We start from the raw sequence: 138,624 nt of genomic DNA, 5'->3' as shown, positions 1-138,624 counted from the left end.
ACTCCTTACTTCATAAACCTAAAAATTAAACAAACCCTAGCCGTCACTTATATCTCAAATTCTCTGAAAATCATTCAACCAAATTCCTAATTTTATCAATGCAATTCTCGGTAAGTTTCTTACTTATTCTCTGTTTTGGCTTTAAAACGGCACCTTCGTTCATAATCGATATCTCTTTCATTTTAGCATCAAATTGAGTTTCGTCTCGTCCCAGCGATAGTAGACTCGGTCCTCTTCATCCTCTAATTTTCGGAATCGATTTTGGTACGTTATCTTTCTCGTTATGATCGCCGTCGTTTCATCGTTTTTGATTGCTTTTGACTTTTGCCTTGCTCTCATGTTGCTGCTGATGTTCTTGTTGTCTTTTCTGGTGATATTCATGTGTTCCTAAGGTTGTAAACTGATTATTCTTGGCTGAGTTATGATTGCTTTATTTGGTCTTGTAGTTAAAGTTTCTGTTCGTTATTGTTCTTGCGGCAGTATGAATATATTGTTATGGCTGTTCTTATGTTACTGTCAAAGTATTCTAAAGTATTGAGGTTATTCTTTTATTCTTTGAAATCTGATATTAAATGTTCATCGTTCATTTGAGCAGGGAGTATTTGATAATGTTATGCCTTGTGAGTCTTAGAGATTGTAGGGCTTGAGATTAAAGATTGATTGTTACTGTTTCCCGATCTTTCAAAGGTTTATGTTTGGCTAATAAGTTAATTACTGTGATTATATTGGTTCTTGACGAAGATGGTCCTTACTTGATTTGTGTTCATGGTTTGGGTTGGTGGTAAATGTTGGTGTTCAAATATAATTATAGTTCTGGGTTTATGTTTATGTGATTAATGTTGGGCTCAGGTTTGGTTCGATTATTTTGTTCTAAATGGAGGCAGTGACATTCTTTATGATGTCAAATTATGTTATATTGGATTTTGGTAGTAATTAGTGGATTCATGGGCCATTGTTTCCTTTTTAATTGTTTATTAGTGTTTCATTATGATAATGGGCATTTGATTTCCTTAAATATTATTGGTTGATTCTTAATCAAAGGGCATTGACTTATTTTAATTAATTAACTTTCGCTTATCGTTTTGGTTTCTAAATTACTAAATTATTAATTGATAGCATTATTTTAAATCTAAAAATAATTTAGTTTTGATTTCTAATTTAGTAATTAGTTAGCATTATTTTATAAATAAAAAAATAATAATATTATTGATTCGATTTTAGTTTGATTATTATATTTGAAATGATATTCATTTTATTCTTTTAAATCGAATAATTACTTGGGTAATTATCGTTTTCGAGAATTGTGGCTTGTTGTGCCATTTTAGCTAAAGTTACGTTTTAATCTTTAAAACGTCTTCTTAACTTATTTTAGTTAAGTATTTGGTTGTAACTTGGGTTACTTGAAGTTAAAGTTATTGAGTTCCGTTTTAAATTTTGATTATTATTTTATCAAAGTTGTTTCTATAATAATAAACTATGGTTTATAATTGGATATAAATATATTTATTTTATCAAAGTTATTTTTGGGAATTATAAACTCTGGTTTATACTTTTGATAAAATATTTTGGGTCGGTTTAGACTTGGGTCACCCGACATGTGAGGTAGCTTGGTAGTTATTAGTAATTCGGCTAACCCACTATTTGAGGAATTGATTTAAGTTAATCTAAATATTATTTAAGTAATATTTTCCGGAACGGATTTTAAAGCGGGAACTCAATAGACTTGACTTATTTATTTATTTGAGTATTGTGTTACTCGATGTGGTTCTTTGTTGACTTGGGTCATTATGTATTTAACTGTTCATTCTGTTCTGGCTATGTTTGTGATTGGCTTGGTATTGTGCTAGTCCTATGTGGTGTCTAGTACTCTGTAGAGTTAGGGGTTGATTTTAATATTGGTTTTACCTTGTTCTTAGACTCGTCGACTGTGCGTGCTTCAGAGTCGATTCAGGTTTTATCGCTTGCCAGGTTTTCACGTGGATTAGCAAGCTGTGAGTTTGTAGTGCTATTTACCGCTTTATTAAGTACTGCATCGTATTTTAATATTATAAATGCTTTTGAACTGTTTTTACGGATTATGGATCTGGATTGAAACGAGCTACTCGATAGGCTTGTATCGAGACTGTGTGCACCTGTGAGTACTCTGGGAAACGGCAGACTAAAGTCTTGCTTACGCTGGTATATAATTATGACGAGGATTTGTTCCCGTCCACTCTGGGTTTATCAGTATGCTATGTCATACTTACGCTGGGATCATTTCAATGCTGTTTTCCATAATCATAGTATATTAGTATAAACTGTTTTGATTTAAGGATTTTTTTAAACTTAATAAATGTAAATAGTATTGCGAACTCATCTCAGTATATCTGACCCCGTTGTTTTCTCAAATTTTCCAGGTTTATGATTTAAAAGCTGGTCCACTCCGATTCTTTGATTCCTCGGATGTTTTATGTTATTTAAAATAGTTATTATTTTCAAACTCTTAGACCGCAGTAGAACTAGTTTATAGATTACATTTGTTAATGCACCTTGGGATTATCGATTTGATCGATTATTTATTATTGGCATGTTTACTCTGGATTACATTATTGTTATATATAAAGTATGCTGTTTAGCATTTTAGATATTTAAGCTATTTATATTAGAACTGTAATATAAATTGCTAGACCTAGGTTGGAGTCTCGATTGCCCCCGAGCAGTTTTCTGCAGGTTTAAATGTTTAATTGTTTTCCGCAAGGCTTGCTACGGGTTTTGGTACGACCATACCCATACCCTAGCGCCGGTCACGATTCATGAAATTGGGTCGTGACATATACACTAATAAACAAGATTAGATGACTCATAGCTGATTGTCAAAGTCAAAACAAAAGCGTTTGAGAGGACAATGGTCCAACACCGACTATAACTGAGTTGATAGTGGATTGTAGTTATGAGTAACGGTCAATACATGTAGAATTTTGGGATATTGTTTCAGTTAAGGGCAAAATGCATAATGAGACAGTTAGAACACTAATATTTGTTGAACATGATTTCTATATGCACATGTCTGGTATCGCAATATATAAAACTACGAGTTTTATGGGTTGTTTGGTGATAAAATGAGATTGGATGTTGCACTTGTGATGTATGCCCATTAGGTTGGTCGACTTATGAAGATTAAGGGATATGCTACGACCTCAACATTTGTTTTTTTGATTTAATCATTATAGGCTACTAATGACGTTTGTTTCTGGTGTTAGTTTTAAGATCAACAAAATTCGAAACTTCGTGAAATTTTGATTGATACACCCGAAGATAGTAAATCTTCAAGTCATTTAGGTTTCAGCAAGTTCAAGACGTTCTTGAAACTTGTATGGTCCTCCTCAAAGACCTCTTTTGTAATAAGTTCAGTTTGAAATTAAATTGTAGAAGGTGGAGCACAACAGTAACCACAATTTATTGGAGAATTCAAGTCAAGGTGGAGATTTTTGGAATATGTCTAGAATTTTAATTCCTATTTGTATTAGAACTCTATTGTGGAGTATCCGGGTGAAGGATAATTTTGTTGTCATTGGACAATTAGGAAGATATAATCCAATTAGGATTAATATTCCTAATGCAATATAGATTATTTACTCACTATATAGTCTACCTTATTCACCTTTTAGAACACACCAAGAACCGAACACACAATGTAGACATTGATGTGAATAAGGGGAAAAAGGGGGTGTGTGTGGTGTGAGAAATAAAAGCTAGTTCTATCCTTTTCGGGTTACTTCTTGTACAGAGTTAAACATTTTGTGGGTTTTTCTTCTGAGGGCATATTTACTAAAAATATTTTCTATTAGGTGATTTTCCACCAATTTTGTAGATGGCTCGATTTTTCGCCCGTGGATGTACGCTTTAATGCAGATCCACGTAAATCTCTTGTGTTATTTATTTATTTTGCTATATTTTTATTTGTTGATCAAATCCATAATTAAATATCTACCGAATGATTTCGATTCTGCTGCGCATACCAATCCGGTCAAGAACCGGTCACGACAATTGGTACCAAAGATTCAACATCGGTATTAATATTACAACACGTATGAGCCGTAATAAGATAAAAAAATCCTTCGGATAAATCTTATCTGAAATATATTAATGATTAAGAGAGTGCACATGGCGAATCTTAGATGGTTCGGGTAGCAAGGCGGATTTTTAGAGATTCAATTTTTTACTCAGTCTTTCAAAAGCGTTTTTACTCTGTTATATGTAATAGGATTTGGGAAAATACTTCATAACTTACCTTTTTAACCCAACTCTTTTAACCCACATTACGTAGTAAGATTTCATTCGTCCAATTTTCATCCAAAAATGGATATCTTGAAAAACAGAGTTTAATCAATCAATTATTTAATTGTCACGCCAAGCGGTATAAAAAAAGTGAATTAAAAGAATTGGATAATAATTTATATAGCATCATCACTCTAGAATTTGAGACATAGAAGTTCGTGTTCAGACCCACGGTCCGATATTCACCAATAGTTTTATAATCGCAGAAGTTGTATAAAGTTGGTGGACATAAACTATGTATTTCTGTATTCAAAAGATTTAGCTAGGTTTGTAACAATATTGACATGTACAACTGTTTAGTTTAGCGATAAATGACTTGTTAAGTGACGGCTCTTACTTACAATATAAGACAATTTATTATATTATACTTCAATTTTTGAAAAATATACTTACACTTGACTGGTCAATGTTACATAATTATAATTTTAATTTAATTACTTTAAATTCCTACATGTATGCTTGTTCATTAGATTTATTAATATCGCTTTATGAGCTTCTCACGATAATTTGCAATTTATTCATCTAATATATTTAATTAACAATTAACCATTTAAATTATTTAGTAAAACTTAAAACCGCATGCATACGCTAAACATATGGGGCTATCTTCTCATCTTGGTCGAGCTCACAGTAATTTTATTTTCTATCAATTATATAAAATATGATGACAAATTTTATAATGAAATTATTATCAAAAAAACTACTAATTTAATGGAAACTGATAAATAATATGACCATCTCACAAACAATTTCATCTAATCAATGTAAATATATATGTGTCGTTTCAAATAAAATAAACTAATATTCATCTCCAAAAACTAATATTCATCCCCAAAAGTTCATAACGAAATTACAAACAACATTGTATTTCAAAAGCAATTCAATTAAGTTTCAAATACGACAAACATATAGTTATTTTTCTCTGTCATTGCATTAAATCAATAGTAACAATAAAGAATATGTTCTTGAGACATTCTATGTATTATCAAAATTGAAAAAGGTAATTATACTTACATAAAATATTCTATTGAAGTATGAGTATTTTATGTAATCAAATAATCAAGTAGTATACATAGATCTATCTATTTTAAACAACCCACCATAAATAATTTCAACATAAAAAATATTTTTATATATAATCAATTCATAAAATCATTAATTTTACATTACATTTTTTTTATGATTGAAAAAAAAAGAAATTTTTAGGTAGACTCAGTTCACCACGTCATGCATAGACTAAACCCATCACATTATGACACGTCATTAAAATAATGGCACTATCGTAATATTATTATTTAAAAGTGGAAATAAATAATAAATAAAATTATGATAGTGCCATTATTTTAATGACGTGTCATAATATTCTAAAGATGATGTGGTATACTGATCAATATATCTAAGAATATCTCAAAAAAAAACTACTAATATACGTTCTTCAATTTAAAAATATATACTAGATGCTAGTTGGTAAGATGAGAGATTTAAAGATCTCACAACATATTCAATACATAATTTGAGGCAATATATTATATGATATGCTATGGGTGGATCGATTAATTTAAATTCATTGGTTTATTCAATGATTGGTCATAATATTTTAAAAGTGAAGCTAATATAAGCATATATGAGCAAATTAATATGGAGTCCTACATTTACAGTTTGATATCCTTTATTTAAAAATTAAACGATTTGATATCTCATTTTTAATTTTGCATATAATTACAACCTTCTGTCAAATTTGAATATCAAACTGTTAACGGAATTAAAAATGAGGTATCAAATCGTTTGAAAATAAGGTACCAAATTGTTAACATAATTAAAAGTGAGGTATCAAATGGTTAACATAAGTGAAAATTAGGCATTAAATTGTTTAAAAATGAATAATCGAACTAACAAAAACCCTTAATTGTTAACGGAATGGAAAATGAGATATTAAATCATTTCATTTTCAAACAAAAAGTATCAAATTATGAATTATGACATGTATTGAAATGATTAAAAGATTCCTCTAAGAAAAGATTAAAATATAAAAATTAATTATAGTGAAATAATTTTTCAACGATAAGCTTGTGAGGCACTATTTGTGTAACAAACCAATTAGACGTTTGTAATGTTAGAATACAATAATTGAATATCTCAACATTGCAAACACTTATTGATTTTTGAACAAACGGTCAACGCGACTCCTGAACTTGTTAAACGAGATCATTTAACTTAATTTAAATTTGTTCGAGCAACTAACCCCAAAACTCTTTATTTTTTGATCAAATTACGCCATAATTTATATTTTTATTATAAAAAATAAGTTTATGATAATTTTATTGCAACAATTAATGAACTTTCTAATTTCTTTTTCGCATCCCTCACCTTCAATTTGTATTTTACGCGTTTTAAAAATACAATTATAGGACAATTTGATCCAAAAATAAAAAGATTTTGGATTAGTTGCTCAAACAAGTTAAAATTGGACTAAATGACGCTGTGTTATAAGTTCAGGAGACACGTTGACCCTTTGTTTGTTGATTATTTTTTATAAAAATGATGTGACAACCGTTGCGTAGAATGTTCACTCATTTTAGTGTTGAAACATATCAAATTTTTTTAATTTAAGGACAAAAAATATTCATTCAAAATTTAAGAGAATAAAAAATATACAAATCTTAAAAAACTATAAATACCTATATCTAGATATTAGGGAGGGCCATGCTCTCCCTAATCCACCAGCTCTGTGGTTGGATTCATGGTTGCCAATGCCATAAACTGGTCAATACCAGTTTGGCATTGATTTAAGTAACATATTTTTCTGCTCTGTCTTCTGCCATTAATGAGCAAACGTGACATAGTAACTATTTATGATCTTATCATCATCAAAAAAATAATTTATCTTTAGTTAGCATACAACAAAAGTCACATGATTCATCGCAAATTAAGACGCAAATTACGAAGTGAAAATGTGTACTTATGTATATTTAATACGACATGTTAATTAAGTTTTAACACACTATCATTATTTATAATGCCTAATCAAACTCTATGTGTAGTCCTCTCACATGCTAATCAAGTAATAAAACTATTTTACTCCAAGTTTAAAGTTGCGAATGAATATAGAATGAATGTTTTTCATGCGTTGTTTGATTCAATAAAATAAGTTTTATGGTAAAAACAATTCGAACATTTAAAACTTATTGTAATTTAAATCAAATTTTTTATTTTTTATAATAATAGTCAAATATTGTATTTTTTTTATTACAAAAATAGCCAAATTTGTATTCTTTTTTTGTAAGTTTGACCATCAATTCAACTATTGTTGCAATAAAAAATAAAATTTATTTAATATTATAAAAATTTTAAAGTTTGATTTAAATTGCAACAAATTATAAAATTTTGATTTTTTTTCGCCATTAGACCATAAAATAATATGAAAATAGACAAATTAATTTATAATTTTATTGTCAATATATACTATTAAATAACCTATTTAAAGTAAAATATAACTAAATAATTATATAATAAATTTAAAAACAATTGTTTTAACAGAATAAAGATACGCATATTTTATTAATAAAACAAAATTTATTTTTAATAAATAAATGAATTTTATTTTTATATTTTTATAATTATTGATATTTTTTGTTTATTATATATGTGTGACTAAAATTTAAATTGATTTTCTCAAAAATAAGAAGTCGTTTCTAAGAAAAAAAAGATGGGTGAATTTCATTCTCTTCTTAATTTTTAATCAACCCTTCACTTCTTAAGAATTTTATAAAATGCAATAAAAATAAAAATTACACTTGCTTCTTTCTTTCTCTTTTTCTCTTTTTATTTTTATTTTCTTATCAAAATTAATTTGGCCACTGTCGATTATTTTATTGATCAACGGGGGTTTATTTTTTATTTTAATATTCATAATTAAAATATTTATTAATATGAAAAATATTAAAGTAAAAACAATTGTGGAGAGTATTGATATTTGACGTAATCATATATTATATAGCTAAATTAAATAAATAAATAAACAAAAAGTATATGTACAATAATTAATATTGATGTATCTTAAATAAAAAAATTAATATCCATGTGACTCATTGTTTCATTAAACTTTTAAAAAATCAAATATATTATACTTGTTGATATCCTCGTATTTTCGAGTAAGGTGGCCTTTGATAAAACTGAAAATTAAGTGCTGAAAATTAAGTGCTGAATTTTAAGTGCTGAAAATAATAATTGCTGATCTTTTTAAGTGCTGAATTAAATAAGTCTGTTTGATAACTGCAAGTCTGCAATTACTGAATATTATTGAAATTATTATATTTATATATTAAATCTTTAGAAATTAACTATTTTAAAAATAAATTACTAAATACAAATTATATATTATTTAAAATATAAATAAATAATATATAAAAAATATCAGGAATATTTCATATGTCATAAATAAAAATCATAAATTTTAGTTGCATATGTTGATAATTAGTCCTTAAATATTATAATGATGCTCCACTTTAATTTGAAAATTAGCCCTTAAAATAAAATATTAGTTTTTAATATTTTGAAAAACTGTTGAAATATGATAATTAATGTTATGTGTTGCAAATAAAAGTCCATAGAATATTAAAAAACGGAAATATTAAATAAATGACATATAGACTATAAAAAAAAGTAAAGATAGAAAATAAAATATTTATAATGAAAAATATAGTACTTTATAATTTCAAGTGCTGACCTAAGTATAATACACTCATTGTGATATTAAAAAAATAAATAAAATAAAATATGTGAGATAAAATATTTTTATTCGTGAGTAATAACTGGATATAAAATTTATTCAATGATAAAACTAATATTTAATAACTTAATGTTTTCAGTAAAATAAATAAATGAAAATTTTTGACTTATTATTTTAAGTGGTTTTTGGCTTAACTGAATAAGTTAAGTTGAGCCTTTTTGAGTTATCAAACCAACTTAAAATAATTAAATGTTTAATACATTAATTTAAGTAATAAAAGTTGGATTATCAAACACTCCCTAAATCTCGCATAAGCAACTTTTTAATGAAAATAATATTAAATTATATATATATATATATATATATATATATATATATATATATATATATATATATATATATATCATTTCTTTACAAAATATACATCTCAACAATCTCATATCTTATTATAGTGGTAAAAAAAACTATTATTTCTATATGAAAATAACAGATTCTAATCTTTTTCTCTTGTTATATATATAAAAAAAGAAGGGCATTATAATGCACTCAACAACTTATAATAGTCTAATGTTAAACAAAATCTCAGATATGAACACATCCATTTAGCTTTATTTTTTATTGGCTTTGTGTCACGAACGTGAATAATTGTGTAAATTTAAAATATTATTGAATTAAATTTGAAATAAAAAATGCCTTTTTTTTTCCTTTTTCTCTAAAAACACAAAACTAAAAATCATTGTTTTGAGGAGGTGGTTTTGCTTGGCCGGAAAACCACCTCCTCCACTCCTTTTTCTTTTTTTTTACCTTCACTTCTTAATATAATTTAGTTAGTTTATTTTTACAACAAGCGTTCTTATTTGTAGATCTTTCATAATCTATTGATTTGAAGGAACAATTCTTTAAAGAAAGTGGTTTTTTAGGGGATGGAAAATCACCTTCTAGTTTTTTACTTGTGCTTTCTTCAAATATCTAGAGTTATGAGTTTCTTTCCTCTTAAATGGTTGGAATGATCTTTAACCAGATTAAGGTTGTTGGGTTCCTTAAACGGTTTAAAATCTTCAACTTAAAAAGAAGAAAAAATAAAATCATTGATTTTGGTCTTTTGAAAAAACTATTTTCTTAGAGAAAGTGTTTTTTTTGGGGTTGAAAACAACTTTTTAATTTTATCTAGTGTTTTTTTTTCAAATTCTAAAATTGAGGTCTTAATTAGAAGTCTTTTTCTTGTTTGTCTTTGATTTAAATTATGTGTTGGTGCTTTCTAATGTTATTTTTAGATCTATCTTGTTGGATTCATATTGAAGATGCGGATGGAGGCTAAGGAGCAAGCGGTTTCACGGTATAATCGAATGGGTTTGATGAATTAAGACCCCGCGTCTCGGACAAAGCGCCGTGTTTAAGTTTTGCGGAATTCGGCTTAATTTACTCCTTTTCGATTAATCTTTTGCTTGTTTTTTTTATAGCTCCATATGTATTTTGTTGGTAGATTAGAGTTTTGAAAGTTTATATGGTTGGTTGTGTATAACTTTCATCTTGTATTTTAATCTCATCTATGAATCTATCTTGGAAAAAAAATGATGGTCCGTTTCTTTCGTTAGTGTAATATAAAATTTATTTTAATTCAATAAAAATAAATTGAAAATCTATTTTAGTTTTATTTATGAATTTGTTGGAAACTTCATTCTTATCCTCTATAAATTGTATTTTTACTTCATATATGTAGATGGAGGATAAATATAAACTGTTATTAATAAGAATCTTAGTTTTAATAACTTATCAACCAGATTCGTTTAAAATTAAGTAGTATGATTTAAAATAACTATAATATGAAACAAATTAATTATCGAGATGTACATTTAAAGAGTTGTGTAAACACATTTAAAGAATCTAAATTTATATATTTATTATTTGATCGATGTTTGTTTTTTACTTATCGAATGCAATTTAATGTAAATTTGATCAAATCGGGTTTTTATTTTTTTATTAATAAAATATTTATTATTATAGAAAATCATAAGCATTTTTTTTGAAAGAGAGTCGGGTACCCAGTGTAATATAACTAATAATTAAAATTAAACTTTTACTTTTTTTCCGATTTCTAATTTTAAAATTTATCAATTTTAATTAATCAAATTTCAAACTTTCACTTTTAACTGTTTTGAGCATTTCTATGGGGCATTGAACTAAAACTGAATCTTAAAAGGATATTATATTATCAATTGTTTCCTCTGATGCTAAAGAAGTGGCATCAAAGAATGTCAATGGATTCTAATGCTATCAGTTCGATGCCTGGAATTCAGTTACATGGACTTCCTTGGGAATTTTGGTCGCCTAAAATACTTAGTAAGATTGGTTCTGTGTGTGGGAACCCTCTTTATAGTGATCAATGTACTATTAGTAAAATGAAGCTGAACTTTGCTAAAGTATTAGTGGAAATGCAAGTCTCTGGAGTTTTTCCAGAATCTGTGGATTTGTAGGATGAGTGTGGAAATGTGTTTAGTAAGAAAATTGTGTATGAATGGAGGCCTCTCTTTTGCGAGAAATGTTGTAGAATGGGGCATTCTAAGAAGAATTGTAGAGTTAATCAAGACATTAAGCATGTCTTGGGGGAAAAAAGATTTTAGAAGAGAAAACAAAGAATAATGATGTGTCACGACCCGATTTCCGCCTCGAAACTCGAGCCGAGACCGGCGCTAGGGAATGGGAATGGTTGTTCCGAAACCCGTAGCAAGCCTAAAACCTCTATAAATTTTTCGCCTCTTAAATATAAATATATATCGTACATCGCGTACGACCCGTTTTCAGAAAACACCGTTAAAACATTTTTCCGTTTAACGTGGAAAACACATTCTGAAAATATTCATATAGGCGATATCGCGCTTTCAGAAATGCTGGTTGAATAACCCTAGTTATTCTGACCCACGCGCATTTCTGAAAACCGGTGCGGTGGTACAGGGACTTAGCTCACGTGCCTTGCCTCGCAGGCAGCCCTGTTTCAAACCGCGCACCCGAACAATATGTTTAATAAAATATATCGAACACTTTCCTTTTCAAAGCGTTGTATCAAACATATTTAAAAACATGCACAGCAGGCACACAAACGTAAGGCCAGCTAAAACTACACACAGTGTCTTTGCAGACCAAAGACACGAAGCTTGGCCACCCGTAGGGGACACCATAAAACACCATATGCCTATTGAGTAGCCACTTATTAGAGCTAGACAAAGTCAGGTTCCTATCAGAGTATATAGACAGAGGAACCATGACGTGGCTACAGGCATATCAAACCTATATACACTATTGCAGCATCTAAGAGTTTAAAGTGTTATTTACATAACAACAGAATAAGCTTCCCTGATGGAAAAGGATGGAAGCTCGACCAGACCCGGTAGCTAGGTACCTGAAAATGATAAACAACAACGGGGTCAGAAATATAAATATTTCTGAGTGAGTAGATAGGTTTACAGTTAAATACCAAAATCGCATATATACAAAATATCGGTATATAAAAATATTACCAGTCCTCGATCCAAATGAAACCCTAGTCCTGATTACGTTATAGTGCTATCATATATATAATGCATATGCACAACTCTTGTTTAATACAGGATGAGCTGTATACATATGTATCACAGCCATCTTGACTCTGTATAGGGTTGCTGGGCCGGAACTTAAATCACTGCCACCTCAGGACTACCCATTAGGTTTAAGCCGCTTTATAAGCATCTGGCTTAAAACCTAATCTCAATATGTATGCTTATAATATTTACCTCTCATCTAGTTCATTAACACCGGTGATCACACAGTCCTATTGTTGCCCAATAGATAGCTCGTTTCAGTGGATCTTCCTTGGCTAAGTTTCATACTTAGTGCGATTTATGATTTAAAAACAATTGAATACTAATATTCAAAAGTAAACAAATGAACTCACAAACACCGCTAGGTCTGGAACTTAATCCTGTGGTTGTGGTCAGACTGCTGGCTAGCTGGTCGGACTAAACACACAAAGCAAACAGGATAAAACACATCAATATATGTTTCCTATAAAATTTCTAGGTCCTTAAACCCAGATCTAGGTCAAACATATAATCATATAAACACGTAACACTTATGGTCTGTTTTCTTTTAAAACCATATTATAAATTCTCATTTTGAGAAAACGTTCTAACTTCTCTCTAGAAGTTATTTTAGGTATCACAATACCTAAAGAAAACCATTTATAGTATAGACCTAATTGTCAAAACAATTCTCGGTCATATACTAAGCATTTAGCAAAACCGATTGCTAAATCTTCAAAACCGTTTAAACGTTGACTTTAACTCTTTTAAAGTCCATTATAAACGTTTAACTTTACTTTTAAAATATCATTTTAAAAGTATATAAGTTTAGGTTATAAAACCTTTTCACTTTCTTCTAACGCAAGTTATCGTTTTTAAATAACTAACTTTAATTAAAAACATTTATTAAAAATGTTTTAGGTTCGGTTGGAAAACACCTCGGGTTATTAGGCGAAAGCACGTCGGAATCGCCCCCGGAAAGTCTTCCGAAAACCGAAGAAAATTCAACCCCAGACCGCTCGTTGGGGCAGCTGTGCGTTCGCACAGCTTAGTGTGCGTTCGCACAGCACAGTGTGCGTTCGCACACTGTGCTCGCACAGCTCACTGTGCATACGCACAGTGGGCTGTACTTCCGCACAGCCCCAGAATTAAAATTCCGGGACTTCCCGTCCTGCTTAAACGTCCAAAAACGCAATTATAACGTTCACAATCACGTATACACAATTCAAAATCAATACGGACGTTTAAAACGATAATTCGATACGGTAACCGTTTATAAACGAGTTTATATTCGAAATAAATCGATATAAACGTTTAATACGGATATACTACCTCGATTACTTGAGTAATCGTTGAAGAAATGGAGTTAGAATCGAGAAACGGACGAAAGGAATCGGAACCGCCCAAAACCCTAGCTCACGTCCTCTGTTGAGAGGAAGCAGGTGTTCATTTGCTTTGCAAATGAAGAAATGAGTAATCTGTACTCATTTTAAAGCCCAAGCAACATATATATACTATTAGGTTAAAGTGCGCTTTAGTACTAGCTCAATCATGCACTTTAAACCTACTTCTAAACTAGTCGTCCGTAGCCTAAACGGAAACGACTTCCAAATTTCGTGAAACTTTTACCAAAAATCTAATAAAATATAGAAAGAATAAAAATATTATTTTTATTCCCATCCAACTTATATTTTATTCTTAATAAATCATTTTTTGATTTATTAAGTCCGCATTGACTGCGCTTGATAAAATTTCTGCTTCCAAATTTTATCAAATTTTCACGATAACCTTTTTAAAATATTCCGCGAATATTGGCATCAAAAATATTCGCTAGGGACTTATGAATTATTCTGCACCCAATTCATAAATCCATATTCTCTCCGTTAACTATATAACTAATCAAATTTAAATTCTAAAAATTTAAATTTGCAATCCTATAGCCATATTAAAAATTTAGGGACACTTGTAAATTAAATTTATCTTTAAATTTAATTTACCTACTCCCGTCTAATAAAATATTAGACACGTGGCTATATTTTAACTCTTAAATTTTCGGGTTATTACATTCTCTCCCCCTTATATAAATTCGTCCTCGAATTTACATATACTTACTTTTCACTTATAATCCAAAATTTCACTTATACTTAATCTCACTTCATGCTTCGGAAAGCATAGCACCATCTTGTCTGGCGTTCTCAATCATATCTCTCTTACTCGCTGTTGTTCTTATCATCTGTTTGAACTTCCGTTCAGCAACAGATTATCCACTTTATATACTCCCCTTGATCCTATAACTCGTATAGAATACCTTTTACTCCTTAGCTTAGCGTCTTGCAACCATTCCAAGGACTAATCTCTAGTCTTTCTTGTTAAGCGATCCAAGTAGGTTGGTATAAGTTAATACCATTTAACTTACTCCAGGGTTATCATAAAACTAGGTTACCTTTGCTAGCTTCTGATAACTCCTCTTTTAGTATATCACCTTTGTCGCACATCTTTATTTACTTTATTATTCTTTAACTTTTCTTTTGTTTTCTTTTCAAACTTAGCTGTTTGTTTATGGATTATCTTATTATTGAGATGACTTATAGTATGTTTTATAATTACTGTTTCATAAACTAACTACTCATCTTTTACTTTCCTTACATTTCTATACCTTGTATAGAATGTTCTTTATTTACTCCTCAATCTATAGTAACTTCCTTATACAGATTGGGTAGCTGATCTTCTCTCTTGCAGGAATGTGGTTGAATAGGTGTGGGTGTGGTTATAATCTAACTACCTCACTATGAAACACCTTCTAACGTCCTTCACAATCATCGCAAAACTATATTTCCATTACTAGTTTTCGGGATTTTCAATGTTAATTGGACTTCTTAACTTCTTCTCCATATACATATCTTCCTTGATCACAGCTAACAGTTTTCATAACTGTGCTATAGCTGTTACTATCATGTTTAATTAACTGACTATCAACTTTAGCTCCATTTTCAAAACATTTTACATTTAAAACAAAATGTTTATTAAATATTTTTCAATTTTAGTCGGCCATGCTTTACGCATTTCTGGCCCGACACTCAAAATACATGTACGCTACATGTATATTCCGTTACCAGTCAGCCTAGACTTCACAGTCATATGGCCCGGTTCTCGGAATTTATCTTTTGAAATTACTGTCTCAACACAGTTTTCAAATTCATTTTGTATACATATATGGAGCTTATGTTGACAATTTCAAGCTAACTAAAGTTTACACTTATTATCGTGATCACTTGCGCTTTTGGCTCACTGCCAAAATTCACGCAAGTTTCACAGCATCACCTCCATCTTCAAGTATCATATACCTCTCCGTTCGACGATCGCAACGGTTAAAACTTAGATAACCGTCCTGGGATTATCCTATCCCAATATCAAACCAATCTAACGGTTCGATCACTAGTTAATGGGGTTTCACTATATTCTGTTAGTTTCCAGATAACATCTGAAACTTACTCCTTAAGTTCACTATTTTTTTTTTTATCTCCTTCTTACCTTGATAACATTTTCAACTTATGTTAATCCAAGGTTTATTATACTGTTTAAGTATATTATTTATTCATTAAATAATTAAGAATCATTTATTAATGAATACCTTGTTTGACACGACTTCACAAAGTCTGTCAGTCGTTAACATAATTAACGACTCTCTTTATTCAAATCAGAACTAGTAGTGTAACTACTTGGTTCTGAAAATTATTTTCCTTTTCATCATCTTTCTTTTAACTATTCGTTATTATTTGTTGGTTAAGTGCTGAGGTTTACTCCTCTCAGACTTATGAGTTTTGGTTCATCTAACCACTCGTTTGGATTTAAGAGATATGTCCTTTACTGACATCTGCTCTGTCTGTAAGACCAATCTCATATCCATTTTAATTAAACACATGCGTATGACTTTGTTCACCGACAGTTACTTGAAGTCAAACTAACCGAGTTGTGTTTAATTAGATCCTACTCTCTCTTATCTTAATCGCAATTATCTTCTATTATCTATTCTTGAACTTCTATTTATCATAAAAGTCCATTACTAGACTTACATCTCAGTCTATTTCAGAGTAAGAATGTAAATTCTCACTTCCTACTTTTCTCAATCCTTAATAACTTCTGATGTTTCGGAATGAAACATTAGAATCCAGATCTTTATTGTTTATTATGAACAATAAAAATCACATCTTATCTTCACTATCTTGTATCCTACCTTGACTTTATTACAGAGTTTTCGTTCGAGTATGCTTACATTTTAAAACAAATACAGTTTGTTTTGTAAACAAATTGTTTCTCAACAATTTATTTCACAACAATTTTATTTTATAAACGAATGGTTTCTCAAAACAATCGTTTCAAACATATGTGCATTTACACATATTCACTCACATATACAAATATATGTGTGTACCAGCTGGATTTTTCTTTAAATTTATCTCTTCAAAACTGTGAATCTAACAATTCACGTTTTAAAACTTTTGTACAATTGTGGCTCAGGGTGATGACATCTCTCATCCCCAAAGAGTTGCTATACAATCCTCTTTCTCTTTGATATACAATATACATGATGCATGTCCTAACAAAATCATTTTGTATAGATATATGGAATTCAAGTATTCCTTTTTCTATAGTGATTGTTGCAATATGCATTCATGATGCATCTGAGCACAATAATACATTCTTTTAAAATAAAACTGCAATACTCACTTTGTAAGCTTCTTTCAAACTACTTCTCCGTAACATTTCAAGTTTCTTAATCCTAATAATTTATCCTCACATTAGGATTATTATTGCTTCACATCATTTGGTTGTTTATCAATAGTTATTGATTTCTATTTTAAGGATGCACGTTTCTAACATCCTTAACTTGTCAATTCTCATTTCTCATTCATCTTTTAATGTTTACTTATATGTGTATTTCTTTTTGTTTAAGGATATAATTTATATCTGTAGTTTATGTTTCCAATTCTATCGTGATATTGAAAACACATAAACATACTAACTTAAACATTAAACACATAACTAAACATTACCTGACGATGATCGCGAAGACGGAAACGCCTCACGAATCATCGGGCCTTTACCTCGCCCTCCGCGGAATTTCAGTTTTCCCTTATCCTTTCCCCCTCGCGGAACAAAGTAGGGGTTGTAGTGCCTCGCGGGTCCAGAGTTTCCTACTCCAGGAAATGTAGCAGTAGGTTCTTCAGGTTTGGTGTAATAGTACGGCTGGAGGGGTATATCATTCCTCCTCAACTTACTCTCTATCTGCTTCGCACGCCCAGCCAGATATGCCACAGAATCTGACTTTACCGCCATAAGTTCCTCGAACTCAGGCCCTAAACCTTTGACGTACCTACTTGCAACTTCCTCACCATCACGAACTAACTCAGGTACTTCTTCACATAAACGCATAAACTCAACAGTATATGCCTCCACATTCAAGTCTTCCCTAGTGTACTTGTCCATATAATCCCTCAGCCTATCCAAACTTTGGTTCTCTTGCACCTCCCACTCGCTTACGTATTCCCATGACTGATTTGGCGAGTGTCTTATTTGCTGTTGAACCCTCCTTAGATGGTCCACCTCAGCCAAGAACTCTTTTACCTTAAATCCCAGATAAGCTGACGTAGCAGTCGATTCAGACACAGAGCTATGGCTATTTCCAGTACTGTTTATATCTTCATTCAACATTCTCTCTAATTCCTCTACTCCAATAGCATCCTCCCATATGTCCATGTCACATGCTGATGTTGAGTCAACAGCCTCTATGGGAACAGATGTATCAGGTATAACAGGCAAACCTGGTACATTATGTGGATCAGACCCCACATGCGTATGAGCTCTACTAGGCCCAGACATACTGAAACACATGAAATTTCAGCATAAGTACCGTATGTAATAGTTATAGAAAAATCACATTTTCATATAACAGGTATCAACTATTAAACCTATATAAGCAAAACATATAACAATCACACACAATTCAGAGAAAATCTAACTATTTTCTCGAACAAAAATTTAGAGGAAATCTTCGCTTTGTCCTGTGTTCAAACAGAACCATTCTCCTCAAATACTGGTCATCTGTTCTGACCATTTCGCTCCATGATTGTAACGTGTTTCCAACTTAGGAACATCTCACATGTTCTATCAGTTGTAACGTATCTCGAACACAAGAACAACTCATGTGTTCCTGATCAAAACATCAATACACACTACACACATGTATAGTTGCTATCTATAGCTGATTGTATTCAATAACTGACAACTGATCAAGACATGACTCGAATCCTATGTTGCTGCAATAGTTCACTAGGAACTCTTATGACTTCTAGTACCTCTACTTATCATATATCAGCAACAATACTTCGGACATTGAAGTCCTAAAACATTGCTCTGATACCACCTTCGTCACGACCCGATTTCCGCCTCGAAACTCGAGCCGAGACCGGCGCTAGGGAATGGGAATGGTTGTTCCGAAACCCGTAGCAAGCCTAAAACCTCTATAAATTTTTCGCCTCTTAAATATAAATATATATCGTACATCGCGTACGACCCGTTTTCAGAAAACACCGTTAAAACATTTTTCCGTTTAACGTGGAAAACACATTCTGAAAATATTCATATAGGCGATATCGCGCTTTCAGAAATGCTGGTTGAATAACCCTAGTTATTCTGACCCACGCGCATTTCTGAAAACCGGTGCGGTGGTACAGGGACTTAGCTCACGTGCCTTGCCTCGCAGGCAGCCCTGTTTCAAACCGCGCACCCGAACAATATGTTTAATAAAATATATCGAACACTTTCCTTTTCAAAGCGTTGTATCAAACATATTTAAAAACATGCACAGCAGGCACACAAACGTAAGGCCAGCTAAAACTACACACAGTGTCTTTGCAGACCAAAGACACGAAGCTTGGCCACCCGTAGGGGACACCATAAAACACCATATGCCTATTGAGTAGCCACTTATTAGAGCTAGACAAAGTCAGGTTCCTATCAGAGTATATAGACAGAGGAACCATGACGTGGCTACAGGCATATCAAACCTATATACACTATTGCAGCATCTAAGAGTTTAAAGTGTTATTTACATAACAACAGAATAAGCTTCCCTGATGGAAAAGGATGGAAGCTCGACCAGACCCGGTAGCTAGGTACCTGAAAATGATAAACAACAACGGGGTCAAAAATATAAATATTTCTGAGTGAGTAGATAGGTTTACAGTTAAATACCAAAATCGCATATATACAAAATATCGGTATATAAAAATATTACCAGTCCTCGATCCAAATGAAACCCTAGTCCTGATTACGTTATAGTGCTATCATATATATAATGCATATGCACAACTCTTGTTTAATACAGGATGAGCTGTATACATATGTATCACAGCCATCTTGACTCTGTATAGGGTTGCTGGGCCGGAACTTAAATCACTGCCACCTCAGGACTACCCATTAGGTTTAAGCCGCTTTATAAGCATCTGGCTTAAAACCTAATCTCAATATGTATGCTTATAATATTTACCTCTCATCTAGTTCATTAACACCGGTGATCACACAGTCCTATTGTTGCCCAATAGATAGCTCGTTTCAGTGGATCTTCCTTGGCTAAGTTTCATACTTAGTGCGATTTATGATTTAAAAACAATTGAATACTAATATTCAAAAGTAAACAAATGAACTCACAAACACCGCTAGGTCTGGAACTTAATCCTGTGGTTGTGGTCAGACTGCTGGCTAGCTGGTCGGACTAAACACACAAAGCAAACAGGATAAAACACATCAATATATGTTTCCTATAAAATTTCTAGGTCCTTAAACCCAGATCTAGGTCAAACATATAATCATATAAACACGTAACACTTATGGTCTGTTTTCTTTTAAAACCATATTATAAATTCTCATTTTGAGAAAACGTTCTAACTTCTCTCTAGAAGTTATTTTAGGTATCACAATACCTAAAGAAAACCATTTATAGTATAGACCTAATTGTCAAAACAATTCTCGGTCATATACTAAGCATTTAGCAAAACCGATTGCTAAATCTTCAAAACCGTTTAAACGTTGACTTTAACTCTTTTAAAGTCCATTATAAACGTTTAACTTTACTTTTAAAATATCATTTTAAAAGTATATAAGTTTAGGTTATAAAACCTTTTCACTTTCTTCTAACGCAAGTTATCGTTTTTAAATAACTAACTTTAATTAAAAACATTTATTAAAAATGTTTTAGGTTCGGTTGGAAAACACCTCGGGTTATTAGGCGAAAGCACGTCGGAATCGCCCCCGGAAAGTCTTCCGAAAACCGAAGAAAATTCAACCCCAGACCGCTCGTTGGGGCAGCTGTGCGTTCGCACAGCTTAGTGTGCGTTCGCACAGCACAGTGTGCGTTCGCACACTGTGCTCGCACAGCACAGTGTGCGTTCGCACACTGTGCTCGCACAGCTCACTGTGCATACGCACAGTGGGCTGTACTTCCGCACAGCCCCAGAATTAAAATTCCGGGACTTCCCGTCCTGCTTAAACGTCCAAAAACGCAATTATAACGTTCACAATCACGTATACACAATTCAAAATCAATACGGACGTTTAAAACGATAATTCGATACGGTAAGCGTTTATAAACGAGTTTATATTCGAAATAAATCGATATAAACGTTTAATACGGATATACTACCTCGATTACTTGAGTAATCGTTGAAGAAATGGAGTTAGAATCGAGAAACGGACGAAAGGAATCGGAACCGCCCAAAACCCTAGCTCACGTCCTCTGTTGAGAGGAAGCAGGTGTTCATTTGCTTTGCAAATGAAGAAATGAGTAATCTGTACTCATTTTAAAGCCCAAGCAACATATATATACTATTAGGTTAAAGTGCGCTTTAGTACTAGCTCAATCATGCACTTTAAACCTACTTCTAAACTAGTCGTCCGTAGCCTAAACGGAAACGACTTCCAAATTTCGTGAAACTTTTACCAAAAATCTAATAAAATATAGAAAGAATAAAAATATTATTTTTATTCCCATCCAACTTATATTTTATTCTTAATAAATCATTTTTTGATTTATTAAGTCCGCATTGACTGCGCTTGATAAAATTTCTGCTTCCAAATTTTATCAAATTTTCACGATAACCTTTTTAAAATATTCCGCGAATATTGGCATCAAAAATATTCGCTAGGGACTTATGAATTATTCTGCACCCAATTCATAAATCCATATTCTCTCCGTTAACTATATAACTAATCAAATTTAAATTCTAAAAATTTAAATTTGCAATCCTATAGCCATATTAAAAATTTAGGGACACTTGTAAATTAAATTTATCTTTAAATTTAATTTACCTACTCCCGTCTAATAAAATATTAGACACGTGACTATATTTTAACTCTTAAATTTTCGGGTTATTACATGATGTTACTGATTTTATTGTGACTGATATAGTTATTAATCATGCTAAGGAGAAGGCTGATAATGTTGTGCAGAACCAAATTGAAAGTGGTGACAAATCCAGAGTGACCCCTATATCAAAGATAGAGAAGGTGATGGTATTCTGAAAGAAAATGCGTTTAAGGCCCTAGTTGATAATCTTTTTATGGATGGGGTTCCTGTGCTTGGAAAAATCGGTGGTAATCTAAAGTTTGACTCAGTGGGAGATGGAAGAAAGGCTAGGATAAACTCTAAAGTGCTTGATATTGACAATTGGTGTCTGGAACATTATAGGAGTGAATAGCTCCTTAAACCAATAAAAAATGTGTGCTTTAATTAATAAAAGTAAGTTGGATGTTTTTGGTATTAGTGAGACTAGAATTAATGCTAGTCAGTTTAATAAAGTTTGGAGTAGTATTAAAATAAGTTGTGGGTGTTAAGATAATTATTATGCTTTGTAAGGGTATTATAGTACTTTCTTTTTCTAGTTTATTCTAGCCTATATAAACTCTACTTGTCTTGTTTTAGGGTTTTAAGACTTTCTCTTCTATTTGTTAGCCTCCATTGCTTTGTATCTAAAATTTCTATCCAATCAATGGTTGTGGATTTCTCCATTTATGTTATCATGGTATCAGAGCCAATTTTTCTCTCTCTTACCATTAGTTTAATCTCGTCCACAACTTCGCGGATCCAAATGTTGGTGAATTATTTGGTAATTCGGAACGATTGCGCGGCTGTTGAGGTTAGTGATTATTTGGTAATTCGGAACTGTTGGTGAATTAATTTTGGTTGTCTGTTTGTCTGATTGCTCGTCCTCTCTGCTCGTCTTTTGGGTTTGTTCTATCTGATTCGTTAATTCAATTTGTTAGTTTTCTATTGATTTCTTTTTAATATGGCTAAAACTAGAGATGATTCGCTTCAAGCAGTTAGTGTTCAGTTAGATGGTAAAAATTATGCGTATTGGAGTTATGTGATGAAAAATTTTCTGTAGGGTAAACAAAAGTGGGGCTATATTTCGGGTGCTTTTGTCAAGCCTGACGACAGCACAACTGCTGATTATATGTCTTTGTTAGATAAGTGGGAAGTTGCTAATTCCAAGATTATTACTTGGATCAATAATTATGTTAAGCACTCGATAAGTACTCAATTAGAAAAATATTAGACAACTAAGGAGGTTTGGGAACATTTAGCTAGACTGTACACACAGTCTAACTTTGCAAAACAATGCTAGTTGGAGTCTGATATTCGTGCTCTGCAGCAGAAAAGCATGAGTATTCAGGAATTTTATGATGCTATGACAGATTTGTGGGATCAGCTGGCTCTCACAGAATCTGCTGAATTACGAGCCTTTGGGCCTTATATTGCACAAAGAGAGGAAAAGAGATTGGTACAGTTTTTAATGGCTCTTCGTGATGAGTTTGAAGGACTTCGTGGGTCCATTCTACATCGTCATCCGCTGCCTTCTGTTGATTCTGTTGTTAGTGAACTTTTGGCTGAAGAAATTCGCCTTAAGCCTTCTGTTGCAAAGGAAGTCTCTACGGTCTCTACTCCATCAGTCTTCGCCATGCCTCCACGACCCAATTTCAATTCGCAAGCTAGGCCTTATGGAACTGTTGCTCATGATGAATGTAGTTTTTGTAAACAGAAAGGTCATTGGAAATCACAATGTCCAAAGTTGGGTAGAGGAAAACAGCAGTTTGCTCAGCAACAGCCCCATCAGCAGCCTCAACAATGGAGTTATCGCCCGCCGGCTCCTCATAATGGACCTCCTCTTCTTCCTCGCCCTCATAATGCACTTACCACTTCTTCTTTAGATCCATCAATGGTTGAGCAATTTCAGCAGTTCCTTGCATCTCAGCCGCATGCCATGTCAGCTTCATCTCAAATAGGTTTGTCATCTAGCTCGTCAGGTATATCTTCTTCCTCCTGGATTTTAGATTCTGGTGCTTCGAATCATATGTCACCTAATTTGTCATCTTTTACTTCTTTGACCCCTAAAGTTTCTGTTCCTGTTATGAGTGCTAGTGGTACACCTATGCCCTTGCAAGGCGTTGGTTCAGTTATTACACCTTCTTTATCCTTATCAAATGTTTATCACATTCCTAGTCTTACTTTAAATCTTGCTTTTGTTGGTCAAATTTGTGATAATGGTTGCTTAGTTTCCTTTTCTTCTTCTGCTTGTTATGTTCAGGATCCAAAGTCTCAGGAAGTGATTGGGACAGGCCATAGGGAAGGAGGACTTTATATATTGGATCAGCTCAAAACTCCTAAGATTGCAGTTGTTGTTCCTGGTGTGGATGTTTCGTCTTTTTATTTGAGTTAGTCTTCTTCTGTGTTTTATTTGTGGCGTTCTCGCCTTGGTCATGTCTCTAGGTCTCGATTACAATTTTTAGCGTCTAAAGGAGTTTTAGGAGATTTGAAAACTCATGATATTTCTGATTGCAGTCGTTGTAAACTTGCAAAGTTCTATGCTTTGCCTTTTCCTAAAAGTAATACATTTTCTATTGCACCTTTTGATCTTATTCATTATGATATTTGGGGACCCTCTCCTGTTTCTACAAAGGGAGGCTCCCGTTATTATGTCTCTTTTATTGATGATTGCACTCGTTATTATTGGATTTATCTTATGAAACGTCGCTCAGATTTTTTAGGCATCTATAATGAGTTTCGATCTCTTGTGAAAACTCAACATGCAGTTGTTATTAAATGTTTTAGATGTGATTTAGGAGGCGAATATACTTCTCATGCTTTTAAGGAACTTCTTGCTTTAGATGGAACAATTTACCAAACTTCTTGCACTGATACTCCTGAACAAAATGGGGTTGCTGAAAGGAAACATATGCATATTCTTGAGACTGCTAGGTCACTTTTATTGTCTGCTAGTGTTCCTAGTGAATTTTGGGGTGAGGCAGCTCTTACTTCTGTTTATTTGATTAATAGGATTCCTACTTCTCATAATTCTGGCTTATCTCCTTATGAGAGATTGTATGGTTGTCCACCAGATTATTCTTTTCTTCGTGTTTTTGGTTCTACATGTTTTGTTCTTCTTTCTCATGTTCAACGGAGTAAGTTAACTTCACGGTCTGTTATATGTGTATTTCTTGGTTATGGTGCAGGACAAATGGGGTATCGTTGTTTTGATCCAGTCAGTCATAAGTTATATGTTTCTCGTCATGTTGTCTTTCTTGAACATATTCCTTATTTTACTATTCCTGACCGCTCTCACAGTATATCTATGCCTGATCTTGTTTGCATTGATCCTTTTACTACTGATGATGATGAGCTACCTCCTGCTGAGAATCCTGACACTCCTATTGGCCCCTCAACTACCCAATCATCTTATGAGACGGCGGATACTACTGAACATCGATATCCTGTCTGAAATCGTAAGTCTACTAGACAACCTGATTTTGATTATTCTTGTTTTTCTAGTTCATTTTCTTCATTCCTTGCTTCTATTCATTGTCTTTCTGAGCCTTCATCTTTCAAAGAGGCAGTTCTTGATCCTCTTTGGCAGCGTGCTATGGCTGATGAGCTAACTGCTCTTCATCAAACCCATACTTGGGATTTAGTATCTCTTCCTGCAGGAAAACGTGCTATTGGTTCTCGTTGGGTCTATAAGATTAAAACAAAGTCTGATGGGTCTATTGAAGATATAAAGCTCGTTTGGTGGCTAAGGGTTATTCTCAGGAATATGGTATGTATTATGAGGAGACTTTTGCTCCTGTTGCAAAAATGACTACAGTTCGAACTCTTATTGCAGTTGCTTCTGTTCGCCGTTGGGAGATCACTCAAATGGATGTTAAAAATGCCTTTTTGAATGGCGACGTTCATGAAGAAGTCTATATGGTTCCTCCTCATGGTATTGATCATCAACCTGGTGAAGTGTGCAAACTTAGGAAGGCTCTTTATGGTCTTAAACAGGCTCCCCATGCCTGGTTTGAGAAATTCTCTACAGTGATTACTTCTCTTGGTTTTTGCCCGAGTAACCATGATTCTGCTTTATTTGTCAAGTGTACCTCGACTGGTCGAATTTTGCTTTCTCTTTATGTTGATGATATGATTATTACAGGTGATGATGTTGTGGGATTAGCTTGCTAAAGTCTGAGTTGACTCGAAGTTTTGCTATGAAAGACTTGGGTCCCCTTCGTTACTTCTTGGGTATTGAAGTTGCGTCTTCTCCAAAAGGGTATCTTCTTTCTCAATCTAAGTATATTTCTGATATTTTTGAGCGTGCTCGCCTCTCTGATAATAAGACTGTTGATACTCCGATTGAGCTCAATGCTCGGTATTCTATTTCTGATGGGTCCCCTCTGCCAGATCCGAGTCTATATAGGACAGTTGTTGGAAGTTTGGTTTGTCTCACTATCACTCGTCCTGATATTGCATATGTTGTTCACATTGTCAGTCAGTTTGTTACTTCTCCTACTACAGTTCATTGGGCTGAAGTTCTTCGTATTTTGAGATATCTTCATGGAACTCAGTTTCAGACTCTCTTGCTTTCATCTGCTTCATCTTTAGAGTTATGTGCTTACTCTGATGCTGATTGGGCGGGTGATCCTACTGACCGCAAATCCACTACTGTCTTCTGTATTTTTCTAGGCAATTCTCTTATCTCTTGGAAAAGTAAGAAGCAGGATGTTATATCTCGGTCTTCAACTGAGGTCGAATATCGTGATATAGCTTCTACTACTTGTGAAATAGTTTGGTTGCGATGGTCGCTTGCTGATATGGGTGTTTCTTTGCGGCGACCAACTCCTTTACATTGTGATAATAAGAGTGCTATTCAGATTGCTCATAACTCAGTTTTTTATGAACGGACTAAGCATATTGAGATTGATTGTCATATTACTCGCCATCATCATCAGAATGGCACATTGACGTTGCCCTTTGTCTCTTCTTCTTTACAGCTTGCAGATTTGTTTACCAAATCATTGTCCTCTTCGCGCTTTCGTTTTTTGACTGACAAACTCTCGATGCTTATAGCTATCGCATCATAAGTTTGAGGGGAGATGTTAAGATAATTATTATGCTTTGTCAGGGTATTATAGTACTTTTCTTTTCTAGTTTAGTCTAGCCTATATAAACTCTACTTGTCTTGTTTTAGGGTTTTAAGGCTTTCTCTTCTATTTGTTAGCCTCCATTGCTTTGTATCTAAAACTTCTATTCAATCAATGGTTATGGATTTCTCCATTAATGTTATCAGTGGGATGGGGAGATAATTTATAATTACGTATGCTCCTTATAGCCCGTCAGTCAAACACCTCGGCGTCTTGACTCGACAGATTGTATCTATACATAATTAAAATGTTACTTACAAATTAAGTATAGACTCTCTAAATCTAGACTTTACAAACAAAACTTAACTTATAACGTTTGAAATAATCCTGACTTAGGATATCCCGTTTAAACTTTAATATTATTCTCGGTACAAACTCATAATCCTGATTAATGTATAGTTTAATTAAAACGTCGCAGTGTTTTATTAAATCGAACACCTTTTTATTTTGCATATTCTTTTTATTATTTAAAATGTCCTAGTTCACGTTTCAAAGTCCATTAGAATAAAAATCGAGTATACTATTCAAAAAGAAACAAAAATATCCAACTGCCGACAAATCGGTGTCGTTGTGTGTCCGCACAGCTGGGACTGTGCGTTCGCACAGCCAAGGGGGGGCTCCCCTGGGCTTTCCAACGTGCTTGAGACTTAATTTTCCGCTCCGAACATTAAAACATATTCAAACAATCCAATTTCGCAATTTAAACGTTAAACCGATTCAAATTCGATCGATTCAATATAATAACCGTTATAAACTCAAACATAATCCAAATTACTAATAACCGAATTCAAATTAACGGTTATTACCTTGAATACTAGCGGATTATCGAAAAAATTTGACTCGGAATCGAGAAATCGAACGAATAGAGAGAAACCCTATAGTCTCGCGCATCTGGACGCCAAAATGGTGAAGAAATGAAACATTTGCTTCATTTGGTTTCTAATGAAAACATTTATATATAAATGATTAAAGTACTATTTGATACTAGCTCAATCATGAACTTTAACCCTGATTTTTAATTAGTCGCACGTAACTCAAACGAAGGCTAATTTCAAATTTCGCGAAATTTTACCCAAAAATCCAATAAAATATAAAACGAATAAAATATAATTTTTACACCCGACTTATATTTTATTTTCTAAAAATCAAAAATGATAACTGAGGTCCCGCTCAGTCTCGCTTGACTTAAAACTACGTCAAAATTTCATGAAAATTTGACGATACCTTCTTAAATTTATTTCGCGAATATTGACACCAAAAATATTTGCTCGAGACTTATACATTACTCTATTTTAATTTATAAGCATTCCCTTACTCTCGATTAATTTTGTTTATTAAAATTTAAATTTTAATCTCCTATAACCTCAATACATTTTTAGGAACCCTTATAAATTAAATTTATACTTAAATTTAATTTACGTACTCCCGGCCCTATAAAATCTTGACACGTGGCCTATTCTGTCTATTAAAAATTACGGTGTGTTACATGATCAATGCTCCGAGAACCCGTCTTTTAATCTGTTACTTCCATCGATAACTCTCAACGATAGTTGATTCTTGCACCCCGTTTATGATTTGATAATTAATCCTAGCTTGAGTAGGTGTTTTTGTTGAGAAAATAACTTAGGGAAATAAGTTTAGGGTTTGGTTGTGTTCTTAGAGTTTAGAGCTTTGTTTCTGAAAGTGATTAGAAATGAAGAAATGGTTCGTTCCTTACAACACATGGCAATTTACAGTCCCTCGCATCCAAACATGGTGTGTGTTCGCACACCAATGCTTGGCTGCGTTCGCAAACCCCCTTTCTTGGGTGATTTCGGCCCGATTTTTGCGTAATGCATTGAAGTTTTAAATCCCGTTATTATTCGGATATAAAACCTCAGTTCCACTAAGTTTTATTTTCGAAATTATTTTTCAATTCGAAACGCACTAACTTATTCGATTACAAACTTAAATCTATACACCTTAGTTAAATTAATTTTAATTCACATTGGACAATCTTAGTTTTGATATTTTAATTGCGAAAAAATTTCCAATTTTTTTTAAAACATGACAATCCATTTCAATTTTTTTATAACATTTTAATTCTGATATCTTCACTTTAACAAGAATTACATTTTAAAATCAAACTTTCGATAAAATATAAGTCCCAAGTGACCAAATTGATATTTATAAAATACGATGAAAAAAGAGGAAGAGATTATGAAGAGAAAAAGAAGGCTATTGTTGCATGCCACATAGTTAACAGTGCTAGAGAAAATTGACAGTAAAAACGGTTGAGATATTAAATATAAATTTGAAAATGGTTAAAATCAAAGAATGTTGGAAGAGAGAAAAAAAATTTGAAAACCATTAATAGGAGAAAAAATATATTATTAATGACATACTACATTAATAAAAGTTAACGGTATTAGAGAAAACTGACGATAGTAACAGTTGAAATACTACATAGAAATCAAAAGACCATCTGAGTACAAATTAAAATTCAATACAGAACAAAGCATTGGGGACATGAGTTGGTAAAATTTCCCCTAAAATTTAACATGAATTATCAAATAATTTTTCATTTAAAAAAATTAAGTATAGGTTATTAAAATATTGATAAATCTAACATGGGTGACCCTTCTATAGTTGCATATGCAAAACATTATTTAACCATGCTCATTTTATTTGTAAAGTTTAATCATTTCTATGAAAGGAAAAAGTGTAATAATCTTTTAGGCAAAAGATGCATAAATTATTTAAATTAATTGGAACCTCATTATTATATTATATTATATTCTGCGATGTTGTTTAGATGGTTTCTTCTTTGGATTAGCACATGTTAATACTATATTAAAAAGCATGCATGCATTATATCATTACTCTTGTCTAATCCTATAATTATTCTTTCCTATTTCTCTTACATAAGCATCATAGCGAGTTCGTTGGAACAATGCCTTGATGACGATATAAGAATTGCAAGATGTCAGAAGTATAAACTATAAATTATAAATTATTCATTTCTTCAAAATACTAATTTTTTTAAAATAGTTTCGATTAAATAGTAATATATAAATATATTTATAAAAAGATAGAACAATTCATTTTTTTCTACTTGAACTTAAATAACAAATTAACCCTTCATGTACAAAATTCAACTATACACTTTAGATTTATTCAATTTTATAAATCTATATATACTTACAAAAGATATCCCAGATCCAATTCCAAATCCCATAAATGATACAAAATCATCTGTAAAATAAAATTTCGAAAATTCATAATTTATTATAGGAGTGCAATAATATATATAGATTGATAAATATGGCATTTTTGTTTAGTCTTTGACAAAAAAATGGCATTTTTTAAGAGGTGGCGGAATTAGAAAATAAAATGGGCGATACGAGAAAGGAACAGAATGACCGGTGACTCAAGAGAGATTGGTCGTAACTAGCGGATAGAGAGCGGCCGTCCATCCGGTCCCTTAATTTCCACCCCTGCTTTAATGCATATGTTTTTAGTCCTTAATAAGACCATTAATTAGACAACCCATTGTGTATTTATTATGATCATATTCCAGCCTACTGCAAGAATGATTGAAGATGAGATATTTGAAGATTATTGCTAAGATTATGCATGTATGAGCAACATTTATAGTAGTTATCTGTTTGGACCAATCTTGATGATTTGAAGCTGGTAAATTAGCTGGACTAGTGCCCACTCTTTTTTGCAGAATCCCAGTTTGACCCCATACTCAATTACATTCTGTTTTGTTTATTACTGGGTTGTTGGCTTTCATTATTTTTCTTATTTTTTCCATCAAAATTAAACAATATTATTTGTAATTTATCAATTTATCATCTATGTTGATTATCACACCAAGCACTTAACTAAATTTATTTGAGAGAATTAAATTATTGGCTGTGCATTTAGAAAAACCAGCAAAGAAAAGTGTCTAATCTAAATTAATTGTTCCACATGTAAAATATAACCTCTAGAATTGCATAGAAATAACTACAAATTTGCCATTCTTACATAAAGATGGTCACATGCCATGTTATATGGCATATGAAACTATAATTAAATTAAGACATGTAAATTGGTCATGTTGTATAATGTATATATTCAATTAATGTGTTAAAAAATGAACACTTAAAGTGCTGTCTATGACAAAATAGCCTTCTTTTTCTAAATCTTAAAAAGTTTTGCTTTTAGAGTTAAAATATAGATATTACTTTTCTGTGTCAATTTTTATCACTATCGGATGATGAGACGTGGTGGTATGTGATCTTGGAGAGGAAGCTCACAGTGTTGGAGAACAAAAAGTTACTAATTTGCTCATTGGAAAAATTATATCAACGAAAAAGATGAACCGTGAGAGATCATTTCCACTATTAATTATCTGTGGAAAACAAAAAAAGCTCTAGTGGTTGAATCCTTAGAAATAACATGTTTGTTTTCCACTTTAATTGCTAAGAAGATAGAAGAAGGGTTTTGCACACTTTGAAATTTTAAGGAAAATTTTATGGTACTTGATTGTCCAACTGGATTAGGATAATATAAAAATATGAAATTTTAGATGGTTTCATTTTGAGTGCAAATCTATAATTTACTGTTGATTTGTATGAATAGAGAAGCAAGTCTCATCTTAGGATCTCAAATTAGTGTTGTGGAGAAGGTGGATCGTGGAGCCTCTGGAGATTGTTTAGGTAAGTATATTTGAGTTCATATTAAAATCAATGTTTCAAAGCCTTTGAAACGAGGTTTAAAGGTCATATTGATAATAAAGACACGGTTGTAACAACAGTTTTATGTTATGCAAAACTCTCTAAACTTTGTTACAAGTGTGACATTTTTGACCATCTTTTGTTGGAATGGAGGAGTCATAGAGGTGCAGATGTATCCGGAAGATATAAGTATTCAGATCTTATCAGAGTAGGTCCAATGTAAGGTATGACTGGTAGGGGAAAACATGCAAGATTTAACTCTGAAAATGTGGAGGAAGATGATAATCCACCATTGCTGCAGAGGAAAGAGACAGTGGAAGGAGCAAGATTAGGGGAGATATTTTCTCTAGTATTGATTCACCTATTGCAATGATGAGTCAACAATGGAATTCTAAACTCTCAAATCTACTAAGATTGGTAAGAATCTGGTTGTTACAGATCTTATTGATATTGATATTAATAAGGAAAATGAGCCAAGAGAGAAAAATTTATGGGCGCGAGTCAAGGGCAAATTTAAAGTAGAGAAGGAAGGCTTTTATGGGCTGAAATTAAAAATTAAAGGAAATGGGGTGAAAAATCCCAGTTCAAGGAATAATCCGTTTAAGAAAGCCTAACTCCAATTTAGTGGTAAAAGGATACAGTTTACAGATATCTCTATTGTGGCGGTCCTTGAATAAAATGGAACTGGTAAACTGAAAGAAAATGCAATTGTAGAAGAGGAAGATGGTTATATTCCAAAAATATTATCTCATTTTAGAGACTATGTTCGTGGAGAGTCGGATATGGTATCTCCAGCGGTGGTTCCTGTTTAATCAGGACCACGTTCCTGTTTAATCAGGACCACCGACAACAATGAAAATCAAAGTTGTAACGTTCAGGATTTGCACTCCCTTAAAACGTCAAAGAAGTCTAAATTTAATTATTAGATCTAGTTATTTTAGCCTATATAATTGGGTGACCCTTGATGGTTAATTTAGCCTTAGTCGATGACTGTATTTTTACAGCTCTCGTCATTTTTTCTAAAATAGTTGACTCAATATGTTGAAAAACCGTTCGTGTAATTTTCGTTATTATTAATGAAAATTTTAGCCTTTGGAAAAAAAATTTATATGTTCAAATTAATAAATTGTATCAATTAATTTATTATAAATTAGATTAGGATATAACTCGTGAATATAATCCTCTAAGTTTAAGATGAACTTAATGAAATCTCAATTTTTTTTATCATTGAGCTTTTCTTTAATATGAGTCTGATTAAGAAATCCATATTTCTTATTCGTTTTTTTAAATTGAATCTTAAGGGAAGCGAGCTAGATTGCCACAAGAATTTTTATAGATTCTCTTTTGTTAAATTTGAGATGCAAATCTTCGTTTGCTTGGTGGAAAAAATCAAAAATTATTACGAAACTTTCCAAGATATGTTTATAAGTGGTGGACTGTATCAATTACTGTCGAACTTCATAATTTTTATAGTTAGGTTTAATTTGAAAAGTTTTTTAATAAAGTAAATTACATTAAGGTCTTTGAGATATACTATAATTAACAGTTTGATATTTCTTTTTTCAATAGTCTATTTAATGGTTTCTCAGTTTTAATTCCGTTAACTATTAGGTTCCTACGTTAATCTCGACATTTATTTTCAAACGATTTGGTAACCCGTCTTTTATTTTGTGAACGATTTGGTCCCTCACTTTTAATTTTATTAAACAATTTGATGTCTCACTTTTAAACGATTTAGTATCCGAGTTTCAATCCGTTAAACGATTTGGTCCCTCAAACTAACAGAAGGATCTCTTAATTAACGAAATTAAAAATGAGAGATTATTAAGTAAACTTTTGAAACAAGGGGTATCAAACTTTTAATTATGGTATAACTCATGAGCCTTTAAGTAGTTTGCTCTTTTTAATATATAATTGTGTCCGAATTACTTTTAGAACTCAATTTTTATATTTGTTTTATCAATTGTGACATTTTAAAAATATTGTCTAATTTTCTAAAAAAATTACTATTAAAATTTGATTGCAATTTAAAAAAATGAAAATATTTGAATTTAAAATATAAAATAAAATTTTAAATATAACTGCGAATAAGCATTTCAAATTGAATAAAGTTATTAAAAAATTAAAAAACTTAATCGTAATTGATAAAATGAAAAAAACAAATATTAATTATAAAAATAATTTGTCCAAATAGATATTATTGGAAGTTAGGTAATTTAAATTATTTAGCACTATTATTAATCTTTATGAAAGTATAGGCAATTAAAATTATTTAACGCTATTATTACTCTTTATGAGAGTAAGAAATAATTAAACTTTTCCTAAAAAAAATGAAATAATTAAACTTTAAATCAGTGTTTTAAAAACAGAACCGGTGGCCAAACCGGTGAGGCCACCGGTTTCCGGTTCAACCGGTTCAATCGGTTTAATAAATTTAAAAAATTTAAAAAAAATTCTGATTCACCGGTTTTTTACCGGTTCAATTTAGTACAATCCGGTTCAACATCCCATTTTTACCGGTCCAACTAAAAAATCCGGTTTTTCACAGTTTCAGACTGAACCACTGGCCGATTCGCGGTTCAACCGGTCCGGTCCGATTTTTAAAACACCGCTTCAAATACAAAAATTATAGTGTTCTATTGTAAGGTATATTAGTATATTCTCAATTTTTTGGTTGACCCCACCCCTCCTCCAATTCTGCGAAGAGATTATGACGAGACATGATTGGATCATGTTAATTAAAAACATATATCAAATGGTATGAACATTTGGCATCGACCTTTTAAATTATGGGTTCGACTTCTTTCATAAAAATGTTTATCATATATATTGATTATGTCATATATCATATATTTATAAAAAGCTAATGAGCATTTGTAGTAGACAATTTTTTATTATTAATTAATTTTTTTATTATCAATTTTTTCACATGTCTAATACATCATAGTTTATTGTACAAATGACATGACGTAACAATTTTGTGTAATAATTGTTTCTTTAACAAACATTCTTTCTTCTTTAATTATTAAAAGAAATATATAAATTAAAAAAAATAAAACTGTATATTTAAAATAGCACTTTTGTCAAATATTTTGCATAAAAAATTGACAATTTAATACATCAATTTATAATTTGTGTCAAGTATATTTACACATCAAACAGACAACATATGCTAATACCATAGTACTTTTTCGCTAGAAACAAACTATCATGTTTTTCGCTAAAAACTAAAACTATCATGTTTTGATAATTTATTTACACTTTTACCTGTTAAATTTTGATTTTTTTTTTACTTTTTTTTATTTACGAAAAATACCTTTTTGTTTTTTTAATTTTAAAAATATCTTTTCTCGGTTTCCAATTGCGATTTTCGGTTTTTTCAGTTCGGTCGACCGAACTGACCGAACCGACCGACAATTTCTTTATATAGTGTAAGATTAGTGTATATATAATGTTAATTTTTATTTTTTATAGATTTTTTTCTGGAATTTTGATAGATTTTTTATAGTGTAACAGTATAGTGTTTTTATGGTGTTTATATAGTGTAAAATTAGTGTATAAGTATTGTATATATAGTGTATAAGTAGTGTATATATAGTGTATAAATAGTGTATTTATGGCATTTTGTAGTGTTTTTTGTGGGTTACACCATGAAACACTGCAAATACACCATAAATATACTAAAAACGGCAGAAATACACTATAAAATGCCATAAATACACTACTTATACACTAAAACGTAAATATATTATAAAATTACTACAAATGCATCATAAATCAATTTTTTCTTTACAAAATCAGTAGCAATAAACAAATTTATGAATAAGAAAAGACAAAATAAATAATTATTATGAATAATAGAACAATTTTATAAACAAAAAATTATAGATCTACAATAATTTATTTACAAAATATTTAAATCATCACAAAAAATCTAAAAAATTACACAAATCTAAAAACGAGTCGAGAAATCCATAGCGCGAACGGAAGAGACTAACGGACTAGCGCGAACGGAAAATACGAACGGAAAAACGACAGGAAACGACGAAAAATCCATCGGAGGTAGACGAACGAAAGCGCGACCGGAAAGACGAATGGAAAAGACGAACGGAAAAGTAATCGGAGGAGATAAATTGAAAATCAAATGAAAATGAAGAAGAAAACAAGAGAGAAAAAGAGAGAGAAAGAGAAAAAAAAGGTGGCTATGTAAAAATTTAACCTAAAATGTGATAAGGCTTTTTTATATAGTGGATAATTTTGGTAAATAAGTTAACTTATTAGGTAATGTAGGATAAAAGGAAAAGATGTGTTAAAATGGTGTAAATACTTTATCTAAAATATGTATTAGAAAAATAATCCCTTGAAAAAGATGATTTTGGCCTTTTGACTAGAAAATCATTTCCTTCATCTTTTCAATTTTTATTTTTTTAATAAAATTTCATACTTGGAGGATTTTTTTTAATTTAAATGATTAAAAGATTTTAAATTAGTAAAGGTGATTTTGGTTGCCGAAGAACCACCACTACCTTTATATGATTGTTTCTTCTCAAAAATTTGTTGATAAATTTTTTATTTCACTTCTTTTTGTTTAACTTTGAAGAATTTTCAATCCGCTTAAAAAACCTTGAAAGTTTTCTGGATTGGATTACGATTTTAAAAACTTAAAAACACAAACCTTTAAAAGTCTTAATATTTGAGTTATTTTTAATAGGTCAAACCCCAAAAAATATCAAACATTTGCAATTTTTGTCAGTTATGGCCAAACGTTTTAAAATAATATAACTAATTTTTACATATTGTATTCTTTCATAGCCAACTTTTTTAACCGGTTCGGTTTTTAATTATGATTAAAAAAAATTTGTGACAAAACACGCAAATACTTAATATTTTATTGTGATTAAATATTTTTTTAATCTTATATAAATGGTTATCATGTTGGTGAAAAAATTGTTTTGATTTGAATTTAGCTATAAAAAGAATATAATATATAAAAATGGATTATATTTACTAATTTTGAAAGATATGGTCATAACTGACAAAAATTGCAAAGGTTTGGTATTTTTATAGGGTTTGGCCTTTTTAATAATGTTTCTTATCTTATTAAATAACTTTTGGATCTATATTAGATGAGACTTGAAAAGTTTAAAATTTTAAAATCAAGCGGTTTCAAGATCGTAGTTTCAATATTTGAACCATTTATATATTTGGATGGTCTTTTAATGGCTGGAAAAGCCGTATTCAATAACTATTGTTATAATTTTCATCATTCTCTTAGAATAGTTTGTTCAATTTGTGGAATAACCATTTATCTATGTAGTTTTTATTATAATCAATGGAAAAAATTAAATATCTATTCGATGAAAATTAAACAAATTTTAGATTTTTCATATATTTTTAGATAAATTAGTTTATACGAAGAATAAATTATGAATTTTAATACATTATCTATCTGAATTTCTTAAACTTTATACATTATTATTAAAATATTTTTATTATTATAAAAAAGTTATTTTAAAAAATCTCCAAATGTAAACTTTTCATCATAAAACAAATATAAAATATAGATTATAACTTATATTTATTAAATTCTTACATTTTTTTCATTTGCTTTTCTAATTTAATTGACTTAAAATATAAAATTAATAATTTATCCATTTTTTTCAAATTCAGTTGTTGAAATATAATTCATTTTTCATTAAATTGAATTAAGTTAACAAAAAACTAAACCTTTGACAATTAATAAAGCTCATCATATTTATTTATTATCAATAGAAATAACCTATGATTGTTAATAAACCATTGTTAGCTGTTTCTAAATTATACTTATTAATTAATAATTTTGTGAATTATAGTGTTAACGATGGATTAGCGATGAATCATGTTTGTCGCTAATGAATTGGTTGCAAAACTGATTAGCGACAAAAATTCGTTTATGTCGCTAATTTAGTGACGGACTGTCTAAAATTTTCAAATCCGACGCAAAAAAATCAAGCCATGAGACGAAAACGGAGACTCTTTTGCGTTTCAAATTTAGCGATGAATTCGTCTGTAGCTAAATCAGACAATTCTGTCGCAGATAACCGTTGTTTTTTTGTTTTTCACTATCAATTGAAACCTGTTAAATGTAATAATTATAATTCATTTACAAAATCGAATTAAAAGAAACGAAACACTGAATATATATAATAAATCAATATCAAAGTTTACATAAAAGTTATTGTGTAAAATGAAAAACCATGAACTGTTCAGAAATAAAACAAATAAAACAAACACGACACTACAAAGCCGCAGCGTCGTCAGCGTCTGGCGCGGGTCGAGGAAACTATGGGCGATACTCTGGAGGAAGGTTCGACATCATCTTCACAAGCTCCGCAAGGATAAGCGCGGCCATCCTCTCGTTGTTGCTAGCATGCTGCTGACGCTCAAGCGCGACGATCCGCTCTTCAACCTGCCACATTCCCTCCTGGATGCCGGCTACACACGACGCTCGACATCCTTTTCCGCCTGTTGTGACCGCGAGGAGCTGCCGCGCATCCTACTACTCGTGGTCGTATACTTACTGCTCGCCGAACCCAGCATGTACACGCGATGCTTCTTGTTGACGCCCTCGATATCCAAAAACACATGGGTCTTGTCCATATCCACTGGATTCGAAGAGCTATCCTCTCCGAGCATTATCTAGGACGCAGCAGCAAGCCTTCAAGTGATCGCGTAGTTTAGCATTATCACTACTGAAAATGCATAACATATGTCACGACTCAAAATTTAGAACCGAGACCTGCGCTAGGGGATGGGAGTGGTAGTTCCGAAACTCGTAGCAAGCCTAAAAATCATTATAAATCTTTCTCTTTTATCAGAAAATATTTTACAATATAATGTTTAAAATTTCTCGATACGTTATGTTAAAAACAACTTTCATATTACTTTGGATACTAACAATCATTGAGGGAAAATCAGTTTAAATTATACTTATACATTTAAAACTATATAATAAAATCAGTTATATAAATTATAATAAACTAGACTAATGCGGATATCAAGAACATAAATCATTCTTTTCAAGTCTTAACAAAATAACTTTCAAAAAAATAAATCTTATGATTTTTTTTTAAAATTCAATCTTGCTTTTCCTGAAGAATTGGAGGAACAACGGAATCAATATAAAACTGAGTGAGTTCACATTATTGCTAATAAATATTACATAGAATGGAAAACATTTAAAACTCTTTCAAATATTTTAAAAATATTTATATAAAGTTTTTCATAAGTGATGGCATAACCAACTGATGTGATGGCATAACCGCGCAATTTCACCCGTTTGAACATTGATGGCATAACCAACCGATGTGAAGTAATCACATGAGACTAGTAGCTCAGCTGACCAATCCTTTCTAATCACTTGAGATCGATAGAACAACTAACCGATCTATTTTATTCGTGTTACATGGTATCGATAGCACAACCAACCGATCCATCCTCATTGCGTGAGACCGATATCACAACCCACCGATCTATCTTATTCATGTTGCTTGGGGCCGATACCACAGCCAGCCGATCCATCCTAATCGCGTTATTTCAGTCGCTCTCATACTAGTCATAAACATATACGTATATGTAACATTATCCAAAAACATACATATTTTCACGTATTTCTAAAACAAGGATACATATCCACGTATCAACATATATAAAGCACCTTTTTAAAACATATATAAATTCACATATTTCAAAAAGTAAACACGTAATCACATAAAACACATATATCGAACATTACACTTAAAAAAACATATTATACTTTGCGAATATTTAAAAGTAATAACATTTACTCACAGTACTCTTTTATCCTTTTTACCCTTTTTTCTTTGGTATTTTGCTCCTGGTATTCTCATACTCGTCATATTCTAACCATTAAACCATTTGTTAATCAATCATTTAGTAAATTTCCTAAATATTTAGTTATGTTTTTTTTGAAGTCGAGATTTATTTGAACAATAAGACTTTAATATCTGTAAAGTCATTATAAAATTCTACCTCCGTTATTTTAATTTATTATTTCTAATTTCCGAGGTTTTGATGCTCATTGGGTTTGATCACTTTTATATTTGATCTACTATCTAAATTTTATTATTTAATTATTTAAATAATATAATAAATGAAATAAATTTTCAAATAAAAATATCAATATACTAAGTATGTTCTCTAACTTTCCGTGTCAAGGTGCACTTTTTAAATATTTATAAAATTTGAAGATTTTTTTTAAATTGTTCAAAAGCAAAATGATAATATTGTATTGGGCTAAAGAGTCAAAGGATGCCATTATTGTAAAAGTTTAATTAGAGATCCATGGACTTATTTGGCTACAAGTATCTCTATAATATTGTTTTTTGTTGTAATTGAATTATACACATAATTCCACTTCTTAATTCTTCAAATTCTTATCTGGATACATGTTTAAATGGGTCACATTTGGTAATGCTCAGCGCAGCTCTGCTTGTGCTTATGCGCAGCAGTAGCACAGCCCCGCTGTGCTCGGCCCAGCGGCTAACTCAACAATTAACATCAATTTTCAGAATTAACATTATAGTAATTCATAATACATTTGTTAAAACCATGCCAAATTACTTAAGAAAATGCATTTACTAAATAAGAGAGCTCATAGTCACATTTATTTAAGTTTTACTGAAATTTTCTTTACTGATTGCAAAATATAGCTCTGTCCTATATCTATAATGCTTTCAACAAAATCTCATTATTTTGTTCAAACACAAAATAACTGAACTACCTATTTATAAACATTTTCCACTAAAACCCAAAATGTAAATATATAAGTATCGTTCATTGATTCACAATCTATATTAGCAATTATCAACAAAACTCAACTACCCAATTAAATTAGATATGATTATATCCAAATTAAAAAAATTAAACGCCAAGAACATACGATACAAGATGAGTCTGTTGATATTCACTCTTTGGTCTTCTCGAGCATTTGTAATGCAGTGCAGTACTATAGAGTTCAAAATAGGGATTTTTCCTATACATAAAATGATGTTTCGTTCGATAGATTTTTTTCTATAATAACTCTTAGCTTTGTAAGCTTTTTTTAGCCCTTTTGCCTTCCACTCTTTTATGGAAGTGCTAATCTACTAATTTATCCAAAAAAAACAAGAAATAAATAATTAAATCCTTACATATCCTCAAGTCCTCAAAATTTCAATAGATGATTATGTTGATTATTTCGTATATTCAATATTTGAACCGATCACTCTATATTTCTCACCAAATGTTGTATTTGTTAGCATAATTAATATATTATTGTAGGGTAACCCCAAAGCGTAGATGAGTTGGTAAGGCGCTCTTCTATTTTAAGTGAGGTTACGGGTTCGAACTGTACTCATGTATGAAACCGTTTAAAACTTGGGGTCAGATGTTTGCTTACTGCAAGGGATCTACCCGGCTCGAAATTAATTTGAATTTGAAAGGTTTAAAGGTGTCGTTTCATAGTTGGAACTCGCTCAGGACACCTCATGATCAAATAAAAAAAAACTATTGTATGGTAATATAGTCTTTTTCTTTATTATTTAATTTTGTGTATATAAAAGCTTCTTATGTTATTTTTGGCTTTAGGGCTTTCTCTTATATTATTAATCTCTGTTTTTTTATATCTTATTTTTTTATTCAATCAATGATTTCGGATTTCTCCATTAATGTTATCAGTATTCTTGCTTGCCAAACGGAGAATTGATGATTAAGGTTAATAATTTGATGAAGAATTGATAATTAGAGGTGGAGGTTTGGGTTAAATTGAAAACCTAGGTGAGGAACTTCATTTTTTGACGAAGAACGAGTGAGAGAAGGGGAAGAACTGAGTTTGTTCTTCACAAATGGGATTTTAAATCCCTATTTTTTTATTTATTTTTTTTAAGTATTTTAGTCCTGATAAAATTATTTTTATTCAATTTATGTTTTTAATTTTATTTCCTGATATTTTACATTTTCAGAGAATTTTTCAATTCTCTTTATACAATCCAACCCAATTTTTTTTAATTTAGTATCACAAATTACGTCGAAAACAATATTTTCAATGTTTTAGTTTGGGAGACTTTTCCGAAATTCATTAAAATATCATATTCCATTTTCAAATTCTTATAATACTTTAATTCCAATAAACCAATTTTAATCAATTTATGATTTATATCCTAAATTGCCAATAAAATATAGGCCGTGCGTGACCAAAACGACATATATAAATTTAGGGCTATTACAGAATATTTGCCCATTACTTATCTCGGCTTACTTTTTTCATCCAAATCTATCAATGCTAAGTTATGGGCTCCGATAACCAGCAACTTCTCTAGCTTGGGAAGGGAATCTTTTTTTCTTCTATGCAAATTGCAATGGTCCGGTTTGGAAAGCCAAAATTTCTCCAAAGAATCAAGTTTTTTTACTTGGTTATTGGATGCAACTATTTATAGACGTGGCATTCTTCAAGAATGTATTAAATTAAGGAAACTATTAATAATTAAAAAAGTTCATAAATTTTTATAAAATTCTAGCCTCTAAAAACAACAATTTCAATCTCAATAAACCTTGAAAGGAATCAATTGATTTCATTTTAGTTTTCAGTTGGATTCGTTAGAGTCGACCAAATGCTAGATTTTTCGACCGTATCAAGCCAATATTTTAAATTGATACTTCCGATATTGTCTAATATTCATGTTAGATTAGCCACATTCTAATTAAGCCAAAAGTAAATTTGACAATATAGTTCTTACTCTTGATAATTTAGTTCTTTCTGAAAAAAATACTTACCACAAAACTATACTTTAGACTTTAGAGTTTAGACATGAAAGTTAAAGAATAACAAACAATTTGATTCCACTATTTTATTTGATGTACACAAATGCCCCAATTTTCTACAAATGACAACCCCACATCCCCACCATCAGATTGTACACGTGTAAGCATACCAGCTAATCTCCACCCACCCAAAACAATGAAAATTAATCAAACAATCACAAGAAATAAAATAAACAAGAATTAAAAGATGAACAAATAACAGAGATCTCAACCTTTCCGACTCCTCCAAGAATTGAATTAAACCAATTAAAGATGATCTACATTAAGCCGATGATTTCTCCCAATGAGATTCTAAGCCAAAGTGAAGGCCAAGAAACCGCCGGCGAGGACAGTTCCGGCGAGGATGACTCTGTCAAACCTAGCAGCAGCAAAGTTATCACTTGGAGGAGGTTGAGGAACCGGAGTTTCAGAAGAAGGTGTGGTTGCATCTGGCATAGGAGGAGAGGAAGCCGGTGAAGTTGGAGCTTCGGATGGAGGAGTAACCGCCGGTGAAGGAGTAGATGGTCCTGGAGCCGGAGATGGGGTTGACGGAGCCGGAGATGGAGTTGATGGGGCTGGAGCTGGGGTTGGTGCTGGTGGTGCTGATGGTGGTGGAGTCGGAGGAGCCGCTGTAGGTGATGGCGTGGGTGCAGGTTTAGGCGACGGAGTTGGTGATGCACCCGGTGCTTGTGCCATGCAAGAAGTTGCAAGAACACCCAAGATCAAGAAAAGTTTAAGCATTGAAGAACTCATTTTCGTATACTAAATCTTTAAAAAATGTTAACAAAAAGAAAGCTTTTGAATTCTTGAAAGCAAACAAGAATTAAAGAAAGAATGTTAGGGTATAGTGAAGAAAGCTAAAAGTGTGTGTATATATATAAAGAAAGAAATGGAGAATTAATCAATAATGAACAAATTTGTAAGAGATTCTTTAAATCATTAAACAATTGTAATAAATAATAATTTGATTATTTTATCTTCTTCGAACTTTCTTCTTTCTTTCTTCCGAGAAAATGAGATACAGAAACGACACCTAATTAGACAGCCAAGAAATGACAACTGTTAAGATTAGGGTTTTCGTAGTAAATTAACAGGATTTGGAATTTTTGTTTAGAGACTTATTGACATGGTTTTTCCAATGAATTTAGGTTATTTACCACTTAAATTTGGCTAAGTGTCATTAGCTAATAGGTTAATAAGATGTCCCTATCTACGTTGCAATCTTTGAAAATTGTAATAAAAAGACTGATAGGGTTGGTTTAAGTGGTAAGGTTTCGGGTTCAAGTTTTGTGAATGCGGAAAATTTCACTGGTCGATTCACCCACCATGCAAAGTGCGTGACGCAGATCGAATCCGGAGTAGTCGAGGCGAAGTCCTAGAAATTTGGATGGGCTAACCAAAAAACAATTGTAATAAAAAAAGTATTTACCCATAAAATGACCTTTCTCTTCTTCACATAGCTTCCCGCGTTTACTAGTTCAACAATTATTGAGCATGGTCGGTTATATTAATTTAATTACCTTATGTGTCTTAAGCTATTGTTGACATTTTCACGTCCCAATTTATCACTATATTTCTTAATACGCTTAAATCGGTATAAATGTAATGTAATTTTATTTGCAAATATTCCTTTAATATCGACTAATTGATATAATTTACCGTAATTTGATATAATAATTATATCATATTATATGAATGAAATATAGGCTACCACGATGGTGACCCCAATTTGTTAGTTGGTATACAGTACAAGTGGGTCATATTAGTTTGAAGATTATTAGCTGTGTTATAGCCGTTTAGTGGAAGATAATTGTAGAGAGAGAAATAATAAAATTACTAAAAGTGACCGTTGCAAATGGCAAACACCTAACATGTTTATATATACATAAACTAATGTTGCCCTGAAACGTGCATGTCTGTTTTCTTGGTTTGAACATGGAGAGAAACATTTAAAATTGGCTAATGGAAAAAAGTGTATTTGGGTCCCTATAGTATTATTTTTTTGAATTAGGTCCCTCTACTATAAGTTGTATATATGGAGTTCTTATATATTTAGTTTCGTAGACATCGAGTCCTCTATCATAAAATGTGTCTACAGCGTCAAATTAGACTTAAAAAACGATTGACAATCTTATTTTCAACAAAAATTAAGATATTAAAATCTAATTTAAAAAATTATTAATGTAAAAATAAAAATTAAAAAAAATTATCCAGTCGAACTAACGGTTCATAGATTACGCATACTTCATTTCCGTAACGGAAGGATCTAATTTATACAAAATTAAAAGTATAGGAATTTAATATTGACAAATAAAAGTGGAGGGACTCTGTTTTATAAAACGTGATAGTGTAGGGATCTAAATATGTGTTTTACCGTTCGCTAATTGTACCCGTAGTTTACGTAAGACCAATATGCACTTTCTTTGCTTAAAATGAAATGTGGCTTTACAGGTTTTGTTTGGACACGTGTTTATCTGGGAAAGCCATTGTATAGCTTCTGTGTGATACAGAAAATTTTGGTAGTTGGTTTGTGGGGATAAGTGGAAAGATTATTTGCTATAGTTTAATTTAGTCAATCATTTTGTTGATTTGTAAATAGTAGCTGGCAAAAAGCTGGCATAAATTTCTGGGTGAATTTTTAATTATAAAGTTATGATTATTGGTTAGTACTAGTGTTTTTTCACACCAAACAAAACTAAAATAAAGAAATTAAAAACTAGAATTAAAAAAATAAGTTTACATGTGAAAGAAAGTTGCTTAATGATTGCACAATAATTTTTGTATTGAGTATGTGTTAAAAAGGAATTAAAGAACTTTGTTGATCAAACTTTTATGAATTGTTGATGCGATAAAAATAGGGTGCCGCTATTTTCAGAGCAATATTTAATCTATACAGAATATTATTCTTTATTTTGATAAAATTATCTTTTCTAATTTGAATTCATTTCTATATTACCAATAAAAAAGGGTGATTTTATCGAAATAAAATATTTTGCTCTATAATTATCAAATATTGTTCTGCCAATATAAAAAATAAATGTTTTCCCGCAAATTTGATGCGGTTGTGAAAACGGATTTTGAAATCATGAAGAAAAGAGAGCGAAAAGTGGCGTAATGGAAGTTTTGTAATTATGTCAAAATTGGAGTTGTGCGATTTGAGCGGTTCATGAGCCTAACATTAGAAACGGACCAACGATCGGTACTCGTCAGTTGCTCATGAGTGTACATAGCTTTTGGGCCACATTCCATCATTTGGGCTTTCAAAATGGCTTTTTTACGATTTCAGCGGTTTTTAAGACTTTTTATGTTTATGTCTTTTTACACACAATTTAGAGTTTTTTGTTTGATTTAGTATTTAAACAAGGGTTAATTCCATAAAAAGTCACGATTTTTACACAAATTTTCATTTTAATCACGACTATTAAAAGTTACCATATAAAACATGACCTTTCATTTTTTTCAAATCTATCACCAAATCAATTTTTGGTGTATTTTTTATGACGTGGCCATCATAATCCGGTAGATTTGAAAAAACAAATGAAAGGTAAAATTCACCGGAAAAATAGTCGGTGATAGATTTGAAAAAAAATGAAAGACCGTGGTTTTGTATGGCAATTTTTAAAAGTCGTGATTAAAATGAAAATTCGTGTAAAGGTCGTGACTTTTAATAAAATTAATCCTTTAAACAACCTTGTGAGTTGTTAAACGGCAATTCTATGATGTTTTTAGACAAATTTATTTATCTTTCAAATATCGGTATTCAATCAAATCGAAATGTTTTTAATGCCTAGATTTTAGTATTAATTTTTTGAATCAATAGAATTTAAAAGTTGACTAATGGCGTAATTTTGTTAATCAATGACTTTTAATTATCATTGTGGTTATTGGCGACTTCCGCTACATCAAAACTGATGATAATTTTACTAAATTCCAAGGTGCATATAAGTTGGCAAAACGCTCTCTTGACTTAAATCACTACTAGAAAACTGGAAATTAGTGACAGACATAGTATCTGTTCCTAATTTAGTTGATTTGCAACAGAATTTGCAACGGATACCATTTCTGTCGCAAATAATTGTTAGCGACGGAGAAACCATCGCTAATCCGTCACAAACTTGGCGGGAACGTGGAGGTTAGAATGGCGCCAGTATTTTGTTCAATTTTGGCAATGGATTTTGAAATCCGTCGCTAACTGTGCAACACACCGTTTTTAACTCGCTAAGTTAGCGACATATACGGCTATCCATCGCTAAGTTAGCGACGAACTTTCAGATCCGTCGCTAACCTTATCAATAAATGAAGGTTACTCTCATCGTCATTCTATATATGAAAAGCTAAATGCTTGGCCCTAAGAGAAGCTACTCGTCATATTCTTGCCTTCTGATTGCATTTGACAGCCTGTATTATTTCATTAAGGCGCCAATTGGATCAGCTCTAAATTGCTCCAAGTACTTGTGTGCAATCCAGTTTGGATTCACATGCCTTATGTTATGGTCCTTAGTACATTCATGCTTCAAAACCCCTGATTTAATCTGCACAGTAAGTTTATCCTTGTTCATCAGAGATGCCCATAGGGAGAAAAGACATTCTTTCTTGCAATAGGCTTTGCATCTCTTCTTATCATTAGGCCTGAACTTCATCACACAACGGTCCTTAATACCATAGTTTCTCACAACCTTTTTAAATTGGGAAAAACTTTTGAATTTCATGCCAATCTCAATTTCTGGATCCTCCATGTTTTCCCCGTTGAACTCAGAATACTTAAGTTTTTGTGACTCAATATCCGAGTCACTACCTGAACATGAATGCAAGTCATCAGATTCAGCATGATAGGAATCATCATCTTGATTAGCACCCTGGTTTCCACCAACATTTGCACCTTCAATTGCACTAATCCATGCCTCAGGATTTGTATTATCTTCTTGGTGAAGTGCTACAATATCTTCTTGCTGCACATCCCCATCTCTGTTCATACTGGAATCAAAGCTATAATCAGAATCCTCAAAGCCACTACCATCAGATTGCTTGTCTAAATCATCATCAGCATCATCAACATCTCCTTCTTCAGCCTCAACAAAACTCTCAACATTTGCAGCTTCATTCTCCCTCGCAACAGCAGGTTCTTCACTGTGATTCTCACTCACTTCTGTGTAATCTACTTCAATCTCACTCACATCAATGCCCTCAACTACAATCTGACCCTTTATTTCCATAATAGCATGCACATCTATCAATTTATTAGAATCCATACTAAGTGCCATCTTTAGAACATCCCTTTCAGTCTTTAGATTGTTTAACCTCCTATGTAATTCCTCAGAAACATGGTAGAACTTAAACTGATCAGCATCCTCACCTAATCCCAAGCTGACACCCATAGAAATCTACTCAGACAATGACAAATTTACAGCACTACAATAATCTATATAACCCAAATAAATATGGCAAAAGAATAGTTTATGGATAAACATGTGATTCTACCTATAGATTTGATCAGATCTGATATGTGGGAGTGATTAAAAATAAGTAAAACAGTCTATGAACATGTTTCTAAGTCAGATCTCATGGCAATCATGGCAATAACAGTTAAAATAGCAAAATAGCAGTTTATGGCTAAACAAGCAACTCTACCTATAGATCTGACCAAATCTGGCATGGGCATACTCAAAATTAAATAAAACAAACCTAAAAACATGTTCCTAATGCAGATATATACTATTCATGGCATAAACATTAAATACAACAGTTATGGCAGTTAATGGCAGTTTACAATAAAACAACCTAAACATGCAATCTAAAACATGAAAGCTAACAGTTCTTGAAAAGGCATGGAAAAAGTGATGGAAAGAAGAGTTGGGTCCTCAGAAGTACTGTTATGAGTCCTTGGCTCGTGTTCTAGCGATCCGGGTATGGAATCCAGCTTTAGATTGATGTGCAACAATGCGTTCTTGACTGATTGAAGAGTATAAGCTTGTTTGATTAATAAAAATCGACTTGTATGGTGTGTGTGTGCAGTGTATGGTTCAACCAACTAGTGTAGATCTAGGGTTTGTATTTGATTTTCAGGCGTACTAAAATGTTTGTTGGTCCTACTTTTAACTAGGCTGTGTTAGTGTTCTATTTATAGAGGTAAAATTAGAGTTAGTGCTACCTTTAGTCTAAGTTAGGTTAGGAGTCTGTTAATGAGTGTTAGAGATGAACATGGGTTGTGAAAGTATGTGAAGTGATAGCTTCTGAGAATTAGGATTAAGTTTTACATTTGTCTTTAGGATTTTTCTAATTAAATTCGTATTAAACCTTGCATGCTAAGAAAAGGGGGTCTAAAAGTTTATTTTGGTACCTGAAAGTATTAAAAACGACTTCCGGAATCCTTCGGATTGGGGTATGGTCAATTTATTCCGTCAAACTTGCAAATTGGCACATAAACTTTTAAGATATTACAATTAATCCAATTTCTTAGAGTTATATCACAATCTCTTTGGATTTTTACAGGCTACTTGCGACTAATTATGTTTTGATCTTTCAAGTTTGCAACTGTGCACTGATTTAGCCTACTTGTATTCAAACAAGCGGATCACAAGCTCGTCATCCGGACGAATTTCTCTGAAAATCATCATTGGACGCTTCAATCGCTTATCACTTTTTATCTGTACAGAAAATAGGTGTCTACAAAGACATTACACATAGAAAGTAAAAAAAAGTATTTCTGTAATTAAAAAACTAAAAAATGTCATTTTGCTAAATGAAAAAATATGAGATGTAAATGTGTCAAAAAATAGGATACCACTGTAATTAAGTTGCAAAATGAGTTATTTAGGAAAAAATCCTCATTCATTTATCCAATTTTAAATCAAGATTAAATATACAAAGTATAAATTTAATTAGTTTAAAATAAAACTATACATAGCTTATATTCGTAGGTTATATTTTCAGTGCAAGACAAATGATATAAAAAATATACAATATTTATCATAATCTTAAATTTCCTTTTGAGACAAAAATATAGGACAAGAGAGTACCTTTGAAAGGTTTTGCCACATAAATTAAAAAAGAAGAAATCAAAAAATCAAATGGAAGAGACAAATAATGAAGTTGGTCAAGACGGTAAGTTTGTCATAGGCTGAAGTAAATTAAATTTTGATGAGAAATAGTCCAAAGGAATCATGAAAACAATAAACTATGTTTTAGTATATACTTTTCTTGAACCAGTAAGATGTTTTTTTTTTCCTTCCAAAGTTACAATATATTGATGAAGACATAAATACGAATAATGAAAGTCATATTACAAAGAGGTTAATATGATTTTCCAAATTTGAACAACCAAATATTAAACAACAATTTAAGATAAGTAAAAATAATTAAAAAATAAAGAAAAATCCATGACATGGATCCCGTAAACTTAACACAATGTAGAACTATGTTCCCGTTGAGCGGGATACTTAGATAATTCTTTTTTCGATTTTGACAAGAAATCCGCTCTATCCGACGAAGTCTAGTATTTTCAGTTCATCTTCAATGATATTCTAAAAAGCTAGATATACACACCTCCCTGATTTTTAGATCTACAAAAACTTGGATTTAAAGTTTGAATGAACACTACTTGAACAATCTAAAATTTCGGATCTAAGATGTGGGAACAAAACCACAAAAATTTATTCACCAACATAAAAACCAAATTGAAAAGACCATCTTAAAAAAAACTTATTCAAACAAGAAAGTAGATCACAATAATTTATACTATGGACGGAGATTAGATGACTTTCCGGTTAATCGGAAAGATCATCTTCTCCCACTCTGAAGAACATGAACAAAAAAAAAACTCTTTTTTCTAGAGAGAAGGGAGAGAATAATTTTGAAAGAGAGAGTGGATTTAACAAGGTCTAATCTTTATATGTTCGTCGATAGTCAGATGTGTTTTACTTATTTTTGTTTTGCGTCTTGGATTTTTATTTTATATTTTTATTAATTATTTTTTAGTCACGTGATGTAAATATAAGTATCATTTATTTACTTTATTAGTAGTTATTTATAACTTAATTAAAATTTTAATATTTTAAATAATTATGTTTTTTAATATTTCTATTTACATTAATTTTAATTTTAATATAATATAATATTTAATGTTACTAAATTTTATAAATAATTAATAATACTATTAGATAATAAAAATTAAAATTTCAAAATGCTTATGACCCCTTGATATTAGAGATAATTATACCTTAATAACTTAGAAGACATTTTGATGGCAGGATTAAAAAAATTGACCAAGGTTTTGATTTTTTATGGTACAAATCAATTTTGGTAGAAGTATTGAGACTATGAACAACAATAAATTGTTGCTTGCACAATATCACCTTTAATTTGTGAAGGAGAATCAGATTCTTATATACACTAAATTCTTCCACTGATACAATAGTTTTCATAGGTTTGTTTTAGTATGGCTTTCTGATTTTTATAAACTGAATTTCAAATTGTAATTTGTTATTTGAATGATTCATTTGGTGGCAAAAAAGTCTCTATCAATAACTGCTTTTTCAGCTTTCATCATTTGATTTTGGAACGATTCAGTTACTATATCGAGAAATTAGTTTATCTTTATAGTTTCACAATTAATTTATTAAAGTTTATGATAATAGTTGGCATCATCTTTGGCTGGAGTCAGTTTCGACTTATGTTATGGATGTTTCCATCTCGGTCTATGGATGTTTTTTGGAGGTTCAGATTTTGTTGGCTGAGCTGTTTACATTCTCTAAAGTAAGTGGTAGCGACTCATATTTATCAGGAAGGAAATGAGTCGCGGATGCTTTGACTCGTTACTGTTTTAAAATTGAGAATCATTTGTGGCATGTCCAACTTCTTTCTATTAATTTTTTCTTGTCAGATAATTTTAATAGTTGCGAGTACTATAGATTCGTCAATCCACACTAATGAGTTTTGAAATCTCCCCCTCGCCATTAACCAAAAGATTAATGCCAAAATTTTAGTTAATTCTTAGTCATTTATGTCAATCACTTCTCTTAAATTGATTTATTTGACAATGTTGCTTATTGTAATACCCCAAAATATTAAATTATCTAATTGGACCACGTGTCCAGTCTGGATTTGCTAGAGTGGCAAAATCGGGAAGTTTTCCGATAAATAAATTTTAGTAGGTCGGTTTTGGAAAGGATTATATGCGAGAAATTTAATAATATATTTCAATTCTAAAGACAGAATTGGAATTGAAAAGAAAAATGTTAAGAAAGTCGCAAAATAAAGTACAGGGACTAAAATGGTAATTTAGCCATATAAATTCCGAAGTGAAAATTATTTCGCCAAGGTCCGCGAAATGATTTATAGTATATGTATGTGGTAAAAGTTTCGGGTCAATCGAAGACCTTTTAAAATTTGGACGCGGATGCGTTTTGGGCTAAATTGTCACTTTTGAGAAGTTTAAGGGCTAAAGTGTAAATTAGCCAATTAAGTCTCGAGAATAGTAATTAAAAGATTTTGACGGAAAATAATAATATTGAGTTAGTATTATTTATATGAATATAAATAATACGTAAGCAATCGAGTTAAAAGAATAATTTAACCATTTGGTTAAATTAGAAAGTTTAAAAGAGAAATGGTTTAAGTTAAAGAAATGAAGGGTTAAAGAGATAAATTGGCCAAAGCTTATATACACATTTCCTTATGAATAAGAAAGAAGGAGCAGAGGCGCATGAAGTCTCCAGAAGGAGAAAAGAAAAGAAAAATGACGATCGTTACGATCCGTCGCCGCTTCGCCGTTTCTCGTCCGTTTCCGACGTTTAATTGCTCGAATTGATCGTATTCCAGAGGCGAATCACGGTAAGCTTGTTGTTTTACCGTTTAAACGGATATATTTTAAGTTATATCGATTCAAAGTTTTAGGCCACGGAACGATTATATCGTTTTAATCAATATTAGAATTGGATTATAGTGTTTTGAGCTTAGATTAAGCGTTTCGGATGTGTTTGGAGCGTTTTTACGCTAGTAGCACGTCGGAATGGCCGCGGACGAATCCTACGCGGGCGCGTAACAAACTTGCGCGGGCGCGCAAGTACTTTGCGCGGGCGCGCAAGTACTTTGCGCGGGCGCGCAACAAGATTGTGCGGGCGCATAGTTTATGTGAAGCACCTATACGGTATTTTCACCCCGCTATGACCCCGTTTTCCGACTTTAAGAGTGTCGGACATCAAAAAGGAAACACGGACCCCGAAAACGAGAAATTTGGATATCGAACACGACGTATTCGATTAGGGTTTCGAGATATAAGAAACCTATGATTAGAAATCTATGGATAAGAGATATAACAAGTATCTCGACTAAGTATTAGAACACGATCAAAGTTAAAAGACATAAATAGAATAGGATCGTGTTAACCTAAGTTTATAACTTAGGATTTTAGTATTCAGTTTACGTTTATGAATTAAACGTACGGGTAATGTGAATAGGTGAGTGACGTACCGACGAGCTACCAGGTTAACGAGCTGGAATAGCTACGAGAACGACGCATGGAGCTTATGTTTACGGGATTATAATAATGCGGTTTTGGATAGCGGTCACTGTGAGTTGCACTTTACTTTCGTGTATTATAATTAAAGTTATTTTATAGAAATATATATACCGTTTACACGCATCGCATTATATATAATTGATTGCAATGTTATATGTTTACTTAATTTCTATATACGAGAACTAGTATGCGATCCGAAGAAACTAGCTACCTATTGGGTGTCAATAGGCTGTGTGATCACCAGTATTGAGTTAGTATAGTAAGTTTGCATATGAGTGATGAATTGACTTGACACAGCCGGGAGCTGTTGATGAATATGAAATTTATGATTGGGTTATGATTTCGATACGCAGAGTGAACTCGGCTACGGTGTAGCCTGGAAGTCCCCGTATCTAGTGGCTGGGCCACCAGCGAGTTGGACTCGCAATTGATATTTACGATTGGGTTGAATGATATATGATTATTCGAGAGATGTGTCGCATGCTAGGATATTAGTTTCGTACGGATCAAATACATGTTTATATGTTTTATAATATAGTTTTCTTAAGATGCGATGTTATATTTTTATAATACTATTAGTAAATGTCAACTCACTCAGTATTTTCCCAAATACTGACCCCTCACCATTGTTGTTTCAGGTTATCGGAGTCGGATCAGACAGACCATCTCCTTTGTGTCGGCAGCCTTTTGGCTTACACAAAGTACGAGTTTTATAGAGCTGCAGTAGTCAGTAGGTGTCAGTATTAGATTTATGATTTGATTTCAAACGGTATTTGAAAAGTAAACTCTGATATAATTTTATAAATGAGTTGTTTAGAAAGATGGCGTTTATCCGTTTGAATTTGATACCAATTGCCGTGAGTGGAATTGGTGATGTTTGTGATCAGAAACAGGGCAGTGCTGGATATGAGATATCGCTCGGTAAGACCCTGGTTTCTAAGAATTGTTTCGCGAATGTTTTCAAAAAAAAAAAAAGGAATACGATATTTTAATAATTGAATTATATTATTTAAAGAAGATTTCTGATAATGTATTATATATAATAAAACGTTTTAATCGCGTAAAATTTACATTAATTTTAGGCTTGCTACGGGTTCCGGAGCTACCACTCCCGTTCCCTAGCGCCGGTCGCGGCTTAATAATTTGGGTCGTGACACTTATGCCCATAGATTTTGTTGCTGCTGAGTGAGAGGTCCTATTAAGCTGATTGTTAAGGTTAATTTATTGTTTTCTTTAAGCTGATACATCGAGACAACTCTTTGCTTACTTGCTGGCTCGAGGATCTTCATTTTGCTTGTCGAGATGAACATTTTTCATGGAGACGAATCTTTACTGCTCTTATCTTGGCTAGAGGAACGCTCTTGGTTGGTTGATATATTATTATTGATCGAGACAAAAATATCCTGCTCAACCCCTTGATCGAGGAATTCACATGGCTGGTCATGCATGATTTTGTTTTCGTAAATTGGCTAATCATATATGATTTTTTTAGTTGAAATAACTTTGTATAATTTTTTCATTTAATTTACTTAAATAGCAAGAAAAATGATGTATTCATAAAAGGGTTTCAACCTGATTGAGATGAGGAGTGCGATCCCTAATTTTTCATCTATAATTTTATTTAGAAAAATGTATATTCATAAATTTAATTTCAAGAATCTATAAGGATAAATTATTATAAAATATTAAGAGACAACATCAATTAAACAGATGAACAAACAAATTGTGAAAAAAATAATCTTTTAAACCCTAAATAAATTGAATAAATAGATTTTGTTTCATAAGCTCAAGTGGGATGGGCTCGGGCTGAGCCAGTCTGACTTGACTATTTTAATAAAATTTAAAATTGATCTAAGTCTAGTTCGAATTTTATATTTGTTATGTAAGCTTGATTCGTGTGTGTATATAACTTTTTCAAATTTATATAAAAAATAAATTTAAGTTCGTCCATAAAAATTTAAATCTATTACAGCCTCAAACTAGACAAGATAAAAATAAGAGAAAATTAGAAAAAAACGCCCTATTTTTTTATAGGAAAAGATAGAGAAAATACCTGTAATATCCCGTGTTTTTCCGTCATGGTTTCGTTGTGTTTCAAACTTAATTTCGAATTGTTAATGGTGGATTTAGCAAGTGTGACACTTTAATTGGGGTTTGAATTGTATCTTATATGTGTTGCATGTGTCATATGAGTTTTCGATGGCGATTTGATTTGTATCCGAATTATAATCGATGATGTATTCGTGTGCCTTCTGAATCTGACATGTTTTGATAAAGCATCCATATCTCCAGATTGCACCGTCAGATCGCGCTCATTTTTAGATGTGTTGTGCACAAGAAAAGGTTGACCATTGGATCAAAAGTTTAGGCGTGTTGGAGGGCGCGTTGGGCCATCGCGCCTCGCAACGCGCCTGTCACATTTTTCATGTCGGTGCCTCTCTACACTTATATCAAAACCTAGCTGACCCCTCTCAATTAAAAACACTCTGATTTGGATCATTCCTCTTCCATCTCATCACTTGTGTGGCTTTGGTAAGCGATTCTTACGTTTTTTCTTTGTGTAAATATAGTTCCTTTACTCGTATCAAATCCTTACTTGATAATCTTTGATTTCCAGCGACTTGGGCATTAGAATATCATCTTTAATCTGATCCCTTTTAACCTTCGCTTCGATTCGTTGTTTCACATCGAGTATGTACCATTCTTGCGCCACATCGTGTTTATCGTGTTCTAGATTCATGGTTGTGTTGTATATTGATTTACCTATTATTTTTTTCATGTTGAATCTAAATTGCATGTTAGGGTGATTTGAATACGTGTTGTGATTGAGTTATACTCTAGATTTACAATGAAATTGAATGGATTGAATGCTAGGTTGTTTGGTATGATTATGTTTAGTGTTATTCAGTATTTTGATGTGTTATTGAACGGCTGGAAATCTTTATTTGGGGCTGATGTAGGTTGTTAGAAATCAACGTATTGTTGGCTTATCGAATGGATTATAGATTGTGTAATTGGCTTGTGACGCGCGTATTCAACCCGTTTTGATTTGTTTGTTGTTCGAGACTTAAGTGGCTGCACATATACATTTGGAGGTGTTTTGGATGTTTGAAATATGTTGGCATTGTTTAAGAATCGTTGACGATGTTCCATGTATTCAAGTTTGACGAAATTGTGCCGCATAAATGGTTAAGTTAACTTCTCTATTTCAAATCTGAATTGAATGACTCATATGTGTATTTAGACCTCATATGGATCATTTGATATGCTTCGGCACATGTGTGTCTACTCTGGGTGGTTTTGCCAAGTGTTGGCAAAAGGTTTAAGCATGTTGTATAAATGGTTTACTTGGTTGTTAAGCTATGATTGAGTTCCATAGTTTTCAAATGAACGTAGTTTAATTTAGGGTTAATCACCAAAAAATGCCAAACCTATACGTTTTGTGTCAATTATAGCCAAACCTTTAAAAATCACCAGATTTAGCCAAACCTTATATGTCTAGTTTCTTTTTTAGCCATTTTTAAATCGAACCGGTTTTTCTGACACCGTGTCGTCCACCTCACCGCCAACTAAGCAATTGGCTGGCATGGCAGCTGAAATATTTAAATAAGATTTGGTTATAACTGACATAAAAAATATAGGTTTGGTATTTTTTGAGCAAGTAAACCTAATTTTAAATTCAAGCCAATTTTTAAATTTAATAATTAGTAAGTTAATTATATCATTTATGAAATTTATATATATTTAAAAATAATTAATATTTCCTATTTAATACTAATTAAAATTAATTTTAATATTATATTAAACCTAATTAAATCTAATAAATTTATATTTTAATGAATATGTAATTAAAAAATGAATTAATGTATTACTTAAAAATTAATGTTGAATTAAATTTGGTGAAAGGATTTAATGTTCATGATGATTTTGAACTTGATTTATTATTTTTAGTGTTGTTAAGATCTTGTTATAACTGGATTTAGATAATAAATAAAATAGTTATATATGTGTAAATTAAGATAAGTTTTTGGTTATACCGAGTAAAATGACATATGCATTTATGCTTATAAACATCATGATATATATTGATTACACCACAATGAGCTTCACCTTTTAAAGAAAAAAAATGAGAAAATAATTATACTCGTCCTTTAAATAAGAAGTTTATTCTGTGATTATTTTTATGTTTATGTGTGTATACTTGAATTATGAACACTGTCGTATGTTTGTTGTGTATATTACTTTCAGATTGTTCGTCGGAAGACGAACAATTGGGTCTCAAACGGTGGCGGTGTCAAAAAACCGAGAATGAATATGACATTTTTTGTTTTTATTAGAATTTAAATTAATTATATATCCCTTAAATATGTAAAAAACAATTAGTAGAATTATTTAAATTTAGTATAAAATAAATTAATTTTAATTAGCGTTAAATAAAAATATTATCTTTTAAATATATATGATTTTTATTATAATATAATTAATCATTTAATTATTTAATTTTAAAATTAGTTTTATTCACCAAAAAATACCAAACCTATGCATTTTGTGTCAGTTATAGCCAAATCTTATTTAAATATTTCAGCTGACATGCCAGCCAATTGCTTAGTTGGCGGTGACGTGGACGACACGCTGTCAGAAAAACCGGTTCGATTCAAAAATGGCTAGAAAAGAAACAGAACATATAAGGTTTGGTTAAATCTGGTGATTTTTAAAGGTTTGGCTATAATTGACACAAAACGTATAGGTTTGGAATTTTTTGGTGATTAAGCCTTTAATTTAAAGGTTTCGCATTATACTTTTTTTTTACTCTGGCATATCTTTGTGTAATACCCCAAAATATTTAAGCATTTAACTGGACCACGTGTCCAGTGTTGCATCGCCGGAGTAGCAATATCGGAAGGATTTCCGAGAAATTAAGATAAGTATAAAATTTTAGCACGATGGTTTTGAAAAAGATTATTGCGAGGAATTTAATATTATATTCCAATCCTAAAGTTGGAATTGGAATTAGAAAAGAAAAATGTTAAGAAAGTCGCAAAATAAGGTACAGGGACTAAAATGGTAATTTAACCATATAAGACCCGAAGGGATATTATTTCGCCAAAGCCCGCGAAATATTTTATAGTATAGGTGGTAAAAGTTTCGGGTCAATCGGAGACCTTTTAAAATTTGAACGCGGATGCGTTTGGGCTAAATTGTAACTTTTGAAAAGTTTCAAGGGCCAAAGTGCAAATTAGCCAATTAAGCCTCGGGAATAACAATTAGAAGATTATTGATGGAAATAATAATTTTGGGTTAGTATTATTTATTTGGATATAAATAATACGTAAGTAATTGAGTTAGAAGGATAATTTAACCATTTGGTTAATTATTAAAGTTTAAAAGAGAAATGGTTTAAGTTAAAGAAATGAAGGATTGAACTGGCAAATTTGCCAAACTATATATACACATTTCCTTAATCATAAGGAATCAGAGAAAAAAGAAATCTCCAGAAGGAGAAAAGAAAGAAAAGGACGACCGTTTCGATCCGTCGCTCGATCTCCGTTTCTCGTCCGTTTCCGACGCTTAATAGCTCGAATTGATCGTATTCCAGAGGCGAATCGCGGTAAGCTTGTCGTTTTACCGTTTAAACGGATATATTTTAAGTTATATCGATTCAAAGTTTTAGGCCACGAAACGATTATATCGTTTTAATCGATATTAGAATTGGATTTTAGTGTTTTGAGCTTAGATTAAGCGTTTCGGATGTGTTTGGAACGTTTTCACGCCGGAAGCACGTCGGAATGGCCAAGAGCAAGTGTTACGCGGGCGCGTAACAAAGTTACGCGGGCGCGTAACATAGTTACGCGGGCGCGTAACATAGTTACGCGGGCGGGTAACAATGTTACGCGGGCGCGTAACATAGTTACGCGGGCGCGTAACAATGTTACGCGGGCGCGTAACAAACTTGCGCGGGCGCGCAAGTACTTTGCGCGGGCGCGCAAGTAGACTATGCGGGCGCATAGTTTACGTGAAGCACCTATACGATATTTTCGCCCCGCTATGACCCCGTTTTCCGACTTTAAGTACGTCGGACATTAAAAGTGTATCACGGACCCCGAAAATAAGAAATTTGGATATCGAACATAATGAGTTCGATTAAGGTTCCGAGAAATAAGGAACCTAAGTTTAAGAATTGATGAATAAGAGATATGACGAATATCTCGAGTAAGTATTAGAATACTATCAAAGTTAAAAATCGTATTTGAAATACGATTATGTTAACCTAAGTTTATAACTTAGGAATTTGAATACTAAGCCCACGTTTATGGATTAAACGAATAGGTAACTCGATTAAGTAACTGACGTACCGACGAGCTACCAACCCAGTAGCTGGAGTGGTTATGTGATTGGACAACGCATGGAGCTTACGCTTGCGGGATTATAGTAATGCAGTTTTGGATAGCGGTCACTGTGAGTGGCAAATTTACTTTCGTGTATTATAGATATATAAAGTTATTTGCATAGATATACATATACTGTTTATACGCATCGCATGTTATATAAATGACTGAAAGGTTATATGCTTTCTTAATTTCTATATACGAGAACTAGTATGCGATCCGAAGAAACTAGCTACCTATTGAGTGTCAATAGGCTGTGTGATCACCAGTATCGAGTCAGTCTAGTATGTTTGCATATGAGTGATGAATTGACTTGACACAGCCGAGAGCTGTTGATGAATATGAAATTTATGATTGGGTTATGATTTCGATACGCAGAGTGAACTCGGCTACGGTGTAGCCTGGAAGTCCCCGTACCTAGTGGCTGGGCCACCAGCGAGTTGGACTCGCAAATGATATTTACGATTGAATTGAATGATATATGATTATTCGTGAGTTGTGTCGCATGCTAGGATATTAGTTTCGTACGGATCAAATACATGTTTATATGTTTTATATTATTGTTTTCTTAAGATGCGATGCTATATTTTTTTATATTAATACTGTTAGTAACTTGCAAGCTCACTCAGTATTTCCCCAAATACTGACCCCCTCACAGTGTTTTCTTTCAGGTGACCGGAGTCGGATCAGACAGACCATCTCCTTTGTGTCGGCAGCCTTTTTGGCTTACACAAAGTGCGAGTTTTTATAGAGCTGCAGTAGTCAGTAGGTGTCAGTATAAGGTGTATAATTTAATTTCAAACGGTATTTGAATAGTAAACTCTGATATAATTATATAAGTAAGTTGTTTATAAAGATGGCGTTTTATCCGTTTGAATTGTGTACCAATTGCCTTAAGAGGAATTGGTTATGTTTGTGATCAGAAACAGGGCGGTGCTGGATATGAGATATCGCTCGGTAAGACCCTGGTTTCTAAGAATTTGTTCGCGAATGTTTTCAGAAAAGAAATACGATGTTTTAATAATTGAATTATATTATTTAAAGAAGATTTCTGAAAACGTATTGTATATAGTAATATGTTTTAATCGCGAAAAATTTATAACGGTTTTAGGCTTGCTACGGGTTTCGGAGCAACCACTCCCATTCCCTAGCGCCGGTCTCGGCTCAATAATTTGGGTCGTGACACTTTGGGTCGAGTTAGACTTGGGTCGCCCGACATGTGAGATTAAGCTTGAAAGCTAATTCACTACTCTAGGATTTTCACTTGGTTTCAAAGTTTTAAACTAAGTTATATAAGTACTCCGGATTATATTTTCAACGGGAATTCAATTATGCTTAACTTATTGTTTGACTCTGGTATTACTTGATAATGGAATGTATATGTATGGATGATGTGCTTGGGCTTAGTCTTTGGCTTGTGGTTGAGATACTAGTCCTATGTGGTGTCTAGTATTCTTAGAGTTAGGGGATGAATTGTTTTTAACTTAAGCTTTATTTCTCGACCGTCGACTGTTCGTGCTCCTGAATCAGAGCAGGTTTAGGTTGCTTGGCAGGTTATCACGTGGATTAGCAAACAGTGAGTTTATAGTGTTATTTACCGTTTTATTAAGTACCGTAAATTATTTTAGTATTACAAATGTTTATGAACTGTTTTTAATGATTATGGATCTGGATTGGAAAGAGCTACTCGATAGGCTCGTATCGAGACTGCGTGCACCGGTAAGTACTTTGGGATTTGCTGAAATGTCTGGCCTACTTTGGTAATTGATGAGGATTTGTTCCCATATACTTTGGTTATATACTTTGGATTTCATTTTAATATTGTATTCTATAATCTTATGTATATTAGTATAAAAGGATTTGGTTTTAAGGGTTTTAATCTTAATAAATGTAAATAGCATTATGAACTCATCTCAGTATATTTGACCTCGTTGTTTTTCCCAATTTGTTAGCTTTATGATTTTGAGCGTTTGATTGAACTTCAGTTTTCATTATTCCGTGGAGGTCCACTTTTGGTTTTAAATAAAGATAGTCCTTCTTTTAAAACTCTTAGACCGCAGTAGTAACAGATTATGACTTTAATGCTTTTATAGTTTAGTTACTTTGTCGGATTAGTCCGACTGTTAGTTATTTCTGTTAGCATGTTTTTAATATATACTTTGGATATTTGATTTATATATAAGGCATGTTGTTTGAGTCTCGGATTTATGTCGAGCATTTTATTATATAACTATTTATATAAACTGCTAGATTTAGGTTGGAGTCTCGGTTGCCCCCGAACAGTGATTTTCTTGCAAGTTTATATGTTTTTATGGTTATCAGCAAGGTTAGCTACGGGTTTCGGCACAATCATACCCATACCCTAGCATCGGTCGCGATTTGTGAAATTGGATCGTGACAATACCTCACCCTTTTAGTATTTTTATTTTTTTTACTCTAAGGTTTCTTTTTATTATAATAATACTTATTTTTATTATTTTTTACTCTAAACAAATTTTTATTGTGTTTTTTTCTTTTTCTCTTTTCTTTGTTCTTCTTCTTCTCCATTTTTTCTTGTTCTTCCTTTTTCTTCTTCTTCTTCTTCATTTTTTCCTTCATTGCACCGCCTCTATCACTTCTTCTATCTATCATCGTTTCACCATCGATGTGTTGTCTTCCATATTTAATTTTAGCGATTTTTTCTTGGATCGTAGTGATTATTATGATTTATTTTAACTTTTAGATCTAAAAGAATTGCTCTTAGATTTTTTTTAGTTTCAGATCTAAAAATCTACATAAAAACGATTTTATGATTGAGAAATGATTTTTCTATAGAAAACAGCGTCTGATTATCATATAGGTATTACTATGTTCATATCAGTATCATAACATTGCAGAAATAAATAATTTTCTGTGAAATAAAGTGCTTGAATATCATATCGGTAACTTAATGTTAGCATATATGCAGGATAACATTATCATATTAGTATCACAACATCATACAGTTGTAGACACCTATTTTTCGAACAGGTAAAAAGTGATAAGGAACTGAAGCGTCCAATGATGATTTATAGAGAAACACGTCCAGGTGACGAGCTTTCGATTTGCTTGCTGGAATCTAAGCAGGCGTAATCTGTGCACTTTGCAAACTTGGAGGATTAAACGTAATTAGGTATAAATAGCCCATAAAAATCCAAAGAGATTGTAGTATAAGTCCATAAATTGGACTAATTACAATGTCTTAGAAGTTTATGGGCTAATTTGTAAGTTTGACGGGATGAAATTGGCCATGACCAAACGTATAGGGCCCAAGGAACCTTTTTTAACACTTTCGGGCACCAAAACACACTTTTAGCAATCTTTTACTTAGCCACCAATCCTTAATTCGAATTTAATTAAAAAAATAGAGTTTAAAGCTAATCTTAACACCTAATGACTTATCACTTCACACACTTTCACCTTATAAGATTCTAGAATATTCTAGAAGATTCTAGAATATTCTAGAAGATTCTAGGAAACCCTAGGTCACCCCTAACCACTATAACTACAGTCTGAAGCCATCCTGACTGAAGGTAGCAAACAAACCCTAAAAATAAACAGCAAAATTCGGCCATCACACACACACACACTAAAATCCAGCCCTGAAAACACTGAACACGTGTTAATTCTCCAAGAACGCATCATGCGCACGGATTCGAAGCTGGATTCCGCATCAACTTTGCTAGCAAACGAGCCAGGACTCAAACCGGTAATTCTGAGGACCCTTAGTAATGTTCTTTTGATTTTGCCATAAATTTACATGTATAATTGCCATAATTGGTGTGATTATGCTTAGGATGCATGTTTAGGTATTTTATTGCTTGTTTTTTCCATTAAGAGTGCTATAATCAACTAATTTGATGCTTTCAATAAACTACCATAAAATTCAATGAAAAAGCATGTATTTTACTCCTATTTAGAGTGTCGTTTCCGCATGCTTTTATTATGTTTTATCACAATTTTATGGTATTTCGAATGCCTTATTACGTGTTTTAGTATTTCAGGTACTTGAGAGCATTGCGGAAGCGTTTTGGTGCAAAAGTTGGAAAAGACGACAAAAGAGATGCGGAAGCTCATTTGCAAATCTGAAAAGCTAACCCCCGTACACTATTTGACCAATTTAGACCAGCTAGAAGCTTCAAATGAATTCGTGTTCTTCATAAAAGTTAAAGTAGACGTCCTAAGCTTTCCAAAGGTTCAAGAATCGACTTAATCGGACATTTCTACACCGATTTATGAAGGTTTGAAGATCGTGATCCGGAGCAGCAAAAGGCAGCTCGAATCGAGCTCACCTAGTTCAGAATGGAGCTCGATTCGAGCCACATGGGGCTGAACTCAGAATGGCTGGGCTCGAATCGAGCTCCTCACTTGGCCAAAGTGAGCTCGATTCGAGCCAAGGCTAAAAAAAAGGGGGATTTCTGATTTCAAACATCACAAGGCTTGATTCAATTGCCATTTTGGGCCCAACACATGTGTAATGGATGTTTTCTTTTCCTCTTTTGTGGGTACTATAAAAACAACATTAGCTCTATTTTTAGGTCAAAAACTTTACTCTAGAGAATTATTCCCTTTTGCTATTACTTTTCTTAGAATAGAATCTCTTTAGAATTAAGTGCTCCATAGCTTCCTCCATTGTTGAAGCTCTTGAAGCTTTATTTTCTTTGTATGAACAAGATCTTCATTATTATTGCAAGCTTATTTATTACTGAATCTTCATTATCTCTTATGATTGATTGCTCTACTCATTTAATTAAGGTAACCCATCTTTACTTTATAATGCTCTATTACTCTTATTCATTGATTGCTTGTGTTGCTTTAAGTATGAGTGGCTAAACCCCCCTTGTTAGGGGGTTGGTATGATAACTTAGGGTTTTATTGATTGGTTGGTTCTTAGTGTTGTATGCTTATGTTTCACTCCTATTGCTTATTGCTTGATTAGGATTAGCTACTTTAATCATGTTTAGAGTTTGATTGATACACTGAGAGGTGGTTGATTAGATTGACTAATAGGATTGAAAACCTAGATTTTAGAGCACCACGAGAGTGGGTTTGAACCTAGGTGGCCCTAGAGTGGATTGATTAATCGCTAGTTAATGATTTGGTTTTGCGGTGTAACATGAGAGTGAGCTTGGTATTGATTAGATGATTAGATAGCGGTTTTGTCATTCTTTGAGGCTCGAGAGAGCGGGAATGATGTTTTAGACCTCACTCGGTCCGTAGCAACTTCCAATTTGACCAACCATGAAATGCATAACCTAGGTGGGACTACCAATCCCTTGACGTTTCCCTTTTATTGAATTACACCTTTGATAATTAGTGTTTCTTTAGTTGTTAATTGCAATTACGTGCTTAGTAGAATTTTTAGTAGTTATCGGATACTTGAAACTTCAACCACTTTTGTTTTGCTAAACGAATTGGATCATAACTAAATTTCATTCTCGTCAATCACTCCTATTTCACTCCTTGTGGGTTCGACCTCGTATTTACCGAGTATTACGAGTTGGGTTTATTCTCAACATTAATCACTGTAATTAGCTGTCTTTAATGTTCAAACCCGGAAAACACTCGATTGGGTGCCTTACAATGCATGTTTCTAGGTGTTTTTAGCTATTTTTCTATGAAAATAGTTACTGCCCCGAAATAACGTTTTGTGTAGATGAGCTTTAAACACTCTGATTATGCGTTTTTTTGGATTCCTTGTTCGTTTTTATGCTGTTTTGACTATTTTTGCATGAAAACGGAGTTAAAACGAGTGAGAACGAAGCAAAATAAAATCTCGGAAAACTGATGCCGACAAACCGCCGCCGCCCCAAGAACCGATGGCGCCGCCAAGTTATCCTGTTGGCCGTGATCCTCCTTCGCCAGACCTCCAGATTCGCTCCCAAATCCTTCTAGACGCAATCCAAACTTCAAAACATGTTTCTGGACTCCAAATTAGTAGAACCTAAACTCTGAATCGACTCTGGATCAAACCAGTAGAACCGGATCGACGGAACGCACAACTCTCGTGATCTGACTGAGAGCCCATTCTGACCAGACCGTTGGTCAAAACCCGCGCGAGTGCCAGACACTCAAAGTCAACAAGGTTTTAAAGTATCTCTAACCTTATATGTATATCCAACTGCCTCTGAGCATTCTAGCATTGTTTACTGCTTTCCAAAAGCATTCCAAATCCAATAGTAACCAGTTAAAGGATTAATCACCTAAAATTGGCCCATTAATGCAATTCCAGCCCATCACTTAGACATCGTAGGATCAATATGAAAAAGTAGTAACAGTTGTATAGGTTTTTCAAGATCACCTAATAAAATCAATCAAATCACGCTTATACATCCGGTTTAGGCTTTGTGCATGTAAAATATCCATACCAGTCAAACTTATGCTATTTGCTAGAAACCTCTAAGGTTAGATGTATACTTAGGAGTACCTGCTACTTGTCTCAAATGCCAGTCCAGATCGAGTCATATGCGCGTCAAACATGTTTACAGCTTTCATAATTGTTTATTTACAACTTTCATATCCTGTGAACTGCATATACTGTTGAGATGAGATATAAAACGAATATGTACAGAAAATAAAGCCGGCAACCGATAAGTCAAGTACAAGAGTCTCGGGAAGGTCCACGAACCCTAGTCTTTGTTCTGATGCACGATAGTCTTACCGGAGGCGAGTAAGGCTATCTAGCCGGTTAAAAGACATTTTCTAGTTGAACTAGGTGGCAACTCCATTTTTCAAACCATTTCCATATCGAGAAGTCAGCCATAAGTTTTGGCGAGCGGCCTCCGAACCCCGCTCCGCTCACAACAGTTATGATAATAGCATGATAAAATTATGATAATTAATATGATACAATTATGATAATAGATAGATAAGGTTATTATAATAGTATGATAAGGTCATTATAATAATATGATAAAGTTATTATAGGTATCTATCTATTTGGTTAGTTGGACTTAGATCATGTGTTTTATATACTTGAATAGAATTATTAATTTTTTGACACTTAGAATAAAAATATAAAATCATAAAAAAGGTGATGTGGTATCTATAATTTTTCCGTGATGAGGTATAAACCCTGTTATTTTTTTATTTTAAATAAATTTTTAAATTTTTCTAAACATAATCGATCAAGTCCGGCTCAAGACAGACGGACCGGACAGATACTAAGTCCATGAATAGGTCCAAAGCCCAACTGACCAAAAAGTACTAGCCCATAAAATATTGAGGAAATTACACCATTTACCAAAAAAAATAAAAATAATTACAAAACTACATGTTAACTTTTTTCATTTACAAAAATATTAATAATATTTACAAAAGTACAAAAAAATAAAAAATAATATCAAACATACGGTGTATACTGTGAGTATAATGTCTGTATACTAATAAACTAACATTATATTAACATTTTATCAACATTATACCAAAATTATACCGACATTATACATACTAAGATTTTATTAATATTAAATGAAAATTTACCAAAATTTCATCAATTCGTATACTAAAAATTAAATTAATAATATACCAAAATTATACCAACAGTATACCAAAAGTGTACACATCAAAATATACTGAAAAAATATTATTTCATCAACATTACACCACATCGCATACTAAATATTAACCTAACAATATACTAAAATTATACCAACAATATACAAATTCTCTATTTCATTACCAACTATAATGAAAAGTACATATAAAAAAAATATACATGTTATCAACTAGAAAATATATATAAAAAATTATAATCGATATACCGAAAATATACTGAAATAATACTAATAATAAACCAAATATTATTTTTAAATTATTTGATTTATAGTTTTAGTATTCCAAAATTATACCATAATTATACCGACATTATACAAATCGTACTTTTGTAATTAATTTTCATTTTTTGATACTTTTGTAATTAATTTTAAATCAGTCGTATATTTGTAAATAAAAAAAGTTTACAGGTATATTTGTAAATATTTTTAAAATTTTAGGTACTTTTGTCATCGCCCCTAAAATATTTGATTGACCAAAAGTTTATCTTCAATCAGTACTGTAGTAACGAAAAAAAAACATTTAAAAAACCGAAAGGCTGCTTCTTGTATGACCGACACCACTGGTCTGCTCCATGAATTTGAGAGCATTAAGCTTTGCAAATACAGTTACAGTGGTTCCATCAAAGCAAGAAACCCTACATTTTATGGAAAATCAAACCAAACCCAGAATTCTTTGCCTGCATGGCTACAGAACAAGCGGTTCAATTCTCCAGAAAATGATCGAACGATGGCCCGAGACTGTTCTTGAAAAGCTTCATCTTCATTTTCTTGATGGCCCGTTTCCTGCTCGTGGAAAATCTGATGTTGAACGGGTTTTTGACCCTCCTTATTTCGAATGGTACCATGCCAGTCAGGTAATAAAATTAGATCGTTTCCATTTTTTTTGAATTTTTTAGTTGAATTAACAAGAAGAAGGTATATATAAGATTAGCTATTGAAGTTGGTTTGGTAGGATTACAAAGAGTACGTAGATTTTGATGAATCGGTTGCTTATATTGAAGATCATATGATTAAACATGGCCCTTTTGATGGTGTTCTTGGTTTTTCTCAGGTGGGTTTTCTTCAATTTACTTTTTAAATTTGAATTCTTGATTTGTTTTGGTTTTTTAAGATTTTGTTTATGAATATTAGGGGGCAATTTTGTCATCTGCTATGCCAGGGATGCAAGCTCAGGTCTGTGAAATTCCTTTTATATTTGGTTGCATTAAGTCTAGGTAACATGACACGGACATGGAAAAACGGGACACTTAGACACGAACACAGCGAAACAGTGTAATTTTGAATTTTTTATGTAAATATGAAGTTTCATGACCGAAACATTAATTGGCCGACACATTTCCGAAACAGGACACATTGATTTAATGAAGTCTCCGTGCTACCTAGCATTAAATTTCTTGAATTTTATAGAGAAGTTGGAATCCCGAGATTTCAATGAGACAACTTGATTTTAATTTTGTTCGTTAGAGATAATGAAACCATAGTTTTGAACCCATAGTTTGAAATTCATCACCAGCTTAAGTTTTTGAGTGAATTGATTATTTGACATGATATCGTAGCAATTACATGAAAGATCTAAGAGTTCATTCTAGATAGCCTCTATTCGACTATATAAACATTAGATCACGTTCAGGGAGGGGTGTTGAAAACAATAAAATCATAGTTAAAAATTTGCTTAACTATTTGAAATTTTGGATTGATTGATTATTCAACAGTTTTAACGATCTTAATCGCTGCAATTTGTAGGGGATGGCTTTTACAAGGGTACCTAAGATAAAGTTTGTTATATTAATATCTGGGATTAGGTTTCTAGGATACAAATATGGCAAACCAAAGCTAGCTGCTAATGCATTTTCATCTCCTATTCAATGCCCTTCTCTCCACTTTATAGGTAACTTTCAGAAACCTTGAAGACTTTTTTGAGCTAATTTTACATGTTTATGCCTCAATTACAATGTCATGGATTATTTTTGTTACAAGTTTCTGCTTTATCAGTGAGTTACTTGTAGCAAAATTGATACTCCAAGCAATTCAACTAGTTGAAATTTAGCTCATCTAAGATGAAACATACAATTAAGATGAAACATACAATCTTTAAAACTTGGTTTGGTTTGGTTTTGAAAAAAATTAAAATTTTGGATTCGGTTCGGTTTGAACCAGCACACCTTTAGTTGTAACTTAGATACGAGTTTTCTATTGAATTTTTTATTTAGATTCAACGATAACCGTTAAGCTAGAGCGGATTTTTACGTAAGCAGCATGAGAAACTAAGAGTGATTAAGTGTGTGTGACATTTAATATGGTATAGAAGGTATTGTATAAGGCATGATAATGAAAATGTAATTGAATGTCTTCTGCAAAATAGGGAACTTTCTACATAACAGAGCATAATTTCTAAATTTTGATAATCAGAGTAATGGTTACAGGGGAGAGAGATTTTCTCAAGGAAGGAGGGAAGAATCTGGTTAAATTATTTGTTGATCCTGTTGTGATTCATCATCCAATGGGCCACGTCGTACCAAAACTCGGTAAGTAGTACTATTATGTTTAAATCCCGCAAAGCACAATCTAGAAAGTGGAGAGCTATGCACGGAAAAGAAATTCTGAAACGGAAAATGTGAAAACGAGAAATGGATGAACTAGTATTTCTTTAAAAAGAAATCGATATAAATATGGATCATAATTTATGTTCGCTAAATTTCCGTGCAATATAGGTGAAGAATAACATCTGATATGTCGCTGCATACTTTTATTCTTGTTTTGCGAAACTGTTTTTGCACAGATGAGAGCAGCCTCAAGACAATGCTTAGCTTCATTAAAAAGATTCAGCCACTGGCATCACTTTGAATGATAGAGCTTCTTTATGAAAGATCAGGATTCGGATGCTAATAATTATGTTGTTTCCCTATTTAGTAGAAGACATCCAGTTGATGTTATTGGGTGAATTTTTTTTTTATTTGGAATTGAATTACATTTTTTAGATATTGATTTACACGTTGCTTTACGGCCAATAATACTCACTGGTCAGCTTTCTTTTATTTCTCGCATTAAATCCTATGATAATATATGCTATATTTAAATTTTATAATCCAATTTTTGGTACTACGTAGCAAATTTTTGTCTTTTGACGTCGTTTTATATAAAATGACGCCGTTTTTGTAACTTTATATATAGTGAAAGACGATCATAAGTTACACAATGTTAAAGTAAGAAAAGTTGAAATGTGCTATGTAATATTTAAAAAAAAAACAAATTAAATCAGTTCAAAAATAAAGTATTAGAGATTTAAAGCAAATTGTTTTTGGAAAACATAAATGAAATAGGGAAAATAAAAAATGGAGCAGTCAAAAATCTTAAACTCAAAAGCTGTCTCAATCGCAACTTATTTGGCGCTAAAAAAAGACAATAATAATTAATCATCATTTTATCTTAGTGTACGACCCACCACCGTCTTTACCGGGTAGCCCGTTCAAACTCAAATCAAAACCGAAATTCTAAGAAATTTCCATCTTCTCATTTCCACATCAAACAAAATCAAAATCTCATTTCACTTCCTTCACATCACACACGCGCCACCGTACTCCCCCGTCAGAATATTCCAGAACAGCAACAATGGACAAGGCGGAGACCGGGCAAGAGCAGCAGCAAAAGACGAGAACGGATCCATCCACGGTTGTGGATCCGAATCTGAAATCCACACCTGATCCGAATAAAGTTGAAGTTATTATTAATCATAAAGATGATTCAGCAGCGATTGATAAGAGCAGTAGTAATGATAGTGAAGCGGTTGGATTGGATCCTGAAGGTGATCATCAGTTAAAAGAACAAGGTCCGAGTCGAACTGGATCGGGGAGAAAATCGGTTCATTGGAGCCCCGAACTAGTGACCGAATCTCACGCTGCTTCTCTAAATAATAATAATGATAGTAGCAATGTTTTTATTGATGGATCTAATCCTTATGTTTCTTCTTCTCCAGCTCCAGCTGCTTCGTTTTCGTTTAAAGGTTTTTTTTATTTATATTTAATTGTTTTTGATTGTATTATTCTTTATTCGAATTATATATAAATGCGTATATGTGTTGTTTAATTATTATATGTATGTGTCTGTGTGTTTTTGAATTGGAGCAGAGACGATGGGATCGGTGAAGGATGTGTTAGGAAGATGGGGTAAAAAGGTTGGTGAAGCTAGTAAGAAGGCGGAGGATCTCGCCGGAAACACGTGGCAGCACTGTGAGTTTGTCTTTTCATAATATTTTTAGCTCTAATTTGTGTATTTTTTTTTATCTTGGCATGCATTGTATGTTGTACATGACTGTAAGTGAAAATGTTTCAATATAAGAAATTTTGAAATGTAGAGGAAGAATGTGTGGTTTAATTTGATATTATTAGGTGTTTAGAGATTTATGAGAATATTATTCTCATGAGTAGTGAGGATATATTGAACTCATGTTAACAATCCACAATTTAACATTTGAATTATTAGAGGTAGATTAAAACCAGGTGGAAAGCAGTGAAACAATCTATATAACCAAACCTGAAGTCCTATTGGTATAAAGATGCCGTTGCTTTTAGTCTTCACAATTATGATATAGCAAATGGATTCTTGTTGAGGTCAAAATTTGTGTATTTTGAATAACCAAGGCTGTTTAGTGGTCTAGAAACTATCCAATATTTTACTCAGCCTTAGAACAGTGGTCACTGTGGGAAAAGAAGAGCGACATGCTGTAGAATCTTAATTTTTCTTCTATTTACCACTTGATGTGGGTTATTTATTTATTGCATTTTGATTGCTACGAAATTTTTTAAATGTTATTTATTGTTTTCAAGGTGCAAGGTGCACCCAGACCTAAGGGTCACCAGTCTATACATTGGTCTTAGTGTGTCTGTAGTATAAATGAAATTTGTAAATATTGAAAGATTAATTGAAAATTCCTAATTTTTGTGTTTGATTCACTTTAGAATCTTTTGGATTTTTATTTTTCTATTTTTATGAAATTGGTTATATTTGATTTAAATTTTAGCAAAATTGATGGAATTTTCAAATGAATACTAGAGTGTTTGAGGATTTTCAGTTAATGATACAAAATATGTCTAACAGTCAAAAAAGTAAATTGAAAATTATTGTATATGTAAAAAGATTTTTTTTTTTTACAAAATAAGATATTTAGTTAAACTATAATTACTCGAAAGACAATAGTCAATTTAATTTGAAAATGAATTATATACTTGTTTCTTAGGATATCAAATACAAGAATTCATTGTGTTAGTGTAGGCGTCGTTCTAATTGCAAGTCTGTCTAGGTGTCCAGCCACTTTCTTTATGAACGAATATGGGTTATTTATATGTGCAAACTCTTTAGTACTAAGTCTTTGCTGTATTTGTTGCATGTGTTTTTGTTATGCCTTTGTGATATGATTTTTTGTATACTGTGGCACTATCAATTCTATTATGCAACTGCAAGTTGACTGTATTGTCTATATGTCACTTGAAACCTCTGCTGATACAATATTGGCCATGTTTGGTTCATGGAATAGGTGCGGAATAGAATAGCTTTTCCGTATAGAATGACTATTCTTTGCTTTGGTTTATGGAATATTTATTCTATGGAATTGCCATTCCATGATTTTGTGGAACAAACACTCCTCTCAAAAACTAAAGAATAGCTATTCCATTCCTTATGGAATAACTAAACCATACATGGCCATTATGTTATGTAATTGGAATTTTGGTGGCTATTAAAACAAGTGCTACCCTTGATTTGTTTTCTCTAGAGTATATGGGATTTGGACTGTTCTTGATTGCATAATGAATCTTTTTGGGTTTACTCTATTATGTGTGACTTCTGTTGATCCAGTTATGGATTATTATTACTGTGAAAGGAATGATCATTCAAACTTTATGTTGAACTCAGTGAAAACATCCCCTAGCTTTACAGAAGCTGCCCTAGGAAGAATTGCTCAGGGAACAAAAGTTCTAGCAGAAGGTGGTTATGAGAAAATCTTTCAACAGACATTTGAAACGGTTCCTGAGGAGCAACTCCAAAATTCATATGCCTGCTACTTATCCACATCAGCTGGTCCAGTTATGGGGATTCTATATGTGTCTACAGCAAAGCTTGCATTCTGTAGTGACAATCCCCTGTCCTATAAATCTAGTGGCCAAACTGAATGGAGCTATTATAAGGTATGCTTTTATTGCGTCTTTTACAATCTCACTACAGGCAAAATTAGCTGTGGCAATATCTTAATTTTGTTCTAATTAAGTAATTATCGGATTAAGGTTTTAGACAAGCTTGCTTGCATCACCGCTACTTGAACTCTATCAAACATTGTTGTTATGAAGTATAACAACTTAATTGCTTTTGCTGTTTCCACCTAAGCAGCATATGCTTGATCGTCAATGCAGCATATTTTGCATTTTTTGCATGTTAAGTTATAATCAAAGGATAGTGCAACAGTCTAAATAACAAAGAGGGGGAACAAGGGGTTGAAGGGATACATTTAGTACTCGACTAGTCACCATTCTCAGCTAGACTATCATCTAGTCCTCTTTCAGGTTTGGTTGTCTAATCGGTTGAGTACGCAGGGTTTGACATCTATGGTTTGGAAGACCTCAGATTTATATTTTTTATTGCTTCTAAAAAACATCCATACTTCTTCAAATCAGTTTAGCTTCAACTCGAGTGATTGAACTTGTTACTCGGTCATTAAGGTCGAATTGACAGTGAATGGACAAGTTGAACGATAGGCTCCTCGTAGCTGCTTTTCTTGATTAATTCACCCGCAACTGTTGTTTTCAGAGACCACTGATATTTAATTTGCACAGGAAACGCATTAAAATTTGACTTTTTTTTTACTAACATTAAATAGCTGATAGCACATCGCCGGAATTTTGACTTGGTAGCCACGCCTTTTGGCATAAAAATCTCTCAATTTGATAGGGCAACTTGGCTGCCTTATGGAAAATCTTTTATTTGGTCCTTCACTTCTCTAGTAGTTTCCGTAGATAAGAAATTAAAGAAAAGAAATGCAAAGTTGATTTGTCCATTTCACCTGCTTGACGAGAGGAGAATCTGGAGAGAGATAAGAGTAGGAATTTTTTTCTGCAGTATGGCTGACTTTCTTATAGAAATAGATTAGGAAAAACTCCAAAGTCCAACCTGATCTTGTTTATTGGTTTCTTCTTAGTTCTTAGTAAGAAGAAAATGGTCCATTTGGATTTGGAAGTGCTTATGCAGGTTTCACTTTTACATTTCCCACTTGCCAAGTCTATTTGAGCTTTTTTGTTACTGAGTTGAATATTTATAGTATCCTTTTAATTTTGATGTCTGTTACAGCCTTTTTACTAATATTTGTAGCTCTAATATGCTCTAACTAGTGTTGTGCAGTAAAATTAGTAAGTACCAGAATTAAACATTTAGAGTAGCATAATGATAGGAGCACTATCTATGTTGTAGCTGCTATAAGCTTATTATAGACATCAACTTATTTACAATTGTAGTAAATTAGATGTCATTTTGGCAGATCTAGGGGAGACAGAAAATGTTGTAAATTTGTAATCTGCAAAGCCATTTTACATCTATAACCTATTGATCTCATTATGTTTGGCTAGGTCTATGAACCCTTCTACCAAATCACATGCTTTGAAACAACTCACTTGCATCTAGCGGAAATATATCTGCCATTTGTGCAAATTTATTCATTTGGTAACTCAAATTAGTCTTCTGACCTATTAAGTATGAACCTTCAAAATGATTTAATTTTTTATTTTGAAGGAATCCCATTTCGGTACTTCATTTAATGTTACGGAATTGTGAATGATTGACGCATGACTATGACTCTCTTGCATGTCCCTTTGTATGGAGTTGCCTTAAACTTTAGCATAATGAAATTTAATATGCTAATCTTAAAGTTTTATGCATCATTTTACAGAGATTCCGACAATAATCTTAAATACTGTTTTTGTTTGCTAAAATAGGTGGTGATCCCATTGCATCAGCTTAAAGCAGTGAATCCTTCTTCTAGCAGAACAAATACTGCTGAGAAATACATTCAGGTGATCTCTATTGACAATCATGAATTTTGGTTCATGGGTTTCTTAAACTATGACGGCGCTGTGAAATGTCTCCAGGACGGTTTGCAAGTTCCTAGTTTACAGTCTGTCTGATACATTTCATTTTCTGCTGGATTAAACTTTAGCATCGTATATGATCTTACCTTAGAACAAACCATAAGTTATTAACATGCACCGTCTAGATGTAATATGACATGGGTGCCTGCTGCAATTTTTTTGGCAATTTTTCAATCCTCTGGAAATGGAAGTAGGTAATTGTAGAGTTATTGAACATTTTTGGAACAGTTAGAAAAGAAAATATGTTTGATGTTTATGTACTCAATTTATATTGGAGTACTTTTTATGGTACAACTTATAAGTCTACCTTAATTATGATCATTTTTTTCACATTTTTTAATTATAATTAGATTTGAATAATTTTTTTTCAAGTATTGACAAATGTACCCAAGTAAATTAATTTTATTTTATTTTGCTCGTATGAGAATTATTAAATGATTTTAAGTAAATAGATTCAGCCAATTCTATTCCTTTTCCATGAGGGGCTTGCTCAATTCTGTAATGTCTAATATTATTTAGAAAAATAACAGAACCTGCAGATTATAGAGTAAAAAATGTTATGATCTCAATAAAATCAAGATAATTGCTTCAATTCTTGAATCTGAATAATCGTATTTCGTGACCAAATGAAATAATTAAGTATTAATCAGCTCAATTTTCATTATTCATCATCTTTGATCTTTTTTAAAGAGCAATAAATTGAACCTCAAGGCGCATGTGAGTTAATAAGGCGTTCTTCTTACTTAAATGGGATAGCGAATTCGAACTGTACCCATGTATACAGCCATTTAAAATTTGGAATCAGAATCTATTTTCTGCAAGGGATCTACACTATTCGAGTGAAAATTTGTCTGGATATGAAAGATTTAAAAATGCCGTTTTATAGTTAAAATCCGTTCAGAAAACCTCATGAATCATGTACCAAAAAAAATGAATTACTTATAATTGTGTCTAATTAAACTAAGGTGAAGTGCAATGATAGTTACATGGTTGAAAAATCAAGGGTTAAATACAAATTCATACACCAACTTTGACCTAATTTGCAATTACAACATAAACTTTGAAACTTGGCAATGTCAGTAACTAACTTTACACTTTTGGCAAATCGATACACCAAACTCAAAAAACACTAACGTGGACACTGTAATAAACCGCCATTTGTCGTTTTATGATTGGTCGGTGTACCAATTTGCCAAGAAATAAAAGTTGGTTACCGACATTACCAAATTTAAAAATTTATGTTGTAATTGCAAATTAGGTCAAAGTTGGTGTATGAATTTGCATTTAACCCAAAAATCAACATGGTATGCAAATTTTGCTTTATTTATCAACTTAATGGCAAAGTTCAGTTTCAAAAAAAATCTTAAAGCATTTCTCATTAATTCGAATAATTTTAGGTTTATCTACTCAATCATTTCTCTTTTTTTTTTGAAACATATCTACTCAATCATTTCTCATAATTACAAGATGTACTAATTTTAGGTGAACAAAGGATCACTTTACCACCTCAACTTGGCACAAAGTATCAAAAATGTCCAAATTGAGAAAAAAGGATCACTTTTACCCTGAACTTGACAAAATCGTATCAAAAACACCCCTTCTCACTCTCACCCCGGAGAGTGAGACACACTCTCCGGTTTTGATGATGGTTTTCTTTAACCTAGGTGGTTTTTAATGACAAAAAACTTAAAATGATCCTAATTCTTTTTTTAAATTTTAAATTAATATCTAATAATTAAAAAAAACAATCTAACCCTTTTAATTAATATTTGATATGACAAATTAACCCCTAAATTTTATATATATAACAAATTAACTCCCAAATTAAATTTTTAACAAACAAAAATAACTCCATATAATTTATATGTTTTGCCAAAAAAAAAAAAAATTCGATCTCAGGCGAGTCAGGCGAGGCTCCTCCTCGCCTGAGAAGAGGGAGCCGTTGCTCCGGTTGGGAACAACAGCTCCCCGGTGAGGAGCAGATGCTCCTCACAAAAACGAGGAGCGATCTACTCCTCGTTTTTGTGAGGAGCATCTGCTCCCCACTGCTGTTCTTGAGTTCAAGAACAGTAGATCTGTTCTTGAACTCAAGAACAGACATAATATGGGTCTGTTCTTGAATTCAAGAACAGACCGGTGGGTCTGTTCTTTTTCAAGAACAGACGTTTTTCCGGCGAGTAGGAGGAGCTCTTCGCTGGAAATTGAAAAAAAAAATTGAATGGTTTTGAAAAAAGGTACAAAACGACCCCTAGCTTAATTAGTGTTTAATTGTGATTAATTAGTATTTGAATAAAATTAATTAGAGTAAATTAAGATAATTAGAAACCCACTCTCCAATTAAGATGCCACATCAGCATAGGGGTGTTTTTGAGCCGGTTTTGTCAAGTTCAGGGTGAAAATGATCAGGTTTTGCTAATTTGGACGTTTTTGATACTTTGTGCCAAGTTGAGGGGGTAAAGTGGTCCTTTGTTCAATTTTAGGTATAAAATAATAAATGGTACAACTAAAAATTGAAAAATAAAATAAAATTGAAGATTTATAAATTTGAGATATAAACACAAAAATTTGATATGTCATATATTTTGGATATTTTAAGAATCAATTAACGCGACAACTGCATTTATCTTTAAGAGTAATGCTATATAACTCTCCTTTTTAATCCACCTTTTTTAACCCACCTGACGTGGCAACAAACTAGTAGATGCATTAAAAGTTGTTTTTTGAGATATACACTTTTGGAGGATAATTAGACGAATTAAATGCTGCCACGTAAGGAGGAACAATGAAGCAGGTACAAAATAGTGGGTTAAATAGCATTTTCCTATCTTCAATTCCATGCTCCAATATCATGTCTCAAGATAACCCTTTTATTTAAAAAAAAAATCTTAAAGTAAATTTGGGTTAAGATACCAATACCATCTTCATTATGTTTAGATGAGAAATATAAAGGCAGACAACCTAGTCAAAAACTAATGGGAACCAGCTCAAATCTCATTTTACACAAAAAAGAAGCTAATTAGATATGCACTTTGTGGACCTCTTATGTCTTCTATTTAGGTTTTCTTGACAAATTTATGAATTAGATTAGCAATTTGTTTGTCTTAGATTATGTATACTAGGTCTTTTGGTATGCATGCATGCATGCACAATTGAATGAAAAATGTTAATTAATTATTACCTTGAGTAAGTTTGCTTCCTTAATCATCTGAATGAACTCCAATAAAATAAAGATACAAAGTAAAAGTGGTGCAAATGTCAAGAGTTATTGATTGATTATAACTTAAGGTATAAATAATTATTAATTATAAATGGATGAAAGTGTAAGAGTTTACATAATATAAAGGGTTAAATATAAATTAAATTACAAGCTTTACCGTGATTTAAAACAACATAGGTTTTAAAATTTGGCAAAAATCAAATACCAATTTTATATTTTAGTTAATAAGAATATTGAATTATTTTACGTTGAAAAATGTTAATATAGACACCATAATATATATACATTGTTTTGGCAGGTGTCTTAATTTGTCAAAAAATGAATTTTGATGACTTATTTTGTCAAATTTAGAAATTTGTATTATAATTACAAAACATGCTAAAATTTATAAAAAAAAATTGCAACTAACCCTAATATCAAATGAATTTAGGTTTAACTATATCCAAAATTATTAAAATTAGTCGGTGGTTAGAGTTTGTGAGCTTATTAGCTGTTATTAAGGAATATAATTTTATTATGAGGTTATTTTTTTTATATAATTCGGAAACGGGGAGCGCTTGTGGGAGGAATTGAACCCACGACCTTGACAGTTTTATGTCGAGCGTTTATACCATTTGAATTACAGCTCGTTGGTTATTATGAGGTTATTGCTTATAAAAATATAGGGAAAGTCTTACCTAGACCCGGTCCATGAAAATTTTATGGACCCATTCAATAAGGTGTTAAAAAAATGAAAAGAAAGAGAAAATAATGAGAAGAGAGAGAAAGTTGTGTTAGATTTTCTAACACCTCATTAGGTAGGTGCATGGAAAATTCATGGACCAGGTCTAGGTAAGAATTTCCCAAAAATATATATTTTTGACTTTGCAATTTTATATTTTTATAATATGAAACTTATAAAAGGTGTTAAAATTAAAATTGCAAAGTCTACAATGCTTAGAAAGACTGATTATGTAATGTAAAATAATATTAAAAATTTGCTTCTAAAAGATGTCCTGTTTAAGTTTATCAAAGCATGGTTATGTTAGTTGAAATTGCTATAGTTAATCATGCAATCATCTTCTAAAGTCATAAAATGACTTTTAGTAATTCTTGGAGTTACAAATCAACTGTTTTATCAAATTATTGCTCTTTTAATTTCATCATTGCAATAATTTTACTCTCGCTATCTTTTTCTTAATCTAACCACACTTTAAATAGATGATTTAATGACTTAAAAAAAACCCAACCTTTTATCTTCTTTTTAATTCTACTCTAACATTGAAAATTAGTCAATTTTATCTTATTTTATATTTTTTAGTTATATCCTGAAACATAAAATTGACTTTTTTTTTATTTGGCAAAAGTTCAAAAAAAAATCTAAATTGACCATTTTTGCATTAGATAAATTTTTTATATTCAATTGGCCATTTTTAAAGAACTTTTTTGAACTTTTGTCAAATAAATAAAGTTTAATTGTATGCTTTAGAATACAATTGAAATAAAAGAATGCAAAATATGGTAAAATTGACAAATTTTTAACGTCGGAGTAAAATTGAAAAGAGGATGAAAGAATGGGACTTTTGTAAAGCATTAAGCTTAAATAGATTGGCTTGCTTGTCAATTAGGTCTTTATTATTAAGTAAATTTTTGTTCACCTTTGCAATTGGGGATTATTTCTATAATATTCTATTTTTAAAGTTTAATTTCACTTTTTTAAATCATGTTTTTATAAAAAAAAATATATCTAAATTAGAAACTTAATTTTAAAAATACTTATTATATATTAGATTCCAACTGATTTTAGATCATTTTATCAACATAGCTGTCACACTATTTTTTCCCTCCTCTTATAATTTTTCTCTTTTCGTTTAGTTCTCTCTTTTAAATTTATCTCTTCTTCTCTAATTATCACCCTTTCGAATTTTCTCTTTCTCTCTTCTTCTTTTCCAGTCGTCGTATTTTTCAGTGTCTACCGTTGAATTTTTCATCGTGGTTTTCTCGCCGTCGTATTTTTTTGGTGAATTTTTGTTGCCGCGTTTCTCCTGCTCATTTTTTATCGCCGCATTTCTTGCGATAGACTCCTCGACACAGTTTTTAGATTTTTTCAGATTTTTTATGATAATTTAGATTTGTTATACACAAATTATTATAGATCTATTGATTTTTTTTGTTGATGTATTTGTTTTATTGTTCATATAATTGTTTTCTTGTTCATTCTCTTGTTTTGATTCTACTGATTTCTTATACAATGCATTGATTTATGTTTTTATGGTGTTTTTGCTACTGATTTCGTTCACAATGAATTGATTTATACTTTTATGGTGTTTTGCTATTGATATCGTACACTACGAATTGATTTATGTTTTTATGACGTTTTTGTGTATTTACACTAAAACAAACATAGAAATATCCCGTAAAAACACCACATGCAAAACACCATGAAATATTATAAAAACATCATCTGATAATATAAAATAAAGACATAAAACGGAACGGAAAGAGTACTAAAAATTAAAATAAATTAGTAAGATATAAAATGAGTAAAGGGTCAATTTATTTCCTCAACTTATGATCCAGGGTCAAATTATTCGGTTTCAAACATTTTAAAGGATTATGTTCTATTTTTTAGATCAATTAAGGACACAATAGTACTATATGAACACGTTATAGACGGGATATGACTTAAATTTGTGTTTAATTGATCTAAAAATAGTATTGTACTTAGTTAACCTAAAAAAATGAGAATTTTGTGCTTAATTGATCAAAATAATTGAAATTTGAATAATCTCATTCCGAATCACAAGTTTAAGAGTCGGATTGACCCTTTACTCGATATAAAATCTATCTTTATTCAAAAAAAATGTATTATTCTTTACACAATTAATGCAATAAATAATGTGTGATGGAAATGATATACAAAAGAGATATTATGAATTTCACATTCAATTTTGTTTGGATTAATTGAAAGTAATGACAAATACATAATGAAAACAGAAGGTACAAAAAAGATTCACAGACAAAAATGAATCAAATGCCATAAAAATGAACCATATATGATGATTAAAAGGCAGGATTTTCAATTGCACGCAACAAAAATTGTGCATAATCTTGCATTTAGATGCTAAAATGGACGGTAGTGGAGGAAGCATTTGAGATTGTCACCCCATAAAAAGTACCTTATTTCTTTCTATTGTTGCTTTTTTTACCACAAACTTATACCCAAAAAACCACTCTTAATTCTCAATGCTTAGCCCATTCTGCCATTACAATCTCCTTTTGTCCCCTACTTCCCTCATATGCAACCAACATTCTTAACATTTCTCATAGCTTGCATCTATAAAATTAAATTCAAGTATATGGAGAAACTAATTAATTTACTTCTTATAACTTAATTTATTACAAGCATTCGATTATTTTTAACCAATTTAATCATATTAGAATTTAGAAACTCAATTTGGGTCAAACAAATTTGTTTGGCCAAACTAATGTGTTTTTATATAATAATCTCGATTTTAAAAACCTTATGTCTCCGCTAGCGAATTTCAATTTTACCAGAAATGGGAGGTCATTAAATAAATTCAGCCAAAATATTATTTACATGGCCGATTAAAAAGCATATACTTTTTAAATTTTTTTATGTTATTTAAAAGTCAGTATCTTTTTTTGTAATAAAAGATATAATTTAATAATTTTATTAAAGTAAATAAAATATGGTAAAATTTGCTCGAACATCTTCAAATATGTAATGCTAAAATGAGATGCAATGCTATAATTTAATATCGAAGCTTAAAATTTGATTTTAATATGGTGCTAAATTTAGCATATGATATATTTTGTGTCAAATTTAGCACCGATTATAAAATATGCTACATTTTAATATTCAATAAAAAAATATTATTGATTATAATTTTACCACTATTAGTTGTTTTATATTTATTATTCTGACGTATTATTTATTTTTATTATTCTTCATTCTAAATTTTGTGATTTCTTTTCTATTTTTACGATTTTGATTGATTAATATTTTTAACATTAGACCACACGCTAATATAATAAATATATATATATATATAACGAATTATTTTATATAGTCTGTCAATTTTTTTAACAATTTTTTAAAAAATACTATTGAAATTTGAAATCTACTTTCAACTAAAAAGAGCTCATTTATATATCAAATTAAAAAAAAATTAAATTAAGAGAATTTTAAAATAAATTATTGAATTTTTATATTAAATAATAAAACAATTAATAGATAATTATCATAATAAGAAATTATAACACCTTTTTTAACATTTTGCATTGGAGATAAAATTTTAATATTAAGTTAAACTATAGGGTTTTAATTATTTTATACTAAATTTAGCATAAAAATAGGAGTGCATTGGAGATGCCACTACACGAAAAAAATAACACCAGATATAATATAGTGATTGTCAATGTTGATAAAAATAAAATTTAATTACTAATTGTAAAATTTAAAAATCATTAACCTCAATTTAACCCAATTCAAATTTTTGAAATTAATATATCCATCGGAAGATAAAATTTATTTGAATAATATTATTATTTTTGTTCAATCTTTTTTATGTATATATAAGTTGTTACTCCCTCTGTCGCATAACGATTGCCAAAATACACATGAATTAAAAATGATGGTTAATGTAGTTATATTTTATTAACTTTTAATAATAATTTTAATTTAATTATTTAAATATTATTAATTTATATTATGGGAAAGGTAATTATTGAGTATAAATTGTAATTAAATTCTGAAAAGATCAATTTCTTATTAATTTTCATATTGTACATGATAATTTGTGGTAATTTATAGAATATAATAAAAGTGGTTGAAATCAATGAAAATTAATATTGGTATTATTTAAATTAATATAGTAACTTTATATATTTTAGATGGCTCAAATTTGTCTATATTTATGGGACGGAGGGAGTATTATTAATTTTAACATATAAATCATTATATTATCTTTATTTTTATTCTTAGTATATTCTAATTCTGAGGAAACATTTTAGATTTTTTATATTTAAATTAATTTTCATTTGAGACGGATAAATTCTCTTGCGAGAGACAAAATATATAAACTCTAAAATTTAAGCTGTTACATATATGAGTGCTGTTTAAATCTGTAATCTTATTTAAATTAGAAAAACGTCTTACCAATTCACCTGCAATTTAAAAATAGACCGTCATATTATTTTTTTGATAGAACATCATCATTGAAATAACAAAAATTAATTCGGTTTGATTTGGTCTAAGATTTTTAAATTTAATTCATTTTGATTTTAAAAAATTAAAATTTCAATTTGATTTAATTGGATTTAAACTGATTGCACAATCCTAAATTTTTTTTTTGTTTAGGTGTGAGGGCTTGAATACAAAACCTCATAGAGCAAAGGACCATCATGGTTTCTAAATTTGTGCACTATAGTTAAGTGACTCTCATTTAATTATTTTAATTAATTACGTATACTATTTTTTATTTTTAAGTTAACTAAGGACCATATTGTACTAAATTAACAAATTTAAAAATTTAGATGGTCTAATTAATTTTATCTTAAATTGATCTAAAAATAAAATAATTATTTCCAATTGATCTAAAAATAACACATATTGTTTTTAATTGATTAATAAGGATAAATTGATCTTGATCTATAAATTTAAAAAAATTGATGTCTCTTCGTTCATATCTCGTATCTCTTTTTTTATTTTTCTTCAATCTTATTATTATGTTCCCTTTATTAATCGAGATTGAAAAACATATAAATTAAGAAAAGAAAAAAGGAGGAAGAAAAGTTTATCCCGTAAATATGAAGCCAATTTAATTATGTGAACCAAATGAGTGTAATTGTCACTATTCCTAAATCAGAGAGTGTGATTATGTCTGTGTTTTGTACAGCTACAACTGTTTTTAAAAATCAACCCATAACCTTATTTCAAAGTGGTCCTCATAATTATAATTCTGTCATCAATAAACAATTTTCTCATTCTTAATTATTTCATGCATTGCTTCTTTTGTGCTAATGAAAACCCCAGAAAAGAAAAAGTAACATTTATGAGTTTCCCTCTTTGAATAACTAATCAAATCAAGTCAAATTATAATTTTTTTAATCTGTAACACATTCTCACACGTAAATTAAAATAGATATTATCAAAAATCAAATTATAAATCTTTCAATAATAGAGTCTCATCTTGCATGACTTAAACCGTACAAACCGACGAACCATTAAACAAGTTGAGTCGTAAAAACTTTTCAGTTTTTAAAAGTTTAACTACAGTTTATTCATTTTTTTCTAATCTACAAAAGCACTTATATAATATTTTTTATATTCTTTTATTATTATGAAAGAGTCTTATATTTATATAATATATATATATATATATATATATATATATATATATATTTTAATATATTTATATTATGGTATAAAATACAAGACAAAATATTATATCTACTAAAAAAAACTTTAACCAGTTTGCCGAATATACCATATTTTTAAAATTATGACATATATATCATTCCACTTTTGCCAAATATTATCTACAATCAATTCAGATATAAACGTGGTACCATACGTCTATATATATAAAACTAATCTTACGTGGCATATATAACATTGTGTCACATCAACTCCAAATCGATCGAGGATATATTTAATCAAAGTCCGAAAAATGACAGTATATATGGCACGATTTTAATAATATGGTATATTTGGCAAGGTGGTTAAAATTGTAGATAGATATGAACATTTACCAAATTATATATATATATATATATTATTCAAGCGGGTTATATGGTGATAAAACCTGTCCTAAACCGGTGAGTAAGGGTAGTAACAATATAAGTAATTACATGTTTCCATTTTTTATATTTTTTTAAAAAATCCGTTTTCCGGTGTCCGTTTCCGTGAAATATCGGCAATAACAATATAAGCTATAAGAGTACATGCAAGAATAACAAACCAAGAAACGAGATCAAGAAAGAAAGAAAGAAGAAGAATATATAGTAAGTTACAAGCAAAAGAAACAAAAGTTTTTGCATTGTCTTGTAACTTATATATAATGCATAGATGTTGCATCTGCAGGTGATGCTGCTGCTGCAAGGAAGCACTGATATGGGCCACTGTGTTTTCTTAAAAAAAATTGAGTAAAAATATTTAGTTTTGATTGCTAAAAAAAAAAAAGGCTGCAAAAGAATATAGAAATGGAAATGAAGATCGTCCCCACCCTTTTATTGTCTTGTCACAATCCACCTCCCTTTTCCCCGCAATTCTCTCCCTTTGCTAATATCATTTACTCTCCCAAACCCTACTCATCCAATTTACATCAATGCTTAGGTTTATGTATTTTCAAATTCTCCCTACGTTGAAATATTTGGCCGGAAATCATTTAGAAATCTCCCGGAGTCATAAGAATCGATATTGAGTAATTATATTAGAAGTTCGGTAACCAAACTGTGCAAATGAAGAAGTACAGTAACTTTCAGAATCAATTATTCATTTTTTAATCAATAAAGTTTCATTTTTACCCTCCAATTTAGTTGCAAAATCTAATATAATATAAATAATTTTTGTTGATGCATGGATTTTGCAAGAAAGTTTCATATTTTGATACAGTAACTCCCAAAATTATTTATGTTAGATTTTTGTTCAATCAATAAATTTACTTATAATTGTTATTAATATATGTTCGTTATGTTTCCGAATGCATGGATTAAGATGCAATTGTTTAATTTGAATTTAGATAACTTATTTATCAATTCCGTTTCACCCTTAGTTAGCTGCAATTTATTTATTTTTGAAAATAAAGAAAATTTACTTATTCAACAATGAGAGTGTAGATCAGTAATAGACAATATTTTGACATGTCAAGCTAAATAGGTCAAAACATATTGAAAGAAAGTAGGAGAAAAACATATAGTTGAGCCCCTAAACTTTCATATTTTTTATTTTAACCCTTTTAACTTAAAATTGATGATGTTAAACCTCCAAATTGCTGTTTAGTGGAATGGAGACACTAGTTCAATAGATAATTGCCGCATGAAATTTAAATATAATTTACGATGAGTGTCCATTGAATATAATGATATTTTTTATAAGGCATGGAAAATCTAAATTTACCTTCCTAATATGTTACGAATTTTAACCTTATTATTTACTATTTTCAGTTTCTGTTTTTTAATAATACAATATACACTAATGCTTATAAGAGAGATTCTTAAGTAGACTGAGTCCACCACGTCATCCGTGGACTAAGCCTATCATATAATGACACGTCATTAAAATGATGGCAATCTTGTAAATTTGTTTATTACTTATTTACACTTATGAATAGTAATATTACAAGATTGCCTTCATTTTAATGACGTGTCATTATGTGATAGGTTAGTCTACGGATGACGTGGTGGACTCAGTCTACATAAGAATTTCTCTGTTTATAATGTATATTTTTAGTACATGTGCACTACCAAATAATGATGGATTTTATGAATTTTAATTTACGAAAAATCTTTCGATCCAAACGGTACGTAAAATTAACATACATATTTTTAAAAAGTGTAGCCATTTTAGCTAATATTAGAAAATAGAATATACTTAACCGATATTTACCTTAAATTACGTTTGAATTTCCATTTTCACCCGATAATCTTTTGCCTAATAAGAGATTATATTCTACCAAAAGGCAAACTAGGGACATCTACAATCACTTATTTTGAATTGAAGGGATAAAATAAGAAAGATAGAAGTTTAAGGGTTCAAATATATATTTATTTAAAGTACAAAGAAAGATGATATAAGACCTAATAAAAGAAGAAGAAGAGTTATGGGTAGGAGTCATTTCATTTGTTGAATTATTTGCTCTATTTTCTGATTTTGATTTGATTAGACTGCCATCACTATTCTAATAGATTATTTATTATGGCTTCTGCAAAAAGGACAAAATTTGTTTCATCTCAATTTTAGAGGAGATAAAAAAAATTAAAAAATCACTTTGGACTTTTCCTCTAATTAGTATGAAATTTATATTCTGTTAATAATAAAGAAAAAAAATAGAATTGTACCTCTTATTTTTTTCTGACGATAAACGAGCAAGTTCAATTTTATAAGAGGAACTCTTTTAATGATTTGACAATTACTAATGTATTCTTTTATAAAAATTACTTTAAAATTTTGTTTAGAAATATAAATATAAATGAGTCAAGTTTGCATTTGAACATTGTTTTCTTATGTAAACATCCTGTATAATATTTCCTGTGCAAGGATGATTAATTATTCTTTTTTCAATCTATATATTTTTTTTTCATTAAATAAATATCTCTATCTAGAACTTTTGTTGTGTTTGAATGAAGTTTTTTTTGTAATGTTTTGATCTATTTTTGTGAGATCTATTGAAAATGAAGATCATAAAGTTAGTCAGTGCTCTTATAGCACAGTGGTAATAGCCACAATCATCTTGATAATAGATCTCGTGTTCGAGTCTCACTTTCCCTCCCTAATTATTAAAAAAAATCATAAAATTAGAATTCAATTGATCAAGCAGATCGTACTAGGATATAAATTGAAGATAGATTTGAAAAGTTTGAAGTTTAAAGATTCAAACGGTTTGAAATCGTATATTTAATATTTGAATTATATATGTATTTGTGTAATCTTTTAATGGTTGAAAAAGCCATATTCGATGATTGTATTAATTAACAACTCTTATCATTATCTTAAAATAGTTATTTCAATTTGTAATTTTTATTATTAATAATGAAAGTGTTAGCCTTTAAAAAAAATCATTACATATATTCAGAGGTAAAGCCAAAAAATTCAATAAATATACAAGTTAAAATAAATTACACTGATTATATTAATATACAAATGGTGGGAGATGAATCCTACGATTTTTTTACATATTTTACGTATATATTCATAAATTTATAAAATCATAAAGTCAAACTAATACAAATTCATCCATCCACATAATTATAATAAAAAAGACCATAATAAAAAATAATTAAACAATCAAATAATTAAATTTTCTAATTTCATTACTAAAATATTAATAAAAAAAACTTAATAATAATAATATAATATGATTAAAATATAACAAAGATAAAATTACTTACTTTAAAATTATTTGAAAACAAATTACAAATGAATTTTAAAAGTAAGTATAAATTGAATTAGAACTTATGAATAATTAATTTGAAGTTTAGGGTTTTTAAATACATGGTGGGTAAAAGAGATAAATTAATTGTAATTATTAATGGATAGGAACAAATTTTTTGATAAGAAAAATTAGAACTGAACAAATAGAATAATTATGAATGGAGAGAATATAATTGAGCTGTTTTAAAATTGTAAGGTGTATTTGGGAATAATATTTTTTTTTGACAAAAACAATTCTTGAGATGAATATTAGAAGCATATTTATTTAAGTTTAATTTAATTTAAAAAATTTAAAACTAGACTATTTTATAAATAATATAAGAATTTTTTTTATCATGGACTAAATCATCCTATAACTGATATAATGAAAATAAATTATTCTAAATATGTATATAAAATGTCAGTTTAGTTAATTAATACTTTTAATTTTTAGTTTGATTTGTTGATTGAATCTATATAGACTTAAATTTAAAATACATATTACACGTTTTGGGTTAATTACAAATTAATTATAAATTTTAACTTGTTTTATAAATATGGGCACAACGTAAAAAAAAAAACTTCGACTTTTCCTTAAAAGTGCAGATAAGTCTTTTCATTTTTTGGCACAACTAAACCCTTGTGCTTTTAAAATTGAACAATTAAACCCTCATTATTTTAAAATCGAACAAATAAACTCTTGTTACTTACTTTTTGGATACTTACCCCCTTAAATTTTTGATAAATATTTTAAACATTAAAATTATTTTTGAATTTTCTTTCTATATGATTATGAGAGACATGTTAGCGATTCACGGGTGTTTCTAATAGTGTTAGCGAAAGAGGTTATTTATTTTATTTAAAAATAAAGAGGGCTTTATTATACTAAAAAAAAGTAAAAGGGCTCATCTGTATTTTTGTAAAAACTGCAAGATCTATTTTTACCGTTTATTTTAATTATAACATAAATTTTAAAATTTAACAAAATCAATCATCAATTTTTATTTTTTGCAAATCGAAACACTAACATAATTGAAAAAAATGATGTTGTGGATGTACGTGCTTATATTTGCGTTATTAATGAAAAATTATAAGGTGATGTTTTGATTTGTAAAAAAATAAATAAAAAAGATAATTGATTTTATCAATTTTATTTTATTTATAAACTGTATAATAATTTATGATTTAATTTATATTTAATTTTGCGTATCAATCAAAACAACACCATTATGAAATTGATTTATAGTTAATTTGGTTAATTAGTAAAGAAAAATCTCTATTATTTATTAATAAAATAATTGTATTTTAATAATTTTGACCAAATGACAATTAACTTTAATTTAACCCAATGCAACAAAAACATTATAATTCAAATTTTCCCCATCACTAAGTTTGACTCAAAAAAATTAAACATAATTTTCCTTAGAAAATATTCATCAAAAAAAAATTCCTTAGAAAATAAAAAGAAATCCTGACACGAAGCATTGACTCTGAGCATTACCTTGAAGAAGTTAAACAGCAAAGCCACTCCGCTTTGAGGCAGATTGGTAATTTTATTACACATTTTCCGACAATTTTCTTTAAGACCTTCATGTCCTCTTCCTTCTCTCTGTCTCCTACACCCTACACCAAATGTGTTTCTTTAACACGCGCTTCTTCTGCGAGTAGTCCTTACAACCCTTTACTCTTTGTTTTCGGACAACCTTGTAATAAATGCTTGTTGACGCCAAACTCGCGTCACCCATGCCGGAAAGTTAGCGTACGTAGGCATAGCTGCCTTAAATGCTGGGGTTAATCACGTTTTTGCATATAAAATTAAGAAAATTTCTTAAAACAAACCCTGATTAGATTTTTTTCTGTATTTAGGCCATACAGACCGCGGAACACTTCAGCGGTTTGTTGTAAACCGCGAAAGTGTTCCGCGGTCTGCGCACGTGGCTCCACCTGGACGCAGGTGGAACCACGTGGATGTAAACCGCGGAAAGCTTCCGCGGTTTACAGTGACAGGTCACTGTAAACCGCGGAAGCTTTCCGCGGTTTACAGAGGGAATTTATTCCCTCTGACAGGGAATAAATTCCCTTGACCAGAGTGGTTGTAGACCGCGGAAAATTTCCGCGGTCTACACCACTATATAAGGGGGAAATCGTTCCCCCTTATCTGCACACAAACAAAATTAAAAATGGTTAGAGAGATGTTAGAGAGAGAGAGTTAGAGGGAATATTATTTAGGAAAAAATTTTACGGAGCCTATTTTCGGAAAGTGATATTATTTTTCGTGGTGGATATTATTTTGCGTGGCGGATATTATTTTGCGTGACGGATATTACTTTGCGTGGCGGATATTATTTTTCGGCGCGGAATATTATTTTTCGGCGCGGAATATTATTTTTTGGCGCGTAATTATCGGGTGAGTCTTTAAAATTTATAGATATATTAATTTTTAATTATTGAATATAGTTAGATTTAAATGATGTTTACTTAGATTAAAATAATATTTCAAATGTAGTTAGTTAATATTATAGTTAGATTTAGTTTAAAATTCTAAAAAAATATGTATTTTATTGAATATAGTTAGATTTAAATGATGTTTACTTAGATTAAAATAATATTTCAAATGTAGTTAGTTAATATTGTAGTTAGATTTAGTTCAAAATTTTAAAAAATATGTATTATAAAATAAATTAGATTAATATGTAAATTTAATTAGATTAATGTGTAAATGTAATTAGATTAAAATAATGTTTGAAGTGTAGTTAGTTAATATTAAAGTTAGATTTAGTTCAAAATTTTAAAAAATATGTATTATAAAATGAATTAGATTTATGTGTAAATGAAATTAGAATAATGTGTATAAAATTTATAGGAATGAATAGAGTATATTAAAATTAGAAAATCGAATATATGAAATTTTTAAAATATTTTTAAATTGGTTTCGGTATGTCACGCGTCGCTGGATCACACGACAGGGCGCTGAGCTCGGAGCACAGGTATTTTTTTAAATTATATGTTTTTCAATTAATTAATCAATAAATTGTGGGTTAATTTCCTACTTTTCTTAACGTATTATATCTTTATTTGCAGGCCGATTTTGTGGAGCGTGTACGTAGGGATGCTCCTGTTGACACTGAGCTTCGGCGGTTCGCAGCCAGCACACAGAGAGGCACTAGAGAGAACCGCCGTGATGTTACATCGCCCCCTATCGAGCCTTCTATACCGCCGCATCGACTACCAGTCATACCTGACGCGCCGATAGATCCGACTACACTGCGACATCGACGGCGAGAGCGGCGTCACCCCCCTGCACCACCTCAGCGTCCGACCGATCCTATGCCTCCCCCAGTGGTTTTTCATCCTTTCAGAGGGCATTACTATTACGCGGGGTCCAGCTCTGCACCGCCACCCTTTTCATCGGGTCCTCCTTCTTCATCTGGCCAGTTTTACGGGGATTCGGCACATCACTATTTTCAGGGGTCGTGTTCATATCCAGTGCCACCAGGGCCTTCTTCGCCTTTTGTTCCACCGCCGCCTGCTTATGTACCACCTACGGTGCCTCCTTTTCAGGTGCAGTGGGATCAGCCTACACAGGGTACACAGGACTTTCCAGCTTCACATGGACTTCCAGAGACACCTGGGACTACAAACTTTCTGTCATACGGTAGCAGTTGGTTAGGTCTAGACAGCATGGAGGCGATGATGTTCCGCCAACAAGAAGAATTTGTTACCCCGCCACCAGCAACGACGAGTACGGCCATTCCCCAGGACCTGCAGGGTGACGACGGAGCCGACGACGAGGAAGCCGATGCAGGAGAGGGAGATGGTGATGGTCGCCCAGGTCGACGTTACCTAACCATCAGTACAGGCCGTCGGGCGAACCGTAACAGAAACAACTTGCGCTCGAACCTCCCGGTCACTAGCAGATATGACGATAGGACTCCTAGGTGATTTCTTTTTTGTACTTTGTACATTATTATCTGATGTAGTAATCTTTTTTAATTTGTAATTTTTAGTTTATTAAATATGTTATTGTTATGAAGTATAAATTATATTTGAATATTTGTTAATATAATTATTTTGTAGTATTTTATAAATTTATTTTTGTAGAATGTTAAAAAAATTAACTAATTCAAACGTTTTAAATCTAAAAAAATCAACAATTAAAACGTATAATTTTTTTAACCAAAAATTGTTTTATTTTCAAATAAATAAAATATATTAAATTTTTTTTAAATGATTGGGATTCTCCCAATCCCAATCAATGATTGGGAGAATTTTCTCCCAATCAATGATTGGGAGAATTTTCTCCCAATCAGTGCAGCCAGGGAATTAATTCCCTGGCTGCACAAAAGCAAAAACCGCGTAACACTTACGCGGTTTGCATTGCCAACGTGGCAAACCGCGTAACACTTACGCGGTTTGCCACGTTGGCAATGCAAACCGCGTAAGTGTTACGCGGTTTGCTTTTGCCTATGTGGCTCCTCCAGTGAGGAGCCACGTAGGACAGACCGCGGAACAGTTCCGCGGTTTACACAAACCGCGGAACAGTTCCGCGGTCTGGAAGCCATAAAATGGGAATTTTATGATTTTGGGTGATAATTTCGGAAATAATTAACAAAAATCGAATTTAATGGTCATTAACCCTAAATGCTGAGATCAAGCGATACTCTAAAATACTCCTTCCATTATGAAATAATTGTCGCTTTAGCCATTTTCACATAAGTTAAGAAATCAATAAATATGTCTAAAATTACAAATATTTTTTTTAAATTAACCCTTCTTAAAACTTGTTAACATTAATTAGTATGACTCTTTATTTATATTTTTATATTCTTTCAATAAATTGATGAAGGATATATGTAAAAAAGTAATAATAAATGCTTTTTTGGTATTCTAAAATGACAAGTATTATAAAATAAAAAAAATCTCTCTAAAGCGACAACTATTTCAGAATGGAGGGAGTAGTAATTATGAAAAAAAGTACTAATAAATCCTTATAATTAGAGTCCAAACATACTTAAATCTTTATGATGTGTAGTGGTGCATTTGAGCCCCTATATAGCCTTAATAAATATACAAAATAGCTTTGTCGTTAACTGGTTGAAATAAGGCTCTATTATTTGTTTGTTTTTGTGTTTTAAAAATCAAACTAGTGGCCAAACCAGCCAGTCTACTAGTTATTGGTCGGTTTAACCGTTAGTTGAACTGGTTAAATATAATTATAAGAGATAAACCAACAATAGAACCGAACGTAACATATCATTTAAATAATTTCAGGTTTATTTCTCTCTCTACCCGTTTCTTTTTAGCCGTAGCATATTTATGGATACTTATATTAGAAGTCCCTAAAATATTTTAGAAAATAATTTGGTTATGGCCGATTTTACTATTACTCATAATTTCTTTTGATATTTTCTTTTCGATTTATTCTATTTTTTTATTTCACTTGATTTTTTTTTCAATCTATGCCGCTTGATGCTCCCGATCCACCATCGCTACTTGATGCTTTTGATCCGTCGTCGCTTGCTTCTTTGAGATCTGCCGTTGATGCCTGTTGTTTTCAAATTTGCCGCCGCCACATGCTTTTTCTTGGCCAATTTAGGTTTTTTTGATATTTAGTGTTATATAGAGAGTCCTATTTCGTCAATTGGATAAGTGATTTTAATATCCATATGCTTATGTAATGTTCATGATTTTCAAGGATCAAAATTATATTTCATGTATAAGATATTGGAGTAGTGAAGATTTGAGAATACATATGTGAAGAGATTTGATTAATTTACATTAGAATTATAAATATTTATTAATAAATATTTATTATTTTATTTATATGAATAGTACTCATAATTTTGTGAATAAATTGAAACCACCAACATATGTCATAATTCATATTTTAATTTTTTTTATTTGAAAATTAACGATTTGTTTTTTCACTTTTGTTTTTATTAATAATTTAGTACTTTTATTCATTTTTGGTATTAGTCAACCAAATCAAAGGACAATATTAAAAAAAATTAAAAACAATTTGGCCCTCTATTTTTATTTTTGTCCACGATTCCTCAAGTTTGAAATTAACTTATTTTTAAGTCTTATAACTTGGTCAACTAACACCAAAAATAAATAGAGATTAGATTGTTTACATAATTAAAAGGGAAGGATTGAATTGTTAGATTTTCAAATAAAAAAATTAAGTGGTAATTTTTCAAATACATGTTTCGGCACTTTATTTACAACTTTACATTGCAAGTTTTGACTTTTCTTTTCTGACTTTTTTTATTTACGAAAAATACCTTTTTTTGTTTTTTATTTCAAAAATACCTTTTTCGGTTTTCAATTTCGGTTTTCGGTTTTTTGGTTCGGTCGACCGAACCGACCAAATCGACCGGCAGTTTTTTTATATAGTGTAAGATTAGTGTATATATAGTGTTAATTTTTATATTTATAGATTTTTTTTCTGGAATTTTTTTTATTTTTTATAATGTAACAGTAGTGTATATATAGTGTTTATATAGTGTAAGATTAGTGTATAAGTAGTGTATAAGTAGTGTATTTATGGCATTTTGTAGTGTTTTTGTGGTTTATACCATGAAACACTGCAAATACACCATAAATACTGCAAATACATCATAAACACTGCAAATACACCATAAACACTGTAAATGCACCATAAATATACTAAAAACCGGCAGAAATACACTTCAAATACACCAAAAATACACTAAAACGTAAAGATATTATAAAATTACTACAAATGCATCATAAATCAATTTTTTCTTTACAAAATCAGTAGCAATAAACAAATTTATGAATAAGAAAGACAAAATAAATAATTATATGAATAATAGAACAATTTTATAAACAAAAAATTATAGATCTACAATAATTTATTTACAAAATATTTAAATCATTACAAAAAACCTAAAAAATTACACAAATCTAAAAACGAGTCGAGAAATCCATAACGCGAACGGAAGAGACGAACAGACTAGCGCGAACGGAAAAGACGAACGGAAAAACGACCGGAAACGACGAGAAATCCATCGGAAGTAGACGAACGGAAGCGCGACCAGAAAGACGATAGGAAAAGTAATCGGAGGAGATAAACTGAAAATTAAATGAAAAAAAAAAGAAGAAAAGAAGAGAGAATTTTGAGAGAGAAGAGAGAGAAGAAAAGGTGGCTATGAAAAAATTTAACCTAAAATGAGATAAAGCTTCTTTATATAGTAGGTATTTTGGTAAATAAGTTGGCGAATTAGGTAGTTTTGGATAAAAGGAAAAGATGGGTCAAAATGATGTAAATACTTTGTCAAAAACATGTATTTGGAAAATAATTCCAAAAATTAATATATAAATTATAATAAATACTCCATCCGTCCCAAAACAATAGTCCACTTTTTCTTTTTCACACAGTTTAATAAATACAATTAATGTTTTAAGTTTTCACAAATTTATCTTCATTTTTATTAAATTTTATGATTATAGGCTAATAGCAATAAATGAGACACTTTAAATAAGGACAATATGGAAAATAAACACTATATATTGTGATTTATAAGAAAAGTGAACTATTGTTTTGGGACAAAAAAATAAGAAAAATGGACTACTGTTTTGTGACGGAGGGAGTATAAAGAGTTTGAAAGTAATTTTCTCTTTTTAAAATAAGAGAGAAATTATTATAGTTTAATAAAAATATATAAATTTATAAAATAAAAAATATATTATGGTATAATTCCAAAGTTTTAAGTTAATTCCCGTGTCCTAAACATAACCATAAAACCTCCCCCACCCCTCAAAATCCCCACTCGCCTTTACATCCAACTCGCCGGCACGGAAAAATAGTTTTCAGTGTCAAGTGGCGCGTCGAGGGCGCGTAGCTACGAGATTCTTTAATTTTTACTTTGCCTGTGCAGACTGTACTGTACCACCAGCACTAAAACACCTCATCCTACTGGTATGAACAGTACAACTCCACTTTTACAGTGGAGTAAAAAAAGAACTGACAACAACAAGATAAGAAAAATAATTTACCCTTCAACCGGATTAGCCGGTAAAATTGAAGTATTAAGAGTAAAATTTAAAGGGCTTTAAGAAAAATTAGAGTTATATAACCATATCCTTTAAATCCTTCTCTCAACAAAAATTTGTGACTAAGAACCTAACAGATTTTTTTATATATTTTGTGTTTGATTTTTTTAATTTTAAAGAATTTGATATGGATTATGAAGATCAAGAGGAGCATGACGAAGGAGAAGAAGAGGAGGAGGAGATGGTGATTCCGGCGAGTTACGACTCGTCTTCACGGGTTAAAATGACAGCAAACTCAGCTGATCAACAAGCGCCACCTGGAGGAACACCGCCGCCGCCACTAATATTGAAGGCGAGATATAGAGAGTGTTTAAAGAACCACGCGGTGGGCCTCGGCGGACACGCGGTGGACGGTTGTGGTGACTTCATAGCTGCCGGTGCTGAAGGTACACTCGACGCGCTGAAATGCGCAGCTTGTAACTGTCACAGAAACTTCCACCGCAAAGAATTCAACGACTCACCGCCGCCGCACGGCGGTGAGCTATTCTTCCACCACCCACATGCTGCAGCTCACCATATCCACCACCACCAGGTCCCACAATTCACATCCTATTACAGAACGCCAGCTGGATACCTCCACATGGCTCCACCACAGCAGAGGCCATTAGCATTGCCGTCAACATCCGGGGGAGGTCAGAGTAGGGAAGATCAAGAAGATGTTTCAAACCCCAGCGGCGGAGGTGGAGGAGCGTTCGGTGGCGGTAGTGGCGGAGGAGGCTCGTCGCGAAAAAGATTTAGAACTAAATTTAACCACGAGCAAAAAGAAAAAATGTTGGCGCTGGCTGAGAGACTGGGATGGAGGATTCAGAAACATGACGAGGCTGTGATTCAGCAGTTCTGTAATGAAAGTGGAGTGAAACGACATGTTCTTAAGGTTTGGATGCATAACAATAAGCACACTCTTGGTAAGAAACCCTAGAAATATATTCAAGAAACTGATATGAAACTTATTATTATTAGGGTTTTTGTTTAAGATTCATGTTGATGGGTAGCTTATTTTCTTTCATTTCAGTGCCATTTTAGATTCTTATGAGTTTCAGTATCTATATTTTGCTTTGATTTCTGCACCTAATGACCATTAATTACACTTGAAACTGGTGCTAGGTCTGAGATTTCACATCTACATTTTGCATGTGTGTATGTCATTTCTTTTTGAATCTAAGGGTTTCTGTAGAAACAAACTCTGTTGAAACTCCATTGCACTGTCTTTTAGAAGAAAAAGAACTTTAATGTGAGGATTCTTTTAATTAATTCTTAATTCTAAGCTCCTTTTTGTTTTCATTTACTTGTCTTTTGCTCTCTTTGCATTTACTTTTGCAGTAATCATCAGTTCAGATGATAACTTTAATTTTGTTTTTTTGATTTTTGCTTTTTGTTTCTCATAAAATTTAATATGGTTTTTTTACATTATGATTTCATGTAGAATAAATATTTTATAAATCACATGATGGATTACAGATACAGAAGAAAAACCCAGATGTTTGATCATTGGGAAGGAAAGAAACTGAACCAAATATGTCTTATTTTTATCATTTTATGTGTCCTTATTATGCATATATATTTGCTAATTAATTAGAATATTTGTATGTATGTGTACTATAGTGTATACTATAGTAAATATATTTATAATATAAGGTGTTGGGAAAGAAAATAAATGCATCAGCAAGAACAGTTGTACACTCTAAAGGAAACTTAAACTCAAAATGTTGGTTAAAGTCATCCATGTTCGAGAAAGTCGATAGATCCAACGTTTGGTCTCATAAATTCAATTCAATTTGTTTTTGTTATTTATTTTAAAACTATATATTATATGAGTTATCTGCTTCAGAGGGAACATGTGGGCTCTCTTCAGCAGCAACAGAAAACTCTAAATTAAAAAAGAAAATGATGAGCAAGTAAAACCAGAAGGGGGCACACAGCTTTTGTCTGCAATTCTTCAACTAATTCCATCACTTGAATTTCTTGATTCAGCTTTTGCTCATAAATATAATTAAAGATCCCTAGAATCTCTCTTCTCTAAACATGATTCATTTTTCTTTAGGTACCAACTCTTTCCATTATGTTTTTAGGTTTATAATTTATCGGCTAATGTATATACGAAAACTTCTCGGGTCCTATATTTCGTCGTAATTCGTAAAGTCTCTTGATACTCTAAAATTCTATTTTAGTAACATATTCACGTCAAAATCTTATTTTCTGTTTCAGCATTTTTGTTTTCGTGCAATATAAATCAGCTTAAAACCAAAACTTAAAAATAAGATGGTACAACTTTGAAGGTGTCATTACCTTATGTCAACTATGCATATGAGTTAATTTGCACAAAAATAGAAATGTTGAAATAAAAATGCCAAAACAAATTTTTTTACTATAAATCTAATTTTTTTCAAAAGTTTTACAAATAGAAACGAAACATCAAAACATGTGACTCTGATAAGTTTTTATATACAACATAACCTATGAATATAGTTATTTGTGGTGTTTATAGGAAGTGTATTAAGTTAAACAAGTGAAGCACATAGATAGCATAATTACATATATTATGAATATAGAGAAGAAGGAACCAACAAAAGTTGGGATGGAGTGGTAAGAACTCCTTCGTCCGCCGGTTCGAGCTCCGGATATGGAATAAATTCAAAATTCTTCTGAGAAAGGCCCTACTGTCCTATCCTATCTCGTTCGGTCCAAATTAGCGGGAGAGCAGCTCCGAATATCGGGCTGTACCGCCACAAAAAAAATAGAGGGGAGAAGGGGGAACTTGATTGCTTAAATAAGGTAATGTGTAAAGAACCCTACAAATTTGGCTGTTTTTTAGCAGGTCCAAATATGGAGATTGATGTTTGAAGTTTTACTAGCAATTTGATACATTTCTTGTTGTAGTTTCCAAACTCAACAACAACACATACACATGAAGATCCTTTTACTTCATTAAGGAAATCAAACACCAGACTCAATTAAAGCTCATCAAATTTGTGGTCCTAAATTTATATATGGGAATCTGAGTCGAAGCTTATTATATATAGCTGGATCAAGATAGTGATTGATCATATGAATTTTATTTACTATTATTGTTACATTTATATTTACTTATTCATATTATCATGTTTATCTGATTTATATGAACAATTGTCTGTATTAGTTGGTTTTTGCCTATTTATAGCTAACCCCAATACCTGAGTTTTCTGATCAAAAACCAATCCAATTTGGGCAATTAGTGAAATAATAAAATGATGTAGGTTGCTTGTTTCTGTGGTTTCACTAGCTGGGTAATTTCTGAATAACCCATAGCATGCTTCTGACTTCATTATTTAATTATGTCTCATCCTTGTTCTCATCTCATCATATCCTCCAAGTTAATTTTTTTCAAGAATTAGTCAAATTTAATAACTATATGTGAATATTTTACAAATAAACAAAAAACAAAATGCTTTTCTATATAAAATTTTAATTATTTTGTTAAATATATCCTTAAAATGCAGTTTGGACATTTTGATCCGTCAATTTTATAAATTTAGATCAATATCTCCAACCTTCGATTTAAACCTACTTTAGAGTTTATTTTTATAATTTTTTGATTATGTTAACAATTATTTTACACAATTGATCTTTAATTTCAGTTTCTGAAGGAATATTTGAGTTTAAATGAAAATTATGTATCCGAAACTAGGTTTGAATTGAGGGTCTGACATATTTTTTTCCAATTCGTAAATTGACACACCAAAATATTTAAATTATATTTAAAAAAAAATAGTCAATATAAAAAAGTCATTGTATTTAAAAAAATACTAACTTTTTTGGTCTTGAAATTTCTTTAATATTAGAATGTTAATAAGATATTTTTATTATGAGTTAAGTGGCAATTTGTCCCCTCAACTTGTAAGCAATTGGCAATTAACTCATAAATTAACTTTGTGGATAAATTAGTCACGAATTTGATAGTTATGGGTAAATTAGCTTACAAGTTGAAGGGGCAAATTGTCAATTTAGGAAACAATTAACTTACAAGTTGAGGGGACAAATTGCCAAAATGGGGTTAATTGCCCATAATCAACAATTTCATGACTAATTTGCTCACATAATTAATTTATATGTTAATTGTCCATTGCTTATAAGTTGAATGGTCAAATTGCCACTTAAGCCTTTTTATTATTATCTTTTAGTTCGCATATTTATTTGCTCATAAAGTTAATTTATGTGTTAATTGTCCATTAGGAAAATTGCTATTTAAGTCGTAATAGTATTATCCCAACATATAATCCACAATTACACTTGCTTGTTAGCAATTGTATACTTCAATAGCCCTAATAACACTCTAATACCATGTCAATTAAACACAAAACATTACATTTCTTGAAAAAAAACACAAAATATAACATTTACATAAATATTATATAGATCACTCTCCATTTAATTTTCGCACTTCCATCCCAATTTAAGTACCTTATCACCACCATTCCTTCTTGCATTTTCTAGCTTCATATCCATATGGACATTTGTCTTGTTCATCACTTTACTTTTCCTTAAACTCTTTTCCCAATCAAACTTGTCTGATTTTGCAGTTCTTGGCCTGCCTGCTTTTGCTTTTTCTTGATGATCATGAGGATTTAATTCTTTTTTGGTCTCTTTTATTTCAATCTTGGTCCCTCCTTCCATTTTTATGCTTATGTTCACTTCAGATACTATTTTGTTTCTTTTTTCTTGATGATGATGAAGCCTGTGTAATCTTAGTGCAAGATGGTATATACCATCTTTAATTTCTTGCTCCAAATCTCTCTCGATATCCATCTCTAGCTCGCCCCGAATCTCCACCTCTTTTTCCGACATTATCGGATGCAAGTTTTGCTCAATCTGTAATATTAAATAAAACCGGCATTAATACAAAAATTTAGCACGGAAATAGAAACGCTAAAATAATATTTTTCATAAAAATAAGTACATTATACAGTTTTAGAGATTTAGTAAATCTTTTTGTGAAAAGAAGTATAAAATGAAACTCTGAACGGTAAGAGTCAATAAATTTCGTGCAATGTAGACAAATAATTATTTAAAACACAATTACCGGTCGATTTTGCAATGAGATGTTGAGTTGATCAGATAAATCTGCAAAACCCCAAAAAAATATCTAAATGTGAATAAATGTTTTTGAATGAAAATACTCAAAAGAATATGATCATTAAAATTTAAAACCTAGTAAATGTGTCTTCATGTGTTGGTCCATGTATAAGCTATTATTTGTCTTATTTTATGTGTTATTGTAATGTTTTTATATCCAATGAGGTGGATTTTGACATGTGGGGTTGGGTCTATTTACAGTTGGAATGAAGAGGACATAAATCAAAATCAGGGTGTTTTGAAGAGTTAATGACCGTTAAGGAAGTTTTTATAGTTGGGTTATTCAAATTTAGGCGCCAAATATATATATCTATGGTGAAGTTGATATTAAATTACTATAGAATGAGAATTATTTGGGTAAATTAAGTATTGCTTTACTTGGAAGGGATTTATTGATTTTGGGTTGGCCTTCAAGCCAAATCAATGTTTGATGTGTGTGTTTATAGTCTCCATTTACCCTTTATTCCTACTTAGACATATTAATGGGCCGAGTTTGAACACATTCAGGTCGGGTCCAGTCGAATTTAAATATTTTAAAGATAAGTCTAAATCTAATCCAAATCCGGAATAACTATCCAAACCTTATTCAATAGCCGGATTTATACGAATTACCACTAACTTTTTGTGAAACTAAAAATTCAAACTCGCACATTTTTTTTATTATTACTACGATTTTAAACGTGGCAGATTTAAATTTTAAAATCAGTATTATGGCTTACCATGGGCGGGTCGAGCGGGTACCCAGCCCGATTAAACAGTTCTTCCTACTCCTACATACATGGTTGGCTGAAAGTTGCAATTAGGATTATTACTGGGTCCTTAAGTTTTCGGATGTGATCAATGGGCCATTTGCTTTATTTAAGGTTCAGATGTTGGCCTTCATTTCCAGGCAAGGCCTAATAAGATAAGTCCAACTCAATCTAATACAGAAAATCGAATATTTTGCTTGGTCTAACCGAATTGGTCTACTTTTCATACAAACCAAATTACACTTCAGTTTTCGGTTTGATTTTAGTTCTTAACCTAGTCTGGTTTGATTTCTGCATATCCCTAGTTATGGAGAAATTTTTAGATAGACTCGGTTTATTACGTCATTTGTGTACTAGTCAATCATGTTATGGGTAATTTCTTAGAATCAGTGATTTAGCCTGTTGATAAATTATTTCTAGTTCCGTACTTGTTCTAAGCTACTCTAATTTTGTAAGTTGAAGTATCAATTTGTAAGTACATAATTAGCTTTTAGGGTTAATGACTAAAAGCAATATCTAACTTAATTAACTTTTTAAAAGTCATATAAAAATTAATAACTACAATCCAATTTTAATTTTTTATTGGGTTATTTTACTTTCTAGATTCTTATTTTCACTTGTTTTTTTCTGTCCATTTTTTTACTTTAAAATGTCTAATTTAATATTTCAAAATATCTTAATCATAGCACTTTAAGTAAATAGACAAAATATTCTTTTATCAATTTTTTTCTCTTTTCATTTTTTTTAATTTTAAAAACCCTAATTTCAACTCCTAAAATTTCCAGTTTTATTCAATTTAATAATATTAACACATGACAAATGACATATAATGTTAGAAAAAATATTCAGAAATTGAATTGATAGCACCATGAATACAATTATTCCATTATAAAATGCAAACATAAGTGGTCAACTCAGCTTATTGGTGGAAAACATACAAAACAAAGAAACGGATGACTGCAATAATAAAGACATAAGCAAAGTCGGTCCGTATGTTTTGTTGCAATGAGATCCGGCGTCGTTCATGATGTTGTTACTATAGTCAACTACTTAAACATAGACGGCATTTCTTTTTTAATAGTAATATTCATCTAGAATTGAATATCTAAATTAAAGTATACTTTTTCATAAAATAAAATAAAATTCATTAAAATTTTAAAAGCCATTGCTCACATCAATTGTAAAAATAAATTCTTATATATTAAATTATAGTGCTTTTAATACACACTAACAGAATTGTATGAATTTGATCTAGTGGTCTAAATCGCAACCATCTAGTAACCAAGGTCGCAAATTTAAACTTTGACTACTCTCTTTCTAAGAATACGTATGTGGACTTGCGCGCGGTCCACATCCCATACTTGACTGTCATTAGGGGTGTCAAAATGGGTCATGACACGATAACACGATTCGTCTAACCCGTAAGTTTGGCGAATCCGGGTTGAGGCTTAGCGGGTTCGTGTCGAAAACGTGTCAACCCGTTTATGACACGAAATAAATGGGTCGTGTCACGGGTTGACTCGCAAACCCATCTAACCCACCTAACCCGTTTATAAATTTTATTATTTATAATAATATAAAAATAAACTAGTTATAATCATAAAAATTAATTATATTAATATAAAAATAAATAAATTATATTAAAATTTTACAATTTGAAAATTAATTGATAAATTCGAGATTAAAATTATATTTATATGATTTAAAAAATTCTTAAATGTTAAGTGGGTCGTGTTAGTCGTGTCGTGTTAGCCGTGTAATTGTGTTAATCGTGTTACCCATTTATCTTAACGTGTTAATCGTGTCGTGTCATGTCACTCGTTTAAAATTCGTGTCGTGTTAGGGTTGGGAATTGTGACACGATTAGTTAAATGGGTCGTGTTCGTGTTGACCCTAATCGTGTCACCAGAGTGTGTCGACACGACACGAACACGACCCGCCAATCCATTTTGACAACCCTAACTGTCATCCTGCCAAAGAAAATACAAACTACCCATATCAATGTCACATTATTAAAAAAAACTCCAAAACTATAATTTCAAACCCCATCTTTCTACCTCAGCTGATAGGAGTGTGAATGTATCGAGATGCTCTTTCGGCTCGATCGATCGAATTATAAATGAATTGAGGTCGAAATTGATTTTATGTTTATTTAAAATGAGTTGAACATGAATATAGTGGCGACGGCTCGTTTACATTCACAAAAACTCGATTAAAGATTCATATATATAATTACATGAGTAACTGCATGATTACATGCTTAATCATATGTTCTGATTAACATTATCAAAACAATTTTAATATTGGCTCCAGACTATAAACGCAAATCTGAAATGGTTTTATGCAAAAACAACTATATAAAAAACACAAAATAAATAAAAAATAACATGGAGATTCAAAAATAATTCGTGTTCGGCTTCGAAAACTACGGATCTGATCGGCGCTTAATCTAAACAATCATAAGAATGGAGAAAGGTGACAACGATTAACGTTCTCTTATGATAATTATCATATTAACGATGATTATGAACGTTCTCTGATGTGATCAACGTGTTTGTAAATTTAAAAAGCGATAACTTCTTGTTCGTAAATCTGAGAGGAAGAGGTAAACTTGTATTCAAGAGGAAGAGGTAAACTTGTAATTATTTTTTAAAAATAGAATAATTTTGTAAATCTCCCAATAATAAGTCCAATGAGTGAGTCCTATTCGTACGTGTCTTTTGATGAGTCAGAAGTACTAAAAAGAGTAGAAAAAGGTCTCTGTCAGCTCCTCTTTTGGCCGTACTGTACCGTAAGACGGCCAAAGACAAAACACTTCTGTTTCCCGTTTTTCTTGTTACTCTTTCCCTCGTTCACTTCGCTAATTTTCTCACCATCCAAACACACTTTTTTCCCTTCCTCAAACTCTCTCTTTTCATGGACTCTGTTTCGCATTCTTCCGTCGCCGCTCCCAAGCTCAATTTCTCCCGTCGCTGTACAAGAACTACTCACAACTCCTCCTCCTGCGGATTTTCTTTACAGAATTCTCGAGTTTCCAGAAGCAGAATCGGCGGCGTGTTCGCGCAGATTCCGAAGCAGCATCAGCCGCCGTCGCAGTTGAATATTGATTTCAGTGATCCTGACTGGAAAATTAAGTATCAGCAAGATTTCGAACGCCGTTTTAATATTCCGCATATTACGGATTCTTTTCCCGATGCTCAGCCTATTCCCTCCACTTTTTGTCTCAAGATGAGGTACCTAAAATTTAATTTAATTTTATGTTTATGTTTATGATCGAATTGCATGTTGTTTTTATTTGATGATTTTTGTTTGTTTAATTTTGCAGAACTCCGGTTTCTGAGGATTTTGCCGGCGGTTATCCGTCTGATGAGGAGTGGCATGGTTACATTAACAATAATGATAGAGTACTTTTGAAGGTAATTAATTTTAATTTCTAACCGAAGTAGTTTAATTAAGTGATGATCATACGATGTTGTAGTATTTTTGAAGGTTTCTCAGACACAGATTATGAGTTTGACTTTGTTGTTACTTGTTACTGATGGATGTATATATGTTTCAGGTCATACATTTCTCGTCCCCGACATCTGCTGGAGCTGTGTGCATTGATCCTGATTGTACTTGGGTTGAACAATGGTAATTAATCACATGTCTCAAATACCTCTGATAATTGTGTTTCTATGATCTATGTATACTATGAATTGGGGACAATAAATAATGGTTCGTAAAATGAGTGATCGAATGGTATTTGGCTTTATTTGCATGCTATGATGATTTTAATTGTATTTATGGTGTATGAAACAGTGATTTTATTCTAAACTTATATGTTGGTTATGGATATGATAAGATGCAATCTTTACAGGGTTCATCGAGCTGGCCCTCGTGAGAAAATTTACTTCAAACCAGAAGAAGTCAAGGCAGCAATTGTAACTTGTGGTGGGTTATGCCCTGGTCTCAATGACGTCATCAGACAGGTCAGGAATTGAATTAATTCTCTTTGCTTTTATACATACATCGGAAGTTGCATTGTAACACTTGAAGCCTTCGGAATAAGTGGTAAAGAAAATATACTAAAGAGATCATGTGATGTATGATGTGTTTGAGGTTTTTTGTGCATATTTATTTATAGTTTTGAACTTTGGCAGATCGTCATCACACTTGAAATATATGGTGTCAGAAAGATAGTGGGGATTCCTTTTGGTTATCGAGGATTTTCTGATAAAGACTTGAGTGAAATGCCGGTAAATTCCCTTTTCTCCTGTAATCGTTTGTTGAAGGATCAATTATTATCTATCTGTCATTGTGTTTACAGCAGCACATGATTTGTTCTCTTCTTAAGCACTTAGATTAATAAGTTTCCTGCTAATATTTTGCATTTCGCTATGATTATCAGCTCTCAAGGAAAGTAGTTCAAAATGTTCATCTTTCTGGAGGAAGCTTGTTAGGAGTTTCACGTGGAGGACCTGATGTTAGTGACATTGTGGACAGTATGGAGGTACTCAATTAATTTCTTTAGTATTATTGTGAGGCCAGTATCGATATGCTTCACGCTGTTAGACATTGATTTCGAGACATACTTTTGCATTATCTTTCCAGGAAAGAGGAATCAACATGCTTTTTGTGTTAGGTGGCAATGGTACACATGCCGGAGCAAATGCAATACATAATGAGGTTATTGAGCTAGTTGCTTTTTATAGATTTATTGCGTTACTCTCGGACTTAATTTACCAAAATAATTTTCTAGATAATGTTACTTTGATACTGATGAAAAAGTAGAAAACTTTACTCACTTCTCCGATTCCGGCTATACCTTTTGGTTTATCAAATTCGGTTGAGATTGATATGGGGACTCTGCTTTAATTCCCCCACGTTTTCACTTCCCTTACTGGTCTTTGCTGAGTGTTATCTTTTCTGAACTTCTGATTTCAGTGCCTCAAACGAAAGTTGAAAGTGGCTGTAGTTGGTGTACCCAAAACTATCGATAATGATATTTTGATGATGGACAAAACTTTTGGTTTCGACACTGCAGTTGAAGAAGCACAGCGAGCAATAAACTCCGCATATATCGAGGTACAAAGTTGGTTTTTATTGCTATTTCTAGTATCCCAGCATTGTAATAACAAAATTATAAATTTGTGGTGTGTGGCTGACCTCTTCCCAGTTAATTCTACATACATGATTAACTGATCATGTTTTGACTTCTTCGCAGGCACATAGTGCATATCATGGCATAGGGGTTGTGAAATTGATGGGTCGAAGCAGTGGATTTATAGCCATGCATGCATCCTTAGCTAGTGGACAAATTGACATATGTTTGATCCCAGAGGTAATTTAATTGATGAAGATTTATTCCTTTGCGGTTTCTCTGATTTAACTTATATTAATTTTATCAATTTTTGCATTATTAAAGGTACCCTTTAATTTACATGGCCCTCATGGTGTTTTGAATCATTTGAAATACTTAATCGAGACAAAGGGATCAGCTGTGATCTGTGTAGCAGAGGGAGCTGGACAGGTGAATTGCACATTTATTAACTATTGTACCCCTTTAGTTAAGGATAATCACTTGTCAAAATTATTATACTTTATACTTTGATTGCAAACTCCATAATTGTGTTGCTTTATGATGCAGAATTTTCTTGAGAAAACTAATGCTACCGATGCATCTGGAAACATGGTACTAGGAGATGTTGGGGTTTATATTCAACAAGAGGTTAGTGATTGTATATTTGTATGAATTTAGTTCGCTTCTTTGTATATCCAGAAAGTCTTTCCTAATTCCTTGAATTCTGAATCTTAACAATGAATCATCTCTGTGTTCTTTGATCATTTTGATATTGCATTGCATGAGCTATTACTTCCCTAACATCTGTCGAGAAAACATACTTTAATACTCAACAGGTTCTTTCGAGTGATGGTCTTGCTAACTGATTTGAAATTAACCTAAATTTTTGAACTCAGGAATCATGGAGTGCATTACCTCGGATCTAAGAGTAGTTAATGAGTGCATTAGCGATTATGAATATCTCTGCATTTGGGGACACTTTCTTTTCATGCATGGCTTTATTTTTCCTTAATTCTTTCTAATAAAATGTTAAATATTTAGATCTGTATCAATTTTTCCTACCCACTGGCACACCAATATTGATCAAATACTTTTATCCGCCAGATAAAGAAATTTTTCAAGGAGATGGGTGTTCATTCTGATGTGAAGTATATTGATCCAACATACATGATCCGTGCATGTCGCGCAAATGCATCAGATGGAATCTTATGTACTGTTCTTGGACAAAATGCTGTAAGTAGTCATTCCTCTTTCTTTATCGTAATATATGAACTGCTGGCTCTCTTTACTGCAGCATGATGCTAGCAACTTCATAATAGTAAGGTTTATTTGAACTTGGTGATACTTTATTTGAGTGGCCAATTTATTTAACAAAAGCATAAGGATTTCATTTAGTTTATGATAATTGAGAATCGGAGATAGTAGAGGTTCACAACATGATATATGTCTCGCTCGACATAAGAAAAACAGTTATGTAACTATAGAAGCATTACACATATATGGAACTTAATAGAATCAAGAAAAATATACATAGGAGCTAACCGGTTGCTCGGTGACAAAGGTTTAATGGAGTTATACTACTGGATCATGTATGCTGCTCAGTTTGTGTCTATTTTCGAGCTTTATTCAGTTTAATAGGTCATGAAAAGTAATTTTTTGAAGAATATTTGTTGATTTTCTTAGAAAATTTGAATGGAATATGTGGTTCCTTTATTGTTTACAGTTTTGCTCATTTTCTTGTATGCTGAGTTACTACCTATTTAGTCATCATTAGGGTTCTTCTATTAAGAAATGTAGCTCCATGAAGAGTTAAGGCAACTTTGTTTCTATTTTAGGCTCCAAATTATCTAACAATGATAGCATATCAATTTCTTTATAAATAATTATGCTAGACTCTATCCACCGTATCATCCATTGATAGAGTCAATAAAATTATAATACGTATTATATGATGCGATAATGTGATTTAATTAATTCAAAAATTAATCATTTAATTAAGTATTATAATCTTATTGACTCTGTCCAGTCACGTGACAAAGTCTATATAAGAATTTCTCCAATTTCCTAGTAGAAATCGTACCATTTTCCGTTATCAGCTCCTGTTAAGTAAAATAATTGTGTGTGGATTTGTATTTATGTGAAATTGTGGTTACGACAGGTCCATGGTGCATTTGCTGGATATAGCGGAATCACAGTCGGCATATGCAACACTCACTATGTCTACTTTCCGATTCCTGAAGTAATATCTTATCCCAGGGCTGTAGATCCTAACAGCCGAATGTGGCACCGTTGCTTGACGTCAACAGGTCAGCCCGACTTTGTTTAAGTTACGTAAAAACCCTGTAATTTATGTTCAAGAAGCAAGGAATATAAATTAAACTCAAAAATTAGTTCATTAGATGACAGAATTTGCCCATATCAGAGGATTACTAATTAGCTAGAGATCACTCTTTATAGGCTAGGCTGTTACAATAATACAAAAGATTAAACATTTCTCAGAATGAGAAAATTTATTTAGTGGTATAGCATTTATGTGCCAGTTTTCAGAATTGCAAGGCACAATTGTAATAATATGTCATAGGAATAAGTATAATCCGAGCCGTTTGTGGACTTTTTATGCGATTTGTATTATATATAAATTAATATTCTGCAGTTTGTTTTGATATATGAACGAATTCAAGCATATAAATAGAAATTTTTGAATCCGAGTATGATTATAATTGCTCTGATTTTTTTTATCACTACATTAATCTGTGTAAATTTCAGCATATTGATAGAATTTTCAGATTTTTTATGCCTCTGAAATTATGCTTGTGAACTAGACTTTTCTGATCATGTTGATAAAAAAGTACCCCTCCATCCCATAAATATAGAAATATCATTAATATTATGTATTTACTTTTATAAAGTTCCTAAGATAGTCTCAAAACTTATTCTAATTGGTAGAATTTAATTGGCTAAAATTAAGATATCTATTAGAATTATCAATATTAAATTATAATTAAAATAAATAAGAATTTTTTTGCTAAAAATATAAAATAAAACATTTAATGTATAACTAGAAGCATAACTTTTTTTTTGTTGGAACAACTCAAAATAGAAATATATTCTATATAGGCCTAATGTCTTAAAAAAACCCCGACATTTTAGCCCCTTTTGACGTTGAAAATTTGTCAATTTTACCCGATTTTGCATTTTTGTGTTTCAATTGTACCTTGAAAAATTAAATTAACGTCTTTTGCGTTTGTAAATTTGTTTAAAAAATTCTCCATGTCTCGCATATATTAATTGCATATTTTTAAAATTTATTTAAATTTAATTAAATTAATTAAGAATTTAAATTAGTGTTAATTTGATTATGGTTTTTAGTTAGTTTTTAAAAATAAATGACTTATTTGTACTTTTTTGAATAAAAAAGAATTTAATTTCATGTTTAGACTTAATTAATTGAATGATTTCATCATTTAAGTAAAAAAATTAACAAAAATTAAAATATTGGGGTACAATTGAAAACGGAAAATTCAAAAGTGGGTAAAATTGACAAATTTTCAACGTCGGGGCGGAATTGAAAAAAAGTTTAAAGGTGAGGGGTTTTTGAGTGATTAGGCCTTCTATATATAAGAGAGGAGAGTAATAATTTTTTGACCAATTTGATAATAAAATGAACTTTTATGCTAATTGATCAAAACATATAAATTAAAGGAGCCAATTGATAGTTAATTCATTGTCTTTTACTTACCAAACAAGTACATAAAGCATGAAGAATGTATAGTGCAGCAGGGTATGGTAAAAGCAGGTGTATAAGTCCGAGGAGACATGAAGCCTGAAACTTCACTTATAATTCCGGTCGGTCTTCTGTTGGTCAATAGTAGCACATATTGCACCTACATTTCAGTTCTATAGGTTCGAATTTGACTCTACAATTGGCTTAACAGTTTAAAAATACTTTATACTCTTCATTTTTTTATTTATGGTTTAAAATTTTAAAATCGTCAATTTTAATTTAGTTTTTACTCCCTCCGTCCCAATAGAGTTGTTCACTTTATTTTTATCATACAGTTTAAGAAAAATAATTATTGTTTATAGATTTTGTAAAATTTTCCTTACTTTTTTTTATCATACCCCTATCTAATATAATGTACACATTCAATTTACTCATTAGTGAATTCAACCACAGACAGAAGAAGTAAACAAAGAGTTACTGTGCGAAGAAGTATCTGAAAAGATTGTCGAGATTAACAAAACTAATTAGATCGGGTCAATATTGGAATATGACACCCCTAAGGAGGATGTTTAGAAGTTAAACGTTGTGATTATTAAACGTAGAATTAAGCGGCAATTTCATAAGAACATAGATGAGAAGTTTATATAAGGATTATGGACGTAATAAGAACGAGTTTGTTATAAATATGTAAACGTTACAAAAGGCGATACGTGGAGCAATAATATGTCGAAAAACTACGATGGATTAAGTAAGAGACAAAAGCTTAAATTCGAGGACGAATTTATTATAAGGGGGGCTGAATGTAATAACCCGTAAAAAATTTAAGAATTAGATTGCGCCACGAAGCCTACATTAAAAAATTTATGTCTAATAAGTCGGAAGTGAGATTCAAGTCAAGAAGTATGGTGAGAATTAATGAATTGAATTGGTCGAGAAATAGTAATTTAATTGGAAAATTATTATTTCGCTAGAAGCGGTTATTAGCGGGACTAATTAATAATTAAGGATAATTTAAAATAAAAATAAAAATTTAGTCCCAAGCTAATAATTTATATCATATCGTCCATAAAATATTATTCGGAAGTGATTGTGAAAATGTTAATGAATTCCGAGGTCGTATTAAAAATTGACGCGACATTAGTTGCGGAATTGGACTAAATTGTAAAGGAAAGTTGTTGAGTTAATTTGGTACTTTAGCCTTTAAGTACTCTATCATAAAATCCACTAGAAGCATCTTCTTCACTCCATTAGATAAACCAAGAAGCATTAAACCCTCATCTTCAAGACTCCATTGCCGAACTCAACAAATCACTCCCACACACTCACAATTTCTCATCCAAACACCAAAATCTTGGAAGCAAATACTCTACAATCAAAGGGGATCAAGGTATGATTACTAATTTAAAGATTTATTGGTTGTTTATGGTGATTTGGATGATAGAAAGCTTAGGGTTGTTATTGAGTTTTTAGCTTTGGTATGTTGTGTGTTATGGATGAGATTGAGAGTTGTTTTAGTTGAGATTTTAAGCAAACAAATGGATGAATTATTGGTTAACCCTTAGAGCATGACGGAAAAGGTTTATGGTGGCCGGAATTCGCTCCGGTGAGCAGCAATTGCTGCTCACCAAGAGCAGCGAATTCTGCTCTCAAGAGCAGAATTCTGCTTCGGCAGAATTCTGCCAAGAGAGCAGAGTTCGGCTCTGCTCTTATGAGCAGAGCTGAACAGTCCTTTGAGGGCAGCCATCGCAGCCCTCGGTCGCCGAGGAAAACGAGAATGTGACGCTAACTCGGCCCCCGTTCGAATAGTTTAAAGCTTGAGTTAAAAACATAAGTTTAATGATCGTTTGGTGAGTTGTTAGGGATGGTTTATCTACTACAAAAATAATTGGTTTCGAAAGTTAAAGTGAGTAAAATTTAATTAAAATGGATTGGCGGAATTTTAACGTATTGATTATTGAAGTTAAAAGTGATATTAAACTTCATTAGAACGGATTAAAAGTTGATTGAATACGTTTTGAATTAGTCAAAACTGTTTTGAATTAAAAGTTAAAATGTGAATTAGGAGTCAACTTTGAGACCGGATTGCGGGCTAACGAAATGTCGGAACGAGTCGGTTTTAGTGTCGTTTTGTTCGTTACGGAACAGAGAATGAAAGTATGAGAGAGCTGCTGCCGCAACAGTGGCCAGACAACAAGAAATGTGGCTGTAAACAGCAGCCCATGGGGCTGTTCTGCTGTCGATAAAACAGCCCGGGGAAGCAACTTCGGGGCTAGTTTCCGATATCTTCGGGTTTGATTTTGAATTGAAGGTCTAAACGAAAATTGTAGAGGACGTTGTGAACTATAGGAATGTCAAATTTATTTTGAATTATGACTAGTTTACGTGCTCTGTTTCTAAGCCCGAAACAGCAGCTGTAGTGAGCTAATTTGCAGTCCAAAACTGCCAATTTTAAGGAGTCGACTTCAGGACCAATTTCCGACACCTTAGGACGATAATTTCAGTTTAAAATCTAAACGAAAGTTGTAGATGGGGTTAGGTACTATAAGGATGTCAAATTTGTTTGGAAGTCGGGCCATTTTAAATAAACGTTTTAATAGTCCAAAGTCGGCTAATTAGCTAGTTTTGGGAAAACTAGTTTTAATTAACGAAATGTAAAGTCGTTAATTAATTCAGTTATAAATTGACGTTTCGAGCTAAGAAAAACTATAAATTATGGGATTATAATATTAAAACGTAATCAATTTATTCCCAGGCAAAATAAATTGATTTAGTCACAAAGTATTATATAGTTAGAACACCTTTGGATTAGGATCCATTTTAACTACGATTCATTATCGTATTTTCGTAGACTCGGCGAGGCGACTACCAACGGAACACGGTACTTAAAGAACGCGATATGACCGTAGCTTTTGGATAGAAAACAGTGAGTTCTGCAATTTACTTTCGTATATTATTATTATAAGTTGATAATTATGTGGTAATTCATTAATTGCATTGCATATGCATTATTACTTGGGTAATTCATGTGAATACTTTGTTCATAATATCGCTTGGGTGCATTATTTGATATATTATTGTTATTTGTAAATTGTGATGTTTGCTTTAATTATCCGAGGAAACGAGCTACCTATTGGGCGTCAATAGGCTGTGTGATCACCAGTGTCTGGGTCAGTCATAGAATTAGTGTCGATAGATTTTTGTATTTGAAAATGTTTGATATGAGCTCAATATACGCTAATCATGTTTGGGTATCGGAAAGGAGGATTATAATTTTGGTAGATACGAGGTAACTCGGTCGAACTATCTCGGGACCCGTATCTAGTGAGTAACTCGGTTGAACTATCTCGGGACTCACACCTTGGGATTTAGCAGTGACATGATGTAACTCGGTTGAACTATCTCGGGACTATGTCACGTGGTAACGGTAACTCGGTTGAACTATCTCGGGACCGTACCACTCGGATTAAAATGATTTGATATAATTAATGGATACAATATGAGCAGGATACGAATAGGAAATAGTACGAATTTAAGATTAGGGTTTCATCGGATCAAACATTATTGTTTATTTTAATATGTGTTTATGCAATTTATATTTATAATATCTTAAGTAAATGCGAACTCACTCAGCATTGTCTGACCCCCCCCAATAGTGTTATGTTTCAGGTGTATAGTATCGGAAGTGACAGACTTCTATCTTTGTTCCAGAAGTCTGTGAGTACAGAAAGAAGGAGTCGATCAGTAGTGCTGCAGTAGTCAAGTCCTTAGATGTTTGTATAGTGATTTGTCAAACGGTTTTATATGTTTTATCTAAGCTCTGATATGTACGAAAGGTTTTAAACTGCGCTTTTAAACCGTTTATATATATGCGAGAAACATGGCATTGCTTGATATGAGCTATCGCTTTGTAAGACCCTGATTTCTAAAGATCGTTTTGTATCGTTTAAAGAAGTTTTATAAAAACATTTTGTTAATGTTTCGCGAAAAATTTATAGTGATCTCTAGGCTTGCTACGGGTTTCGGAGCTACCACTCCCATTCCCTAGCGCCGTTCGCGGCTTGAGATTTCGGGTCGTGACAAAGGTGGTATCAGAGCAATGGTTAGATTCATAGGCCATTGCTTATAGGTGATCATCTGTACCTAGGTTTGACATTGTCACTAGGTTAAGCTAGGAACTACTGCAGCTATAGGATTCGAGTCATATCATTGATAGGTCCTTGTTTGTTTATAAACTTCTAACTCTCCTCGATAGGATGCGAGTCTTTATAATCGATTGCTGTGTGAAACGTAGTTTGTTCTATAAGGATTATGTATATGCGATAAGGATGCGTGTTTCATTTATGATAGAGTATGCATATGCAATGTGCATACGGAGAAGGACGTGAGAAATGGACTCTTACAAGCATGTCTGTGCAAGACAAGGCTCAGCCACACGCTATATCAAATGGAGAGGATGTACCTCCCGTATACCAGAAATAGCGAATCAAAGGCCGCCGATCAGGAATAGTGATCCGAGAGCGGGGCGAATCTAGTCAAGCACCCCCAAGTACGATGCGTATGCTTTGTGCTATCACATTTTTTTTAGTAGCTATGGTTTGGCCATTAAGGCAAGCCATTATGGTATAGACGCATCATATTAGAGATAGATCGTTATCGAACATACGATGCACTAGGGAGAATGAGAACCTAGGTGCATAACCTAAGATATTCCTTTAGGAAGGGAACAAGACGTAGAGAACATACATTAAAAGAGTCTGACATACTCTACAAAATGTCAAATATGCCTGAATAACCTGAGCTATGCCCTGAACATAGCTTGATAGTATGTGATAGGAGGATAGAGAATGAGAATAAAATACATCAATAAAATCAATAAAAAGCTATAATAAAGAAAAGCTAAAATGTCACAGAAGTTCCGGTCTGAGTTGACTTATGGTGTTTACAAAAGAAATAAAGTTTTGATATTTCTTTTGAAAGTATAATTGTGCGCAGACTCAGCATATAGTATGCCATAGGAAGCATGAAAGACATGATTGAAAACACATTGCAGTATCAGCATATATGTATAAATATTTTGATATAAAACCATAATTTTACTCTGCATCATGCATTCGCTGATACGAGCAATTCAAAGAATTTTAAATAGCAACTCTTTAGTAATGAGAGGTGTCATCACTCTGATGCACAATTATACTAAAAGTTTTGAAACTATACGATTGAAATTGTATTCGATTTGAAAAGAAATTGTTTTGAAAGTCCCGCGGGCAAAGTCAAATTGATTTGAAACGTAAGAAAACCAGATGGAATTTTCTGTGACACCAATATATAAACTTTAACAAAGAGAAATAACAAATATAAAAGATTGTATAGAGATAGTTCAATGGTGAACATAGCTCACACCTCATAGGTAGAACCTTTGAGGGTAAGAATTGTATAAGGCAATTAAGTCACCTCGAGAGTAAGGGGTGCAACGACGATCAAGAGTAACGAGTGGGTGATAAAGTCGCCGGAAGGCATGGAAATAAAGGCATCATTTCAAAAAATTTACCTAGACAAGACATCTAGATGTATGATCGAAAACATCGATACCTCGAGATATGATTTATATAGATAACAGACAGGATGATGTGAAGTCGTAATATGCGAATACATAAGCCCTAAGGAGAATAAGGATATAGATAGACGACGCTTAAAGAAGCAAACAAGTAAATGATCGATAAGGCTAATAAGCCATATAGACATCAATGGATGCAAAGGAATAGGAAGGAAAGACTCAACAAAGGGGTTGAGCTATATCACAAAGGTGTTATTGGATAGCTCGAAACAAAAGACAGTAAAGAAGGACACCCATAAGAACTTGAACTAAGATACCTGCAAAGAGCCATTCAAGTATAAGGAAGTATAAAATAAATTAAAAATGGACGGAGGAATATGAAGAGATCGATTAAGTTAATCGACATAGATAAGGCTTAAACAACCTACGTATATTGAGTGACACTCGATAAAGGTAATCGAGGAAAAGAATTAAGGACGTTACATGGAAAGTAACAAGAAATTAAGAAATAATTGAACTCTATATAGTCAAGATATATATAGGGTCAAGAAGTATAAAATTGATCTAGGGATAAGATCAGTTTTACTGATAGACGAAATATCAGTAAGAATATGATATATGGATATGCAAACGACCAAGAGTGCAACACATTGACAAGTATGAAGGAGTAACTTTTGATCTTCTAGTTATAGGAGCGGTGAAAAATGTTGAAGCAAGAAGTATAAGACGACCGGGAGGTAAGTTAAGACAAAGCTAAGAACTTCACTGGACAATGTTAAAGAAGATTAGCAAACATCATAAAGTGAATCAAAAGATTGATAACAAAGGTCATTATTCAAGTTTAAATTATATAAAAGAAACGAGAACACCTATGAAAAAAATGTAGTCGTTTTGGATAAAAGCAGAAAGTTGGAATCACACTTCTCTTTTGTGAATTCAACCACAGACAGAAGAAGTAAACAAAGAGTTACTGTGCGAAGAAGTATCTGAAAAGATTGTCGAGATTAACAAAACTAATTAGATCGGGTCAATATTGGAATATGACACCCCTAAGGAGGATGTTTAGAAGTTAAACGTTGTGATTATTAAACGTAGAATTAAGCGGCAATTTCATAAGAACATAGATGAGAAGTTTATATAAGGATTATGGACGTAATAAGAACGAGTTTGTTATAAATATGTAAACGTTACAAAAGGCGATACGTGGAGCAATAATATGTCGAAAAACTACGATGGATTAAGTAAGAGACAAAAGCTTAAATTCGAGGACGAATTTATTATAAGGGGGGCTGAATGTAATAACCCGTAAAAAATTTAAGAATTAGATTGCGCCACGAAGCCTACATTAAAAAATTTATGTCTAATAAGTCGGAAGTGAGATTCAAGTCAAGAAGTATGGTGAGAATTAATGAATTGAATTGGTCGAGAAATAGTAATTTAATTGGAAAATTATTATTTCGCTAGAAGCGGTTATTAGCGGGACTAATTAATAATTAAGGATAATTTAAAATAAAAATAAAAATTTAGTCCCAAGCTAATAATTTATATCATATCGTCCATAAAATATTATTCGGAAGTGATTGTGAAAATGTTAATGAATTCCGAGGTCGTATTAAAAATTGACGCGACATTAGTTGCGGAATTGGACTAAATTGTAAAGGAAAGTTGTTGAGTTAATTTGGTACTTTAGCCTTTAAGTACTCTATCATAAAATCCACTAGAAGCATCTTCTTCACTCCATTAGATAAACCAAGAAGCATTAAACCCTCATCTTCAAGACTCCATTGCCGAACTCAACAAATCACTCCCACACACTCACAATTTCTCATCCAAACACCAAAATCTTGGAAGCAAATACTCTACAATCAAAGGGGATCAAGGTATGATTACTAATTTAAAGATTTATTGGTTGTTTATGGTGATTTGGATGATAGAAAGCTTAGGGTTGTTATTGAGTTTTTAGCTTTGGTATGTTGTGTGTTATGGATGAGATTGAGAGTTGTTTTAGTTGAGATTTTAAGCAAACAAATGGATGAATTATTGGTTAACCCTTAGAGCATGACGGAAAAGGTTTATGGTGGCCGGAATTCGCTCCGGTGAGCAGCAATTGCTGCTCACCAAGAGCAGCGAATTCTGCTCTCAAGAGCAGAATTCTGCTTCGGCAGAATTCTGCCAAGAGAGCAGAGTTCGGCTCTGCTCTTATGAGCAGAGCTGAACAGTCCTTTGAGGGCAGCCATCGCAGCCCTCGGTCGCCGAGGAAAACGAGAATGTGACGCTAACTCGGCCCCCGTTCGAATAGTTTAAAGCTTGAGTTAAAAACATAAGTTTAATGATCGTTTGGTGAGTTGTTAGGGATGGTTTATCTACTACAAAAATAATTGGTTTCGAAAGTTAAAGTGAGTAAAATTTAATTAAAATGGATTGGCGGAATTTTAACGTATTGATTATTGAAGTTAAAAGTGATATTAAACTTCGTTAGAACGGATTAAAAGTTGATTGAATACGTTTTGAATTAGTCAAAACTGTTTTGAATTAAAAGTTAAAATGTGAATTAGGAGTCAACTTTGAGACCGGATTGCGGGCTAACGAAATGTCGGAACGAGTCGGTTTTAGTGTCGTTTTGTTCGTTACGGAACAGAGAATGAAAGTATGAGAGAGCTGCTGCCGCAACAGTGGCCAGACAACAAGAAATGTGGCTGTAAACAGCAGCCCATGGGGCTGTTCTGCTGTCGATAAAACAGCCCGGGGAAGCAACTTCGGGGCTAGTTTCCGATATCTTCGGGTTTGATTTTGAATTGAAGGTCTAAACGAAAATTGTAGAGGACGTTGTGAACTATAGGAATGTCAAATTTATTTTGAATTATGACTAGTTTACGTGCTCTGTTTCTAAGCCCGAAACAGCAGCTGTAGTGAGCTAATTTGCAGTCCAAAACTGCCAATTTTAAGGAGTCGACTTCAGGACCAATTTCCGACACCTTAGGACGATAATTTCAGTTTAAAATCTAAACGAAAGTTGTAGATGGGGTTAGGTACTATAAGGATGTCAAATTTGTTTGGAAGTCGGGCCATTTTAAATAAACTTTTTAATAGTCCAAAGTCGGCTAATTAGCTAGTTTTGGGAAAACTAGTTTTAATTAACGAAATGTAAAGTCGTTAATTAATTCAGTTATAAATTGACGTTTCGAGCTAAGAAAAACTATAAATTATGGGATTATAATATTAAAACGTAATCAATTTATTCCCAGGCAAAATAAATTGATTTAGTCACAAAGTATTATATAGTTAGAACACCTTTGGATTAGGATCCATTTTAACTACGATTCATTATCGTATTTTCGTAGACTCGGCGAGGCGACTACCAACGGAACACGGTACTTAAAGAACGCGATATGACCGTAGCTTTTGGATAGAAAACAGTGAGTTCTGCAATTTACTTTCGTATATTATTATTATAAGTTGATAATTATGTGGTAATTCATTAATTGCATTGCATATGCATTATTACTTGGGTAATTCATGTGAATACTTTGTTCATAATATCGCTTGGGTGCATTATTTGATATATTATTGTTATTTGTAAATTGTGATGTTTGCTTTAATTATCCGAGGAAACGAGCTACCTATTGGGCGTCAATAGGCTGTGTGATCACCAGTGTCTGGGTCAGTCATAGAATTAGTGTCGATAGATTTTTGTATTTGAAAATGTTTGATATGAGCTCAATATACGCTAATCATGTTTGGGTATCGGAAAGGAGGATTATAATTTTGGTAGATACGAGGTAACTCGGTCGAACTATCTCGGGACCCGTATCTAGTGAGTAACTCGGTTGAACTATCTCGGGACTCACACCTTGGGATTTAGCAGTGACATGATGTAACTCGGTTGAACTATCTCGGGACTATGTCACGTGGTAACGGTAACTCGGTTGAACTATCTCGGGACCGTACCACTCGGATTAAAATGATTTGATATAATTAATGGATACAATATGAGCAGGATACGAATAGGAAATAGTACGAATTTAAGATTAGGGTTTCATCGGATCAAACATTATTGTTTATTTTAATATGTGTTTATGCAATTTATATTTATAATATCTTAAGTAAATGCGAACTCACTCAGCATTGTCTGACCCCCCCCAATAGTGTTATGTTTCAGGTGTATAGTATCGGAAGTGACAAACTTCTATCTTTGTTCCAGAAGTCTGTGAGTACAGAAAGAAGGAGTCGATCAGTAGTGCTGCAGTAGTCAAGTCCTTAGATGTTTGTATAGTGATTTGTCAAACGGTTTTATATGTTTTATCTAAGCTCTGATATGTACGAAAGGTTTTAAACTGCGCTTTTAAACCGTTTATATATATGCGAGAAACATGGCATTGCTTGATATGAGCTATCGCTTTGTAAGACCCTGATTTCTAAAGATCGTTTTGTATCGTTTAAAGAAGTTTTATAAAAACATTTTGTTAATGTTTCGCGAAAAATTTATAGTGATCTCTAGGCTTGCTACGGGTTTCGGAGCTACCACTCCCATTCCCTAGCGCCGTTCGCGGCTTGAGATTTCGGGTCGTGACAAAGGTGGTATCAGAGCAATGGTTAGATTCATAGGCCATTGCTTATAGGTGATCATCTGTACCTAGGTTTGACATTGTCACTAGGTTAAGCTAGGAACTACTGCAGCTATAGGATTCGAGTCATATCATTGATAGGTCCTTGTTTGTTTATAAACTTCTAACTCTCCTCGATAGGATGCGAGTCTTTATAATCGATTGTTGTGTGAAACGTAGTTTGTTCTATAAGGATTATGTATATGCGATAAGGATGCGTGTTTCATTTATGATAGAGTATGCATATGCAATGTGCATACGGAGAAGGACGTGAGAAATGGACTCTTACAAGCATGTCTGTGCAAGACAAGGCTCAGCCACACGCTATATCAAATGGAGAGGATGTACCTCCCGTATACCAGAAATAGCGAATCAAAGGCCGCCGATCAGGAATAGTGATCCGAGAGCGGGGCGAATCTAGTCAAGCACCCCCAAGTACGATGCGTATGCTTTGTGCTATCACATTTTTTTTAGTAGCTATGGTTTGGCCATTAAGGCAAGCCATTATGGTATAGACGCATCATATTAGAGATAGATCGTTATCGAACATACGATGCACTAGGGAGAATGAGAACCTAGGTGCATAACCTAAGATATTCCTTTAGGAAGGGAACAAGACGTAGAGAACATACATTAAAAGAGTCTGACATACTCTACAAAATGTCAAATATGCCTGAATAACCTGAGCTATGCCCTGAACATAGCTTGATAGTATGTGATAGGAGGATAGAGAATGAGAATAAAATACATCAATAAAATCAATAAAAAGCTATAATAAAGAAAAGCTAAAATGTCACAGAAGTTCCGGTCTGAGTTGACTTATGGTGTTTACAAAAGAAATAAAGTTTTGATATTTCTTTTGAAAGTATAATTGTGCGCAGACTCAGCATATAGTATGCCATAGGAAGCATGAAAGACATGATTGAAAACACATTGCAGTATCAGCATATATGTATAAATATTTTGATATAAAACCATAATTTTACTCTGCATCATGCATTCGCTGATACGAGCAATTCAAAGAATTTTAAATAGCAACTCTTTAGTAATGAGAGGTGTCATCACTCTGATGCACAATTATACTAAAAGTTTTGAAACTATACGATTGAAATTGTATTCGATTTGAAAAGAAATTGTTTTGAAAGTCCCGCGGGCAAAGTCAAATTGATTTGAAACGTAAGAAAACCAGATGGAATTTTCTGTGACACCAATATATAAACTTTAACAAAGAGAAATAACAAATATAAAAGATTGTATAGAGATAGTTCAATGGTGAACATAGCTCACACCTCATAGGTAGAACCTTTGAGGGTAAGAATTGTATAAGGCAATTAAGTCACCTCGAGAGTAAGGGGTGCAACGACGATCAAGAGTAACGAGTGGGTGATAAAGTCGCCGGAAGGCATGGAAATAAAGGCATCATTTCAAAAAATTTACCTAGACAAGACATCTAGATGTATGATCGAAAACATCGATACCTCGAGATATGATTTATATAGATAACAGACAGGATGATGTGAAGTCGTAATATGCGAATACATAAGCCCTAAGGAGAATAAGGATATAGATAGACGACGCTTAAAGAAGCAAACAAGTAAATGATCGATAAGGCTAATAAGCCATATAGACATCAATGGATGCAAAGGAATAGGAAGGAAAGACTCAACAAAGGGGTTGAGCTATATCACAAAGGTGTTATTGGATAGCTCGAAACAAAAGACAGTAAAGAAGGACACCCATAAGAACTTGAACTAAGATACCTGCAAAGAGCCATTCAAGTATAAGGAAGTATAAAATAAATTAAAAATGGACGGAGGAATATGAAGAGATCGATTAAGTTAATCGACATAGATAAGGCTTAAACAACCTACGTATATTGAGTGACACTCGATAAAGGTAATCGAGGAAAAGAATTAAGGACGTTACATGGAAAGTAACAAGAAATTAAGAAATAATTGAACTCTATATAGTCAAGATATATATAGGGTCAAGAAGTATAAAATTGATCTAGGGATAAGATCAGTTTTACTGATAGACGAAATATCAGTAAGAATATGATATATGGATATGCAAACGACCAAGAGTGCAACACATTGACAAGTATGAAGGAGTAACTTTTGATCTTCTAGTTATAGGAGCGGTGAAAAATGTTGAAGCAAGAAGTATAAGACGACCGGGAGGTAAGTTAAGACAAAGCTAAGAACTTCACTGGACAATGTTAAAGAAGATTAGCAAACATCATAAAGTGAATCAAAAGATTGATAACAAAGGTCATTATTCAAGTTTAAATTATATAAAAGAAACGAGAACACCTATGAAAAAAATGTAGTCGTTTTGGATAAAAGCAGAAAGTTGGAATCACACTTCTCTTTTGTGAATTCAACCACAGACAGAAGAAGTAAACAAAGAGTTACTGTGCGAAGAAGTATCTGAAAAGATTGTCGAGATTAACAAAACTAATTAGATCGGGTCAATATTGGAATATGACACCCCTAAGGAGGATGTTTAGAAGTTAAACGTTGTGATTATTAAACGTAGAATTAAGCGGCAATTTCATAAGAACATAGATGAGAAGTTTATATAAGGATTATGGACGTAATAAGAACGAGTTTGTTATAAATATGTAAACGTTACAAAAGGCGATACGTGGAGCAATAATATGTCGAAAAACTACGATGGATTAAGTAAGAGACAAAAGCTTAAATTCGAGGACGAATTTATTATAAGGGGGGCTGAATGTAATAACCCGTAAAAAATTTAAGAATTAGATTGCGCCACGAAGCCTACATTAAAAAATTTATGTCTAATAAGTCGGAAGTGAGATTCAAGTCAAGAAGTATGGTGAGAATTAATGAATTGAATTGGTCGAGAAATAGTAATTTAATTGGAAAATTATTATTTCGCTAGAAGCGGTTATTAGCGGGACTAATTAATAATTAAGGATAATTTAAAATAAAAATAAAAATTTAGTCCCAAGCTAATAATTTATATCATATCGTCCATAAAATATTATTCGGAAGTGATTGTGAAAATGTTAATGAATTCCGAGGTCGTATTAAAAATTGACGCGACATTAGTTGCGGAATTGGACTAAATTGTAAAGGAAAGTTGTTGAGTTAATTTGGTACTTTAGCCTTTAAGTACTCTATCATAAAATCCACTAGAAGCATCTTCTTCACTCCATTAGATAAACCAAGAAGCATTAAACCCTCATCTTCAAGACTCCATTGCCGAACTCAACAAATCACTCCCACACACTCACAATTTCTCATCCAAACACCAAAATCTTGGAAGCAAATACTCTACAATCAAAGGGGATCAAGGTATGATTACTAATTTAAAGATTTATTGGTTGTTTATGGTGATTTGGATGATAGAAAGCTTAGGGTTGTTATTGAGTTTTTAGCTTTGGTATGTTGTGTGTTATGGATGAGATTGAGAGTTGTTTTAGTTGAGATTTTAAGCAAACAAATGGATGAATTATTGGTTAACCCTTAGAGCATGACGGAAAAGGTTTATGGTGGCCGGAATTCGCTCCGGTGAGCAGCAATTGCTGCTCACCAAGAGCAGCGAATTCTGCTCTCAAGAGCAGAATTCTGCTTCGGCAGAATTCTGCCAAGAGAGCAGAGTTCGGCTCTGCTCTTATGAGCAGAGCTGAACAGTCCTTTGAGGGCAGCCATCGCAGCCCTCGGTCGCCGAGGAAAACGAGAATGTGACGCTAACTCGGCCCCCGTTCGAATAGTTTAAAGCTTGAGTTAAAAACATAAGTTTAATGATCGTTTGGTGAGTTGTTAGGGATGGTTTATCTACTACAAAAATAATTGGTTTCGAAAGTTAAAGTGAGTAAAATTTAATTAAAATGGATTGGCGGAATTTTAACGTATTGATTATTGAAGTTAAAAGTGATATTAAACTTCGTTAGAACGGATTAAAAGTTGATTGAATACGTTTTGAATTAGTCAAAACTGTTTTGAATTAAAAGTTAAAATGTGAATTAGGAGTCAACTTTGAGACCGGATTGCGGGCTAACGAAATGTCGGAACGAGTCGGTTTTAGTGTCGTTTTGTTCGTTACGGAACAGAGAATGAAAGTATGAGAGAGCTGTTGCCGCAACAGTGGCCAGACAACAGAAAATGTGGCTGTAAACAGCAGCCCATGGGGCTGTTCTGCTGTCGATAAAACAGCCCGGGGAAGCAACTTCGGGGCTAGTTTCCGATATCTTCGGGTTTGATTTTGAATTGAAGGTCTAAACGAAAATTGTAGAGGACGTTGTGAACTATAGGAATGTCAAATTTATTTTGAATTATGACTAGTTTACGTGCTCTGTTTCTAAGCCCGAAACAGCAGCTGTAGTGAGCTAATTTGCAGTCCAAAACTGCCAATTTTAAGGAGTCGACTTCAGGACCAATTTCCGACACCTTAGGACGATAATTTCAGTTTAAAATCTAAACGAAAGTTGTAGATGGGGTTAGGTACTATAAGGATGTCAAATTTGTTTGGAAGTCGGGCCATTTTAAATAAACTTTTTAATAGTCCAAAGTCGGCTAATTAGCTAGTTTTGGGAAAACTAGTTTTAATTAACGAAATGTAAAGTCGTTAATTAATTCAGTTATAAATTGACGTTTCGAGCTAAGAAAAACTATAAATTATGGGATTATAATATTAAAACGTAATCAATTTATTCCCAGGCAAAATAAATTGATTTAGTCACAAAGTATTATATAGTTAGAACACCTTTGGATTAGGATCCATTTTAACTACGATTCATTATCGTATTTTCGTAGACTCGGCGAGGCGACTACCAACGGAACACGGTACTTAAAGAACGCGATATGACCGTAGCTTTTGGATAGAAAACAGTGAGTTCTGCAATTTACTTTCGTATATTATTATTATAAGTTGATAATTATGTGGTAATTCATTAATTGCATTGCATATGCATTATTACTTGGGTAATTCATGTGAATACTTTGTTCATAATATCGCTTGGGTGCATTATTTGATATATTATTGTTATTTGTAAATTGTGATGTTTGCTTTAATGATCCGAGGAAACGAGCTACCTATTGGGCGTCAATAGGCTGTGTGATCACCAGTGTCTGGGTCAGTCATAGAATTAGTGTCGATAGATTTTTGTATTTGAAAATGTTTGATATGAGCTCAATATACGCTAATCATGTTTGGGTATCGGAAAGGAGGATTATAATTTTGGTAGATACGAGGTAACTCGGTCGAACTATCTCGGGACCCGTATCTAGTGAGTAACTCGGTTGAACTATCTCGGGACTCACACCTTGGGATTTAGCAGTGACATGATGTAACTCGGTTGAACTATCTCGGGACTATGTCACGTGGTAACGGTAACTCGGTTGAACTATCTCGGGACCGTACCACTCGGATTAAAATGATTTGATATAATTAATGGATACAATATGAGCAGGATACGAATAGGAAATAGTACGAATTTAAGATTAGGGTTTCATCGGATCAAACATTATTGTTTATTTTAATATGTGTTTATGCAATTTATATTTATAATATCTTAAGTAAATGCGAACTCACTCAGCATTGTCTGACCCCCCCCCCCAATAGTGTTATGTTTCAGGTGTATAGTATCGGAAGTGACAGACTTCTATCTTTGTTCCAGAAGTCTGTGAGTACAGAAAGAAGGAGTCGATCAGTAGTGCTGCAGTAGTCAAGTCCTTAGATGTTTGTATAGTGATTTGTCAAACGGTTTTATATGTTTTATCTAAGCTCTGATATGTACGAAAGGTTTTAAACTGCGCTTTTAAACCGTTTATATATATGCGAGAAACATGGCATTGCTTGATATGAGCTATCGCTTTGTAAGACCCTGATTTCTAAAGATCGTTTTGTATCGTTTAAAGAAGTTTTATAAAAACATTTTGTTAATGTTTCGCGAAAAATTTATAGTGATCTCTAGGCTTGCTACGGGTTTCGGAGCTACCACTCCCATTCCCTAGCGCCGGTCGCGGCTTGAGATTTCGGGTCGTGACATATATCCTTCATGTTATTCCGATTTGTAATTGTACTATTAGAAATTTCATATAAATGGTACTTTTTAATATTTTTTATTTCAGTTTAAATAAATAATTATAATTGAAATTAAAAAATGAAAAATGAAATAAAATTATCAATTGTTAGATTAAATACAAAAAGTTAAAAAAGTAAAATATTTTTTATAATCAGTCAACTACACTTTTTTTATTTGGTGGAGAGTTCTTGTGAAAAAAAAAATTGAACCTGCAATTTTCGTAAAACGTTGTTTTACTTATAACATTTGAGCTATAAAATTTTTATTATTAATTTTTTTTTTTTGAAATAATAACAGTACATAAATAAATATTGAAATTTAATTTATTTTGCAGAAACAGCACTCATGGTAAATGAGCAAACGGACGCTAAATATAATTAAAATATCAATTAATTCAGTCAGTTTTGTTAATTCAATTTGTTAATAAAAAAAACTTATTCGATTATGATAAAGGATTTAGAAAATTTAATTAACTGAACTTTAATAAGTTTTAAATATTACTCGTTAGTAGTTTTTTCATTATTTTATTAAACTAACTGGATAACTCGATCCATTTGGTTTTTGTATTCTTAAAGCTTTGATTAACTTAGTTCAATGGGTTTCGATTAAAATTGATAATTTAATCGGTTTGATTAAAGAATAAACTAGTTTAGTTAATTTTAATTTTGGGTAAACCAATCATTTTTTAATCGGACAAGCCGTTTCTTTAACCCAAATTGATACTAATGACTAAACTACTACATATACCTCTGAATCTTAATAAATAAAGAAATAAAAAAAATATGGCAGCTAAAGAAATTATTTAAAAAGTAGAAATAAATAACTAAATGGAAGTTAAAGAAATAAATTAAAAGTATGTAATTACAAAATTTGGTTGAGGGAAATTGCAAAAGAATCTAAATTGTACAGCAGAGCAGTATATGATTTTCTAACCCTACACAGCTACAAAGGCAGAGTGATTAATTAAATTTGTGATTTAGTGGTGAATTGCAGAATCTGTTTAAAGCTTCACCTACCATAATCCAGTTTTTGCAGAGACAATCAAGAGGATAAATTACACACAATAATCAACAAAATATAATAAAAATGATAATTGACCTACTCTGTACTCATAATAGAAGATGGTACACCATTATAATGTCACCAATATTTCAATAATAATTGTGAAAATATTACTTCCTCCGTCCCGTTTAAGAAAGAACAAATGATTTTTTCACATATATTAAGAAAGCATTAACTATTATAGTGTTTTCTTATTTTACCTCTATATGATAGTGTCGTATTTTGTGTATAGCTAATAATCATTAATTATGTAAAGAGAAAAGGGGGTAAAAAGGGGAAATTTATATAAATTGACACAAAAAATATGATATAGTCTTCTTAAATAGGACAAATAAAAATAAAATAGGTCCCTTCTTAAATAGGACGGATGGAGTATTACTTATTTACAATTTTACATATTCCAACACTCGTGTCCATCGTTTTCTGACCTTTTTTATGGGTTTTTAGGCTTAATAAAAAAATGTCTAATTTTTTATTTATTAGTCAAATTTTAAAAAATGTCTATTAATTTATTTATGATTAAACTATTAATTTGTACGTTGTAGTTTGATATTGATAAATATATTTCAATTAAAAAAATTAAATTTGATCTAGAAAAAGAAGTAAAAGTTTGATTTTTGTAATAATTATGATTAGTTGGCCATAATTAAAATATATTTTTTGAAATTATGATAAAATAACATTTTTTAAAGGCTGATTATAAATTAATTATCTTTGGATAATTAAATATTTTATTTTAATTATTTTATTAAATATTAAAAATAATATCCACATCGACATTTTTAGCTATTATTAATGAAGGTAATAGAATATATTTTTTAAGAATTGATCGGGCGCGTTGATCTAGTTGCCACTGGAGTCATAAAGGACTATCTAAATGGATTCTTTTCTGCTGATAAGCACCAAGATTTTATTCAATCATCAGCGTCACAAATTTTTTTATTTTCACGTCAGAGGGCTCTTAACATTATTTATGTTATAAAAATAAAAGAGTACAAAAAAATCAAGATAATTAAATTTAGAAATATTATTATTTTTAATATCAATTAAACTAGCTATGTTTTTTTTTTCAGCAAAGTTATTTTCTAATTAATGGAAAGTTAAAGTTTCATCTTCTTAAAAACAAGGCTTAATGGCAAAAAAAACCCAAACCTCTATGATTTATTGCAATTATATCCAAACCTTTTAATTTTTGCAATAATATCCAAATTGCATTATTTTGTTGCAATAATATCCAAATTGCGCTTTTTATGTGATTTTTTTTGAGTTTTTTGCCATTTTTTGGGACTTTTACTATATTATTATACATCAAAATATAATAATAGCCTAATATCTTAATTGAAAACAACAATTTTAGCCATCAATTTGACTATTATTGCTACAAAAAATGCAATTTGGATATTATTGCAAAAAAAAAATGCAATTTGGATATTATTGCAAAAATTAAAAGGTTTGGATATAATTGCAACAAGTCGTAAAGGTTTGGGTTTTTTTTACCATTAGCCTAAAAACAATAGGATATAAGATAATGCAAGAAAAACAAATTAGTACTATTTTATTTTATTTTTTGTATTATTATGAAATGTATTGAACGGTTCCCAACTATGAGACCGCATTTTTAATCCTTTCATACTCAATTCTCACTCGAGCCGAATAGGTCCCTTACATGAGGCAAAATTCTAACTCCAAATTTTAAACGTTTGTATACATGAGTTCGATTCGAACCTTCAATCTCACTTAAATCAAGAGAATGTCTTATCACCTCAACTACACCTTACAGTTAAAATATTACAAATTCTTGGTGAAGCACTAACATTAAAATGTTTAGAGTTTCATCTTTAGCAATTTCTGTTACGTTAACTAAAAAAAGCCAACAAAAGTTCATTTTGCTCCTCGAACTTAGCATATAAAATCAATTACGCTTAAAGTCATAGCTTTAAGAAAAAAACACTATAAATTTAACATTTCGGTTCGTTTTATCCATTCAGTTTCAAATCGTATAAAAATATTTTGTTACATCGGTTACAATTTGTATATAATGCAACAATCATTTTTTGGTAACTCATCTGAAAAAATAAAACGAGTCAAATCACTAAATTTATGGTGTTTTTTTAAAAACCACAAACTTTATCTAAATTAATATTCTGTATAAAGTTCTAGAGACAAATTTAACCTTTATTTTTTAAAAACTAAACACAATGTGCGACAAGTCTGTGTATATATTATGTTCGGGCTTCGAAAATGTATCAAAAAAATAATATTGTCAGAATCTCAGCTAATAGTTTAACGGTTTGAATGAATTGATTTTATTTAGAATAAATAGGTTTTATATCTTAAAAGATGAAATTTACCCTGCTTAGTTTCAGTCGTTATAGGGATGATGGTGAGTCAAATAGTGACATTAGATTAATAATATAGTTTGTACTTAAAATCAGTACTTATTATTGTTGAAATTACAGTCATAAGTGATGGCCTAAAAAGCTGCATCCATTGGACATAATTATGATCTCATAACATAAGCAAACACATTTTCTAAAATTAATTACTTTTTTCTGTGTTTCTGTACCTTTTTGGATTTCAAAATCTCTTTTCCCCTTCTATACGTAACCTTCTGTCCATTTTTAATTTTAATTCTCATCCCATTATCAAACATTAGGTCCAAGGAGATTGACAGATCTTTAAAACCTTACCAAAAATTTGAAATAGAAATATTACAATATATTTGATTTTAACTAGGTCATCAAAAGTACGGTTTTAAATTTTTAACTCATTTTATGTTAATGTGACTGAAACGATCGGTATTTATAACTCACATTAGCATAAAATGAGTTAAAAATTCAAAATCGTACTTCTGATGACCTAATTCAAATCAAATATATTGTAAATATTTATAACTGATAGTATGACTATCACAATTAGATAAAATAACTTTGTCATTGAACTAATAGTTTGACTCCATTAGACACATTGTGGAATGTCGAATAGACTTAAACGGTTTAATGGTGGATCTTATTTTTTAAGGTAAATTTACTTTTTTTTAACTATATGTGAATTATATATATATATATATATATATATATATATATATATATATATATATAAAAGTTATTAGTTAAATGATGATGTGTCATGCTATTGATCAGATCTAATATATGTCAAATTGTCTAACCCGTTCACTAAATCAGATATAATGGATATATGTTTAACTTCTTTAACATGTTTATTGATAACTCACTTAATCTACTTAATACATTTTTAATTAAATAAGTATAATCAAACAACAAACCTCCAAAACAAACACATATCTTAACACAGCAAACATCAATTAGTAAATTATATGTATTACATGAGTATACTTATAACATATGATAATTTAACATATGCGAGGATAAACAAATAAACTGTGATCTTTAACTGCTTCACCAAGGCGGTTTTTCTCTTTAAATTTTATAATAGGAGTTTTTGTTATTCGGGTTTGGATTTTTTTAGAAACCTTCGATGTATTTTATTCTCTTGATTTTGTTTTTTTAAGCTCTTTAATTTGTAGTATCTAGTGTGCCATTTTGAGTGTACCACTTCTTGTGCGAAAAATTAGAGCAGTTGGCTTTTGCCTCTTCATGTGGCTTTAATATAATTTTATTCATAAAAAAAACATATGATAATTTATTTAATTAATATAATTAATAAAAAAATTAAACATATTTTAGACGAATTAAATTTAATCCGCTATTTAATTGTATTATTTAAATTTATATAAAATCAACTCTAGCCTGTTTAATTTTGTATCATGTCGTGTCATTTAAACGGATGGTATCAGAAATGGACAGTTGGCCTACTTGGGTTCCCTTAAGGAAAACAATGAAATGATGCCAAAAAGCATAGTTGTGAATTTTGACAGTGGAAGGACACGTGTCAAAAAGTGATCTCAGTTGGCACATAGGAAATGAAGGCTAAAATAGAATACAATGTGCTCGTCTCTGCACTATTCTTTCCCGACGCTTTACTCTTTTTTTTCTTTATTCATATTTACATTTATAATATTATTTATATTCATATAATTTTATATTAAATTTATTATAATAGTATTACATTATAATATCAAAATAAATACTGAAAAAAAAAATATTTGTTGACTGGTCACAACTACTCTGTCAGTCTAAACTCCCTTAACAAAAATAAAAGTGGGTCCCAACATATATTTGTAGCATTATTTATCGGCCTGCTACCCCCAACTTGCTAAACGACAGCGTCTCGAGTGTGTGAAGCAGTTTAGTTATGATAAGTTGGTATGGAGTAGTTGCAATTGATTGCTTTAGAAGGAAAACAATAATTAACTCATAAACGACAACGTTTTGAGTGAGTAATGATACGAATTTTATGATACTTTGTTATGGACTATCAGCGATTGATCGGCTCTATAAGAGAATAAAACTCCTAAATTCATTCTCATCATACTTTTTGTATCATACATTGTTCCAGCTATATTATTATCAAATTATACTTTGAATTAGTAAAGATACGATAACCTTATATGAGAATTGAATAAATTCATTCGACTTTTCTTTTCGAATGTATTATTTTATCTAATTGTGAATCTCCATTTTTTTCTATAATTTTTTCTTTTTCGCTACAACTATACGGTAGATTAAGATAAGAACTATCTTAATTAATAAACTCTTTGGAATATCATAGATAGAATTCATAAGCCCATTTACTCTTCAAGTCTCGTATAATTTTATTTAGAATTTTTGTTTCCTCATAGAAGTTATAGATGTAACTATTAACTAATCATGAGCCATAAAATCACCTAATTACGACGCTTCTAACTAAGGATATGGTTTGAATAGTTACTCGTTACTATGGTAAATATTAATGCTTAAAATAACACTAAAGTGACCTAAATGACTTAAAAAACTAATTAAATAAGTGTTATAATTAACACTCATCAATAGACTATCATTTAAATTGATAGCTTTAGAGCAAAAATATGCCCATCACACTTAAAATTATTATTATTTAGAAAGATATAGTAGAAATTTAATTAAAGGGATAAAAAGTTAAAAAAAAATGAAAAAAAATTAGATGATTCCATTTTCTATATATTTCTATACCCTCACTTAAATTGGAAGATACAACAAAAACAATAATAATGAACAAAAAAGGACTTAAAAGGTAGTATAGTTCTCTAAACAAAACACTTTCATCCCTCAACTTCTATTTCCCATTAACACCACCATTCTTCCACTTTGTACTATTCCCTATATCCTTTAGCTTCTTCATACTTCTATTCATATATGTATATAAACTAGTAATAATACCTTAAGCTTTTCATGCTTATAGCATGGATCACCTCTCCAATTTTCTTTAACTCATTATTTATTCCTCAAAAAAAACTATTTTCTTTTCTCTCTCTAACTTCCTCTCTCTCTCCTCTCTTTCTCTCTCTAACTTCATCCCTCTCTCTCATGTGTTGGTGTTCATTGAAAATGAAGGGGACATTGATACACCCTCCAAAATGGTCACCAAAATGAATAATGTGGTGATGATCATGACTTGTTTTCCACTTGAGTTGGATTGTGTTTCCTCCTCTTAGTGAGTGGAGTATTAGTGTTAGAATTGTGGTTATGTGAGGAATTTGCACATGATCCAACTGTTGTTGTTATGTCATCACTTTTATAGCTTAAGCATGCTGCTTCCAACACCCCATTTGGACTTTGAGGCACTGATGAAGTTGAAGCACTTGCCACATTATCACCATTACTACTTGTAGTTGTAGTTGTAGTTGTAGTTGTAGACCCACAGCTACTAATCAATGACAAGTCTTTCATCAATTCAATACACTTCATTACTCTATTCTGCAAGCAAAAACAATGCCAAACACTCAAGAAGGTTCATTTCATTAACTTAGACATGAGCATGATTAGCCTAACACGGAAAAATAACGAACTACGATTGAGATTAAACATTTTCATATCATAAACGGGTCAACTCATAGATTAAACGAGTTATACTATCGACATCCATAACCTGTATAATTATGTGTCGTGTTCGTGTTGACACGGTTAATAAATAAATCGTGTTCGTGTTGATCCTAATTGTATAATTTGAGTAGACTGACACGACATGAACACAACCCTTGAACTCTTTCGACACTCCTATTAACTTTGTGTTCTGTTGATCTTAACTGTATCATTTGAGTATATCGACATGACATGAACATTACACGCTAACTCTTTCGACGCCCCAATTAGCTTATCAAATTGATAGATAAAAAGAAAAGAGATCAAGATCATAGAGTTTCATTAACTAAAGTACTTTTGTCTTGTCCTGAATTTTTCAGTTCTAAGGGTGCCACCAAGGGCCAAAGTTCCTTTGTGTTTACCTTTTCTACATGTATGAAAATAGGCATTTGCTTATCAATATCCACTGCTTGGACTTGTTCTATAACAAATAGAGCTACTGCTGCAGCAATCTCTGAAGGTCTGAACTCCAGGAAATCAATACCTACATTCAATTCCCACCATCAAAACTCATAATAAATCCACAACAGACAACCAAGTACAATCATTATTGAAAAACCAAGTAGCACGGACACTTCATTCGATCAACGTTTCCCGTCTCGGAAACGTGTCGGAAATTTAGCATTTTGGACACGGAACTTCATTTTTTACTTAAGAATTCTTAAAACAACATAGTTTTGCCATGCCCGTGTCCAAGTGTTCCACTTTCCCGCATCATTATCCGTGCTACATAGTTAAAAAACACTCAAATTCCATCAAAACAGACCTTTTATTATGCATAATATTAGCTGCAATGATTTATTGATCAATGCCGGTGACAAATTCCGATTGCCATTGATCTTGCATAGATAATAGTCTATAAATGAGCAAGGTGTAATTGCTTGCATTCTCCATTTCAATGTATTCAACACTAAAAGCTCCATTCTTTGTATGGTTTTAGCCTCAAACACAAACTTTGGATCTCCTACCTACTCAAAAAAAACAACAAAATCATTAATCCAACAAGACTGAAAATAAAAAAAGTAAAAAACACATGAAAATTATGACCAACTTTATAACACAAACCAAAAATTCTCATTTCAGAACAAATTTTGATGATTATATTACCTGTAAATCCACTGAAAGAGGTACATTAGTCTCCTCCATTTTGGCTGCTAGTGATAAACAAGCTACAGCTAACAATTGCACAGTCCAAGCTTTACCCTTCTACAGGCCAGCAGTAAGAAACAGAATCAAGCCAATCAGCAACACAACACATTGTGACAAAATTTGAACTTCAAAAATTATAATGCTATCCTTTATTTTCACTTACAGGCAATTGATAAACTGAGATGAATCTATCCAAATAATTCATAGATAAACACACACTCAATGCTCCAAAACTGTAATGTGCTTGAACCTGTTGATAAACAATTATAAAAACAATCAATAACAATCTGCTAAAACATATCCAATTTCACTTGATCAAAGATTAGAACTTGGAACAAATTTCCCATTTCAGAAATCAAATGGAAACAGATTAGAAATCAATAAAAACAGCTAGCAATGTTAAAAAGATTGAAAATTTGCTGTTGGAAAATGAAAACCAATAGCAGAAAACCAATAAAAATCAAATCAAAACACATAAAAATGGATCAAATGAAAAAGAACCAACCTTCCAAATCCAATCAATAGCCTCTCTTCTAAAACTCATATCCAACTCACCACTCCTTAATCTCATAAGATAATCATCTAAAGGCATATGTTTTTGTTCCCTCTCAACCATTTCCACAACTCTTTTTTCACTATGTAATGTCAAACCCATCACCAAACCTTCATCATCATCATCATTTTTATTACAAAAACAGTCCTTTAGATTGAGTTGATGATCAATCTCATCACTGGCATTACAATCAACATCAAAACAAGTATTTTTATTCTCTCCACATAAAAGATTTTGTGCCATTTTTTTGGTTTTATTTCAATCCCTCATCATTTAAACCCCAAGAAAATCTCATAAACTTTGTATCATCAATGGAATTGTAAAGAAATGGTCTTTTTTATTTCATTTGTTTAGTGAGAGATAAGAGAAAATTGGGTGTGGGGGCTGAGGAAGAGGGTAGTGTAAAGATGGGAGCTTTATGTAGAAAAATGATGTGTTGTACAATTTTTTTAGGGTAAAACAGTGAAACAGAGAGAAAAATTTGAGATTTTTGTTTTGTTTTTTTGAAGATAGAGAGAAAAGAACTGAATTGAAAAAGAAATGAGATTTACCAAATTTGTTTATCTTAACCAAAATGGAAATATTGAAGATGATGTTCCATTACAACAACTTTTTTACCACTGTTTTCTCTTAATTTCTTATAAACAAAATTAGGAATTTAATTAATGAAAATAAATTTTATTTTCTATCACTTTGTTTTCTAATTTGAATTGAATAATTAAGTACTTATAGAAATATGAATTTCACTATATGACATTCTATTGTTGGTTAAGAGAATTAATTATAATTCATTGTATGTGTAAAAAAAATACTAGTATGAATCTTTAAATAAAATATTATTTACAGTCATTTTGCTCTTTTTTTCTATAGGATTTTTGAATAATAAGGATATTATTATTTAAACAGAATTGACTAATTGAGTAACAAATTTATCTAAAAAAAACTATCAATTGTTTTTTTTTATGAAATCAATTGTTTGCTTTATTTCTTATTAGAAATCAAGATATTTAAAATTTTATTAACAAATTACCATGAAAGTTTTATTTTATATAAAAAATTATAATAATACATATATTTATTTATGTTTGTCATATATGAATGCTATATAAAAATATAATTTCATTTAAAAAATATTTTATAATTAATTATAAAAAATTGACAAATAGTTGTCACATTTCTATCTTGAGAGTGTAGATTCAAATTTAAAATTTAATGAAGATATTATATCTTGTTTTTATTAAATCTAAAGAATTAAAGTCAAATTTAATATTTATAGCATCATAATTTTTTCAAAAAATATTTTTCTTAATTAGTTTTTTTTCTTCTTAATTTCGTTTAATTAGAAACGTAACTCAAGAACAAAAAAGCTCTCCCATCTAAATAATGTTAGTCAGCAACCAGCCATGAATTGTTTGAACAAACATGCCAAATACTTTAACTAATTTTAAGCAGTGATGTCATTAGAAGGGATTAAGTATTGCAAATGTAATAATGAAAAGAACTAACATAAAGTGTGTACTTTATTTTTTTAGTGAAGATGGATTAAGTGAAAATCTTAAATCAGTTTACAATGTTTTTTTAATAAGCATTAACTAATCAGAGATGCTAATTAATATAAAATTTATCATTTTTTGCGCCATTAAATCGGAATATATGTCGCCTTAATTATACTTATAAATATATATTATCAATAATTTACTTCATTTATCGTATACAAAGTTGTTTTTAAATATTTCGTTTGAATTGGCAATTTTTATTATATTTATTTTTAATTTAATCATATGAATAAAGTAGATTGAGGAAGAATAAATAAATTTAATCAATGATTCTTGCTGCCGTTTTTTTTTAATAATTTCATGAAGTGTCCTGAACGGTTTCCAACTATGAAACGGCACCATATTCAAACTAATTTCACTCGAGTCAGGTAGGTCGCTTACGGAAGGGAAAACTCTAGCCCCGAGTTTTAAACGGTTGCATACATGAGTACAGTTCGAATCCGCGACCTCGTTTAAACCAAGGGAACGCCTTACCAACTCACATGCGCCTTGAAATTACTACCGGTTATTTATTAACATCATGTGTAATTGGATATTATAATCTTGTGTAATTAGCTCAATAAATCAAAATTCTTTACGATAAATAAATATATAAATTTTATAAAAAAATCAAGGTTTTTATATCATAATTTTTCAATTCTAAGAATGTTTTTTAAAATATTTTAAAACAATTATCACCTTGGTCGATTATATTTTAGAAGAGTTGTTGTATTTTATTTTGTACACGTTTTAAATTAT

At 31.6% G+C, this 138,624-nt stretch overlaps 9 protein-coding genes and 3 long non-coding RNA genes across 18 annotated transcripts; 9 read left to right on the top strand and 3 right to left on the bottom strand.

Annotated features, from left to right (window-relative positions):
* The first annotated feature begins 26,178 nt into the window (after positions 1-26,178).
* On the top strand, positions 26,179-27,051 carry LOC126656714 (uncharacterized mitochondrial protein AtMg00810-like). Its single transcript, XM_050351320.1, has one exon. The coding sequence runs from the start codon at positions 26,179-26,181 to the stop codon at positions 27,049-27,051; it is 873 nt and encodes a 290-aa protein (XP_050207277.1).
* A 15,619-nt stretch (positions 27,052-42,670) lies between these two features.
* LOC126654606 (classical arabinogalactan protein 4-like) lies at positions 42,671-43,509 on the bottom strand. Its single transcript, XM_050348521.2, has one exon. The coding sequence runs from the start codon at positions 43,407-43,409 to the stop codon at positions 42,969-42,971; it is 441 nt and encodes a 146-aa protein (XP_050204478.1). The 5' UTR covers positions 43,410-43,509; the 3' UTR covers positions 42,671-42,968.
* Positions 43,510-67,646: 24,137 nt separating this feature from the next.
* On the top strand, positions 67,647-70,167 carry LOC126655692 (uncharacterized). The gene is made up of 6 exons (XM_050349944.1): positions 67,647-67,986; positions 68,085-68,183; positions 68,264-68,305; positions 68,876-69,020; positions 69,556-69,657; positions 69,912-70,167. Exons 1-6 carry the CDS (start codon positions 67,705-67,707, stop codon positions 69,974-69,976), a joined length of 735 nt encoding a protein of 244 aa, XP_050205901.1. The 5' UTR covers positions 67,647-67,704; the 3' UTR covers positions 69,977-70,167.
* A 372-nt stretch (positions 70,168-70,539) lies between these two features.
* Positions 70,540-75,590, top strand: LOC126655691 (GLABRA2 expression modulator). 3 transcript variants are annotated; one of them, XM_050349942.2, is made up of 5 exons: positions 70,540-70,958; positions 71,106-71,132; positions 71,257-71,358; positions 73,040-73,311; positions 75,106-75,590. In XM_050349942.2, the coding sequence occupies exons 1-5, from the start codon at positions 70,742-70,744 to the stop codon at positions 75,292-75,294; spliced, it is 807 nt and encodes a 268-aa protein (XP_050205899.1). In that variant the 5' UTR covers positions 70,540-70,741; the 3' UTR covers positions 75,295-75,590. The 3 variants fall into 3 exon arrangements, with proteins under 3 accessions (XP_050205899.1, XP_050205900.1, XP_050205898.1); XM_050349943.2 differs by having other exon boundaries at positions 70,541-70,934; XM_050349941.2 differs by having other exon boundaries at positions 70,543-71,132.
* A 15,951-nt stretch (positions 75,591-91,541) lies between these two features.
* LOC126656623 (uncharacterized) lies at positions 91,542-92,626 on the top strand. Its single transcript, XM_050351232.2, has 2 exons — positions 91,542-91,597; positions 91,692-92,626. Exon 2 carries the CDS (start codon positions 91,938-91,940, stop codon positions 92,550-92,552), a length of 615 nt encoding a protein of 204 aa, XP_050207189.1. The 5' UTR covers positions 91,542-91,597; positions 91,692-91,937; the 3' UTR covers positions 92,553-92,626.
* A 4,078-nt stretch (positions 92,627-96,704) lies between these two features.
* Positions 96,705-97,722, top strand: LOC126654573 (zinc-finger homeodomain protein 1-like). The gene has a single exon (XM_050348485.1). It carries the CDS (start codon positions 96,817-96,819, stop codon positions 97,606-97,608), a length of 792 nt encoding a protein of 263 aa, XP_050204442.1. The 5' UTR covers positions 96,705-96,816; the 3' UTR covers positions 97,609-97,722.
* A 3,191-nt stretch (positions 97,723-100,913) lies between these two features.
* Positions 100,914-101,905, bottom strand: LOC126656478 (uncharacterized). Its single transcript, XM_050351056.2, has 3 exons — positions 101,874-101,905; positions 101,746-101,786; positions 100,914-101,534 (listed from the first exon to the last, which is right to left on the bottom strand). The coding sequence occupies exons 1-3, from the start codon at positions 101,902-101,904 to the stop codon at positions 101,094-101,096; spliced, it is 513 nt and encodes a 170-aa protein (XP_050207013.1). The 5' UTR covers position 101,905; the 3' UTR covers positions 100,914-101,093.
* Positions 101,906-105,280: 3,375 nt separating this feature from the next.
* Positions 105,281-110,274, top strand: LOC126657755 (ATP-dependent 6-phosphofructokinase 5, chloroplastic). Its single transcript, XM_050352520.1, has 13 exons — positions 105,281-105,780; positions 105,873-105,963; positions 106,107-106,180; positions 106,407-106,518; positions 106,690-106,785; positions 106,938-107,039; positions 107,141-107,215; positions 107,474-107,614; positions 107,754-107,870; positions 107,955-108,059; positions 108,177-108,257; positions 108,714-108,842; positions 109,768-110,274. Exons 1-13 carry the CDS (start codon positions 105,464-105,466, stop codon positions 109,933-109,935), a joined length of 1,608 nt encoding a protein of 535 aa, XP_050208477.1. The 5' UTR covers positions 105,281-105,463; the 3' UTR covers positions 109,936-110,274.
* A 2,123-nt stretch (positions 110,275-112,397) lies between these two features.
* LOC126654580 (uncharacterized) lies at positions 112,398-115,307 on the top strand. Of its 3 annotated transcripts, XR_007632645.2 has the most exons (3): positions 112,421-112,720; positions 114,182-114,256; positions 114,987-115,307. It is a non-coding gene; the product is annotated as an uncharacterized LOC126654580 (long non-coding RNA). The 3 variants fall into 3 exon arrangements; XR_008791122.1 differs by lacking the exon at positions 114,182-114,256 and having other exon boundaries at positions 112,398-112,720; XR_007632644.2 differs by lacking the exon at positions 112,421-112,720 and having other exon boundaries at positions 113,547-114,256.
* Positions 115,308-119,593: 4,286 nt separating this feature from the next.
* Positions 119,594-121,354, top strand: LOC130014787 (uncharacterized). Its single transcript, XR_008789489.1, has 2 exons — positions 119,594-120,303; positions 121,034-121,354. It is a non-coding gene; the product is annotated as an uncharacterized LOC130014787 (long non-coding RNA).
* A 3,137-nt stretch (positions 121,355-124,491) lies between these two features.
* Positions 124,492-127,404, top strand: LOC126654581 (uncharacterized). Of its 3 annotated transcripts, XR_007632648.2 has the most exons (3): positions 124,516-124,814; positions 126,276-126,350; positions 127,084-127,404. It is a non-coding gene; the product is annotated as an uncharacterized LOC126654581 (long non-coding RNA). The 3 variants fall into 3 exon arrangements; XR_008791121.1 differs by lacking the exon at positions 126,276-126,350 and having other exon boundaries at positions 124,492-124,814; XR_007632646.2 differs by lacking the exon at positions 124,516-124,814 and having other exon boundaries at positions 125,089-126,350.
* Positions 127,405-133,676: 6,272 nt separating this feature from the next.
* Positions 133,677-136,864, bottom strand: LOC126657739 (cyclin-D4-1-like). Its single transcript, XM_050352495.1, has 6 exons — positions 136,283-136,864; positions 135,941-136,027; positions 135,736-135,834; positions 135,395-135,596; positions 134,991-135,112; positions 133,677-134,463 (listed from the first exon to the last, which is right to left on the bottom strand). The coding sequence occupies exons 1-6, from the start codon at positions 136,571-136,573 to the stop codon at positions 134,155-134,157; spliced, it is 1,110 nt and encodes a 369-aa protein (XP_050208452.1). The 5' UTR covers positions 136,574-136,864; the 3' UTR covers positions 133,677-134,154.
* Positions 136,865-138,624: the final 1,760 nt, after the last annotated feature.

This window comes from Mercurialis annua, linkage group LG7 (assembly GCF_937616625.2).
Source record: "Mercurialis annua linkage group LG7, ddMerAnnu1.2, whole genome shotgun sequence".
Classification (NCBI taxonomy): Eukaryota; Viridiplantae; Streptophyta; class Magnoliopsida; order Malpighiales; family Euphorbiaceae; genus Mercurialis; species Mercurialis annua.
This window is presented reverse-complemented; position numbering and strand designations above follow the sequence as displayed.

Coding starts and splice junctions, on each gene's coding strand:
- LOC126656714 (XM_050351320.1), top strand. CDS start 26,179: ATGAAAGACTTGGGTCCCCTTCGTTACTTCTTGGGTATTGAAGTTGCG.
- LOC126654606 (XM_050348521.2), bottom strand. CDS start 43,409: ATGAGTTCTTCAATGCTTAAACTTTTCTTGATCTTGGGTGTTCTTGCA.
- LOC126655692 (XM_050349944.1), top strand. CDS start 67,705: ATGAATTTGAGAGCATTAAGCTTTGCAAATACAGTTACAGTGGTTCCA. Junction 67,987..68,084: donor AATGGTACCATGCCAGTCAG/GTAATAAAATTA, acceptor TTGGTTTGGTAG/GATTACAAAGAGTACGTAGA. Junction 69,021..69,555: donor CCCTTCTCTCCACTTTATAG/GTAACTTTCAGA, acceptor TAATGGTTACAG/GGGAGAGAGATTTTCTCAAG.
- LOC126655691 (XM_050349941.2), top strand. CDS start 70,742: ATGGACAAGGCGGAGACCGGGCAAGAGCAGCAGCAAAAGACGAGAACG. Junction 71,359..73,039: donor CGGAAACACGTGGCAGCACT/GTGAGTTTGTCT, acceptor TGTTGAACTCAG/TGAAAACATCCCCTAGCTTT. Junction 73,312..75,105: donor CTGAATGGAGCTATTATAAG/GTATGCTTTTAT, acceptor TTGCTAAAATAG/GTGGTGATCCCATTGCATCA.
- LOC126656623 (XM_050351232.2), top strand. CDS start 91,938: ATGCCTCCCCCAGTGGTTTTTCATCCTTTCAGAGGGCATTACTATTAC.
- LOC126654573 (XM_050348485.1), top strand. CDS start 96,817: ATGGATTATGAAGATCAAGAGGAGCATGACGAAGGAGAAGAAGAGGAG.
- LOC126656478 (XM_050351056.2), bottom strand. CDS start 101,904: ATGGACCAACACATGAAGACACATTTACTAG. Junction 101,787..101,873: donor CATGAAGACACATTTACTAG/GTTTTAAATTTT, acceptor GGGGTTTTGCAG/ATTTATCTGATCAACTCAAC. Junction 101,535..101,745: donor TCTCATTGCAAAATCGACCG/GTAATTGTGTTT, acceptor TTAATATTACAG/ATTGAGCAAAACTTGCATCC.
- LOC126657755 (XM_050352520.1), top strand. CDS start 105,464: ATGGACTCTGTTTCGCATTCTTCCGTCGCCGCTCCCAAGCTCAATTTC. Junction 106,519..106,689: donor TCAATGACGTCATCAGACAG/GTCAGGAATTGA, acceptor GAACTTTGGCAG/ATCGTCATCACACTTGAAAT. Junction 107,615..107,753: donor TAAACTCCGCATATATCGAG/GTACAAAGTTGG, acceptor ACTTCTTCGCAG/GCACATAGTGCATATCATGG.
- LOC126657739 (XM_050352495.1), bottom strand. CDS start 136,573: ATGGCACAAAATCTTTTATGTGGAGAGAATAAAAATACTTGTTTTGAT. Junction 135,835..135,940: donor TCTCAGTTTATCAATTGCCT/GTAAGTGAAAAT, acceptor GCTGGCCTGTAG/AAGGGTAAAGCTTGGACTGT. Junction 134,464..134,990: donor TTTTCATACATGTAGAAAAG/GTAAACACAAAG, acceptor TTTTGCTTGCAG/AATAGAGTAATGAAGTGTAT.